Here is a 144,179-nt window from a genome sequence, read left to right on the forward strand (position 1 = left end):
TATATTATGTTCCAAGACCTACGAGCTTCCAATGTAGTTGCTGCTAAGTCCTGTGTGATCCTGACTGCAGCTCCACGATATTTGAACTGTGTCCTTCTGGCTGCTTGTAATATATTCTCTTTGACTTGTGAGTTCTGAAACTTGGCTATAATATTCCTAGGGGTTGGTTTTTTGGGATCTCTTTCTCGGGGGGATTGGTGGATTCTCTCCATTTCTATTTTGCCCTCTGCTTCTAGAATATCAGGGCAACTTTCCTGTAGTAATTCTTTGAAAATGATGTCAAGGAACTTTTCCTGATCATGACATTCAGGTATTCCAATAAATTTTTAATTATCTTTCCTAACTCTGTTTTTCCATATCAGTTGTTTTTTCAATGAGATATTTCACATTTTCTTCTAATTTTTGATTTTTGTTGGTTTTGAAGTATTGATTCCTGATTTCTGGTAAATTCATCAATCTCCCTGAATTCTATTCTTTGTCCAAAGGATTTGTTCTCCTCAGAGAGTTTTCTTATCTCTTTTTCCATCTGGCCAATTTTGCTTTTTAAAGCATTCTTCTCCTCAATAAATTTTTGAACTGTTTTATCCATTTGACCTAAGCTGGTTTTTAGCATGCTATTTTCTTCAGCATTTTTTTGGATTTCCTTGACTAGGCTGCTGACTTCATTTTCATGTTTTTCCTGCATCTCTCTCATTTCTTTTCCCAGTTTTTTCTTCTGACTCCCTCATTTGATTTTCAAAGTCTTTTTTGAGCTCTGTCATAGCCTGAGCCCAATTTCTGTTTTTTCTTGGAGTCTTTAGATGCAGGTGCTTGTGCTTCCTCATCTTCAGGCTGAGTGTTTTGATCCTTCTTGGGCTCATAAGCAAAATATTTCTCATTGTTCTTCCTCTTGTTTCTCGGCTTGCTCATTTTCCCAGCCTGGGCATGGTTTTGGGGTGCTTCCTGAGCTTTTGGGACACTCCCACAAGGGTCTCAGTGTGTGTGAGGCTCTGTCCTCCCTCCTGGTCTGTGAATGACCATAAGCACCCCCCTCTGCCATGGGACTGAGGTGTGGGGGGGCCCCTGCTATTCTGTGGCAGAGCCTAAACTGCAATCAGGATTTGGATGTGTTCAGAGCCCCAGAGTCCTGTTCCAGAGGCAGAGGACAGAGCTCTGCAGTCTCTCAGAGAGCCCCTAAGACTCAGTCTTGGCTCTGCCCCATATTGACTCTTCTTATCGCCTTTATGAAGCCCCAATGGCTCCCAGGTAGGTAATCATCTTCCAGGTAATGGATCAGTTTATTAAAAAAGACTCTGGCAAGAATCTTGGCAGCAGTGACTAAGAAAGAGACTCTGTTGCCATTGTCATGGGGCAATCTATTTCTTTTTATAGAGATGGATAGTAGAGGTGTCCTTGAAATCCTAGGGGATAAACGTTCTTCTATCATATAACATGGAAAATTTCAGTACACTTCTGGTTAAGCAGGGACCTCCTATCTTAGAAATCTCACAGGGAATGGAATCATCACTATTTGGTTTGCCACACAAGAGGAAACTAAGGACATTTGAAACCTTTTCCTTGGGTAGAAGTTCAGATAGAGAGGGAGTGATCTGAGGTCAGTGGCTTTTTCACATTTCTTTACCACCTCTGAATTTTTTAGCATTCTATTGAAGCATTATACTTTTGAGATGTTTGATTATTTTTTAATATACTGAGAACAGTCATTACTGTGCCTTATGTTTTCAGTTAATCATCCTTATTTCCTATCCTTCAGTACCTTGGACTTTGTCCTGTGATAGGTGATTTTTACCTTTTGTCTCAGTGAAGATAAGGTCTCCATGCCAATCTTTTGTTTTATCTCTTCGAACTATCAAATATTCTGCACTCTCACCTACATTCCAATAACTATGTATTTTCTTCCCTACCAAAATGTGATTTTGAAATAAATCTTTTATTTAAACTTGAAACAATACTCACATGTCTCCCAGCATATTTTTCATTTATCACCGAAAAAGCCATCTTATCCAACCATGAATATGTTAAAGGAAAAAAAAGTGAAAAAAGAAGAGGAAAAATAAGCAAATTATGAACACAAAGAGCAATTCAGATAATAAAGTAAATGTTTCACACCCAGATATTTCTTACCTCATGCAGATAAGTAGATGGAGCAGGTTTGCCTTCTCACTGATTTTCTATTGGGTCATACAACCAATTTGTAATTTAGTAAACATTCATTTTTCATTGCTTTCTGGTGCTGGTTCTTTGCACATACATTACTGAAGTCATTGTTCATATAGTTTTGTTGACTATGATTGATTCATTTTCTATCAGTCCATTTAATTTGATGCTTCTCTATAGTCATAATATTCACTATTTCTTACAGTTCAGTAATATTACATTAAATTCATTTATTAGTTTGTTTAGACATTTCTCATCTGACAGGTCTCTATTTTGTTACCAATAATTCACTATCACAAAAGTAATATTTCAATATTTAGTTACTTTTTATGATAACTTCTTGGGGTATATTAATTTTTTTAAGGTTTTTGTAAGGCAATGGGATTAAGTGGCTTGTCCAAGGCCACACAGTTAGGTAATTATTAAATGTCTGAGGCCAGATTTAGAACTCAGGTACTCCTGACTCCAGGGCTGGTGCTCTATCCACTGTGCCACCTAGCCACCCCCCCTTTGGGATATATTTCTAATGGTGTAAACTATAATACAAAAATATGAGCATTTTATTAATTAAATTTTAGTCAATAAATGGATACACTAATATTTCAAATGTAAACATACAAACATACACATATGCATTCATTTTGTTTATGCAGAAGTTTTACAATTTTAGGTAATAAAAATTGCCTGAATTTTTTGAAAATTAATTCCTAACAATGAAAGTTATCTAAAAGCTTAAGCAGTTAATTTGAGATGAAAGGTAGTAAGTTCTTCCTTAAAGAGATCTTCAAGGAATTGCTGAATGACTACTAGCCAGTTGTATTATATGTGGATCCCTTTTGGAGTAAAATGTTGAGCCCAATGACCACCAAGGTTCACCAGTCTCTGTAATTCTATAGAAGCTAAGTCTTTTGACTGCTAGACCAGGATTGTTTGAATATTTTTAATTTTTTAAACTTTTTTATTGTGGCTGACTTTTCCCTTTCTTTTCATCGGTCTAAACAAGATATGGACTAGTTATGCTGGCTCTGACATACTATATTAGATCTATATATACCTATTTTACTTTTTAAAACATATGTCCTGTGTCATATTTGCTCAGTATCATATTAGATATTTTCTCTTCTACTTTGCAATGCTTTTATTTTGCTTTCTCCACAAATTAACATCTAGACATATTGATTTTTATGATTTATAAAACTTCAAAATTCAGTTGTGTTGTTACAAAAAAGTCTGTACAGAAAAAACAGACATATAAATGTCACCTGCATACTATCATAGTTGGAAAAACATGATTTATAAGATATTTTAGAAATGTATCCCCTAACCATTCAGGAAAATATGTTAGAAAGAAAAATTAATTATATAAACATTTGTGTTTATATGTATTATATATTATATATATATGTATATATATATATATATATACTTATATAGATACAGAGAAAGTTATAAGGAAATATGCATATACCTACATTTATTAAACATTATATGCAGAGGATTATGTTAGGAAGTAGTTACAAACATCAAAACCAAGTCAACCTTCTTCTTAAAGTGTTAAATTATACTGGGGAAACAGAATACAAATACAGATGACCATTATACAAGTTAATCTAAAGAGGAGGAAGGTATTAGTGACTAAAAAAGAAAAGGCACAATTCAGGAAAAGATGGCATCTGAATTGATCCTTGAAGGAAGATAAGGGTTATTTAAAGGAAGGAAAAAAGGGAACTGCATTCTTCACATGGGGCAAGATTTAAATGAAGAGATGAAATATAATAGGTGACATTAAGGAATATAACTATATCCCAGGACCTTTCTGCCAAGATTGTTGTAATCTATGAGTTATTGTGATTTTTTTTTTTACTCTTCCCACACTCCATTGTTAATCCCTGCCAAGGTTTCTCAGTTCTACCTATACAATATGTCTTTTATTTGTTCCTTCTCTAGTTCTTCACCATTCTTGCTTCCTGCTAACCAGTAACTCTGATTAACAAGTAATTCTGAATTACCAGAGAAAATGAGAGATTCTGCTTCTTTCTTCTTCCAGAATCATTAATCTTGGCTTTTGCAGCCGTCATTGAAAATGATTATTCTTTGAAAAAGGTGCTCAATCATCTCCATTATAACCATACATGCTCTCTGCCACCAGAAAACCTACATGAAATAGCAGGGAACTCTGACAAAGAGACAAAGTTATGCCAGATAGGTCAAACCACTTTCTACACCTCAGGATTTGGAATAAATATTCCAGGAAGGATGAGCCCAAGAGCCTTAGCTATATCACTGCTCCTAAGACTATTGACTTTGTTTTTAGCCCATACTTAGGGAAGAAATCCTTGTAGAGAAGGGACCCACTATCTGGACATTACCAACACCAACCACTAAGCAACTGCCACTAACTAGAAAGTAAGCCAAGAACCCTAGGTTACCAATTCTGTTCCCCACCTGACAGCAATCCCTTTCCCCACTTCCCAAGCCATTATCCAACAATCCACTACATATGTCATCTAATAACACCCTCTATGATGACTGTTGCTCAGTAAAAATAGCTACTTTAGATCTAGAAAGGAAAGTTTTGTGTTGTCTCCCCTATTAGAATGCACTCTTTGAGATCAAAGATTGTTATGCTTTTCTATTTCTATCACCAGGATTTAGCAAGAAAACACTGGGAAAAGGTCTAAATCATGAACAGAAAGATTTGAGCCAAAAGAGCTTATTGAATTACTCAAGGTAGATAAATTACCCTAACATAATCATTGTAAGACCTAGGTTCAAATTACATCTTAGACATTTACTAGCTAATATATGGCCCTGGGGAAGTCAATTAATCACTTCTTTCCTCAATTCTTCATGGTTTGGTATTTATGATCTCAATACAACCCCATATGATTCTTCTTTCTTTTTTATTTTGTACTTAGATTTATTTAATTCTGAGAGAGGGAAGTTGAGGTCCCCCCACTATTATAATTTTGCTGTCTCTGTAATTTGCTTAGTTTCTCCTCTAAGAATTTGTATGCTACACTCCACCACTTGGTGCATATATATTTAATAATAATAGTATCTCATTGCCTATGGCCCTTTTTAAGAAGATATAGCATCCTTCCCTATCTAAATAAATGAGATCAAGTTTTGCTTTTATTTTGTCTGAGATCAGGATTGCTACCCCTGAATTTTTTTTACTTCTACTGAAGCATAATATATTTTGCTCCAGTCTTGGAGCAAAATGTGTATCTATGTGTATCCCTCTGCTTCAAATATGTTTTTTTTTCCAAAAGCAGCATATTGAAAGATTCTGTATTATAATCTGTTCTGCTATCTGTTTCCCTTTTAAGGAAGAGTTCATTCATTCCATTCTCATTCAGTTGTAATTAATCTTTATTATCCTCCATGCTATCTTTCCCTATTTATACATTTCTCTTTCCTTTCCTTTTATCTCTCCTCACCAATGCTTTGCTCCCTTTCCCTGTTAACTTATATTTTTATTTTTAATTTTAACTTTACTTTTACTTTTGTCTTCTTTTTAATCAGGCCCTATTTCTCCATTTTTTCCCTTCTCTTCTCCCACCATTCCCTGAAGGGTAGGATAGATTTTTAAACCCAATTGGGAGTGTATATTATTCCCTCTTTGGATCAAATATATTGAGAGCAGAATTTACTCAGTGTTCATACCCTGCCCCCATTCTTTCCCTCTACTATAACAGGTCTTTGAGCCTCTATACATGGTATTCTTTATTCTCCAATGCTTAGCCTTCTTCTAGTATAACCCCCCTTTTCATGTCTTTGTTTTTACCCTGTCTTGTACCTGTCTTCTACCTCCAACACCTCTGTCAAAATATACTCCTTTTATCTGATAGAAGGACCTTGCTCAAGGGTTGATTGATTGATTGATAAGCATCATTGCCAAAAATTACTAAGTACATGTACTCTCCACTTCTTTACCTTTAGAAAAGCACTTCTCATGAGTCACAAAGAACATCAAATTATAGTCAATTTATATCACACCCTCTTTTCAAGTATTCCCCATGGACACACAATCCTCAGGAGCCAAAGCATCATGCAAAGCAAAATTATTTTATGATCTATTCATGTACCAGTCTCTATAGTATTCTGTCCCTTTGACTCTATAGCACCCTAACCAAGTACTCCAACTCTCTTTAACTACAATATAGGGACAGTCTCTCCTTATGTCCCCTTACAACCATAGCACTATAACCCTTGTTAACCAAAGTATGGAATAAGGCAAAATCATTTCATGATCTATGCATGTCCAGCCCTTCTAAGTATACTCTCTTCCTCTGTCCCTATTGTACTACAACCCTACTTAACTAAAGTATCTAGTAAAGGAAGATCACATCATAATTTAATTATGTACAGACCCTAAAAATACTCTCCCTTGCTTTGACCCAAATATAACCCTCATAGTTAAAATCACTTCATGATCCATTTATATTTATATCCTCTAAGTACAATCACTGCAACAATATTCAACTCTCATTTAGCTAAGGAATTGGCTAAAGGATGAACACTTTTGTGGTCATCCAATACCCACATCTTCTTTCTAACATAGTTTCTTTTAACTATCCTAAGAGAAATACAATTCTCAAGAATAATAAGTATTATCTTCCCTTGTAAGGGATGCATACAGTTTAATGTTCTTGATTAAAGTTTTTTTCCCCTGTTTATCTTTTATATGCTTCTCTTGAGTCTTGTATTTGAAGATCTGATTTTCTGTTCAGTTCTGTTTATCAGAAAATTTTGGATGTCCTCTATTTCATTGAAAATCTTTTGCCCCTGAAAAAATATGCTGAATTTTGCAGGGTCGTCAATTCTTGGATGTATTCCAAGGTTCTTTGCCCTCCAGAATATCATATTCCAAGTCCTCAGATCCTTTAATGTTGAAGTTGATAATAGTCCTGTTCTAAGAGTAAGCATAATCATCTCTCCCCCACAAAATTAGAAAAACCTCATGAAAAATGAAGTGAGAGAAAGAGAAAAAAATGTATTTCAGTTTGTGTTTAGACACCATCAGATCTGTCTCTGTGGTGGATTGCATTCTTTATCATAAGTCCATCAGAGAGGTTGCTTCCATACTTTTTTTTCCCACAGTTGCTATTGCTGATTGCATTTCCCTTCATCCATTCCTTCCCTCTCATTTATTCTATTTTCTCTCTCTCTCTCTCTCTCCTTTCACTTTGTCCCTCCTCAAAGGTGTGTTATGGGACAGCTGAGTGGCACAGTAGAAAGAACACTGGACCTAGAATCAGGAGGTCACAAGCCCAAATGCTGGCCCAGACAGCCAACAACCATCCAGTTGTGTGGTCCTGGGCAGGCTACCCACCTCCATCACCTTGCAAAAATAAAAAAAAAAAGTATATTGTAACTGACTACCCTCTCCCATCATCTATCCTCTCCTCTATCACCTACAACTCCTCTCCTCTCACTTGATCCCCTTTCTCCCATTCCCTCCCTATTTTTATACCCTATTAAGTGTGTATTTTATTTCCTCTCTGAGCTATTTCTTATGAGAATAAATACTCAATCCCCTTTACCTTTACCTCTTCCATTCTATTGCAAAAGCTTTTTTTTTTGACTCTTTTACATGAAATATCTTAGGTCATTCTACTTATTTTTTCCCTTCCCCCCAACACATTCCATTTTCATCCATTGACACCATCTTTAATTTTTACCTTCATATTCAGCTCTCTCTTGTGTCTTGTCTAAATATGCTCCTTCTAACTGCTCTATTGAGAAAGATCATATGAGTTATCATATCGTTATCCCATGCAGGAATAGAGGTCATTCAATATCATTACACCCCTCATAATTATTCCCTTCCTGTCCATCCTCTCTGTGCTTCATTTGAGTCCTGTTTCTGGAGACCAAACTTTCTATTCAACTCTGGTCAATTCAACAGGAAAATTTGAAATTCCCCTGTTTTGCTGAATATCCATCTTTTCCCCTGGAAGAAGACATTCAATTTTGCTGGGTAGTTGATTCTCAGTTGCATTCCAAACTCTTTTGCCTTCTGGAATATTATATTCCAAGTCCTACAGGTCTTTAATGTGGATGCTGCTACAGCTAGGTAATTATTAAGTGTCTGAGGCTAGATTTGAACTCAGGTACTCCTGACTCCAGGGCCAGTGCTCTATCAACTACAATATCTAGCCTCCCCTAGGGGGATCTCTTTCAGGAGAAGATCAATGGATTCCCTCAATTTCTATTTTACCCTCTTTTCTAGATATCAGGGCAATTTTCCTGTAGAGATTCTTTAAAAATGAATCCAAGGCTCTTTTCCTGATCATGACTTTCAGATAGTACAATAATTTTTAAACTGTCTCTCCTGGACAATTTTCCCAGTTCAGTTGTTTTACCAAGGAAATATTTCACGTTTTCTTCTAGTTGTTAATTCTTTTGATTTTATTTTTTGTGATTCTTTACAAAGTCATCAGCTCCCCTTAGCTCTATTCTATATATAAAGTAGTTATTTTCTTCAGAAAGCTTTCTTATTTCTGTTTTCATCTAGTCAATTCTGCTTTTTAAAGCATTTTTCTCATTAACCTTGTGGACTACTTTTTCCATTTGACCTAAACTGCTTTTTAACATGCTGTTTTCTTCAGTATTTTTTTGTATCATCTTGACCAAGCTGCTGGCTTGGTTTTCATGGTTTTCTTTCATTGCTTTCATTTCTCTACTCAATTTTTCCTTCTACCTCCCTTATCTGATTTTCAAAATCTTTTTAAAGTCTTCCATAGCCTGAGATCAATTCCTATGTTTCTAGGAGGCTTTGGATATAGAAATTTAGACTTTCTCATCTTTTGAGTGCATGTTTTTATTCTCCATTGGACAAAAGTAATTATCTATGGTCAGATTCTTTTTTAACTGTTTACTCAATTCTTCAGTCTATTCTCTGGTTTTTGAGGTGTTTTCCAAATATTTGACTGTTATTGGGATATCCTACAAGGACTTCAGTTCCTTCAATTTCTTAATAAAGGCTCTGACTGCTCTCCTGGCCTGTGCTCTGGTCTATGGATAACTGCAAGCATTCCCCCACCCCACTCCCCCAGATCTGTGAGGAAGTTCCCTGCTCCTTAGCAATAGGGGCCCTAGGCTGTGACCAGGGTCTGAATATGATCAAAGCACCAGAGTCTGTCCCAGGAAGCACATAAAGATCTTGAAAATATCCCCCCCCCACCCCACCCCCTTACCTTCCATGGGTCGAGTGCTCTGAAAGCAATTATTGCTTTCGTTTCCAGAGGCCTGCTTTTGTTTCCTGACTGGGGCTGCACTGAGGGACACACTGGCCTGGGAACCGCATTTGCTCTGAGAGATTTTCAAGTTTTGCTTGGTAATACATGGATTAGGAGGTCTGCAAACGACTTCTGCCACTAACCAGTATTCCATGGAACTAAGCAACTCACAGGTTGTTACTAGAAGGCTGGACCTCCTCAGCCTGGGAGCAGTGTGATCCTTGCTACACAGCTGCACCCTCCAACTTCCATTGAACAGAATTATCCTATGGAACTTCCAAGATTACTGTGGGCTGGAGAATTGTTTTACTGGGTTTTCTGTATGTTCTGCATCTTTAAAATTTACTTTGAGTTGTAATTTTAAGTTTTTTGGAGTAAGAAGAGGGCTTCTGGGAAATCCTGCCTTCCTACTGCCATCTTGGCTCCACCTCAGTCCCTTGTAATTCTGATTGTGCTTCCTTGTTATTCAAATTGCTTTTTTTAAGGCTGCTTGTAGTTTTTTCTCCTTTAGTTGGGAATTCTAGAATCTGGCTACAATATTACTTGGAATTTTTAATTCTCTTTCTGGAGATGGTCTGTGGATTCTTTCAAGGACTATCTTACCTTCTTGTTGTAGGGCAGTTTTTCATGATAATATCCTGAAAGATATTTTCCAGGCTCTCTTTTTGATTGAGGCTTTTGAATAGTCTAATAATTCCTAAATTATCTTTCCTGAATCAGTTTTCTGGGGTGTTTACTTTCCCTAAAAGTTACTTTACATTTTCCTTTATTTTTTCAGCCTTTTGGTTTTGTTTGATAGAATCTTGGAGTCTCACAGAGTCATTAGTTTCCATTTTTCCAATTTTAACTTTTAGCGTCTTATTTTCTTCAATTTGCTTTTGTTTCTTTTGTAACATGGTTAATTTTACTTTTAAATTAGTTGCTTTCCTTTTTCAGTTGGTGAATTTTTTTCTTTCGTGAATTGCATTTCTTCTCCAGTAAGTCAATTTTATTTATTTTTTCCTTGGGATAGAATTTATTAGAGAAAATGAAAGAACATAGGCAAGTTAGCCTGAGGTATCAGAGTAGGCTCAGAAGTATCAAAATTGGGTCATCATTGTAGAGGAGTGGTGATATCTTTTACCTAGTGAAGGTATGGGAGGTTTCCCTGTTTCACAGGCAATGTAATGACTTCAACCACTTTAGATGGGTGAAGAGAACTAGAGGAAAGGGAAAAGTCACCAAGACTTGAGCAGTTATTTCCCCATCCTCCTGAAACTATACCCAGGACTCATGTCCCATTCCCAAAAAATTATACCCAAGACTCATCTCCCACTCTCAAAAAACTAATCCTGATGTCCTCACTGAATCTGTCAAGGATGGTGCCAAGGTAGTTTGAGACTTGACCATCATCAACACTTCACTATCTTCCTGAATCCTTCCTTTCCAATCATAGACAGACCTAATTTGAAGTACTAGCTTAACACAAGCAGCTAGTTTCTTCTCCACCACAACCCTGGCAATAATGTTGGCAATATTGTCACTGGAGCAAGTGACAAAGATGACTGAGATGGAGCCAGCAATGTAGTCAGAGAGGCCACAGAGAAAGCTCAGGGAGCAGCCATAGGGAGGAGTAAGAGGAGATCAGGGAGTGTATTCACAGAAAGGTTAGAACAAAGCATGCTGTATGGTGACCACGTGATTATAAAGAGCACACCCTCACCATACCATGTGAGAAAGTGAGGCCTTCCCTTCCAATTTCATTTCTTGATGAATTACATTCTTTTTTTCAGTTGGTCATTTTTACATTTAAAGGAGTTGATTTCTTCTGTTAACTTTTCATAATTCTCCTGCATGGCGGTAATTTATTTTTTTTTTCATTTTTCTTCTTCCTCTCTTCTTTTTTTTTTTAATTCTTTTAATGCTCTTCTATGAGGTTTGTGTATTTGAGGCCAATGTATATATAGGCAATTTGTCACTGCTTTCTTTTTCTGAGGTGCCATTTTTGTTATCCTTATCTGAATAGTAGCTTTCTCTGGTTAGCATTCATTTTTTTCTTTTTTTTGTTCATTTTGATAGTGGAGCTCTGCCAGGATGTGGTCCTTGGCTTGTTTGTTTGGTGTTGCCTGTGAAGCCCAAGTGTTGCCTATGCAGTGGTTTGTTTCTTTCTTTATGCCGAGGTTTTGCCTATGCAGCTATTTACTCCCAATCTAGTCCTGTCTATTGCCCCAGTGTTCCCAGGGTTCAGACTTTGGGATTGGGACCCTTTCTGCTGGCCTGCTATCAAGCTGGCTTTCTGAGCCTGGACTTGGGCTGTACTGTGTTTAAAAGACTACCACTGACTATCCTAATCTCCTGCCTATGCTGGGTTATATTTCTCCTTTTGCTGGAAGAGACAGACCTTTACTGAAGATTCTCCAAGATATCTTGAGTTGAGAACTTGTTTTACTTTTTTTTTATTAGATTTTTAACTTTAAGGTCTGTTTAGAAGCTTCAATTAAGTTGTGTGGGGAGCATACTAGCTTCATGCCACTATCTTGGCTTCACTTCTTCAGTCCCATATGATTCTTGTCAGTTAAGGAATAGTATAAGAATATAGAGTGTAAGAGGGGGAAGAGGAGACGAAAGGCATCAAAACAAGATCTATCTGCATATCTATTTTTACAAGGACACACCTTGATTACTTCTTACCTTTTCTATTTATGCAGTCAGCAGCTACATTAGTCTCTTCTTTCCAGAACATTTGACTTTGCTTGGAAAAACTTCATTGAACTGATGCTGAATGAAGTGAGCAGAACCAGGAGATCATTGTACACATTAAAAGCCACATTGTGTGATGATCAGCTATGATGGACTTAACTGCTCTCAGTAGTTCAATGATCAAGGACAATTCTAAAAGAATTGTGTTGGAAAATAGCATGTACATCCAGAGGAAAAACTATGGAGTCTGAATTCAGACCAAAGCTGCTATTTTCACTTCTCAAAATTTGTTTTATATCTTTTTTCTCATGGTTTTTTCTCCTTTTTCTTATTCTTCATTCACAACATGGCCAATATAGAAATATGTTAAAGAATACTGTACATGAATAGTTGATACCAGATTACTCACTGTCATGGGAAGGGGAGTAGGAAGTGAGAGAGAAGAAAAATGTAGAACTCAAAAGCTTTCAAAAAGATGTATGTTGAAAATTTACCTTGGCATGTAATTGAAAAAATAAATTTTTTTTGAAAAAGAACAATTGACTTTAGCTGAAATCATTATGTGATGTTCTATTTCAATCAATGAGGGAATGAATTACAACAATACAGTATATGTGACTGGAACAGATTTTCCAGGACTCAATACTAATTTTAAAAATTATGTAAATTTTTTTTAGGAGGTAGCTAGTTGGCGTGGGGCGGCTAGGTGGTGCAGTGGATAGAGCACTGACCTTTGGAGTCAGGAGTACCTGAGTTCAAATCCGGCCTTAGACACTTAATAATTACCTAGCCATGTTGCCTTGCGCAAGCCACTTAACCCCATTGCTTTGCAAAAACTAAAAAAAAAAAATTAAGTAAATTTTAAGAAAGCTTTCCACAAAAGAATATCCTTTATCAGACCTCATGAATCTAATTGGAATCTGGAAAACAAAGTTATTGCAATTATATGCATTATATAATTTCAAGTATTAATGACATCTACAAATGTCCATGACATATTGATTAATCTATGTATTGCCTTAAAACTTAAAGTACCCTCATGAAGACTTTATTGGTCCATGGGATTAAGACTTATTGTTTGCATAATTTCTTGGACATCTAAGCACAAAAAATAGCATATAAAAATTCAAGAACTCCTCAGGGTTAATATATTCTTCTGATCAAATATAACACTATAGTAAATATTGAGTGAGGAGGGATACACCAAATTATTCAGTTATGCTATAGATCCATGGAATATATTTCCATTCTAATGTTAAATGAATCTATTTTTATTAAATGTTAGATGCTTTATAAGTTTTTCATTCCATTTTGATCTGATTCTCTAGACTAGACTGATTCAAATATGTTCAACAACACTATTTTCATAATTTTCATGGCTATAGTTTTATGATCAAGATCGAAAAGTATAGACAGGGGCCAGTCACCAGGCTCGAAATGGTGTGGATGGAGCTTAGCTGGCTTAGGCTTTGGCAGTGTAATAAGACACATGATCTATAATTTAAAAATCTCTGAATTATGTTAATAGGAATAGCCTAACTTGTGTGATATTTTCAATATCAATCTTGGAGAATAGGACTGTGATTTGCCCCTCCTCTACCACTGCTCAGTTAATAAAGTAACAAAAGTAAAATTAGATCTGATGAAACTTTAATCTAAAAAAATTGATATATCTTCATTACCATTCCTTGACATGGTACAGAGTTCAGAAGGAAACAGTTCAATCAACTGAGATAAATTTAAAATAATCATGTCATAAGAGCTCAAGGAAACTAAAGAATTGGAGGAAACTTCTTCGAAGGGTAAGAATAATGTTTATTTTCCTTTCTTCCCTGACCTCCCACCTTTCCACTAGTAATGATATCTATATGAGACTTGTTTAGGGAATCCATTCAGCAGATTGAGAGTTGGAAATATTTGAAGAGGGGAGCTATATGTCGGGGATATGTTTACAGAGAGGAAGAATAGAATTCCTTTTCCTCCAAAACACATTTTAATCATTTATATAGTTTTAAACTAGTTTCTGGACCAGTAAAAAAATAGATATTCCAGCAGAGATGGAGCAAAATATGTAGACCAAATATATATATAGACCAAACAGAAATGAATATAGAAAGTCATCTGAGGAGGGAGGATGAATGAGAATTCAATGAAAAGAGGATGAATTTCCACACCCTGTAGTATTATGAGTTGGATGTTTCTTTGTTTTATGTGAATCCTCTGAATGGCCTTCACTACCATGATTCTCTCTGAGCTCATTTTTCCCATTATCTGTATTTATTATGATGTATACCCCATGTTTTATGAGGAAATGCATTGTAATAACCATGCTTTTGTATTTTTTTAAGCAAATATCTTTGCTGAGAGTCAACTGAGTTTACTGATAAACTGTTTAAGGGAAATATGATGGAGTCTCATGACTGATAATATTAGGAAGCCTAAATATCACTCTTTGAACTTGAGGGTATTTACATTACTAGGATCCAAAATTATGTGCAAGTGTTAGTTGAAAGAGTAATGGAGAGAGGGGAGCATTCTCTATCAGTAGTAGCAACAAAGTCAAACATTCATTGAATTCCTATTATATGCAAAAAATAAACATTTTGTCTATTTCTGACAAGGGAAAGGGTTTTTGAAAATTATTATATATAATAAAAATTATATCAGGTCAGGGAAGAGCTAATACTTTTTGCAGTGCAGAATATTGAAAGGAATAATCCTGAATAATCCTAAAAAAGCAAGTTAGAAGCAAGTTATAGACAAGCTAAAATGCCAAACTAAGGAATTTCTATCCTATCTTTTAAGTAATGGAAGGCACTGAACATTTCTGAGCAAATGAGATATGTGGTGAGATATAAATCTAAGGAATATTTTATCGACAGCTATGTAAAGCAGAAACTGAAGAGTGGAGAAAAACAAGAGCTGGAGAAACTATTAAGTCAATAAGCATTTATAAAGTACTTACTATGGGGATGTAAACTATTTAGAAGACTTAAATTAGACCCAGTAAAAGCAATCTAGGACAAAGTTTAGCTGAACGGTTTTGATGGATTTTTTTATAGGAAAAAGTTTAGGTCCACTACTAAAACTGGAGACATCCAGATGAAAGGTAAAGGCTATAGCTTCTAATCATGACTAGAATACATCATAACAGGGTCTCCTGATGTATTCCACATCTAAAAATCTTCAGGAGTATCAAAGTTGTATAATAGGCTGTTTTTAATTGCAGACAGATGGTTCTAAATGAACTCTTAAAGCTAGCCATCAACAAATAAAAATTCATAAGAAGTCTGTGGCATTGAATTTAACCTAGCATATTTTTAATGTAATGAGTGAACTATGTTACATCCTTTCTGGTTCAGGGGACAAAATTCTCATGTATTTGCCCTTTCAATGTGTGATAATTAGCATCTCAGATGACCTTGTCACTTTCTTATTTAATTAAATGTTATTTTCCAGGAAGGCTATTTGTGCAGTGCAACTTAAGACATTTCATGCTTCCCAAAAGTACTTGAATAAAAATTCTGGTGAATTTTGTATAGAATTATGAGCTATTTATAGAATATAAGGGGATTTTTTGTACCTCCTCTCATATTAGAATGTTATGGCTGCTGCTGAAACCTCTTTGCTTTCTCTTTGCCACTGTTCATAGAAAAGAAATACATAATTTTCATCAAATTTAGGTTGCAGGGAGAGATTCTTTCCAGTTCCCTCTTGAAAATGAAACAAAGGGACAGTACTTATGTGTGAGTCAGCATCTATCCTTTTTTGAAACAATTACTGGCATTTTAGATCTAAGATGGGTAATTGCTGCCCTCCCTCTCATCTACTCTAAGATGCTGAATTTGAACTTGAATAGTCCCAGGGAGCTTACTCTTGCTTAAGGCATAAACATTTCATTTGTACAAGTTAAAAGGTGTCATAGTTGGCTCCCCCTTTAAAAGCACATGACTGGTCCTTAATGCATGTACTCAAATAAACTGTAAAGTCATAGCAGCTTATTTAGAAAATGATGAAATAATTGTGAAATTAATCAATTAATCTTGCCTTTAATCAACTCTGAAATTAATGATAGAGTCATTCAGTAGATTTTATATCCCAGAGAAGAAACAGTCTAGCAATTAACTTCACATTTCACATGACATGGGTTGATGTTTATTTTCCTTCTTAGAAATTATTGATCATCATGTTGGAAGTACTATTTTTTTCAAAATTAAAAAAAAACAACTGGATTAGATTGAGCAGGTAAAAGGCATAAATTCTCTTCTTGACTCTGAAATTTACTTAATGAATGACCTTGGGCAATTTACAGACATTTTTTGTACCTCAATTTATTTATTGTGAAAGGAAGTTAACATGTGGTTTTTCTTTTGGTGACAAAAGTAAACTTTCTGTTTAAGAGTAGAGACTATTTTAAAGGCTATGCACAATGATTTCGAGTATTTTTTTTATTTCATCCATCTGCATGTGTATATTTTTAAGTTACAAAATTTCCTTTCATCCTCCCTTCCCATTCCTGTCCTCTCAGTGGCAAACAGTCAGGTTAGTGTTGTACATCCATATTTTTGATAAACATGTTTACGGATTAGTTATTTTTGGAATGAGGAATTAGGATTAAGGGAAAGAGATATATAAGAAAATTTTTATAAAATGTTCATCAGATTCTGAAGGGTTGGTTTTCTTGTTTGTATATGTACTTTGTTTTGTTTTGTTTTCCTCTGTATGGGTATAACATTGTCCACAGTCGACCTAATACAGTTTTCCTAATTTTCTTTAACTGCTGAGAGGAGCTGTTCCATCAAAGTTGTTCATTTCACAATGTTGTTGTTTTCTTGGTTCCACTCCCTTCACTCAGCATCAGGTCCTGTAACTCATTTCAGGCTTCTCTAGAGTTCGACTATTTATGGTTTCTTATAGAACAGTAATATTTCATAGTATTCATGTAACATAACCTGTTTAGCCATTCCCCAATTGATGGGCATCCCTTCAATTTCCAATTCTTTGCCACTACAAAAAGAGTTGCTATGAATATTTTGGAAGATGTAGGACTTTTCCCTTTTTTATAATTTCTTCTTTTTTTTTAGATTTTTCAAGGCAATGGGGTTAAGTGGCTTGCCCAAGGACACATGGCTAGGTAATTATTAAGTGTCTGAGGTAGGATTTGAACCCAGGTGCTCCTGACTCCAAGGCCAGTGCTCTATCTACTGCGCCACCTAGCCACCCCTTTTTTATAATTTCTTCTAGATATAGATCTGGAATTGGAATTGCTGGTTCAAAGTATATGAATAGTTTTATTGCTCTTTGGGAGTAGTTCCAGAAAGGTTGGATCCATTCACAACTCCATCAGCAATGCATTAATGTCCCAGTCATCCCATACCCTCTCCAATACTGATCATTTTCCTTTTTTTCTTATTTTGGCCAATCTGATAGGTGTGAGGTGATACCTCAGAATTGCTTTAATTTTCATTTCTCTAATCAATAATGATTTGGAGCATTTTTTCTTATGATTATATATAGCTTTAATTTCTTCATTTTAAAACTCTCTATTCATATCATTTGACCATTTATCAATTGGGGAATGGTTTGTAACCTTATAAATTTAATACAATTCTCTATGTATTTTAGAAATAAGATCTCTATAAGAACTCCTAGTTGTGAAGATTGTTTCCCAGCTTTCTATTTTCCTTCTAATTTTGGCAGTATTGATTTTATTAGTGCAAAAACTTTTTAATTTAATATAGTCACAATCAATAATTTTGCAGTTTATAATGTTTTCTAATTCTTTTTTGGTCATAAATGTATCCCCTTTCCTTACATCTGATGGAGTATTTCTTGGTATTTCAAATATTAATGTTTTTAAAGAAAAAGATATTTGTAATGTAATTGCTAGATTTATTCAAAACTGAACTAAATGGAAAAACAAAAGAAAAATAATGAGTGTTTAATTTGCTAATTAGACAGAAAGTCTTTGGGAAAATTGTTTGATGCCTTTACTAATTAGAGGTTGATTAGGAGGCATAGTGAATAAATTAATAGACCTGGAGTCAAGAAGGCCTGTCTTCAAATTCAGCCTCATATATTTTACTGCTATTTGACCCTGGAAAGTCTTGTAAACTCCATTTGTCCTAGTTTTCTTATCTGTAAATTGGAGAAAATAAGCACATTTATATCTCAGAGTTGTTATGAACATAATATCATATCATAAGGATAAAGGACTTCATGAACTTTAAAGAACAGACTAAATTCTAGCCATTATCATCATCATCATCATCCTCATCATTATCACCATTATTATCTCCATTCATTTTAGAGGTAGCCCATGCTAGTTGCAAGGTACACAAAAGTCTTACTTTTTTACATTTGAGAACTGCACAGCACTAATCCCTATAACTAAATATACCAGAAATCATAAAACCTGCTTCAAGAAAAGTCAAATCCACATTGGTGTCATTTTATTATTTGAGTAATTCTTCCTAAAGTCATGTTTATATTGCAATTTATGTTTGGAATAGGTAGCTTCAAGGAGACATAGAAAATATTTCCTCTAGTGACTCCCATTTTCTATGTTTTTTAAAGCTTATCTGACACATTTTAATCTTTTTTTCAAAATAAAAAATGAAAAACACCCTTCCCCAAGTTTCCCTCAGGTTTCTAATCCCAACTTCAATATTCTAGACAGTTAAAAGGAAAGGAAATTGGTATTAGATTTTTTTCTAAACATGGACATTTCAAAAAATAAATGAATTTCCATTAATCACTCAAGTTTCTCAGAAAAAGCTTATTTATTCAAAAGTAAAAATGACAGTGGTCATCCTCAAACTGGAATTGATAAGAGTCAAATGGAGCTACAATCTAAAGATAACATTTCACTTTTTTTTGAGTTCAAGGACACTTAGAAGAAAAAATTGCATAAAAGTTAATGCTTTAGGGAAACTCAATAGTCAGTTACTTGATGTTTAGGTAATGGTTTACTGCACCACTTAGCAATAATAATAACAAAAGATTATGTAGCACTTAAAACTTTGCAATGTATTTTCCAGTTACCTCATTTGCTTTTCAAAAATCCCCCTATAAATTAGATACTTTTATTTCCCCCATTTTACAGATGAGAAAATAAGCTGTGAAAATTAAGCAGCTTGCTAAGAGACACACAATAAGATCTGGGACAGAAATTGAAGTCCTTTTACCTGGTCCAGAACTTTATCCACCACTTCACTTAACTGCTACTCAGTTCTCAGGGACATTTTTAGATGAAAAGATATTTTAGTCTTTAGATGAAAAGATTTTTAAAAGACCTTAAGGCTGATATCCAAGATGGCAATTAAAACTCTTCATTGCAAAAAGAAGTATAATTAGGAAATATTTGACAAAATAAAAAAATGGAACATAGATAATTGTTATTAAGTGGTTTTCTAAGTCAGTATGTGACCTGCAGGAAATTTCAAGCAGACTTTGGGTCTTATTTATATTTGAGTTTGACACCACTACTTTACTCTCATGATCCATCTGAACCTCACCACAGCTCTGCTTCATTTCAAGAGGGAAAAAACTAAGGTCCAGAAAAGTTTATATAACATTTTCCATGGTATTGTTAGATTTATTCAAAAGTGAACTAAGTGGAAAAACAAAAGAAAAAATAATATGTAATGCTTTTTTCATTGTCGATCCATTCGTCTATCTGTCTGTCTACTCATTCATTCATCCATTCCATTGATCCATTGATCCATCCATCCATCCATCCAGTTTGACTCTTTATCTATCTTCTATAATCTCTCTCTCTCTCTCTCTCTCTCTCTCTCTCTCTCTCTCTCTCTCCCACTCTCGCTCTCCCTCTCCCTCACTCTCTCCCTGTCTCTCTCTCTATCTCTCTGTCTCTCTGTCTCTCTCTCTGTCTGTCTCTCTCTCTCCTATTGATTAGATTCCTTTTATGATTATGTCATAAAATTGATTTATTAGAATTCCAGGTGATATTTGCATGGATTGAGACTTGAAAGTGAAGGAAGAAGCTAAAAATAAGTGTAGCCAAGTTTAACCAAGGTAGTATTTTGGTTATTCAAGACAAATTGTCAAAACTCCAAAACATATGGCTACCAATCAACTAACAATATCCCCACTGATACATCTCTGCTACTCTTGAGTTCTCAGAGAAGTAGAAGTTGGGCACTCTCTGATTAAACCCCAACATACATGATCAGTCTTCTTTCTCTCATCATTTTGCTTGATTCATTCACCTTCATTCATGGTCTTAATTTAAACACAGACCAATAAGATTAGTGAATACATAAGTAAATACAAGAACATTAATTGCCTGTAATGTAGATTATACATTGAATTTTGGTCCATTGGTTTTAGATGGGATACCATTTAGGTAGGAGTACCATTTAGATTGGAGTTTGCTTCCTTTATCTTTAGTCTTACATCCATAGAACAAGAAAAAGAGGTAGTGCTAAGATAGAGGTTCAATATACTTTCATAGATGTTCTGTCTCCCTGTGAAATGGAAATGAGATTCAAATATTTAATTCATGACCAGAAAGAGCTACATAAATTTAGGTAATCCTCATGGTCATAGCTACATAGATAAATGAATAATAAATAAACAGGATCAATCTTTCAGCACAGAACAGAGGGCTAGTCAAAAATCCCAGAGCCTAAAATCCTTAGAGTGCCTCTCAACTTTCACAAATCTAACATCTTAATACATACATGTGTATATATACATTTATATATATGCTTTAGGCACAGAGAGAAACAGATATGGAAGAGAAATGCATATTCATATTTATATGCATGTCACATATGCATGTAAAAAGACATATATATATATATTAACAATATAAGTTACTTATCCTTTTTTTTTTTGGAGAGGATCAATGACATCATGGGTAATGTTTTGACTTGTGTTGCACAGTCATCACACTCACTTTCTCTTCCTGAGTCATAAAAATCCCATGGCAGGAAAAAAGTAAAAACAATTGGTGATGATATGGAATGTACTAGATGACTTTGGCATCTTTGATGCCTGACCAAGTTCTAAATGGTTCACAGCAGCTACTTCAGCCACCTTCATGGCTGTCGGAACAAATTAAACTTGTCTGCTCATTCTGATTAGGAAAGTCTTCACATGCTTGAGGTAGACATCTCCCTAACTCTCTGGAAGGTTTGAAGCCTTTTTGGTTACCCTCAACCTGAGATGCTTTACTGGAATGTGGGTATGCAGGAGTAAGGGCTTATAAAGTCTTTTTCAAGGCTGATCATACACCTTTGGTGTCTACCTAATTTACCCTACTCTTACATGTAGCGCCAAGAAACTATAACATAATATAAATGTATAAGTTTGGAAATAAATATTATGAGTATATGTATAACTATATAATATAAATAAAGTACAAAACAAATAAGTACACATATGAATGAACATATACATATGTAAATAAATGTTTATGCACATATGTGTATTTTAACTAGACCTTGGTGACTGCACCAGTGATTTCCTGATACAATTTTCCTGATCTGGAAACATCTTCCTCATTTTGTTTGGTCTCAGGTTCCCTGATGCAGCTCCCTGATCTTAGACATAATAGAGATCCCAGTTAAATGTAGTCATTCCCTCTCAGGTAGTTAGTTACCTGACACCATGTGATTTGTTCTATCCTGATTACTGACCAGTCATGTTTCCAAAGAGATGGGTATTGGCTGCCTTTTCTTGATGGTGTATTCCTGCTATCTTACACAGAGTAAGCCTGCTGATTTGCTAGATGTTTAATGACTCACAAGTGCTTCATCTCTCCCAAAATTGAATCTGATCTAATAGGGGACTGACTTCAGAGCCAAAACTTTAGAAGCCTCTGCTTTTATTGGTGTGGGGAATAGCTAGTAAGAATTTCTCTCATAGAAATCTGATTTTCAATTTACAGGCTTAAAAAGGTGTCTCGATAATTACAAAGGACCCATAAAATTGCTATATACTTTCAGAGAAAGAATTGACAGAGTCTAAATGTAGATCAAAGTAAACTTTTACACTTCCTATATTTTTTTCATGTGCATATAGGTGCGTTTTCCTTTGAATTTGATTTCTTTTACAATATGACTAATATGGTAATATCTTTAAAATGGTGAAACATATATAACCTAGGTCAAATTCCTGTCTTAGGGAGGGGAAGGGGGAGAGAAAGAAAATTTAAAACTAAAATAAAGCTTCAGTCTTGCATTTAGAATTTCAGGGGAATTTTTAAAGTGTCTAGGGAATTGAGAAGTTAAATAATTTTCTCAAGGTCATATAAACAACATATGTCAGAGGTAGATAATAAATGCTACATCTTTATTCACTATACCATGCTATCTATATTGATATGATTCTCTGTTTAATAAATTACCCACCACATGGTGTATCTAGGTGATATATTATATAAAACTCGGGGTTCTAGATTTGGGAAGATTTGACTCAAATATATCCTTCAGTTGTATGACAGCAAGTCACTTAACCCCTATCTACCTCAACAGATGTGTCAGGGATATGTAAAAATATAATAGTAGTCTAATTATATTGTAATGATGATAATAATGTGTAAACAATTCAGTATGTGTATATATATATATAGATGTATATATATATATATATATATATATATATATATACATATATATGAAGTAGAAGGTAGAAGGTATATAAACCTGCCTTTAAAAGCAGAAGACACTAGAAAAAGTCTCAGTTGCAGTAGCTGGACATTTAAACTAGATCTCAAAGGAATGCAAGAATTCTAAGAGGTGTTGAAGAAGAAAATTCCAAGAGTAGAGGAAAAGAACGGCAATTAAATAAGACAGAAATGGAGTGGCAGTGTAGAGAAACAGTATTAAGCCTAAAATGACTTGTTAGAAGAGTTTACAAGAAGGGTTAAAAATATAAGAATCTAGATTAAATGCTTCCCCTCCAAAAAAAAGGATATTATACTTAATCTTGGAGGTAATAGAGAGTTGTTGGTTTTTATTAGAATTACCAAGCCCATGTATTAGGAAAGTCATTTTGTCCACTCTTAGAGGGTATGTTGGGGGGGGGACTTGATTTTGCAGGAGTTTTGATGAGGAGAGATAAGGACTTGAATGTAGATAGGGATTATACTAGTATAGAGAAAAGAACATGTAGGAGAGATGTCATAAATGAATAAACAACAATATTTGGTAATGTATTACCTTGTGAGCTTAGAGTAAACATGGAGTGAAGAGTTACACCAAGGTTGTGAACCAGCTTGCCTCAGAAAATAGTGGTGATTTCTTTATGTATAAAGGAGGTTTAGAAGGGAAGGTTTTGGGAGAAAAAATGAGTTTTGTTTTGAATTTGAGATAAATAGGAGATAATATAATTAATTAAAATAATTAAAAATGTAAAATAGATAGCTGGTTATACAGAACTGAGCCATGAGAGATACAAGAGGTGAATATTTATGCTATGTGTCCCTAGTGTTTAAACTATATGCATATATATATATATATATATATATATATATATATATATATATATATATATATATCCTTTCTCTCAACCTTTTTAGGGACCATGGTGAGCATACTTTTGGAACTGTATGATGAAATGCCATGAATGGGCTTTTCCCCTTATTCAATGGACAGAGAAGTCTCCTCTGTATACTGTTTCATATCTATTTACTGGTGAAGAAAAACTGAGGTGTATTTTAAGAGAACATACAAAAATCATTAATAAACCAAATTACAATTTCTTTTTTTCCTGGTGGTGATTGAGATAAGAAATAATGTAAGCTTCTATTTGGGGAAAGAGACCTTTTTCTCTCCTTGTTGAGATTATTTTTTTCCTGCTGTAAGATCATGAAATAATAGAGATGGAATAACCAAGTTAAGAGTCTTTGATTTTTAAAAGCTCCAAAGAGCCCCTAGAGGTTCAGTGACCAAACTCAGCCAGGTTGTGACTTTGAAGAACAGCCTGCTTCACCATCTCTCAATGGTGCAATGACTTAAAAGACAAAAAATTTCTTTCAAAAAAGGTAGTGATTTAGCCATCAGCCATGCTGAAACAGAAGTGAACTTGGAAATGGAAGGAATTTCTGTAGCAGTCACTTTAGGTTTGAGTCCATTCTTTCCAGGGATCAAAACTGTAGAGGGGGAGAATTACACTCTCAACCCATATAGTCTATATATAAAAGCTAATTTATGGAGGTGGATACAAGACAGCAGAGTAAAGGCAGGAACTTACCTGAGTACTTCCCCCCGAACTCCTCCAAATAACTTTAAATAATGACTAAACAAGTTCTAGAGGGACAGAATCCACAAAAGCACAGAGTAAAATGATTTTCCAACCCAAGACAATTGAGAGGGCTGGTAGGAAGGGTCTGTTACCCCTGGGTAACTGCATTGCCTCAGCTCCAGCCAACAAAGACCAGGCCTTGGGAGCCACTGAATCAGTAGCAACAGTGGCTACTTTCAGACTCTCAGCTTACAGGCAGAAAGGGCTTCAAATAACTTCTCAGAAGGAAATTACAGGGGTCTCTACTACTCCTAAGGCAGGACTCTGTTGCTTTTGTCCATCCTCAGATCTGAGTCATAGACCTGGGTGACAGTACAGGGAGAGCATTAGCACACAAGAACTTGTAGCTTTAAGGGAACAGGGAACCTCCTCACAGCTATAGGACAGAAAAGATGTTTGTGGTCACTCAAAACCAGAGCACCACTTAGGAGAGTAGTAAACACACACCTTCTTAGATCCTACCACCTTAGCAGTACTAAAAACTTTCAGGTCCCTAGAAAAATCTTTGAAAATAGCTGCACAAAACCTTTGAAGCTTGGGACTGTGCTCCCTCCACTTCAGAAGCAGAGCCCTATTTTAACAGAGTTAAAATCAAGTAATAGGCTAGGAAAATGAAAAAAAAAAACAAAATTTTGACCATAGAAAATGATTATAGGGTCAAGGAATATCAAAACTTACACTCAAAAAGAAGATGATAAGGAGAAAACTTCTACATCCAAAGTCTCCAAGAAATATATGAATTAGTCTCAGTCCATGGAAAAGCTCAAAAAAGGATTTTGAAAATCAACTAGAAAAGGTAGAGAAAAAAATAGTAGAAATAAGAAAATAATGAAAAATAAGTCAACAAACTTGGTAAAACAGACACAAAACAATACTGAAGAAATTAATTGTTTAAAAAGACTAGTACAAATGGCAAGAGAGGTACAAAATACCCATGAGGAAAAAAATACTTAAAAACAGAATTGATCAAATGGAAAAGAAGGCACAAAAGTTCGCTGAAGAAAATGATTATTTAAAAATTACAATTGAGAAAATGGAAGCCAATTACTATGAGAAATCAAGAAACAAAATAACAAAGCCTAAAGAATGAAAAATATAAAAGATAATGTGAAATATCTTATTGGAAAAACAATTGACCTGGAAAATAGATACAGTGGAAATAATTTTTAAATTATTCAACTACCTGAAATCAATACTAGGGGAAATCTCCCTGACATTGTAGAACCAGAGAGGAAAACAAGAATTGAAAGGCACCACCACTCACCTACTGAAAGAGATATCCAAATGTAAACTTTCAGAAATTCCAAATTTCAGAGCTCCCAAGTCAGTAGGAAAATATTTCAAGTAGCCTGAAAAGAAACAATTTAAGTATTGTTGAACCACAGTCATAATAACACAGCATTTATCACCTTTGAAATTTCATTTGTCTTCTTGTTAAACAAACAACCCTACATTTCTCTAAGCTTACTAGTACTTTACTTTTGTTGAAATTCTTAGAAATGAATCAACTATTCTGCTGGTAAACCCTGTGGAGTTCTGTTTTTCCATTTAACAACTTCTGAATTTCCATATCATTTTTATCAAATCAGTTGGTGTTTGTGAGTGTCCTGACTCAGAGGAACAAATGTATTGCTATACAACAAATCTTTGAAACATCCCTTTTCTGCTCCATTGTTTCCAACTGTGTGTTGGTTCAATTATCCCTCTAAGTTAGCAAACTGTTTATGTTCAGAAAAACTCTCTAATCTCTTGACATTAATTCTTTTAGTAGCCATTTTACCTTGGGGCCTCTGCCTTTATAGACTGCAAATATTTATGTTGGAAAGGATAAGTATATGATCAGTCCAACATTCTGCCACACATTGCCTTCATCATTCTCACATCTTACCTGTCTCTTCTCTTTACACATAATCTATTAAATGTCAATGTTTACTGAGAGGATGCATCCTGGAAGTTTTATTGCATTTAAGGAAACTGAAGCCATTGTTGGTGATGAGAAGGTCATGAGATGCACAGTTCATCAGTAGTAAAGTTACCACTGCTATTGTTTCCAATTTGATACCTCCCAAGGACTCCCTGCCATGCCTGGGATCCTGAGACTACTCTAGCATCAAAATAATACAGAATTATAAGCTTGACCATTTATGGCACATTGATAACAAGGGCATCCAAGTCATGAGGCATTTTCTACTTGCAAGTGATAATCAATCATCATGAGTTTATTCTTTATTCTTTTTTATTGGCATACATGCTTGATGACTAGATTAGTTTTTTGTTTTTTTAATTTTTTTTTGAAAATTTTATTTGTTTTGAATTCTATAATTTTTTCCACTAATTTTTACAATTGTTTTACAAATTTTTATGATTTCTCCCCTAATCTTGCTTCCCTCCCCCCTGCCAGAAGGCAGTATGTTTGTTTTTACATTGTTTCCACAGTGTAAATTGATCTAAGTTGAATGTGATAAAAGAGAAATCATATACTTAAGGAAAAAAATAACGTATAAGAGATAGCAAAATTACATAAGATAACAGGTTTTTTTTTAATTAAAGGTAACAGTCTTTTGTCTTTTTTCGAACTCCACAATTTTTTCTCTGGAAACAGATGGTATTCTCCATTGCAGATATATCAAACTGTACCTGATTGTTGCACTGATGGAATGAGCAAGTCTATTAAGATTGATCATCAACCCCAGTTGTTGTTAGGGTGTAGAATGTTATTCTGGTTCTGCTCATCTCACTCAGCATCAGTTCATGCAAATCTTTCCAGGTCTCCCTGAATTCCCATCCCTCCTGGTGTCCCAATAGAACAATAGTGTTCCATGATGTACATATGCCACAGTTTATTAAACCATTCCCCAACTGATGGACATTCACTCAATTTCCAATTCTTTGCCACCACAAACAGGGATGCTATGAATATTTTTTACAAGTGATGATTTTACCCCTTTTATAATCTCTTCAGAGTAAAGAACCAGTAGTGGTATTGCTGGATCAAAGGATATGCACATTTTCGTTGCCCTTTAGGCATAATTCCAAATTGCTCTCCAGAAATATTGGATTACTTCACAGCTCCACCAACAATGTATTAGTGTCCCAGATTTTCCGCATCCCTTCCAACATGGATCATTGTCCTTTCTGGTGATATTGGTCAGTCTGAGAGGTGTGAGGTGATACCCCTTTTGATCTTGGTTACAGTGGTTTTTTTCTCTGCAAAAGCTTTTATTTTAACATAATCAAAATTATCTAGTTTGTTTTTAATGATGTTCTCTATCTCTTCCTCAATCATAAAATGCTTCCCCTTCCATATTTCTGGCAGGTAAACTATTCCTTGATCTTCTAGTTTGCTTATAATATTGATTTTTTATGTCTAAATCCTGTATCCATTTTGATCTTATCTTGGTATCAGGTGTGAGGTGTTAGTCTAATCCAAGTCTGCCATACTATTTTCCAATTTCCCCAACAGTTCTTCTCAAATAGAGAGTTTTTATCCCAATAACTGAACTCTATGGGTCTATCAAACAGCATATTCCTATAATCACTTCCTGCTATCTCCTTTGCACCTGGTCTATTGCACTGATCCACCACTATATTTCTTAGCCAATACCAGGCAGTTTTGATGACTAATTTTTATTATATACTTTTAGATCTGGTAGGGCTAAGCCACCTTCTTTTGTACTTTTTTCATTAAATCCCTGGAAATTCTCGACTTTTTATTTCTCCTCATGAATTTACTTACAATTTTTTCTAACTTAATAAATTAATTTTTTAGAATTTTGATTGGTAGGGCACTAAATAAATAGTTTAATTTAGGTAGAATTGTCATTTCTATTATATTAGCTTGGCCTATCCATGAGAAGTTGATATTTGCTTAGTTATTTAAATCTGGTTTTATTTATGTGAGAAATGTTTTGTAATTGTTTTCAAAAAGTTTCTGATTCTTCCTTGGCAGATGACTCCCAAGTATTTTATATAGTCTAAAGTTATTTTGAATGGGATTTCTCTTTCAAGCTCTTTCTGCTACATCTTGCTAGTCATATATGGAAATGTTGAGGATTTATGAGGTTTTATTTTATATCCTATGACTTTGTTAAAGTTGCTAATTATTTCTAGTAGTTTTTAAAGATAATTTCTTGGAATTCTCTAGGTATACAATCAGGACATCTACAAAGAGTGAGAGTTTTTGTCTCTTCGTTCCCAATTCTAATTCCTTCAATTTCTTTTTCTTCTCTTATTGCTGAAGCTAACATTTCTCAGATGATATTGAATAGTAGTGGAGATAATGGGCATCCTTGTTTCACCCCTGATCTTATTGGGAATGCCTGTAGCCTATCCCCATTACATGCTTATTGACAGATTCAGATCGACAGTGCTTATTGTTCTGTGGAACAATCCATTTATTCCTATTCTCACTAGTGTTTTAGTAGGAATAGATGCTGTATTTTTGAAAAGCTTTTTCAGTATCTATTAATATAATCATATGTTCTCTGTCAGGTTCTTTATTGATATAATTAGTTATTCTAACAGTTTTTCTAATATTGAACCAAACCTGCATTCCTGGGATAAATCCTACTTCATCATAATGTATTATCCTAATGATAACATGTAGTAATTGTTTTGCTAAGATTTTATTTAAGATTTTTATTTCTATATTCATCAGTGAGATAGGTGTATAATTTTCTTTCTCTGCTTTTAACTCTTCCTGATTTAGGTATCAGCACCATATTGGTGTCAAAGAAAGAGTTTAAGCAGAGTTCTGTCTTCACCTATTTTCCCAAAGTGTTTTTATAGAATTGGAACCAATTGTTCCATAAATGTTTGATAGAATTCACTTGTGTATCCATCTGGCCCTGGAGATTTTTTCTTAGGGAATTCCATAATGACTTGTTGAATTCCTTTTTCTGAGATAGGGTTATTTAGGTATTTAATTTCTTTTCATTCAACCTGATAAAGTTATATTTTTTGGTAAATATTCATCCATTTTACTTAGATTATCAAATTTATTGACATAGAGTTGGGGAAAATATTCCCAAATTATTGCGCTAATTTCTTCCTTAGTGGTGGTGAGTTCAGCTATTTTATTTATGGTACTAGTAATTTGATTTTCTTTCTTTTTTAAATCAAATTAACCAAAATTTTATCATTTTAATTTTTTTTCATAAAACCAACTCTTGGTTTTATTAATTAGTTCAAAAGTTTTCATGTTTTTCAATTTTATTAATTTCTTCTTTAAGTTTTAGAATGTCTAACTTGTTATTTAATTGGGGTTTTTTAATTTGTTATTTTTCTAATTGTTTTAGTTGCATGTTTAGTTCATTGATTTCCTCTTTCTCTAATTTATTCATGTAAGCACTTATAGATATATTTTATCCCCTGACATCTGCCTTGGCTGTATCCCATAAGTTTTGGCATGTTGTTTCATTATTGTCATTATCTAGGATGAGATAATAATTTTTTTATAATTTTTTTTAATCCATTCATTCTTTAAAATGAGGTTATTTAGTTTATAATCAGTTTTGCCACTATATCTTCCTGGAACAATATTGCATGTGATTTTTTTTGCATTATGAGCTGAGAAAGATGTATTCACTATCTTTCCCTTTCTGCAGTTGATTATTAGGTTTTTATGCCCTATTACATGGCCAGTTTTTGTCAGCGCTATGTACTGCAGCAAATAAGTATATTCCTTTCTATCCCCATTTAATTTCCTCCATAGGTCTCTAATGCCTAGGTTTTCTAACAATCTACCTCCTTAACTTCCTTTTTGTCTATTTTTTTGTTTAGATTTATCTAAATCTGAGAGCAGAAGGTTGAAGTCTCCCATAAGTTGAGTTTTGTTATCTAAGTCTTCCTGTAAGTTCTTCAACTTCTCCTCTAAGAATTTGGACGCTATACCATTTGGTGCATACATATTTAGTAATGAAATTACTGTATTGTCTATGGTACCTTTTAGGAGGACATAGTTCCCTTGCTTATCTCTTTTAATGCAATCTATTTTTGCAGATGCTTTGTCTGAGATAAGGATTGCTACCCCTGCTTTTTTCACTTCAGATAAAGCAAAATTTATTTTGCTCCAACCTTTTACGTTTATTCTATATGTATCTCTCTGCTTCAAATGAGTTCCTTTAAAGTGGTTTATTGTAGATTTCTGGTTTTTAATCCACTCTGCTATTCACTTATGTTTTAAGGGAGAGTTCATCCCATTCACATTAAAAATTAGAATTACTAACTCTTTTTTTGCCCTCTGTGCAATCTGCCCTCTGTTTGTATTTTTCCCCCTTTTTCACTTTTTTCTATATTCCCCAGTCTTTTGCTTCTGATCACCACAACCTTCAGTATATTTGCTCTCCTATACCCAGTCTCACTCCCTTCTTTCCCCTTTCCCTTTGCCCCTTCTTCCTTCCCTTCCTTCTGTTAGTTCCCCTTTTCCTCCCCCTTCCCCTTTTCCCTTTTTAATACTTGAAAGGTAAGATAAGTTTCTTAACTGAGTTATGGTGTCAACTCTAAGCCAAGTCTAATGAGATAAAGACTCAGTTGGTTCTCACCTCCTACATTCTTCCCCTCTTTGTACCTCTTAGTGTAATGAGATTTACCCCATTCAGTCTCCTCCATTTTCCCATCTCTTTACTGTCCCCCCCCCATTAGGAGATATTGTTTTTAAGTTATTCTGAATCACAGAAAATTCATGAGTGTACATCACTTCTGGCTAAGTATATTCTCTGTAATAGATATGCAATTTTTGAAAGCTATTAGAGGCGTTTTCTCAGGTAGGGATATAGCCAGTTTCATCATATTGGATAGCAGTTTTTTTTTCCTTTCCCCCCCTTTTTTTAACCTTTTCATGTGTCTCTTGGGTCTCTTCTTTGAAGTCCACATTTTCTATTAAGCTCTGGTATTTTTATGAAAAGTTGGAATTCTCCTATTTCATTAAATGTCCATCTTTTCCCCTGGAAGAAAATACTGAGTTTTTCCAGATAGTGAATTGTTGACTGCATTCCAAGCTCCCTTGCTTTTCAGAATATTGGATTCCAAGTCCTTTGATGCCTTAATATTGATGCAGCCACTCCTGTGTAATTTAATCCTTACTGTGCCTCCTTGCTATCTAAATTGTTTCTTTCTGGCTGCTTGCAGGATTTTCTCTTTTATCTGATAGGTCTGGAATTTGGACCCAATATTCCTTGGTGTTTTCATTTTGTGATCCCTTTCCAAAGGTGATCAATGTATTCTTTCAGTAACTATTTTGCCTTCTTTTTCCATGATGTCAGAGAAATTTTCCATCACTAAGTCCAGGCTTTTTTTTTCCTTTTTAGTATTTTCAGGAAGCCCCATGTTTCTTAGGTTGTGTCGATTCATTCTATTCTCTAAGTCAGTGGTGTTGCTGAATGAGGTAGTTTACATTTTCTTCTATTTCTTCTATTTTTTTGATTTTGTTTATCAGATACTTCTTGTCTCATAAAGTCATTAGTTTCTACAGACTCCATTCTTCTTTTAAGAGAAGAATTTTCTTCATTTACCTTTTGCAACTCCTTTTCCAATTGGTCAATTCTATTTTTGAAAGTGTTTTCCATTTGACCAGTTGAGATTTTGAAAGAATTATTTTCTTTTTACATTTGTCCAATTGTTTTTTCCAAGGATTTGTTTTCTTGTTGCAAGGTATTCATTGTCTCTTCCAAATTTCCCAATTGATTTTTAAACTCCTTCCTGATTTCATCAAGGAAGTCTTTCTGAGCTAGAGAGCAAATCATATTCTCCTCAGAGGTTCTAGAGCTCTCTGAGTTAGGGTCTTTGACTCTGAGGTAGCTTTCAATGGATTCCCCCTTTCCACTAGCCTTTCTTCATTTTCCTGAGACCTTGTGTTGGGGAAGGGACAGGATTCCAGAAGTTTTGTATTGACTGACTTTAATAATTCCAAGTGGGCAGGCCATTAGAGGGTGCTGGTTACTTTCTCTAGAGTTTCTGTGACCTTGAAAAGAGGGGGTGTATGGTGCTGCTTTTATCCTTCAAAAATGTTGACTATGCCCTGGTGCAAGGTAATTACTCTCCCTATTTACAGCTGAGGGAATTCTACTGCCCATGCCTGAGCCTGGGGGGGGGCAGGGGGGGGTGAAGTATGGAGTCTGAGGGCCTCCAAACCTGAGGAACCCATGTGATTTATGTCTGCAACTCTCTTAGCTGGAACTCACCCTCCAGCCCTGCCCAAGTGCCCCAGACTCTCAGTACCACAGCCAATCCTCCATGCCCCAGTTGGCTCCTAGATCACAGTTCCCACAGTCAGTGTCTCTAGGCTAGTCTAATTCTCACCCCTCCTAGCAGGGTCTCTTCTTTCTGTCCCCAGCTCACCCATGATCCCTGAAAAGAAACTGAGTTAGATGTTCTTCTCCTAGCTTCTTTTTTCTGGTTTTGTCAATGTATATGAGGGAATAGCACATTTAATGGGAGACATTTGCAAGAGAGAAAAGGAAAGAAAGTTTTATTTTTTTGTAAATTTGGGGGGGGCAGTAGGGACATTTTTATTTCTCCCTATTCTCTCCTATATCAAGGTCAGCTATATCTTCCTTTCTAAGTTATAAGAGATCCCTCTGAGATTTTGATGGAAATTTTCTTGAGTGTTATCATCTCAAGTCTCCATTCAGGCATGTTCTCTTCCCCTACCCCGCCAAGCCCAACTATGAATGATTAGTTGCTTAGTTCTGTTTTCATCAATTGGTATGAATTAGTTTATTATAAAAATTATTGGAAAAAATAAAGCAAATAAAGAAATACAAACTTTCTTTCTTAACATCTAGGGTATCATTTTCTTTTTATACCTTTAAGGTCCTGGGGATAGTAGGGTTAATAATTAAAATTGTTCAAAAATAATTTGGGCTACTCTTGGGTGATTCCTTCTCCTGGCTTTGGAGATCTTCTGTCTGGATGACCACTTTTTTGGGTTTGTTAAGCTGGTATAACCTGGGATGGATGACTATTTAAAGCAGTGAGGTTCTTTACTTTTTATAGGTAAAAAATTGAAACAATTAAATAATAAAATTTTAAAGATGCATTTTATATGCCAAAAAAGAAGTCTACATGTGCCCTCTCAAACATCTTGGTAGGTATAAGAAGATGTATGCTGATTAAATGTAAGTATGTATAAATTCTTTAACCTTTTCAAAACAAAATATTTTACTTTTATTTCCTGAGTTAAAATTTTAAGAAGGTAGCTTTTTCACTTGGAAAAGTTTATCAATATATCAATTAATTATGCATTAGAATGATTTTAATTTATCTAATTTTCCCTGAACCAATGAAATATTGATAAAAAAATAAAATTATTTGAAAAAAGGGAAAATAAATCTTTTACCTCCTATGGTCATTTTTATATAAATTTCCATAAGAGCTATCAGAATTGTTTCCAGACTTAACCAATATCAGCACTAATATCAAATGTACCTCTTTCACTTTAGAATGTCCTTAGAATGTACTTCACTATATTAGTAAGGATACTTCTACTTTGAGCCAAGTCAGAGACCATCAGCATTTCCATGATATAATAAGCCTCATTTTTCTCAGGGGTAAAATTAGGGAATTAGACTAATTAATCTCTACTGTCCTTTCCATCACTGAGAATCTCTGATGCTGTGACTTTTTAGGAATTTATAACCAATGCAATCTTTATGGAATGTATCTGTGCAGTTAGTACTCATGAAAAAATAGCAACATTAAAAGTCAAAGAATCTCTGGTCTATAATGCTGGTGCTCATCCAAGACACTAGAGTGACCAAAATGCTCTCACTTCTATGGTTCAGATCCCAAAGTATTATTTGAGGATTGCAATGGGCATAGTAGATCTCTCTATATACTTAATACTATTTATACAACATATGGATATATATATATATATATATATATATATATATACATAGAAATACTTGACTAATATTACTAGATTTAAATGTCTTGTCTCATTTTCTTTGCCCTATAAAGCCCTTTAAGTCAGTCAGCAAACTGAGCCCTATGTTCAATACCTGATACTTTTCCTGGACTCCTCATTTATTGGTTAGTATACTCATTTTTTTAGAATTCTCAATTGATATTTTTTCTAACTACATGTTATACAAGTTTTTCAACATTCATCCTCATCCATATGCATATGTTTGACATTTTATTTTTCCAAATACTATGTTTTAAACATTTTTCAATGTTCATCCATATGCATGTGCACATTTTTAAGTTACATATTTTCCTTCCACCCTCTTCCTACCCTCCCCCAACTGTAAGCATTTGGGATAATCTTGTACATATATGCACATTTGTGTTAAACATGTTTACAGATCAGTCATTTTTGGTATGAGGAATTAGGATTAAGGGAAAGAGTTTCATAAGAGAAATTTTAAAAAAATGAATGTAGCGTTTATCAGATTCTGAAGGATTTTTTTGGGGGGGGGGTTGGTTTTGTTGTTTTTCTTCCTCTGGATGGGATTACATAGTACATAACCAGTCAAAGAGGGTTGTCCTAACTCTCTGAATTGCTGAGAGCAGCTGCTTCCATGAGGGTTGATCATCTCACAATGTTGTTGTCAGTGTTTATGTCTCTTGGTTCTACTCCCTTTACTAAGCATCAGATCCTGTAAGTCACTCCATGCTTCTCTAAAGTCCAACCATTTATAGTTTCATACAGAACATCAGTATTCCATAGTATTCATATACCATAACTTGTTTAGCCATCCACCAATTGATGGGCATTTCTTCAATTTCCAATTCTTTGCCACTACAAAAAGTTGCCATGAATATTTTAGAACATGTGGGACTTTTCCTATGTTTTTATTTCTTCTGGATGTAGACCTAGAATTGGAATTGCTGGGTCAAAGGGTATGAACAGTTTTATTGTTCTTTGGGCAGATTTCTATATTGCTTTCCAGACTAGTTGGATCTGTTCACAACTCCACCAACAGTGCATCAATGTCCCAATCTCCCACAACCTCTCCAACATTAATCATTATGCCTTTTTTGGTCATCTTAGTCAATCTCCTAGGTATGAGATGATGCCTCAGAGGTGTTTTACTGCATACTCAATGCATACCACAGCCAGTGATCCTGAACTCTTGATGTCAAATATAAAATTGCACTTTATCCTCAACTGTCTGATCTTTTAACTCCCTTTTCATTCAATTCTATCCTTGTAATGTCTCACTGAAGATTTACTTGTCCTTTCCACTGTGTAGCACTTGTTTCATAATTAATTAACTTCCTTTAATGTTAAATCTCTTCCTTTCTCTCTAATTCTTCCTTCTTGTAGATACCTAGTCCTGGATCCTTTCTAATGATACTGCATTCATGGCTACTCTTTCCAGGACAGGTTGTTCTTTCAAGCATAATCTCACCATCCCAATCATGGTGGGAAAAATTTGGAAATTACTTTTTTCCCCATCAATAATTCTAGACTCTCTCTTACCATAATTGCTTCAGTAATTTTTTCTCTTTTGAGATTTCCCAGTATCCCATTTTATCATTCATTTCAATTTGTACTGACCATTATGTATTGACTCACTAGGACACTTTCCTTTCCTCATTAAAAATCTAAATCCAGTTCCTGGCTCACAGAGTTACTCTATAATTAACACTGGCCCTGATGTTAGGAGATTTCAAATTTAATATTTATAATTGTTCAAATATCTTACTCCCTAGTTACTCACTTTATACAGTTCCTATTATTCTATTCCTTCTCAGTCATACAAATGAAGAGCCACACTCTTTATCCGCCACTGCTCACAAGTGAACTACTTTTCTGTTAATATATGTTGGAATGGCTTTATCTGACTACAATATTTTATCATGCCATCTTTTTCTTCATATCCCTGGGGCACCCTCATCTTATTTTTTCATTTTCATTATGCTCTTCATCCCCTCAACTTATCAGTTCTTTCCCAAAAGATCATATCTACACTAACTATACTGTGCCAAACTTTGGTGACAACATGCCAACAAATAAACACAAATTAAATTATAGACAGGATAAATAGAAAATAATTAAAAGAGGAAAGACCCTAGATGAAAAGGAGTTGGCTTTTTGTAGAGGGTAGATTTTAGTTGGAACCTAAAAGAAACCAGAGATATCAGAAGTCAAATTAGTATTCTGAGCCTGAGATATATTAAATGACCTGAAAAGGATTCATATGATTAGTAAGTTTAGGGGGCAGTTTTAAAAATAAAATCTTTAACTCCAAGTTCAAAACTGTATCTTCTGTGGGTCTTCTAGCTACCCAATCATGTTAAAAATAAAGACAAAATAAAACAAAAAACCTTATAAAAATGCATCATTTGACTGTCTCATTCTTCATCCTTCTCAATCTCTTTAAAGCATTTAAACATTGTTGCTCACTTTTTCCCTCTTGGAAACATTTTCTGCTCTTTGAATTTCTATGTCATTGCTTTCCCTTTGTTCTCCTTTCATCTTTCTAACTTCTCTTTTCTTAGACTCCTTTTCTGGTTTATCATTTATACCAAACAAACCATCTGTGGGGATCCACAAGAATGCATTGGTTAGTCTTTTCTTTTTCCCCTCTATACTACCTCTCTTGGTGAGACCATCTCCCATGGGTTCAAATTTCATCAATATGCTATTATTCCCAGAACTACAAACTCAGTGCTAATTGATCTCCTGAATTCCCATCCTGGATCAGATAATAGGCAACAGGATATAAATGCATTTATTTATTTATTTGCTTGTTTGTTTATTCGTTCATTTTTTCATTTGTCCATCCATCCTTGAAAATCCAATATAAAACCCTCTGTTAACACTGAAATAAGGTTTTCTAAATCTTGCTCCCCTTAACACATATTAACTTTAAGCTAAACTTGGCCCACTCTCTATGTCACATAGGTCATTCTTTTTCTTCTTTGGGCCTTTGCACTCATTAGAATGCTCTCCTTCCTCATCTCTTCTTCTGTGTCATCTTGGTTCCTATTAAGTTTTTGCTTAATCCCAGTTTTTGTAGACAGCCTTTTAAGGTCCTTCTCCAGTTATTCTTCCCTTGCAAACTGTTTACTGCACATTAAGTCTTCATGGAGATATTTTGTCTTCCCTTATTAGACTATGAGCCCCTAAAATTAGTAGATATTTACATTTTCCATTTGTATTTCTGTCATTTAGCAGTGTTATATATAGAGTAAGGACAAATGAATGTTCATTGAATGATAAATTATTATAAGAAATTGAAACAGTTTATCATAAAAAATGATCTAAAATTTTATCCATTACATTAACTGGGTTTATTCATTATTTATTTGTTTGTTTGTTCATTTATTTATTTGGGGGCTTATCTTTTACATGAAAACAAGAATCAGAAATTTACAAGCTATTGTAATTCATTTTTTGCTATTTTAACAGCGTTGTAAAGTAAGAAATATTTCTTTCAACATAAAATTATGTAATGTACACTCATGCTTCCTATAGTGCTTTAAAGTTTATTTATATATTTTATATCTATATCTATATCTATATCTGTCTCTCTATATCTCTATATCTACATCTAATCTATATCTCTATCTGTATCATCTATCTCCATCTCTATCTCTATCTCTATCTCTATCTCTATCTCTATCTCTATCTCTATCTCTATCTCTATCTCTATCTCTATCTCTATCTCTATCTCTATCTCTATCTCTATCTCTATCTCTATCTATACCTATACCTATACCTATACCTATACCTATACCTATACCTATACTTATACCTATACTTATACCTATACCTATACCTATACCTATACCTATACCTATCTACATCCACAACCACATCCACATCCATATCTATATCATCTATATCTACATCTACATCTATATCTATATATCTATATCTATATCTAATCTATATCATCTATATCTATCATATCCCTATCCCTATCCCTATCCCTATCCCTATCCCTATCCCTATCCCTATCCCTATCCCTATCCCTATCCCTATCCCTATCCCTATCCCTATCCCTATCCCTATCCCTGTCCCTGTCCCTATCCCTATCTCTATCTCTATCTCTATCTCTATCTCTATCTCTATCTCTATCTCTATCTCTCTATATCTATATCTATATGATCTATCTATCTATCTCATTTATCTCTATCTCTATCTCTATCTCTATCTCTATCTCTATCTCTATCTATCTATCTATATGATGTGGTCAGGAGCTGTCTGCAGCTAATTGAGCATGTCAAAGGAAAATAGTTGCAGGTTCTTTGCAGGTAGCTAAAAATAACTCTGGAAAAATGCAAGTACCAATTTCAGTATTTATTTTATTCTTATTAAATCTCAGATGAAAATGTATTCTTGAATATCACACAGGACCAGAATAGAAATGCCATTATAATTATTTAATTTGAAAGTTTGGAATATGAAATTTTTATATGATTTAGATCTTATTTCTTATACCTAGAAAATAGTATAATTTATAATAATAATTATGTTTCTCTTCCTCTAGAGAGTTCAACACTTTGAAGATTGGTTTCTTTACTTAGAAAAAATATTCATACTATCTTTAGAATCACCATCCTAAGGATAAGATGAGAAGAAATTGTAGCTCTCCTAATGTAAATGTGTCCTATAATATTTAAAAGTGAGCTTAGGTTTGGATATAATATCTATTGGTAATTTCTGCAATCAGAAACCAGCATTCTAAATATTTTCCAAGAGTCTGAAAGGGAAATTAAAGAGAAAATCACTGAAAATAGCTAAGGTAAAAAAAAGGAAAACTATTATTAAGAAAATGAAGAAGCAATTCCTTCCACAACTAAAAAGCGGGATCCAGTGACATTATAATTCAATATTTACTAAAGTAGCCAAGTAATATGAGTTAGCATAGTCATAACCAACCAGTAACATGGTTGTCATGTCTCTTGATTAGTATATTCTTTCTGATTTTAAACAACTTTAGAATTATTTATATTCAACATTTTCCAGACTTTCTATCTTCAAGTGCCACATTTTGAAAGTGAAAGTTACATTGCTCCCCAATTCCCATTCTAGCTCAGAATCCCATCTGACTGCAATTTTGCTCTCAAAAAGGTTTGGATTGATAAGAATCCAAACTCTCAGAGTTTCTGCCAAATCGACAGCTGCTTCTTTGCACAACTGTCTGCCTCATAGTGAGGGTAAATAGGGTACTGAATAATGATAACTGAATGCCTGTTCTATAGTTACCTCCCATGAATAAAGCATAGGAAATCAAAGGAAAAGGGCAGCTGAAAACATGGAGGAGACAATGAATCAGTCACTTCAATAAACAACTGCAAGGAGATTTACAATCTGGAAAAGACAGAATGGGAAACAAGAAAGAAAATAACTAGGTCAGAAGGACAAAGATCAATAGGTGGCAGAAAGGGATATTTAAGACATTTCCTATACTTCTAATTTCATGGATAGTGGTCTAGTAGTCTAAAGATAAGAGCTCATATTTATATAGTGCTTCTAAAGTTTTTGAAGTATTTTCCTCACAACTCTTCAAAGCAGGTGGTACAGATATCATCCCCAATTTATGCATGAAAAAACTGGGGTGATATTAAGTGATTTTCCCATTTATATACAGCTATTGAATGTCTTGAACAGAACCAGAAATAAGTCTTCTGACTTCAGGATTCATTATATCTATCTATAGTGTTTCTGACCAAAGACATACTTGTCAGTCTTTTTCCCAAGAGTGGATTTTCTGGGCAACAAAATCTTCCCTCCTGACTCCCCAGTCCCCTCAAATAAATCTACATGAATGGTTTTCTTAAAGGGAGTGTTTATTCTTGGGAAAACTATATAAGGCCTTACATAGGAGAAGAGTTATTTCCTCTAATACTTATAAATGCACCTAAGAACTTAAATATGTAATATCAAATTGTGTAAATAAATAGAAGAGGTTGATATGTAAAAAAAGGAAAATAATCTTTGAGTATTAAAAAAAGAACCAGTCTTTTGATATCTGCTAAGAGTAGAACAAAGTTATTGCTCTTAGGTCTGAAACAAATATTTGCTTCCCCATTGTGTGCCCTCAAATGAGAATAGATAAGAAAAGTGAAAAAAGAAGAAAAATGTAGAAAACACCTATCTTTATTCATTCTTCTTTCTGATCTGTAGTAGTAGTACTTTTTCATGATTTTTCTACTTACTGATTTACTAGAGCTTGAGGCCTCTGAACTATCTTATCTCTCTATTGCTGTTATTTCATTTCCTATTTTTGCAGTGTCAAAAAGATAGCTCATTGAAACAATCACTAAGAAATATACATATATAAATATAAAATTGTAGTTAATATTGCTTAATTTACCAATTGTTAAAGTCTTTGAAACCAAAACAAAGTTCTTTTTATTAGCTTAAGAAAATAAAATTCTTGTTTTTAGCTAAACATTTGTATAGAATCTAAGTTGTCTATGCATTGAAGTAAAGGATAATCCTTCAAAGCTGAGGGCAGAAGGTTGTATTAAGAATCTAGTAAATTCTAAAGAGCTGAACAGGAAGACAAGAGTTTTGAGATATATTGTGGCAGAAAGTACTTTAACCCTTTTGCATGGTACTAGAAGATCAGAAAAGGTCACCAGAAAAGTTAAGAGCCTGTCATAAAATAGAAGTAGGTTGAATAAGCATAAATAACAGGATGCCTTTCTTGTTGTTAGGAAAAAAAAATATCAATTATTCTCTTCATGAATTTGGGTTGGAGAAAATGTTTTTTGATTATTTAAAAAATGGGTAAATTGAGTGATATATATGTGGATTGATGAGTTTATATTATGGGACTATAAAGAATTTCATCCTGCTTAGAGAAGGCTAGGCTCAATATTTCTTTTTTTTAAATTTTTATTCATTTAGGGCAATGGGGTTAAATGACTTGCCCAAAGTTACACAGCTAGGTAATTATTAAGTGTCCAAGGCTGGATTTGAACTCAGGTGTTCCTAACTCCAGGGCTGGTGCTCTATCTACTTTGCCACCTAGTTACACTAATATTTCAATTCAATAATCATACAACAAAACTCCTACTATGTGTAAGAAATTAGGGATAAAAATTAAAATAAAATAATATGGTCCCTGACTTCAAAGAGCTTACAATTTCTACAAAGTGAGAGAAGCATGCATGTAAATAAGCACAATTCAAGTTAGAATTAGTAAAAAAGTCTGAAGGGTAATTGGAATTGCTTGAGAAACTGAAGAGTGTAATGTCTCTTTCTGTTGAGGGCATCAAAAAAGCTGTCTGAGAGAACTTCAGCCATCAAAGATATTAATAGAGATAGGAAATATCCTAGTTAAGAGGTAGCAGGATAAAATCAGAAAATGGTTAGTGGGACAGACTCATAGAGTAGGAACAGTGTTAAACAAAGATGCAAAGATAGTTTTGAAGTAAATCATGAGTGCCAGAGTAAAGGTTTTATATTTTATTTTGTAGGTTATGAGAAGACGCAGAATACTTTTGAAAAGACTTGACTAGAAATATTATGGGCAGCTGGGTGGTGAAGTGTTGGCCCTGGGATCAGGGAGACACATCTTCTGATGAGATACTTAATAGCTGTGTGACCCTGGACAAGTCATGTTGTCCTATTGACTTCAATTTCCTCTTCTATAAAATGAGCTGGAGTAGGAAATGGTAAATCCCTTCAGAGTCTTTGCCATGAAAATCTGGAATGGGGCCACAAAGAGTTGAACAGAGCCGACATTAAGAAAGATGACTTTTGCAGGAGTGAGAAAGATGAATTAAAGAAAGATGCTACATGCCGGGGAAATATTTGGAGGCTATTATAATAATCTAAGTAAGAAGTAGCAAAGATCTGATCAAATGTGGTAGCAATGAGAATGTAACGAAGACAGGAATGATCAATACTATAATGTAGAATATATTGAACTTAAAACTTGTTGAACATGAGGATGAGAGTGAAGAATGACACTGAAATTGTGATCATGGGTTATTGGGAGAGTAGATATTAACAAAATGGGAATTTAGGAGAAGGGGTAGGTTTGGGTAGTAAGAAAGTAGAATTTCCATTTTAAACATGATATTATGGTCCTTGCACAACATCCAGGTAAAGATATAATACCCTATACAGGGGGAAATTTAAAACTGGGTCTCACATGAGAAGTAAGGAGTGGATTAAGGATCTGGGAGCCACATAATAACTAAACCCCATTGAGAGAGTAGAAATAAAAAGAAAAAGTGAAAAGAATTTATATGAGCTGAAACACAGGAAGAAGGAACGCATCTTTACAAATAGGCACCTAAGTAACAGAGTAGAGTGTAGAATTCAAGGATCAGGAGGGAGCAAATTCAAATACTGCCTCAGTAATAAACTACACTTGGACAGGACACTTAATATCTCTCAGCTTCTGTTTCCTTAATCTGTAAATGGTAATGATAATAGTACCTACTTTACAAGGTTGTTTTGAGAAATCAAATGAAACAGTATATAAGAACACTTTGAAAAAATTATTAATAAAAGTATTGTTACTACTACTACTACTACTACTACTACTACTACTACTACTACTACCACCATCACCACCACCACCACCACTACTACCACTACTACTACTACTGCTCCTCCTACTTCTACTACTACTACTTACTTCTACTCCTAGTACTACTATTTGCTATTAGTTCCAATTCTATGAGCGTGAGCATGAAAGAAACATGCAATTGGTTCATCTACAGGGGAATCATTACATTATACTTGAGTATTCAAGTTGGTCACCCCTCTGCTTTGTTCTTGAGACACTCTGGAGAGGCTTTAACTGAATGAGTGAAGATTTTTTTTGATATATCCATAACAGTGAATTACATATGGTCTTTCAAGTCTAAAAAAAAAGATAATATAATCACTATTTATGATATTTCTTCAATTATAAATATAATTTTTATTTGTTACAATGTACATTTTTTAGTTCTCAGTTCATATAAAGTAAACTCTTTTTAGATTTATTTTTGTTCTCTAATAAAAATCAAGATTTAAAAAAAATTCCCAAGTTAGGAATTCCTGGACGGTTTATTTTTTCAAATGCCAGGTCATGAGACGGTGAACCCAATGTAAGAGATGAGAAATTTCTAAAGTGAGAATGTATATATGCCTTCAACCCAAGAAAAAGATCCATTTCATTTGTGGCTTTTCAACTTCAAAAATGAGTTCCGGCTCTACTATATCTAATAATCATATTAATGAGCAGGCTTTGGTAACTAGAGATTCATAGTAATGTTTTTATTAGGAAATTGCATAGTTTATAATATTTAAGAGATACAATAAAATTGTCTGTCTTGATTTCATAAAGCCATTTGGGGGACTTTTCCCCTTCAATAAAGTAAAAATCTCCCTTTTGAAACTCTAATTTTTAAATATTAAATATTAGTTTACATAGAATATCTATTCAACTTGCTAGGTTTTCAGGAAGTGGTATCCACAGCAATTTGCCAACATCCTTCTATTTTTGTGTTTAATAATGGGATAAAGCAAGCAATCTCTTTTATCATGCATATGTTTCTATCTGTGACTTCTTTGCCCTTTGTAAATTTAAGTTACAATGGACGGAAATGTCTTCCTTTCTCTATCCTTCTTTGATATGTGCTGAATATCTCAAGTTAAAAGAAATCAGTGGCCTTAGAGCTACAAAATTGACCATCATATCTTTGGATTAATTTATATGGCAATAGAATAAAGTAAGACATTCTTTAAAAGGGTGAACAAAAGCAACAAATTCAAAATTTGGATCTACTGAAATGGATATTTCCATTACTTCAGTACCTTTAAAGTTCATTTGCATCAAATACAAATATTTAGGGTTTACACTAGCATCTAGAAAAAGGTAGTTACTTGCACTGCCTCAAAGCCAGAATAGAGGAAAAATAAATAACTCCTTGATAATAAAAGCAGAGATATGACAAATCGCATTAAGACTTGAAGCTTAATAATACATATTTTGATAATTCCATGAAGGAGCATTCCACTGAGGCCATTAGTAGATTCAATGAAATGTACTGCTTTCCTGAGCATTAACAATGAATAAGGAATAACTTCTTTCTCTCCTATTACCAATGATAACAGGTTACCCTATGGTCCCTTACCATGTAGTCAGCACCTTCAGGGAATGTACCTTTGTCTTATGGAAATTCTCCTCCCTGTTCCACCTCCAAAAGGACTGAGAGATAAATTATCCTCTACCTTGCTCAACCATTCATAGCTCTACTCCTCCTCAACTGTTTCCCCCCCAAGGTTTAATAATAATATTCATATTTATTAATCCTAATAATAAATGATATCTAAATGTAATTTTCATTTATATTTCTCCTGGAGTCAGGAGATAGGGTAGTAAGGATGCTCTTTTGAAATAAAAAGGAATGGCACTGGAAAATAGGTGGCCCAGGGAATAGTATGGGGGCTTGAGTTAGGAAAACTCATCTTCCTGAGTTCAGATATCCCTTAGACACTTTGTAGCTGTGTGACCTTTCACAAATCACTTAACACTCTTTTCCTCAGCTTCCTCCTCTGTAAAATGAGTCAGAGAAGGAAATGGCAAACTTCTCCAGAATTTCTGTAAAACAAAGTCAAATGGGGTCACAGAGCATTGGACGGAACTGAAACAAGTGAACAACTTTAAAATATTTGGATTGATCCTTTAATAGTTACATATCTGTACGCTATTGGTTGGTTAATTTAGTCCTGCCTAATTAAAAAAAAAAGTATGTATTAAGCATTACTTTGAATAAGGCACTGTTAGATCATGAGGTTATAAAGATATGGATGTAATAGTATCCACCCACAAGGAGCTAATTTTTAGCAGGAGATATTAAAATTACAAGTAAAACTAATGCATGGAAACTGCAAATCTCCTATCCTATGATCAAGTGGAGATTAATGTATTTCTTATGTTTCGTTTGGTTAATAATTTTTCACAGCATGAAGGGCTACTTATTATTACCTAATGGTACCTCAAAGGCTCAAATGGTTCATTTCTAGAAGATTTCCATTTCCTTGATTGAAGATGAATTTCAGCTCACAATATAAAAAGAGCTGGAGCAAAATCAGATTATAAAGGTAGGAACATAAAGAAAAAGATTGCTGTCATGACACATTTTCCTGGACCCAAGCTTCTTTTTAGATCAACCTTTGGGATGAGTGAGATTCCCTTTGTTTTCCATCTTTTATTCCCACTCTCCTACCAGTTGTGAAAAAAACATTTTTAATTTATAATTTTGTCAAACATTGTTTCTGGAGCAAACATGATGGCTGATTATCTGACACATGCCCAAATGAGTTTGTGCTCCCTATTTCCATTTTATTTTACATGTATCAATGTAGAATTTGTCTTTAAGAGATCACTCATCTCATCTCAGTTTAAGTAGTTGAATAACCTTCAGTGAGTCATCTAACTTCAAATTCATTATCTGTAAAATGATAATAATAAGGAAAAGATTCTTGTGGCATGTGCAAGATAAAGATAAAATATGTAACAAGCTGTAGAAGACAGTGTCGTCTAAATCTCAACGATTATGATTGTTAAGACTATTTGGAGGCAATTGGTGTAATAGCTAACAATATTTAACATGTATATGATGTTTACAGTGTGCTAGACAATGGGCTAAATGATTCACAATTATTATGCCATTTGATCCTTACAACTCCTTTTTGAAGGTAAGGAAACTGAGCCAAACAGAGGTTAAGTCACATAGCTAGTGAGTGTCTGAGACTAGATTTGATCTCAGGATTTCCTAACTCTAGGCTCAGGGCTCCATCCACTGTGTTTCCTAACTGGTAGAGTGGGAAAACACCTGGTCTTACATACTGTCTATGTGACTAGCAGGTCAATTTACCAACCAATCAGTGCAGCTGCCAAACTTCAATACCAAAAGAAGTGTACACATTCCCTCAGGATTCACAATACCAATAAAATCAAAATTTTTCAAAAATATATTATTTTTAATATATTTTAGGACTCTCATAGCTATCAAATGCAATTGTTCTATATATCTTGACAGAAAAAAATTACTATTTTTCTAATGATTTTTTTGGAGGATTAATTAGAATAATGATAATAATAGGCTTTTGTTTATTCCTTGTGGACAGATAACACTTTGTTTTTGATTTTATATTGTAGAATCATTACAGTATAGTAGGAACTGAATAAATTCTCATTGAATTAATTTGAATTGAATGTATGAAAACTTCTTAAAATGATCTTTTCCCATTATAGAATGTTTTTCTGCCTCCACTCCTGCCCCATATACTTCAGTAATTGCTCTTGAACTTTGTGAAAAAGAGTAATTTTCCAAAATGGAACTATAGTTCAAGAAATTGAGCCCCTGACAAACCATTATTACTAATTTGGATAATTATTTTCTATACGCAATATTCCAGAATTGTTTGTCTATAAAGGAATGAAAAAAACACAAAACAAAACAAAGCAAAACTCTATTATCCAAGGGAAATATGAAGTTTCTTTTAAAATATCCTCATAGCACTTATCAAGCTATTATGTTTTTTAAGTACTATGGAATAAAAATAGAAGTACAAAAACAATTTTAAATTTGATTCTGGCAAATAATTGGCATGAATTATAAATGGTGGGATTGTTTACATATGGGAATATGTATTTGGCATAATTATAACAATTATGTAGAGAGACAAAGAATGATTCAAAAGCTTGGAATAATTCTTTTTACCTAATGAGCACTTTTAAAAATGTATTATCTTAAGCACATTTCCATATTCACAATATTAAAAATATGATTTTAAAATAAATTAAATCTTTATAATTCTCTATAACCTAAGACCTATAGAATTTTAAAGGTTGAAGGATGTTTAAGGGTCATTTAACCCATTCCACATTCCTGAAACTTCTCAAATGTCTTTTGTGACAGAGAATTCATTATCTCTCAAGACAGCCTATTCCATTTTTAGGTACTTCTGATTATTATTCAGTCCTTTCAAAAACAAAAACTGTACTTAAAGTTATGCCTAGAATCCATTCACTGTTCTCCATGACCTCTGAATATTTGACTTCCTTATATCTCATTTCAGATTCTACCTTTCACATGAGAATTTTCCTGAGATTTTTTTCATCCCTGCTTCCCTGGAAAATACTCTGCAATTACTTTGTTAATATTTTGTATTGATTCTAATCTATAAATATTGTTTGTTTTGACATTGTCAATCAATCATGAATACTACTTGAGGGCAAAAATGGCTTTTTCTTTTTATCCCCCATGGCAAAAAAGTATACAATTGATTACTGCCTATTAAATGGAAAAAGCCATGGTTTATTGGATAGAGAATTATTGTCATGTTAAAAGAATTTACTTCTCATATTTATTTGAAGGATAAAGAACATTTCCAAGAAATTTTTTATAATTATTTCAAATAACTGACAATTATCAGTTAAATCATACCTTTGCCAATATTTTATTATTATTGCTATTATTATTATTACTATTATTCTTTTGGGAGTAGTATAATGTAGTAGTAGTATCAAACTCAAATAGAAATTTGATCACTAAATCACATATTGATTTAGAAGACTATATATTAACTTCACCTATGCACATTTTTGTCAATTGTTTCCCAAATACTTATTAATCTGGCAACACTTCACTTAACAAAATAGTTGTTCTTCTGGTATAGTGAATAGATAACTGACCTTGAAACTAATAAGAACTGATTTCAAGTTCTATTTCTAACACATACTTGCTGCATGACTTTCAGCAAATCACTTAATTTTTCAGCATCCTAGGTAACTCTCTAAGACTTTAGGTTGCATAGAAGTTGTTGACCTGCATTCTAGGAGACAGTTTCTTTATCAAGTACCTCCCTGTCTCAAAATCACAGTGTCAGAATCACAGTATCTAAGCAAAATCACAGATCAATTCTCTAATGTCTATTCTAGGCGACATTGTGCTAAGCACTTTACTAATATGACTTAATTTTATCCTCAAAACTACCCTGAAATGTAGGTGTCATTTTTACAGATGAGGAATCTGAGGCAAATGGAGATTAAGTGACTTTCTCAGAGTCATATTGTAGTTGTTGGCTACTTGGATTCCATTACTGCCTGTGAGGAATCACTTTCAGATCTGGGAAAGCAAGTGGAAAGAAAATAAAAATTTATTAAAAGAAGTTACAATACAAAAGAAAATGATAAAAATGATAGAGAGAGAGAGAGAGAGAGAGAGAGAGAGAGAGAGAGAGAGAGAGAGAGAGAGAGAGAGAGAGAGAGAGAGAGAGAGAGAGAGAGAGAGAGAGAGAGACAGAGACAGAGAGAGAGACAGAGAGAGCCAAAGACAGAGAGATAAAAGAACAGTCAAGAGAGCTACCTGGGCCAGAGTCAAAGAAGTCTGGCCTTGAGCAGAGATCCAACCCAGATTTTTGTGGTCCTGTCTCATATCCAGAAGGCAAAAGGTGAATTCCCTTCCCCCTTACTGGACTAGGAATTAGGTAGATTGTTGAAGAGGATATCAGCATACAAATTTTACATTAAACAACGAAAAAATTGTAGTCAATTTACATCTCAAGAGTATAGAACCTCTACTCAATTTAACAAGATTTAAGATTACAGATTACAGATTTTGTTTCTGCTACATTCATAATTCTCTACAACTTTTCCATGCATCAATATAACTAGTGACTTGATGCTAGATTTTTTAATTTAAAAAAACTTTTACTTATGATTTATTTTTCTCAATACATGCTATGAAAGTTTTTCAGTATTCATCAATATACACATGTATATGTTTAAGGTACAAAATTTCATGGAACAGCTATGTGGTTCAGTTGATAGAGTACCAGCCTTGGAGTCAGGAGTACCTGAGTTCAAATCCAGCCTTAGACATTTAATAATTATCTAGCTGTGTGGCCTTGGGCAAGCCATTAACCCTATTGCCTTGCAAAAACCTAAAAAAAGAAAAGTTACAAAATTTCCTTTTACCCTCCTTTCCTGGCCCCCTCCCCTCAGCAAGGAATAGTCTGTGTTAAACATGTTTACTGATTAGTAATTTTCAGTATGAGAAATTAGGTAGGATTATGGGAAAGAAATACATAAGAGATATGTTCTAAGAAGTGAATGTAGTGTTCATCAGATTCTGAAGGATTTTTTTTATTTTGTTTTGGGTTGTTTTGTTTTTCTTCCTCTGGAGGGGGATAATGTTGTCCATAGCTGGTCTAATACAGTTAGTTGTCCTAGCTCTCTGAACTGCTGAGAGGAGCTGTTTCCATCAAAGTTGATCATTTCAGAATGTTGTTGATATATGCATTGTTCTCTCTTCTGTCAGCATCAGATCCTGTAAATCATTCCATAGTTCTCTAGAGTCCTACCATTTATGGTTTCTTATAGAACAGTAATATTCTATAATATTCATGTAGTATAACTTGTTTAATCATTTCCCAATTGATGGGCATTTCCTCAATTTCCAATTCTTTGCCACTATGAAATGAACTGCTATGCGTATTTTGGAACATGTGGGACATTTCCCATTTTTTATAATTTCTTCATGATATAGGCATAGAATTGGAATTGTTGGTTCAAAGAATATGAATAGTTTTATTGCTCTTTGGGCATAGTTCCATATTGCTCTCCAGAATGGTTGAATCTGTTCACAACTCCACCAACAATGCACCAATGTCCCAGGCCTCCCAGAATCTCTCCAACACTGATCAGCTTCCCTTTTTGTCATCTTAGCCAATATGATAGGTGTGAGGTTAATACCTCAGAGTTTTAATTTGCATTTCTCTAATGAGTAATGATTTGGAACAGTTTTTCATATAATTATATATAGTTGAAAACTGTCTATTTTTCAATAGGGCAATGACTTGTAATCTTAAACATTTGATGCAGCTCTCTATATATTTTAGAAACGAGATCTTTATCAGAACTCCTATTTGAGAAGATTGAAGATGGATTTTAATTTGTTTCTTCCTTACTCCAGACACAATGTAACCTAGCTGCCAGAAGGAATGAATGAATTATTAAATGAGTGAATTTTTAAATGAGTGAATGACCTATGAATTTCACCCCTAGATCCTGCTTATATTTTCAGCACTTCAAACATTTGAATTGAGTTATCAATACCCTAAGCTCAACTTTCCTAAGTTTCTCTACTACTTAATGCTTAGATAAATTTGAACCACATACCAAAAGCTTTGAAATTTATCTTTTGATTTCCTTACCTTCAATTTCTCATTAATTCAAGAGAAATTTTTTTTCCAAGGGGAAAAAAATGAAAATTAGGTTCAAAAGTTTTTACCATGAAACTTTACAACAGAACCCTAATTCTCTGCATTCTGTTTTTCAATTAATTCAATCAATTCAATTTAAAAATCCCATATGTAAGTACAAGACAATTCTACTCCCAAATCCTTGACTGTGAAATGATATAGCTTTTTTTTTTGCTACTAGGGTAAATTGTTAACCCTTTTTGTGATTTTGAATAAATATCCTAGTTTTCATTACCAGACTAATGCTTCTGAAATGGTGGTTATGTCATATTTATTCTTAAAAGTTTCTCAAAGGATTGAAAAATTGATTTCCTGTATTCTCTTCCTCTGAGTATTGTAGGATATGCTCATCACACTGTCCCTGACCCTACCTTTTCTTTTTTGTAGTATAAAATATGAACTTTTTAGACTCTAATCTTAGACTTAGTATTTGGAATAAGAAAGAGATGTAAGAACTGAAAGACCACAGAAATCATAAAGAAATAGAAAAAAATGGGAAGAACTCTCATAGCTAGTTTTTTAAAGGTAAAATAGATTATGATACAATCCATATGATTATAAATATTTTTACAGATCCTATGATTAGATCTACCAATTAAATGATAGATATCCAAAGATAGCATGGTAGTAAATAAGAGATTATAAAATTGGTCAATATTAATAAATAAACAATGTAGGGTCAATGTCATTTTATTATATTTTTGTATGGAAAGCACCTGGGAGTTCAGCAAGGGTATCTTCCCCAGTTTAGTTCTTTGATGAACAAATAATAAGTTTATGATTAATGGTGAGAGTGATCTTCCTCACAAAATGCAATTTTATTAATGATAAAAATTTTTTTATTAGAATTCCACAAAACATAGTCACATCAAAAGAACTGATCAAAAGAAAGACCTTATCAATTATTAAAAAAACAAATGAAACAAAAAACCCTTTTTATATGTATGATCTCACTTGATGCTTACAACAGTATTTTGAGGTATACAATGCAAATATTACACTCAATATTTTGTAGCTCAGGAAACTGAGACTCAGAATAACTATGTAACTTATTGAAAATCACTCAAAAATAATTAAGAAAGACAATATTAAGACTATGAAGTTACTAAATTTCCTTCCAAGTCTTCTAAGTTTCCAATGATTCTTCAGCTATTCTCTTTTTTGTTTGTTTACATGCTTAGTCATTAATCCAGCCTTGTTTTCTTGGATTGTGATGCCACAATTTTATCTGAGTGAACTGATGCTTATGACTTTGGGTGATGAGTTCATGTTTTTGGTCCCTCTAATACCCCTCATGCTGATGGTCTGGCATTGACTTGAGTTTGAGATCAGCCCTGGGAAGTCCTGTGCTGCTGGCTAAGCTCCAAGATGTTCTGCATTGAAAAATAGTATATAAATATATAAAATGTAATAATAAAAATGTAATAGAGGTGTTTGGCATTTGTACATACATGTGTGTGCACACATACACACTTTGATAGTAGATTCGGCACTGGGCTTCAAAGCAGCAAGACTGAACTCAGTTTCAAACTCTTATTACTTGTGTGACAATGGGTCACTCAATTAACTTTTTTTTTGACTACATAACAATAGAAGACTCTGGAAGGCCTACTTGTCTTGCTTTGTTTCTGCTATGTGACCATCCCTTATTCTTTTCCTGTCAAAATTTCTTGATGACATTCTTTACCTTTATTATTCCTCAGAGCTACTGATTTGATCATCTATTTCATTCTCTTCATACTCAATATATGCCTTTCTATTGCCGTTTGTGCAACACTGATCTTCTATTCCTTAGAGCATAAATTTAGATTTTTATACTTTGCCTGGTGTTTATTTTCAGAACACCATCGAACTGGTTTGCTTCTGACATCCCATATTCCAAAAAATTCTGAATTACCTTAACCTATGGATAAAGATACACTTTAAAAAAGAAACTAAAGGTTCTCAATTATATTTAACCAAATATTTTCTCTCATCAACAAAAGATAAATCCAATGTGATCTCATATTCTCTGCCTCTTTTAAATAATTGTTAGCTTAAATAATTATCCAGTATTGAATTCTACCTGCAAAAGTGATTAATTTTTACAAATATGTTCATTGAAAATACCCTCAATTTCTTCTAAGTAATAATCTTTGAACATTTTTAATAGATGGAAGGCTAGACATAATAGGTGGGTAGTTGTACTCTCAGCTTTTTTTTAGTGTTGCGGCTTGCTTCACCTTGGGGCACTAAACAGCGAGGACCTCCCTTCTGGAGGGGAGCTGAGAATAAGGAGTCAAGCCACACTATCTTATGCCTCCAGCTCAATTTTATTACTGCTTAGCTTCTGCAAATATACTGTTAGGTCTTCCAGGATAGAACAAAGTAAAATAAGGGAATGGAGGTTGCACAAGCAGTGTATGTGCAGCAACTTGCTTTACAGGATAAGGGTGTACATTGGGGGGGAGGTAGTAAAATACAGCTGTGGCTTGTGCCCTTGGGCTGTGGGGCAGAATGACGAGCCCCCAAGAACTCCGGCGCACTTTATCTCTCAGGGTGGCATGCCAGCTCCTGAGGCTGTCCAGGTGGAGGGGCTGTTAGAATAGCCCGTGTTCCCACATTTTAGTGTAAATAAGGTCTGTGATATTTCTATGGTTTAGATACTGTGCCTATCAGTCTTTTTTTTAATTTTGTTTATTTCATTGAGGTTAAGTGACTTGCCCAAGGTCACATAGCTAGGCAATTATTAAGTGTATGAAAATTGGATTTGAATTGATTCTCCTGATTCCAGAGCCAGTACTCTATCTATTGTTCCTCCTAGCTTCCCCGCTATGTCTTTTCTTTATAATCCATAGTTTTTGTCAACTTCATTACTCTATAAAACACTTGTAAGAGGAGACATTTATAAGACACTTCTATTGTTTTTTGATTTCTCACAAAGTCATCAGCTTTGTTCCATTCTTTCGGGAATTATTTTCTTCAGTGAGCTTTTGTATCTCCTTTTCCATTTGGCCAATTTTGATTTTTAAGATATTCTTCTTCTTACTGTTTTTTCTTTTGCCATGGTCTGGCTTTTAAGATGTTATTTCTTCAGTATTTTTTTAATCTCCTTTACCAAGGTTCTCACTTGGTCTTCATGATTTTCCTGCATCCCTCTCATTTCTCGTCCAGATTTTTCCTCTACCTTCCTAACTTCATTTTCAACATCCTTTTTTGAGCTCTTCCTTAGACTGAGCCCAATTTAAATTTTTCATGGAGGCTTTCTATGTAGAAGCTTTTATCTTCTTCTTAGTGTATATTTTAGGATTTTTCCCCTTCCATTCCTTGTTCATTTTCCCAATCTATGACTTCATTTTAACTCTTTTAAGGTGCAGCTCTGCTTCGAGGGTGGAGGACACATTTTTCCATGCTTTTGAGGGTTTTTGCAGTTGTTTTCAGAGTTTCTTCTAGGGACCTGCAAGTGTTCAATTATTTCAAGGTCTTATGAGAAATTATGACTGCTATCCTTGTCTGTGCTCTGCTCCGTGGATGACCATAAGCTCTCCTTTCTGTCCTGAAACTGTGAGGAGGGTCCCTGGAATCTGGGATATCTTTCCTCTGAACCCTGTAAAATGTTTTCTATGACTCTAGGGTGGAGTTTTAGACTTTCTTACACATTTGTCTCCTCTATCTATCTCAGTCTGTAGTCACTTCCCCTCAAGGGCACCACTGTATCTATCCCAGAAATCATTTATTCTTTGTTAGAATCAATTCCAGTAAATACTTTTAACTTGTTTGGTCTTCAAGATTTTAAAGTATACAAAACCAGTAGATGGAAATGTTTACCATTAAGCTCACTCCATAACTGTTTTTTGATTTTAACTTCAGAAAATCATTAAACAAAAACACAAATTTTTAATGACCCTCTATCTTATAGAATACCCTTTAATTTCTGCATGCTTATGGCAGAGCAACCAGAAAGGGATAGAGGATAGTAAAACTTTTCACTCTATTACAAAATTAAATTTGTCTTTTTTTACTCTGCACATGAGATGATTGTCCAGTGGAGACAATAGGGGAAAAATTCTTTAACATCTAGTTATGGCCCTCTAAATCACATCAATATATATTCTGATATTGGTCATTTCAATGAGAAGGTGAAATATATAAGAATTGAAACAAAAAAATGGCAAAGTATGGTCCAGAGGGAAAAAGTTTTCTAAATATATAGAAATCTCATACCTGTATATATCATGAAAATTTTCTTCAAAACAAAATTAGTAGACATTAGAAAAAGCAAGTACAAAAACAAATTCAGAAAATCTAATACCATCACCTTTCAATAGACAAGATTGAAGACTAGGTAGGAGAGCATAGTATGATCTTATACAAATGGTGCTGGGCATTCTCAAGCTCACAAAGATTTGAAACTGATAAGGACAGCAAAAGATAATAAATAAAGCAAAGTTTTGCTCTTTTGTGCTTTTATGTTTTTCTTTTCTAATAAGGAAAGTAGAAAGGAAGTGAAAGGAGGGATATGATATTTGCTTGGAGTTTTATGGGAACATGATAACTAACAACACAGAGATCACAGAGCTTCTAAATGATTCTTTTTTTCTGTAAAGATGAATAACATTTACACTAGAAATGTTAAAACAAAAATGACTAATGAAGACCTCATGCACAAATTAAGAAGACAGTGTAAGAGAGCATTTATTGGAACTTGATCTTGTCTCTTATGACTCAGATGAGATGTTTAACACAGGTTCTGAAAGATGTAGCAGATATGATTGCTAAGCATTGTCAGTGATATTTGAAAGACCATGAAAAAATGAGAGGGTTGCCACAAGATTGGAAGGAACAACTACTGTAGTGATTTAAAAAAATGAATAGACAATGGAGCCTCCAAATGTATAGGCCTAGGGAACTTGAGTTTGAGTCTATCCTATTCTACACCATACTTTAATAGCAGACATTTACAAATTTTTTTTAAGAGTTGTGAATCTCTTTACACATATTTCATTTGATCCTCACAATAACCATTGAAAGTAGATATTGTTATTGAGGATGATGATGATTAATTGAACAGAAAAAGGTCCATTTCCCAGTGACCTTTAGATAGTTCTGAGGCAGAATTTGAACTCATGGTTTTGAGCTACTGATGCTTTATGAATTAGATGAAAATATAAATAATCTAATAATACAGTATAGGAAGGGTGATTACAAGTAGGATGACTTGATGATGAACAGATCATTACAATATAACCTTATTTCTTTTTTTGTCAGGATTGTTTAACTAGAGAATATGGGGAATACTTATAGTATTGTTTGCCCACACTTAAACAAAACTTTGACAATGTATATCATACTTTTCTTGTGGAGAAGTTGCATATATATATGTGTGTATATATGTATATATATACATATATATATATATATGTATATATATACGTTAGACATGTATATATGGATTCAGAGCTGACTGAATGGTCAATTGCTTATGGATCATGAGCAAGATCATGGGACAAGAAGTTACCAAAAGAGTACTCAAGGGATTTACATTTGACCCTGTTATTTGAAATTGTTATCATTGATTTAGATTTAAAAAATGCTCATCAGATTAGTAAAGGGTGTAAAACCATTGGTGAAGGATAAGGGCTGGGTCCATGATATTAATCACCTCAAATTCCAATATTTTCCCTTGTTTACAAACCTAGTGTTTAAAAGTATGATCTTGGACTAGAAATATCTCTCATTTATATTTTCTCCTTAGATTCTCTAATACTTACTCTCTATGAAGAAATATGTCAAGGCTTGTTTGAGAGGGGGAAGATTTAGGGTTATACTTGTTCTTCCTCCACCAACATCTTGATTATTTTCTCTTACCTTCCATTTTTGCTAAAGGCAGTGTCTTAATACTCTCTCATTATTTTGAGTAACTTAAATATCCAATTGTAGTGAATTTACTTCTTTTTAAATTTACTTCTTTGTTAACAAGTATTTGATATTTGGAGCTCAAACTTTGGGGACTCCTGAGCAAAACTTTATTTATTTAACTCAATCTTCCCTTAATTTTATTTAGAGATGAAATTAACTTTTTCATGTACCTTCAAATGAAAATTGGTTGTTTTTTTCTATCTCTTCCATTTCTGTATTATTTTTTCTCACATACTAGTAAGTGAAAAAAGAAATAAAATACTATATAAATTACTCTTATGCTGAAAGTATAAAACTAATAATGACCACATCTTATATGTATATGTATGTTATTGTAATTTTCATTTGTCTAAAGATATATTCCTCTTTAAAAAAAAAGAAGATTCAACTACTCTATAGCAGGATTCTTTTAATTTAAATAAAATATGTTAAAGATTTTTTCTCTATAATGTTGATATTATTATATATTGAACTAGTTCTATTAATTTTACTTATTAATTTGTAGAGCTCTGTTCTTGAAACTACTTATTTTCCTGATTCCTCATGACATAATTATAATCCATTATATTCACATACCACAATTTGTTTATTCATTCCTTAACTGTAGGACAAGTCTTTAGATCCTGTTTTTTGGCTACTACTGAAGATAAACCATTCATCTTAAAGATGGAAAAACAGAGTTACTGGAAGTTTAATTGACAAAGATAGTTGGGTAAATATATAACATTTGGATCCAGGGCAAATTCATAGATTTTTCCATTATATCATATAACACAGGGGTATCTCTGTTTGGTCATAATATAAATAATTCTGAAGTATTGTACTAATCATAAGATAATGTGTCAAAAATTAGAACCTTCGATATACAGAACAGTTTTAAGTCAAGGGAAATTTAGAACTGGATGAAGAACTTGGCTAGACTTTAGGATGAACCCTTTGCTCAGGCCAAGGCCTGCTCTAACTATAGTCAGATATTTAAAACTATTTTGAGGTTTCATTGTGTCTCCAACAATGCTTTTCTATTTTGAGGTTTTGGAAAAATTGGAATGATTCTGTGGAGAGATTGTATTCCAACCAGCCATGTGTCATATACCAATTAAAAAAGAATATAGGTCTAATTTAATCAAATTGTAATGTAATTTGATACTTACAGTATAAGAAATGTATTACTGAATTTTCAGAGGAAGCTACATTGTTCAAGTCACAATTCCACCCTACCCTTATTTGCATACAAAATGACATCTATTAGATGGTTGATTGGTTTATTGTTTTTATTTTGTTTTTTTGCAAGGCAATGGGGTTAAGTGACTTTCCAAGTTCACAGAGCTAGTAGTATCAAATATCTGAGACCAGATTTTTGAACTCAGGTCCACCTAACTTAAGGGCAGGTACTCTATCCAGTGTGCCACCTAGCAGCTCCCTAGATGGTAGATTTAAAGGTCATATTACCAAAATGTTTTATTTTGTAGATAAGAAAACTGAGAATTAACTATTTTGCCAAGGTATAAGGATAGAAAACAAACTCAACTTGTCCTGAGATTTCAATTTATCATTTCTTCTACTAGCCTGAATCCCTTAGTAATTATATTCTTAGAAAAAGACAGATAGGAAGGGGAAATGTTGATGAGAACAATAGTGATGGAAAGGAATAAAATGCTTTTTTAAAAGGGTAGGCACTGGATCCATGATTTCATTGGTAGAGAATACTTCTGGATTAAGGAACTCTTTTTACTGATGTAAGATGGCACCTTTCTAAAACTTACTATCTTAGAGAAATGCCTTGAACACTGAGAGATTCCACAGTATATGTGCATACATGTACACACACACACATATATATGTATATACACACATATATACATATGTGAACATGTGCACACACATATTGGGGCATCTGTGTGTTTCTAAAAAAATAGTATTTTAGGAGGATTATCTTCATTCAGAATCAACTTATATAGTATATTGTACATAAAATAATACCTACAGCTCATCAAGTTGTGCGAGCATAAAAATTTTGTCTTCCATAATCTTTTACCATTGTTATTTTACCTGAACAAAGAAAAGAAGAGTGAGGGAAAGTTTGTATTTCATTCAGTTGGTCAATCAGTCATAAAAATTATTGAACACCCATGTATGATCATTAAAGTGTCTGCTTCTGGGGGGTCATAAAGAATTATAAATTATTGAATTTATCAAACAATAATGCAAAATTCAATGAAATGATATAAAAAATTACAAAATTCTTGATAAATATTGGTTTAATTTGTTGAATAGAACTGAATAATTGTGCAATAATCTTTAAAAGAGTGTGTTTCTTTCCTAAAGGTAGGCAAACATGAAGATGCTGAGATGGTCATTTCCATCAGCTGGCTACTTTATAACTTCTACCATTTTGGGGTTTCTAGGTCAGTGGCAGCTGAATTCAGGGTCAAGATTCTTTGAATTACATTAAGAAGAGACTGCTATTGACAGACTACCTAAGGATTCTCCCATGCAAAAGACAAAGATATCCCAAATCATGCCTTAAGAGATTCCAAATATCTGAATTGTTGAACTTTACTTATGGTAAATCTACTATCCCTCAACTACATTTGTCTTTTTGGGAAAGTATAATGAGAATGATGGTTTTATTATTAATTATTTTGCCAATGTAAACTTAAAATTCAGTTGTAATTTAAGTATTTTTTTCATGGATGAAATGACTAGCTATATTATGCTTGACATCTTTGGGGGTACCTTTTTTAAAGGTTCCCTATTAATACTGCAGTGGAGACTCATATGATTCACACTTTTTAATTCAGTTATGTCAATCATGTGCAATTCTTCATTATCCTATTTGTGGTTTTCTTCTCAAAGGTTCTGCAAATGGTTTGCTCTTCCTTTTTCTAGCACATTTTACAGATAATGTAACTGAGGGATTCAGGGCTAAAGTGACTTGTTCAGGGTCAGTGTCTGGGACCAGATTTGAACTCAAGAAGATAAGTCTTCCTGACTTTACCTCTGTTTCTATCTATCCACTGTGCCATTTACTTACCTTAGACATTCACCCTATCAGTATTTAGAGATTTTTCCAAAGAACTCTGTATTGGAGGCAATGAGTCAAAGAGATCAAGAAAAGTCTCATTTCTCTTCTTTGGGGCCATTATTTTGTGAATATCTATAATCTGAGCCCTTAGGAAATAGATGTCTAAAGCTGTGAGTTCATAAGGTAAAAGGATGCAGGCTTCTGGTAAGGGTTAAATAAGATGATTTCTGAGGTTTCTTCTACGTCTAGTATTCCATGATTCTATGGGAGAAGGGGAAAAAAGGAGGGGAAAAGGGCAATAACTGGGTTAAGTAAGAAATGTAAGTAATAATAATCTTGTAGATTTTAGAAGCATAAAGTATTTCATGATTTTATCATAATTCTTAATAGCTTTTGTAAAATATTTTATTTTTCATAAATCAAGGACTAAGTGTCATGATATCTTTTAAACAACAAAAGCACAGAACTATACCTGTCATTGCCACTTGAGCACACTTTAAGACCTTTTCTAGCATCACTTATGATAAACTAAGGACCATAAAAGGAAAAACAAACTACATTTGTTTATGAGATCTTATAAAAACCAACAAAGTTCCTTTGTCGTCTTTTATGTAAATCAGTGAAAAAATGACAGTTCTCCACTGTACAGTAGTGAATGTTAAATTTCAAATGTTTTCATTTCAAATAATTGATAGGCTTTATAGATGATCCTCTTTTGACCCCCTTCCTATATTGTAATTAAAATATGATGCAAGGATAATTTAAGAACAATTGAGACTATCTCATGACACCCTGTCTCCCCAAAGAGAATAATAGCTCAGGGTTGAAAAGTATACAAAATAAACCAATTATGTTTTAAAGTATTTATTATATATTTCCCAATTACATTTATAGATTTTTCATCATTCATTTTTAAAATTTAAAATTTTGGTTCCAAATTCTCAATTTCTTTTTCACTTCCCTCCATTGAAAAAGTAAGAAAAATGATATTTATTATACATATAAGTTATACTAAACATTCTTTATATTAGTCATATTTCAAAAAAATCATTCGTACAGCAGTAATAAAAAAGAAATAAAGCTTAAAAAAGAATGCTTCATTCTGCATTCAGAGTTCATCTGCTCTATTTCTCTGTAGGGGGGGTATTTTTTTTTATCATAAGTCCTGTGGAAATATTGTCTTGGATCATTTTCTTGATTAGAGAAATTAGTTTCTTGCAATTGATGCATCCTTAAATATTTCCATTACTATGTATAATATTCTCCTGGTTCTGTTCACTTTGCTATGCATCAGTTCATATAAGTCTTTTCATATTTTTCCTGAAATCACGCCCCCCATCATCTTATAGCACCATAGCACTCCAACAAAATCATATGCAACAAATTATTCAGCAAATCTTTGATTAATGCATGTCCAGTCAATTTCCAATTCTTTTCAATCCCAAGAAGAGTTATTCTAAGGTTTTGTGCTAATAAATTCTTTTCCCTTTTTTTATCTCTTAGAGATAGAGACCTAGTAGTGTTAATGCTATGTCAAAGGGTATTCACAGTTTTATAGTTCTTTGGCCATAGTCTCAAATTGTTTTCATAACTAAATTGTATCTTTTTTTGTTAAATTAGAGCTCATAAATGAAACAGCTTTAATAGTGTCAAGTATCCAAATAAATAGTTTATCAGCAAGTACATTTTAAGCTTCATACAATTATTTGCGTTGACATACATATCATATAGATAGATAGATAGATGTAAGTATATATACATAGATATATTTATAACATGCAGTATTTGTGTATGTATCTAAATATACGCATATGCATTTGTTTAAGTAAGATGCTTTGATATTAGCATGTATATATCTATATGTATGTGTGCAAGTGTGTGTGTTTGTATGTATGTGTGTGTGTGTGTGTGTGTGTAGAAACTCGGACTGAAACCTCAAATTACAAATAATGATAAACTCAGCTAAACTAAATTAAAAAATGATTAAAAATATAGCTTCTCAAGAAAATGTCATTTTAGCATGAACTATTTTTTCTTTTTAAAAAATTAATATTTTGTTTAATTCTGTATCCTGGAACCATCAGTTCTTTTTTCAGGGAATGAGCAACAGTTTTAAATGTAAGATCTTCTGAGTTAACTTGGATCATTGTATTATTGAGAATAGTAAAGTCATTCACCATTGATTATCTAATATTGCTGCTATCTTATACACAATACATTTCAGTTTGCATCAGTTCATATTATCTTTCCAGATTTTTCTGAGATAATCTTGCTCATCATTTCTCATAGCTGAATAGTATTTTATCATAATCACAGCATAATTTCTTCATCTATTCTGCAATTGATGGGCATACTCTCAATTTCCAGTTCTTTGCTACCAAAATAGAGTTGCTAAACACACACACACACACACACACACACACACATACACACACACACACACATATGTTCCCTACTCTGTTGTTTCTTTGTTTCAAATAGTTTGACAGAGTGGTTGAATCAGTTTACAACTCTACTACCATTGCATCAATATTTTTTCCCATATCCCCTCCAACATTTGATATTTCCCTTTTTTAGTCTATTAGCCAGTCTAATGGGTATGAAATAGAACATTAGAATTAATTTACATTTCTCCTGTCAACAATGAGTTAAATTTTTTTTTCATATGACTATAGATAGCTTTGATTGCTTCATCTGAAATTTCCTATCTTTTTCTCACTTATCAATTGGAAAATTAGTCTTGTTTTTATAAATTTGACTCAGTTCTCTCTCTATATGAGAGATGAGGCCTTGAGAAACATTCTTCAATTATTTTTGAAATTACTATTGCTATCCCTATTTCCCTCCACCCTATCCCCCCATTTATCCTATTGTCTCTCTTCTTTTAGCCTGTCTCTCCCCAAAAGTGTTTTGCCTCTGACCATCACCTCCTCCTAATCTGCCCTCCTTTCTCTCATTTCCCTCCTTTTTCTTATCTTCTTCTCCTCCACCTTTCCTGTAAGGTAAGATAGATTTATTTATACAATTGAGTATATATGTTATTTCTTTTTTGAAGTAGTTCTGCTGAAAGTAAAGTCCCCCCCCAACCCCATTCTCTAAATTTACTGCCACTATAAAAAGCCTTTTCTTGCAGTTTTATTATATAATTTATCTCATTCCACCTCTCCCTTTCCATTTTTCATAGTTAATTACTCTCTCATCCTTTATTTTCATTTTAAGAAATAATTCCTTCATGTTGATTCATACCCACACCTTTCTTTCTTTCTTTCTTTCTTTCTTTCTTTCTTTCTTTCTTTCTTTCTTTCTTTCTTTCTTTCTTTCTTATTTCTGTGTGTCTGTCTATCTATCTATCTATCTATCATCTATCTATCTATCTACCTTCTCTAATGAGAAGTTACCAGTATCTTCTTCCCATATAGGAGTGATACTGGTCTAATATTATCTAATCCCTTATGAGTTCTCTTTCCTTTTCCATTTTAGAGTACTTTTGAGTCATGTATGTGAAAATCAAGTGTTTTATTCAGATCTGTTTTTTTCATCAAGAAAACTTGAAAGTCCTCTATTTCATTGAATGTCCATTTTTTTTTACTCCCTGAAAGATTATATTCAGTTTTACTGGTAGGTGATACTTAATTGTAATTCTAACCTCTAGCATATTATATTCTAAGATATCTGTTTCTTTAATGCAGTAACTACTAAATCTTGTCCTATCTTGATTGTGGATCCATGATACTTGAGTTTTTTTTTTTTTTGATTGCTTACAAAATTCTGTCATTATTTGGGAATTCTAGAATTTGGCTATAATATTTCTAGTTTGGGGAATCTCTTTAATGAGGTGATTAGTAGAATATCAATTTTTATGTTGCCTTGTGGCTCTAGAATATCAGGCTAGTTTCCCTTGATAATTTCTTGAAAATGAATACTTTTTTTTAACCTTGGTTTTCATGTTGCCCAATTATTTTTTTAAATCTATTTTTATTAAAGATATTATTTGAGTTTTACAATCCCCCCCATCTTGCTCCCCCCCCCCCCCCCCCACGGAAAGCACTCTGTCAGTCTGTACTTTGTTTCCATGTTGTACCTTGATCCAAATTGGGTATGAGGAGAGAGAAATCATATCCTTAAAGAAGAGAAGAGAAGTCTAAGATGTAACAAGATCAGACAATAAGATATCTGTTTTTCCTAAATTAAAAGGGAATAGTCCTTGCACTTTGTTCAAACTCCACAGCTCATTTTCTGGATACAGATGGCACTTTCCTTTGCAGACAGCCCAAAATTGTTCCTGATTGTTGCCCTGATGGAATGAGCAAGTCCTTTAAGGTTGAACATCACTCCCATGTTGCTGTTAGAGTGTACATTGTTTGCCCAATTACTTTTAAATTATCTCCTCTTGATCTATTTTCCAGATCAGTTACTTTTACAATGAAATATTTCACATTGTCTTCTATTCCCCCCCCCCCCTTTTCTGGTTGTTTATTGTTTCTTGCTTTGTTATAAAGTCTTTAGATTCCAATGGCAAAATTCTAATTTTTAAGGAATTATTTTCTTCAGTGAGCTTTTGTACTTCTTATTTCCATTTGTCTACTTACGTCTTTTAAGATTTTTTTTCAGTGAATTTTTCATTTACCAATTCTGCTTTTTAAGACATTCTTCTCCTTATTGCCTTTTTGTACTGTTTTACCCATTTGCCTTGGTCTGTTCTAAAGTGTTATTTTTTTCAGGTGTATATGTGTGTGTGTCCTTTACCAAGTATTGACTCTTATGATTTTCTTGTATCACTTTCATTTTTCATCCCAATTTTTCTTCTGCCTCTCTTATTTTTCAAAATCTTGGATCAAATGTTAAATCCTCTTAGTGTCTGTGAACTGAGAACTCTGAACACAGTTGATGCTGGGGATTGTTCAGTGGTTCCTTGGGCTGCTGCTGCTTGCTGGGGCTTGGTTTGTGTTCCATTCTCACCCAGGTATGACCAACCTCTCCTCCAGAACTTCTGATTTGGGGAGGGGGTCTGGAAATTTATCTAATCCATCCTTTTGTGGGTTGTACTTCTCTAGAAATTGTTTTGTGGCATTATATAATGAGGAGTTCTGGGGAAGGCTCAGCTGAATCTCTGCCTTTTCTCAACTATCTTTACTCAGTCCCAGACAGCAATTACCTAGAACAGATTGCGGAATGAAACGATATTTTTTTAATTGAGGGGGTGGGGCAGCTAGCTGGTGCAGTATATAGATTACTGGTCGTGGGGTCAGGAGGACCTGAGTTCAAATCTGATCTCAGACACTTGATACTTACTGTGTGACCTTGGGAAAGTCACATAAGCACATTGCTTCACAAAAAAGCAAAAAAAAATGAGGTAGTTGGCGGAGGGAGAGAGAGAGATTGAGCAAGCATTCTTTATGATTTGAAAATAATAAATGAAAATAAAGGATGGTTAATCAAGAGAATGAAAGAGAAATTAATTAAATTACAAAAGATATCATGGTGAATTTAAAATATCCAGTGAATAAACTCAACTAATGTAATCAAGACTTATTAATAAGCCAATAATACTGTTATAAGGTGCACAGATGAAAATATGAACAATAGAAAAGGTCTAAAGATTCACTTTTCTATCCAATCCATTTGTAAACAGGCATTATATAGTTTGTTTTCTTACCATCTAATAATGGTGATGACTTTGGAAGAATAGGACAAAGGTAAAAAATTTTAAGAACTGTTATGGGGTAGCCTCCTTATAAGTTTCCCTATGTCTAGATTCTCATATTTCTAATTCTTCCTCCATATTGCTATCAATCTGTAAAGTACTAAATATGTCATTTTCTGCTTAATATATTCCAGTAAATCACTACCACCCCCAATAGCAAATATAAATTCCATTATTTTACTTTTAATAAAGATATTTCATGCATGCTAAATCCCAATCAAACTAAACTTTTAACTGTTTCACACATTTGACATTTCTTTTTGTCCACACTGTACATTGCCTTTGCCACACTATACATAAAAATCTCTCCCTTCTTACCTTTCTTCACTTATTATAATCCTGAGCCTTGACTTCAAACATGAGATGTTAAGTCCATCATTTGCTATTTCTTCTTCTCTGATTCTGTATATTTCTTCAATATGCATGCATACCTGCAAATGTAATGTATACAAAAATTAAATATAAAAATATTCATGTATATAATATAGACATCTGCACACACCTGCATATTCATATATACATATGTTTATGTGTATAAAAATGGCAAAGAATGAATATACATTTATACACAGCAAATTTTGTGTGTGCATATACACACATGTATTCATATACACAGACATGTGAATATGAACACATATACATAAATAGCTGACTCTATTTCTATCTCTATCACTATCTCTATCTTTTTCTATCTCTCTCTATATATCTTCCACCAGTAGAATTTACAGAGGTGAGGGAAACTTACTTTGATTTTAGTCTTTGTGTCCTTAGGACCCACATGGAACTCAGTACATGCCAAATATTTGTTGCTTAATGGATTCTCTGGAGCAAGGTAACTTTTTAAATATTATACAAGTCATGGAGAAGATTTAAAGCTAAGGCAAATATTTTAACCATGAGACACCAGATGAATTTCAGTGCCAAAGATATAGTGTAATAAAAGTAGCAAGTTTCTAAGGAAAGATAACAGCCTCTCTCTCTTCTACTTAATTGTTGTCTTTACATCATTACAAAGAAATTAACAATGAGAAGTATCTGTCACTATGCTTGTTTATCTTTGTGGGACTCACCCTTTATATTCTGAGCAGTGTTTCTAGAAAAATGGATATATGACTGCCCTTTTTTCTAAGACCCAAATTTCTGAAAAGTTACTATTATTTTCACTTTTCCTTATTCAATAATAATTGTATGGTACATTTGGTTGAAAGTTTTGTATAAATTCTGATATCAAAAATTGAATGTTGTCCATTTAGTAAAGGAATTCATCATAGGAATTTACATGCCAATAACCAAATTTCATTAATAATTTTTACCTACTTCATCTGGGAATAACAAGTATTTTTGTCCAGAGTAGATAAAATGATGGGAAAAAGAATGAACATTAAATTGTCATATATAACTATGCAAAAAAAATAAATTCAATTTCATTAATGACTTCTTGTATACACATCTTTTTCCCCCTCCCATGTGGTTTGTAAGTCTATATTTTCTGATTATTTTCTACAAGGTCTATTGCTTATGTTCTCAGTAGGAGTACAGTAAAAGTATTATTGAAAAAGATGAGCCAATTAAACAATCAATAATTCTTCACAGCAAGATAATACATTTATTATTTTTATACCTGACATTGAAACAAGATTAAAATGTTAATTATATATTTTACATATACATATTTTATTCATTTAACTAATGAAATCTCATATCTTATAATGTAAAGAAATACATTAGCCAAGTTGATGTTTATTTGTTTGGAAATAGCCTGCTATGTTTGTTGATTTGTTTTTATCTTGCTACCTATATATCCCTCTTGCTCTTGCATAGTATATACCAGAACAATAAGAAAGAAAAAGAAACCTGTTTTTTTTCTTTCCATTTTTCTGTCCCTAGTTTCCTCTACAGATTTCAGAATATTTTTCCTTCAAACTACCTCATCAGTCCAATTACTTGTTTTAGCATTAGGATTGTTTGCATTCTTTATGTTTGGAGTATTTATAAGATCCAAGAAAACTCATCACTACCCAACCCTTCTACTCTTGCAATAATCATAAAAATAAAAGATAATAAAATAATACTCCTATGTTCCCTTGATATATGACTTTTTATTTGTGCTCAGTATAGCATCATATTCCTTTTTAAAAATATTTTTAAATTCTCTTCTGTTTAAATTGAGTTCTAATTTCTCATCTCCAATGCCCTACTCACCTACTGAGAAGGTAACATGCTATCAATTATACATGTGAAATCATGCAAAACATATTTCCATATTAGCCATATCACAAAAAAGTAAAAATAAAAGAGAGAAAATTGCATTTCAATTTGCATTTAAAATTCATCAGTTTTCCCTCTGGAAGTAAATATTTCTTCAACATGAATTTTTGGAATGCTCTTAGACCGCAGTAGCTTAAGTCTTTCACAGTTAATTTTTATTAAATCATTTCGGTTACTGTGCATAATTATCTCTTGGTTCTTTTCAATGCACCTTTCAGCAGTTAATAAAGATCTTGCCATTTTTTTTAAAATTTTCTTTCTGAGACCATCCCCTTATTACTGTTATAATTTTTAAAAATATTTTGTTTCCCAATTATATACAATAGTGTTTTCTACTTATCATTTTTTATAAGATTTTGAATTTAAAAATTTTTCCTCTCCCTTCATCCCCCCCCAGGAAGCAGTCTGATAATCTTTACATTGCTTCCAATGCTGCACGTTGATCAAAATTGAATGTGTTGAGAGAAAAAAATAGATCCTTGAAGAAAAAATAAAATATTAGGGATAGCAAAATTATGTAAAACATAAGACAACTTTTTTTTAATTGAACAAAATACTCTTTGGTCTTTGTTTAAACTCTACACTTCTTTCTCTGGATATAGATGTTATTCTCCTAAAATTGTTCCTGATTATTGCATTGATAGAATGAAAAAGTCCATTAAGGTTGATCATCACCCCCATATTGCTGATAGGGTGTACAGTGTTCTTCTGGCTCTGCTCATCTCACTCAGCATCAATTCGTGCAAGTCTTTCCAGGCTTCTCTGAAATCCCATCCTTCCTGCTTTCAAATAGAACAACAGTGTTCCATAACACATATATCACCATTTGTTCGGCCATTCACCAATTGATGGACATTCACTCAATTTCCAATTCTTTGCCACCACAGAACTGCTATGAATATTTTTGGACATGATGTTTATATACTTATCCATGCTCTCTTCAGGGTATAGACCCAGTAGTGGTATTGCTGGATCCAAAGGTATGCACATTTTTATTGCCCTTTGGGTGTAATTCCAAATTGATCTCCAGAAAGACAGATCCATCAACAATGTTTTGGTGTCCCAGATTCCCCACATGTCTTCCAACATTGATCATTATCCTTTCTGGTCATATTGGCCAATCTAAGAGGTGTGAGGTTTAATTTGCATTTATCTAATCAGTAATGAATTAGAGCAATTTCTCATATGACTATGGATTACTTTGATTTTCTCATCTACAAATTGCCTTTGCACATCCTTTTACAATTTCTCAATTGGGGAATGGCTCGTATTTTTTTGAAAATTTGGCTCAGTTCTCTGTATATTTTAGAAATGAGTCCTTTGTCAGAAATATTAGTTGTAAAAATTGTTTCCCAATGCACTAAATTTCTTTTGATCTTGGTTACAGTAATTTTGTTTGTGTAAAAACCACAAATTTAATTTAATGTAATCAAAATTATTTAGTTTTTTAATGATGTTCTCCATCTCTTCCTTAGTTATAAACTGCTTCACTTTCCATAGATCTGGAAGGCAAACTATTCCTTGGTGTCCTAGTTTGGTTATAATATTATCTTTTATGTCTAAATTCTGCACCCATTTTAATCTTATCTTGGTATAGGATGTAAGATGTTGGAGTAATCCAAGTTTCTGCCATCCTATTTTCCAATTTTCCCAACAGTTTTTATCAAAGACAGAGTTCTTATCCATGAAGCTGGGCTCTTCCTGCTTATCAAACAACAGATTACTATAATCCTTTCCTGCTATCTCTTTTGCATCTAGTCTATTCCACTGATCTACCACTCTATTTCTTAACCAGAACCAGACAATTTTGATGACTGATGCTTTATAATATAATTTTTAGATCTATTACAGCTAAGCCACCTTCTTTTGTACTTTTTTCATTAAATCCTAAATATTATTGACTTTTTGTTTCACCATATGAATTTAGTTACCATTTTTTCTAGCTCATTATTTTTTTTGTAAGTTTGATTGGTAAGGCCCTACATATGTAGTTAATTTAGGTAGAATTGATATTTTTATTACATTAGCTCAGTTTATCCATGAGCAATTGATATTTGCCCAGTTATTTAAATCTTTTATTTGTGTGATAAGTGTTTTATAGCTGTTTTCATGGAGTTTATGGTCTGCTTTGGCCAATAGACTCCCACATATTTTATTTTGTCTGAAGTTACTTTAAAATGGGATTTCTCTTTCTAGATCTTGCTAGTAATATATAGAAATGCTGAGGATTTAGGCGGGTTTATTTTATGTTCTGCAAGTTTGCTCAGATTGCTAATTGTTTCTAGTAATTTTTAAGATGACTTTTTTAGGATTCTCTAAGTATACCATCATGTTTACTGCAAAGAGTGAGAGTTTAGTTTCTTCTTTTCCGATTCTAATTACTTCAATTTCTTTTTCTTCTCCTATTGCTGAAACTAACATTTCTAATGCTATATTGAATAGTAGTGGTGATAGTCAGCATCCTTGTTTCACCCTGATCTTATTGTGAATGCCTCTAGCATATTCCCAAAGATGTAATGCTTATTGATGGTTTCAGATCTTATCATTGATCAAAATATCACAGTAAAACTCCTTCACAGGTATATTCACAGCTTATTTAGTCATTTCACACCTGATGGATATCCCCCTCAATTTCTAATTCTTTCCTACCACAAAAAGAGCCTCTATAAATGTTTTTGTCAATATAGGTCCTTTTCTTTTTCCTTTGATGTCTGAACTACAGACCCAGTGGCGTATGGCTCAGTTATGCAGTTTTGCAACTCTTTGGGTATTGTTCCAAATTGTTTCCCAGAATATTCAGACAAGTTAACAATTTCATCAAGAGTTTATTAGTGGGGCAGCTAGGTGGCACAATGGATAGAGCACCTGCCCTTGAGTCAGGAGGACCTGAATTCAAACCCAACCTCAAACACTTAATTACCTAGCTGTGTGATTCTGGGAAAATCACTTAACCTAATTACCTAGCAAAAATAAAAAAAAAATAAAAGAAGTGTTTTTTAGTTTGTCCTCATTCCCCATAGCATTTGTCTTTTTTTTGATAGGTATGAGGTAGAACATTAAAGTTATTTTAATTTGATTTCATTCTAATTGATGGTGATTTAGAACATTGTTTATATTATCTGAGAAAGTTTTCTGTCATATCATTTGACCATTTATCAATTGAGAATGATCCTTTCTAAAAATAAATTTGACTCAATTTTCTATATATTTAAGAAATTTGGACTTTATTAGAGAAACTTCCTGAATAAATTTTTTTATATTATTTCATCATCTATCGTACTAATTTTTAGTAAAATATAGTTGCATTGATTATCTATTTTAATGAGGTCTATTTTGTGTTTGCTGTTTGAAATCTATTGGTACCCTTATTTTTTTTACTTCAGCTGAATGAAGTACAATAGATTCTACACTGTTCTTTAATTTAACCTTTAAATGTACCTGTTTCAAGTGTATCTCTTGTAAACAATACATTGATCAATTCTGCTTTTAATCTAATCTTTAGCCACTTCATTTTTATGCATTAATTCATTTTACTTATATTTATTGACAATTATTATGTATTTTCCTTTAGCCGATTTTCTTCTGTTTATATTTCTTTCCTCTTTTTTGTTCCATCCCTCCTCAAAAGTTTGTTTTTCTTTCTGTTCCCTTATTCTCTCTCTTTTATCAACCCCCACCCTTACTATATCACTTATACCCTTCCCCTCTTATTTCCTACATGTAAGATAAATTTCTAAATACAATTGATTGTGCTTGTGTGAATGTGTTTGTGTGTGAGTGTGTCTTATATGTATTTCCTCATTCTATCCTTCATTCTCTTTTTTTTACCACTGCATCCCTTTTTTCTCACACTTTCATTTATTAGATGGGGGAAGATCATTCTAACATATGCGACTCACACTCATGATGCCCTCTGTTCATGAACACTTTTTTCTAACTCTCTTAATAAAGATAAAGTTCTTAGAAGTTACACATATCAACTTCCCATGTGGGAATGCAAGCAGTTTACTTTCTTTGAGTTCCTTACTCTTTCATATTTACCTTTTCAATGCTTCTCTTGAGTCTTCTCTTTTAATATCAAATTTTCTATTCAACTCTGGTGTTTTCATTAGGAATCATTAAAATTCCCCTCTTTCATTAAACAGCTATTTTTGTCCCATTTTTACTTATTTCATTAACTATTTCTTCATTACATGTAAAAAAGCAACTATTTAAAAAATTCAGGTTTCAAATTGTCTCCCCATATATTTTTTTGTAAAAGGCAAGAAATTTAATTTTGATCATACACACGAAATCATCTAAAAACATAATATCATATTGCAAAAAACATGAACCAAATAAAGCAATAAAAAGAAAGTATAAAAAAGTCTCTTTAAATCTACATTCAGAATTCATAAGTCCACTGTGTAGAGGTGGTTAACATTTTTCATCATAGGTTCTTTAGAATTGTCTTGTATCATTGACATGGTTAGGGTAGCTAAGTCTTTTACAGTTTATTATACCTAAGAATTTTGCTGTTACTTGTGCAGTAATATGATTCTGTTCATTTCACTTTGCTTGAGTTCAATATAAATCTTCACAGGTTTTTCTGAAAGCATTTTGCTTGTCATTTCTTATAATACAACATCATTTCATTATAATCATATACCACGACTTAAGTCATTCCCCAATTGATCTGTATCCCCTTGATTCCCATTATTTTCCACCACAAAATGTAGTATAACTATTTTTGTACAAATAAGTCCTTTCCATTTTCTATGATCTCTTGGTTTTTGGTTTTTATTTTTACAAGGCAATGGGGTTAAGTGACTTGCCCAAGGTCATGCAGCTAGGTAATTATTAAGTGTCTAAGCCTGTATTTGAGCTTAGGTAGTCCTAACTCCAGGGTCACTTGCTCTATCCACTGCACTATCTAGCCATCCTCTTTGATTTCTTTGGTATACAGTCTTAGTAGTCCTCATCATTACAGTGTCAAAGAGTATGCACAGTTTTATCTTCCTTTGGATAAGGTCCAGGGTTTTCCTCCAGAATACTTTGACTTTTTCACAGCTCCTCCAGCAGTGCATTAGTGTCTCAAGGTTTCTATCCACTTCAGCATTTTTCATTTTTCTTTTCTCTCTTGCTAGCCAATTTATCTCATGCTTGGGTATCTCAGAGTGAGTTTGAATATTCATTTATGTAATCAGTATTGATCAAGATTATTTAACTCTTTTTACTTTTAATAGGTTGGATTTCTTTTAAAAATTGCTGGCTCATATCTGTTGACCATTTATTAACTAGATAATGGCTCTTATTTTTATAACTTTGTCTCAGTTCCTTATATATTTGGGAAATGACCCCTTCATCAAAGAAATTTGCTCTCTCCCCAGTATTCTGTTTTCCTTCTAACTTTGGCACTTTAGTTTTGTTTATATGAAAGCTTTTTAAATTTCATGTAATCAAAATTATCCATTTTCCATACGCCTTTCTATTTCTTGTTTGGTCATAAAATCTTCCATTATGCACAATCTGACAAGTCCATTTATTCCATGTTTCCCTTGGTTGCTTAAAATATCTTCCTTTACATCTACATCATATATCCATTTTGACTGTTCTTGGTATATGGTATGATGCATTGGTGTTTATTGTGTGTCTTTTTTCCCGCATGTCCAACTCTTTGAAGCCATATTTCGGGTTTCCATAGCAAAGATACTGACTGGAGAGGCTTGCTGTTTCATCTTTAGGAAATTTTACAGATGAGAAAACTGAGACAAACAGGGTTGAGTGAATTACACCAGAGGTCACATAGCTAGTAAGTATCCAAGACTGGTTTTAAACTACAGAAGAGCTGTCTTCCTGATTCAATACCATGATTTTGCCAAACTTATTTAATTTTCCCAAATTTTTTTGGAAAATGTACTTATTCCAAAGGCTTAGTTCTTTAGGTTTAACAAAAACTACACTTATCAAAAACTAGTATCTAATAAATTCTATTAATTCATTACTCTTTTTTTAGTTGTACTGAATTGTTTGGATGATTTGTTGTTCAGTCATTTTTCAGTCATATCTGACTCTTCATGAGCCCATTTGGGGTTTTCTTGGCAAAATTACTGATGTAGTTTGTCTTTTCTTTCTCCAGATTATTTTACACTTGAGGGAACTGAGGCAAACAGATTTATGTGACTTGCCCAGTAACACACTAATAAATTTCTGAGGACAGATATAAAATGGACTTGGGTTTTGATGATTGCCACTTTGAAATAATTTGAAATCTGGAACTACTGGGATGTCCTCCATATATTTCCCCACTCCACACCCATTGGTTCCCTTGATATTTTTGAACTTTTGTATTCCAGGTGAGTTTTTTTTTTTACAATTTTTTCCTAGATCTAGCAAGTAATTCTGTGGCAGTTTGATATGTATGGCACTAAATAAATAAAGTAACCTAAGACAGTAATTTTACTATATTAACTCAGCCTATACATGAACAGTTGCTAGTTCTCCAATTGTTTAGATCTTTTTAATGTAACACATTATTTGGTAATTTTGTTCCTATAACTCCTAACTTTGTCTTGGCAAGTAAACTGCCAAACTTCTTATTGTCCGTACTTTATTCCGTATTTTTAATTTCTTTTCATCCATTTGTACATGTATTTTTCCAAATTAAAAGTATTCCTCCACCCTCCCTTCCCACTCCCCTCCCCTCAGTTGGAAATCGTCAGGTAAACATTTTACATACATATTTTGTTAAATGCATTTACAAATTACTAGGTTTTGGCATCAGGAATTAGGATTAAAGGAAAGAGATACATAATAGATAATTTTAATCATCAGATTCAGTAGGGGTGTTTTTTGTTCCATGTACTTTGTTTTGTTTTGTTTTTCTTCTTCTGCTTGGGGATACTATACTCCATAATCTGTCAAATACAGTTGTCCTAGCTCTCTGGATTGCTGAGAGGGTCTTGCTTCCATCAAGGCTGTTCATCTCATAATGCTGATGTGTAAATTGTTCTCTTAGCTCTACTCCCTTTGCTCAGCATCAGATCTCATAAGTCATTCCATGCTTCCCTAGATACCGACCATTTGTTGTTTCTTATAGAACAATTATATTCCATAGTATTCATGTACTATAACTTGATTAGCCATTCCCCAATTGATGGGCATCCCCTTAATTTCCAGTTCTTTGACACTATAAAAAGGACTGCTATGATTATTTTGGAACATGTAAGACTCTTTCCATTTTTTAGAATTTCTTCTGGCTATTGTACTTGAATTGGAATCGAGAGGTCAAAGGGTATGAACAGTTTTATTGCTCTTTGGGCATAGTTCCATATTGCTCTCCAGAAAGGTTGGATCCATTCACAACTCCACCAGCAATGCAAAATGTCCTAATCCTCCCACAACCTGTTCAACATTGATTGTCTTCCCTTTTTCTCATTCATCTTGGCTAACCTAATAGATGTGAGATGATACCTCATTGTTGTTTTTAATTAATTGTTTTATTTTCTCTTCTATTTATCTGGAGAGTTTATGTCATTTATTAGCATTTACACATTTCACTAAGATTTTCAGGTTTATTGGCAAATTGACTAATAATAATAATAATGCCTTTAAAATTATATTCGTTGGGAGTATTTTTACTTTATTTTCATTTTTGACACTAGTATTTAGATCTTTTTCCTGTTTTAATAAAATTAACAAATGGCTTATCTATTTTTAAATCACTATTCTTTTTAAAAAGGCAGTAAGTGACTTGTTCAAGTGCCACAGCCATGTAATCATTACATGTCTGAGGCTGGATTTGAACGCAGGTCCTCTTGACTCCAGGGCCAGAGCTCTATCTACTGCATCACCTAGCTGTCCTTGGCTTATCTAATTTTTATATAAAATCAGATCCTAGTTTTATTTATTAACTCAATGGCTTTTGTACTTTCATTTTTTTTAATCTCCTTTTTTGATTTCTTGAATTTCCTTTTTGTTATTTAAATGGAAATTTCTAATTTGTGCTTTGTCTTTTTTTTTGATTGTAGTGATCAATTATTTCTCTCTTTTATTGATGTACATATTTATATAAGTCATTTTCTCCCCAGGTATTGTTTTGAATATTGAAATTTTATTCATTGTTGTCATTTTATTTAATAAAATGGATGGTTTATATGATTCATTATTTGACCCACTCATTCTTTAGGATTAAATTATTTAGTTTTCAGGCATTCCTCCTATTATCCTTTATTAAATGAAATGTTTATTGCATTATGGTCTGAAATAAGAGTTGATTTAATATATCTCCTATTGTGCATTTGGTTTTGAGATCTTACATTCTATTACATGGTCAGTTTTTGTGAGGGTGATATGTATAGCTGAAAAGATCATATGTTCCTTTTTGTTCTCATTCAGTTTTCTCTAGAGGTTTTATTTATTTTCTGGTTAGATTTATCTAACTCGGAAAAGGGAATAGTTGTGGTTTCCCACTATTATAATTTACTATTTCCAGCTATAATTCACTTAACTTGTCCTTTAAAACTTTGATTATTGTACCATTGGTGAATTATGTTTCATATTAATATTTCTTCATAGTTTATAATACCTTTTAGAAAGGTAGAGTTTCTCTGCTTATACCTTTTAGTTAGGTCTCTTTTTACTTTGATTTTGAGCTCATGATTGCTTTTCCTTCACTTTTTCCTTCAGCTGAAGCATATAATATTCTGCTTAAGTCCCTTATTATAATTTTGGGTGTCTGTCTTTTGCAAGTGTCTTTCTTGTTGTTGGGTTCTCATTCCTAAACAATTCTACTATCCCTTCCACTGGTGAGCAAATTGATCTAATTTCCATTCAAACTTATGATTACAGGCATTTCCCTATATTCTATTTTCTTCTCTTTTTCTTCTCATCTTCTTTTTAAACTTTCTTTCTTCTGAAGTATGTTTTGATTCTGACTACTGACTTTTGCTTTCTGTCTTCTCCTTTTTATCAGCCTCCCTTTTCTTTTTTTTTCTACTTCCATGTTGGGTAAAAGAGATTTCTATTACTAATTATATTATCAATCTATTTACCAACTATACTCTCTCTATCTCTTCATACATTATATATTTGGAGATATATAATATCTATTATATATATATATAACATATGTGTTTGTATCCATATATAACCTACCTATATACATAAATATATATGCAAAAATATTAATACACAGTACATATACTCAAAATATATAAATACACAAACCATGCACAAACATAGAAATACTTTCTCTTTAAACCAATTTATATGTAGTGAGGTTCAAATATTACAAACTCCAGTAATTTCCCCTGCAGGATAAAAACTCTTTCTTGTTTTTAATTTTAAGTAATTTTCTCCATTCTTTCTTGTCCTCCCTCTTACAGGACATCTTTTTTTCTTTACCTATTCATATTTTTGCATTATTCCAAAGTAGTTGACTTATTCTCCCACCCTCTTTTAGTTAGAATACTTAGAACATGTCCAATAATGATAAATTTCATAGAAGATTCATGTATCATTTTCACAAGTATAAAAATAAATGGTTTAAACTTATTGAGTTGCTTATGATTTCTCTTTCATGTTTCCCTTTTGATTTTTTTTCCACAGTCTTGCATGTGAAATTTAGATTTCTATTCAGTTCTATTCTTTCATCAGGAATGCTTGAAAATCCTCTATTTCACTAAATAGCCATCTTCCCTTTGAAGGGTTATACTGAGTTTTCTTGGGTAGGTTGTTGTTGGTTGAAATCCCAGTTCTTTTGCCCTATGTGATATCAAATTCAAAGCACTCCTCTCCTTTAGGTGGCAACAAATTAAATCTTATGTGATGCTGACTGAGGTTGTATCATATTTGAATGGTTTCCTTCTTGATGCTTGCAATATTTTCTCTTTAATTGGAGAATTCAGGTCTCTGGCTATAATATTCCTCTAGCTGTAGGATGTTGGAAAAGTTTTACTCAATACAATCTCAAAATATGATGTCAAGACTTTGGTTTAAAAAAAATAACCATAGCCTGCAGGTAATCCAATAATTCTAAAATTATCTCTTCTCAATCTATTTCCAGGGTAGTTGTTTTACCAGTCAGGTATTTCACATTTTTTCTACTTTTTAATATTTTTTACTTTTTTTGTCTCTTTATATCTCACAGAATAATTACCTTTCAGTAGCCATGTCTAATTTTTAGGGAATTATTTTCATTCCTGAGCTTTTACTCCTTATTTTCCATTTGGCCAATTCAATTTTTAGGGTGTAGTTTCCTCCAATATTTTAGTGCCCCATCTACCAAACTTAATTCTATTTTCATAATTTTCTTGCATGACTCTCATTTTTTTCATTTTCCCCTTCTATCAGTCTTCTTTTTTTAAACTATTGCAGAGCTTCAGGCCAAGATGGTAGAGAGAAGACACACACACACTGTGACAGTGCTCTCCCTTTCCCCTCAGAAATAACATGAGAGAAACCTAATAGAAATTTCATTGACAAAACCCAGAAAGAGAAGCTAGGAGAAGAACGCCTACTAAGACGGTCTGTCTCAGGGGACTGTGGGTGAACTGGGAGATGAGAGCAGAGGATCAGTGCTGGGGACTGCAGCTGGGAAAGGCCAGAGGGTCAGCCTCAGCCTTGCAGAATTTGGTGAGTGGTGGGTATGAGATCCAGCTTTAACTGTGGAGTCCTTGGCCAGGAGGAAAAGAGTTAAGGCAGAGTGAGTTCCAGCAAAGAGTCTCAGAGCACAACCAGCTGGGCCAGGGACCTGAGCCCTTTTACCTAGAACAAACAATAAATAACCCTACCCCCACCCCCACCACCTCAGCACTGCAGGGCTCATTCAACAGAAAGAGATTAACTCCCTTCCTCAGGGCCCAGCCCAGTGTTCAAGGGCAACTCAGACCCTGCTGCTGAGGACCTCAACACCCCAGAGAAAGCAACCTGCACCCCAAGTGGCTGGCCCTTGGAATTATTAAGCCAAATGAACAAAGCCTCTAGGATCCTCAAAAGCAAACCTCTGGGGTGGCTAGGTGGGTAGTGGATGAAGCGCCTGCCCTGGAGTCAGGAGCACCTGTGTTCAAATCTGGTCTTAAACACTTAATAATTACCTAGCTGTATGGCCTTGGGCAAGCCACTTAACCCCATTTGCCTTGCAAAAACCTAAACAAAAAAAAAAAAAATAGCAAACCTCTGAGAGCCAGCTCCCCACCCCCCAACACAAGATGAAAAAAGGCCAGAGAAATATTTAGAAAAGACAGATCCTAACCCAGAGAGATCTAGCACTGCTGAGGAGAATATGAATTGGTCTCCAGCCCAGAAAGACTTCCTTGAAGAAATCAGAAAGGAGTTTAAAAACCAATGGGAAAAATTGGGAAAAAAAACTCAAGAGAAAATTAACATGTTACAAGAGAAAATTAACATCTCACAACAAGTAAACTATTGCAGAAATTTTATTGGCCTGGAGTCAAAATTTTTTTTGAAGAGTGGCTTATAGTTGTTTGGAATTTATTGTATTCTGAGTTTTTTGTCTTGGTCTTTCACTGCCACTGAATTGACTTGTGGTCAGAATTTATTGTTTCTTGTTTGGTCATTTTTCTGGCCTATTTTTCGACTGAACTTTATGATAATTTTGTATTTTGTTTTCCTGGAATTGGAGAGTACTGTCCTAAGCTTCAGGTTTTTAAATTCTGCTGTTTTCTGTGCTATTTGGAGATTTGCAAGTTTTCTATGCTTCCAAAGCGGTGCCATCCAAGGACAGTTGTGACCCCTGCTCTCATGTTCTGAACCCTGGTTTATACTCAGGAATGGTCCTTACTATCCTACAGTCACTAACTCTAGTGTCTTCTTGGCCCTCCTGGATCTGACTATTGTTCCTGCTCTCTTTTGACCAGTCAGAAGTGCTTCTCTTTGTCTTAGAACTGTGACCTAGAATGTCTATGGGCATCAAAGTTAGCAGTCACCCAGGCTCAATAAAGAGTTCCCTTTAATCTCTTTCTTAGTCTAACCTCCTTAGCATCTAATTAATGAAACTATAGAAGCCACTGCCACTGTCTCTACTACTGTGGCCACTACCTCCTCCTCAAAACCTTCAGCAGACTTTGATGCACTTAGACAAGCCCTCACAGATTCCTCTTTCTGACCTGCTTAAGTTAACTTAAGTGGAGAAAAATTATCATTCTGATGTTTTATGAACTCTCCCGCTAAAAATTTTATTTGAGATGCTATTTTAAAGTTGTATGGAGTAGAATGTTGAGAGAATTTAGCTCAACTCTACAATCTTGGCTCTATAGTGCCAATAGTGACAATCTAATCATTCTACAAATGTATGAATATGACCATTGTTACCTGATTGTGATTCTCACACTTAATTATCGTGGGGCCTATGTAAACCATTTCCAGTTTTCAAAAAGAAAAAAAAAATAGACATTTCCCTCTTTCCCTTGATAATCATACTCTTTTATGCTCCTAAGTCACATAGCATTTTTCCTGTACTATGATGAATTATTTTTTCTGGCCCTAGCTCTAAATAGAAAGAGGAAATCCAGGACAAGATTATTGTGGTCTGAGTAGAAAAGGGCCTGCCTATATGTCATATAGAACCTGAGAAAATTTCTTCATGGTTGATGCTCACCTATCCATCTTCTCACTTCAATTTTTAGTAGTGTATTTTCTTCAAAATGACTTCATATTCAGTTGACTATTGAGCCAATTTGAAACAATGTATTAATATTTGGACTTCAAGTCAAAATTATGTTTGAATCTTGCCTCCGACACCTACCAGTTTTGCAAATATAGGTAACTTATTTAAACTCTATGAATATATGATTATCTATACAAAGAGGGTGATTGGACTTATTAATCTGTAAATTCCCATCCAGCTTCTATTGGCATCACATACACTCACACAGATACACACATAGATAATATAAAATTTCTGAGTATAAGTAATGCTTTGTTAATGTCATTACATCTCTAGGAATTTGAATACTGCCTTTCATAAGGAATTTTACCAAATCATGGCTGAATTGGCTTATGTTAAATGCCTAAAATCCTTTTTTAATAAGGTATAAAACTTATGCTACAGTTTTAGTTAAAGCTTAGTAGAGTTGAGAGAAGTAATAAATTGAAAGGTGTGCATTATTTTTAAGGACATTTACCTTTAGCTTTTAGTCATTCTTATAAGGGGAAAAAAATCACACATAGTGGAGCTATAGCCAAGGAGGGACACCGGTCTGGGAAGGACATGGTTAATGAGCAAGGCCATAGTTAGATAGATTGTCACATCCAATTCAGGAACAGTTGCGGGGTTGATTTGATCATGGTTCATGGTTGCAGAACTGGGCAAGGATGTAAGGTATGCATGGCAATAACTAGGGGACTAATGAACAATTTATAGGGAAGGTGGGCACAAAGAGAAGGCAGTAAGGTGAAACAGGGTAGGAGCTTTCCTGACAAAGTGTTTCATAAGAAGCAATCACCAATCAGGAGACACAAAGAGGTTTAAAATAAATGCTTCTTGAAAATTTGAGAATTTTCCCATTTGACATGTAGACATTTACATAAACACACACATGTATGTGTAAATGTATGATACATGCATGTATGTGCACATACACATGTTAGAGGGAGAAAGAAGTAGATCTTGGTGTATTTGTATATGTGCATGATAGATGTGAGTGCACAAATACATGCATGTGCACTCATGCACATATACTACTATATGTGCAGCTAAGTGACACAGTGTATAATGTAGACCTGATGTCAGGAAGTTCATTATTTGCTGTCAGGCATTCACTAGGTATGTGACCTTGGGCAAGTCACTTTGCCCTTTTTTGCTTATGTGTAAATGAACTAGAGAAGGAAGTAGAGGTAGGCTGCTGTGTAAAATCACTAATATCTTTCCAAGTAACTGTTATCCCACATGATGTCAGAAATTGTTGTAGATGATTGAAATGACTGAATGACATTCATACATGCTTTTTTTGCTATTATTCCGCTAACTCTATACAATTCTCTATTCATCAAAAAGGACCTAGACTTTCTAAGATCCAAATTCACCCTAATTTTTAGTTATATATTTTGCTGAAGACAAATTCTGGGATCATTGACAACTCTCTATGCCTCTCAGAGAATGAGCAACCTTGCATTCCCTAACTGTACATTAGTGGCCATCTCATTAGTCTAATTGTTATGGCTAGATGAGATTTATCTAATCAAAATATCTCTCATCTCCTGCTTTGTAGAAAAGCCCATCTCCTTCCAGAATCTTCTACATTTCACAGAATCCTACTAGGCAATTTCTACATAAAGGCATTATCCCCCCTTCAGGAGTAGATAAGAAGGGTTGTTTGTCATTTACTTAGTTTTTGCTTATTGTATTAGAAATCTACCACATTGACTGCTTTCTCTTATCTTTTCCAAGAATTAGTCTATACCTCACCACTAAGGATTCTCTTAAAAAACCAAAAAGTTTAACAAAAGTACAGTTCATTGTTTTGCTCTCTTTGATGTTTAATTTGTAAATAGAAGCAGAAGTGTTAAAAATCACAGCACAATTTATTACTTATATTTGATTTGCAGATTTTTTTAAAGATTTGAATCCTGGGTTTTTTCTTTCTGTTTTCAGACCCTCTTCTACCTGTTGGGAAAGCAAACATGCAATGTGATATGTATATACATATATATATGTATATATAATAAAATGTATGTATGTATGTATATATATTTATTTATGAGTCATGTAAAACATTATATTAGTCATGTTGAAAAAAGTAAAAGAAAAATAAGAATAATTTTAAAAGTATGTATAAAAAGAATGTTTCAATTTGCATTCAGAAATCAGTCTTTCTTTCTCTCTCTCTCTCTCTGATATACTATGAGAGAGAGAGATAAAAGAGATCTGTGAGAAATGTTTTTGCATAATTAAATCCATTTCAATTTTCTTTCATTTCTTTGGGATACAGACCTAGAAGTGGTATTATGGGTCAAAAGGCCACAATTTTATACAACTTTGGGCATAGTTACAAATTGTTATCCAGAATGGTTGGATTAGTTCACCACTCTATCAACAATGCAGTAGTATACTAGTCTTTACATATCCTCTTCAGCATTTATTGTTTTCCCTTTCTATTATGTCAACCAATCTGATAGGAAGGAGCTGTTACCTCAGAGTACTTTTAAATTGCATTTCCCTAATCAATAATCATTTAGAACATTTAAAAAATATGACTATTGAGATCTATTATTTCTTCTTCCAAAATTCACTTTCACGTCTATTAATTATTTATCATTATGGAAGTAGCTCTTACTTTCATAAATTTATCTCAGTTACCTATATATTTGAGAAATGAGACCTATATCAAAAAATTTTGTGCAAATTTCCCTTGTTTGCTGCATTCTAATAAGCAATTTTAAATTAGATTAAATAACTTAATTTCTATCTTGGCTTCTATAAATATGGATGAATTGAATTGAAGTTGTTGAATCATTGGCTTAGATTTTTTATACTTGACAATGACTAGTTGAATGATGTCCAAAATAATAGTCTCTACTTTAGGTTTTATAGAATCAATCAATCAACTTTGACTTATTATGTTCTAGGCACTATGACAAAGGAAAGTTAAAATGATCATTTCTCTCAAGGACCTTGAATTTTAATGAGGTAACATTGATAATAAGGAAAATAGCAATACACATGCAAAACACATGAAAGATAACCTTGGAAAGGGAAGTTTTTACTGCTGGGATAACTATGAAAGACTTCCCACAGAAGGCATCATTTTAGTTTTAAAGCTGAGTTTAATTGCATAATTACATTATTTCTACCATAGAATCAGACATACACACAATTAGTGATTGATCATCTTGCCTTTTAAAAAAATTTAAATCCCCACCATTCTCCCAGTCATTCATGTTTGAAACTCTTGGCTCACCTTTGATGCCTTCCTCTTCTTCACCTCTCATTAATCAATCAACTGTCAAGTCTTGTGAATTCTCTTGTTATAAAATCCCTCACATCTGTTTTTCTTTTACAGCATCTGTTCTGATTTATTTTCTCAGAGGTGACAACTTTGCTAAAAAGGTTCAGGAGTTATCCTTTGGGTTTGCATTCTTAAACACATAAATGATAAGCTCCCATCAGTGTGCCTACATTAAAAATTAGCTCACAGATAAAATTAGCATTTGACAAATATAGTAGTTTTTAGTTTTTGCAAGGCAATGGGGTTAAGTGGCTTGCCCAAGGCCACACAGCTAGGTAATTATTAAGTGTCTGAGACCTGATTTGAACTCAGGTACTCCTGACTCCAGGGCCAGTGCTCTATCCACTGTGGCACCTAGCTGCCCCCTAACAGATATATGAATGTACTGTAGATACAAAATAATACTAGACCTACCCCCCCCACACACAACTTTATAGACATGAAAATTAGTCTCTCCCAACACATAAAACTTCCAAGTGTAGAATGGTCACAAACATAGAATACAATGGCAGAGTTGTACAATTTAGGAAACAAATTAGACTATTACTCTGGTCAACAGAGCTTGAAATTCATTTGTTTCTTGGTGAAAACCTCACTCTGTTCTGCACTGGATGCAATAGCACTATAGAAGTATTGTTCAGCTGAGTAATGGCAATTTAGAAGAGGGGAGTTTTGATTGAATGAAAGTCCACAGTTAAGAGAATGAGAGGAAAGGAAATAGAGATATCAATTGCAGATGGAATTCTCTAGGAGTTTAATCACAAAAAAGAGAGATGGTACAATAGTAAAGATAGGTAAATAAAATGAGGGATTTGGAAGGATGGAAGAGAGATGGGCATTTTTAGTAGTAGAAAATGCTTATAGACAACAAACAGATTAAGGATAACTGAAAGAGTAAAAATGACAGAAGGGTAATCTAGTAAGAAAATCAAAACTAGGATGAAAGAGAATAACGTGTGCGTATAAATAGATCAGGATTGTCCAAAAAGCAGCCTGTGGGCCATATGGAGCCCACAGTGTGATTTTTATGTGGCTCCCTATGGATTTTCTAAATGCTTTAGTAAATAAAGTTGCACTACTGCAGAATTTACACTAAAATTACTAATCAAAATATATTATCTTCTGTTTCAATAAAAACTTTTAAAAGTAAGGTTGGACAGCCTTGAGATAAATAATTCTTGGCAAGACGAAGGGATACCTCTTCATATAAGATACGGATGAAAGAAAAAAAGTTGGCAGAAGAAATTCAAGTAATATTATATGAATAAGAGAGTAGAGAAAACTCTTGAAAAATAAATTCATTCCCAAAATCTGAGACAAAGTTCTCAGATTATTAGGGACAGCCATGAAAACTTTTGAGACAGGATCAAAATGTTAGAAAAACTTACTGACTCCAGAGGACTGAGGTTACCAATCTTCTAAAAGAGAAGTGCTAGATTCAAGTTAAATTGAGCAGAATTCTTCAGTCTTTCAAATTCATTTATCTTTATATGCTGTGTAAATGGCACTCCTAGTATTGTTCATTTCACTTTCTGTCACAATGCAAATCTTTCCCTTTTGCTATTTCCTATTTTACTATAGAATTCTATTATATTCATATAGGCTATAGGTTGTGTTCAGGTGTGAAGGCTGCTGAGCCATTTTGAAGACTACTTTTCACTTTTGATATCTACCTAATCCACCTAACTCCAAGAAACTGCCATCTACAATGGCCACACTCCAGTAAACCATTTCCACAGAAAGGCTAAACCAGACTGAGGATAACTGAGAGGTCTTCAACCTGAGTTAGGGAGGTATCTACCCCAAGGATGTGAAGACTTGCTCAAGTGGAATGAGTGGTTGAGAACAATTTTTCCACAAGCTTAGAGAATCCACCCCAAGTGTTCACATGGACAATTTGTGTCCAACCTGTGGTAAAACATTCTGAGCTTATATTGGTCTGAGCAGCCATATTCAAGCACTCTGTAATTCATCTCCAACACAGAGTTGTAATTTTGGTCTTCTTTAATTTGAAAATGAAGGACAAGAACCAAGATTCAAACTACCCAACTTGTCAGGGAATCCTTCAGAGAAATGGAGTTGGAACCAACTACAAATACCGTCACTTACTCACAAAAACACTCATGCATCTCATGGTCTTCCTTTCCCTAGTTCTGTCTTACACTTACCTAAATGCAATAAAACTTCATGGGTGTACCCTTAACATTTAATAGACTATGTGATTGTAAGGAGAGGAAAATTGTGAGAGTGATAAAGCAATTCATAGTGTAGTGCTAGACTGATCACAGACTCCTCTGTTCCAAGGTAAATATTTGCATAAAAAAGCAGCAACCAAGAAGGACTGCCAGAAGAATTAACATCAATAAATTAGAGCACTTCTCTGAGAAGGAACAGTTTAGGAGGGAAAGTTTAGCCAGCACATAGTGGACAACAAAGGAATATAAAAGGAGTGGACAGCTTTCAAAGACTTAGTGTCCAGTACTGCATTTGTACTGGACACTCAGAACACTCATACAATTCTAGATTGGTTTAACAAAAATGATGGTGAAATTTCGGTGCTGCTAAATGAAAATTGAGAACTTTACAGAATTTACCACTGGAATAATTCATTCATCTATAAAATGTTTTGAATGCCATTAGGTTCCTTTTGTGTGGCAAAGCACCTGATGCTAATTCTATTCCAACTGAGATTTACAAAGTGGGGCTTCCATTGTTCATACAAAAATTGACTGAAATTTTCCAGTTTGTATGACAAGAGGAAGAAACCCTGAGTTCAAGGATGCCTCCTTTATCCATCTCTATAAAGATAAAAGAAATGGATTATTCTGTGAGAATCATAGGGTAGAATCTCTCATATAATCATTGCTGGAAAGATTCTTTCAGTCCTTAACAGACTGACCCTTCAGCTGAATGATGGTTCACTTAACCCTGAGAGCCAGTATGACTTCAGAAAGGTCAAAGATTGATTTCATATTGTCTGCTTCATAACTTGAGAAGGAATGCCAGGAGCTGAACACAAGGGGTCCCCTGGGACAATGAGTCCACCCCAAGGGGGTGAAATTTCACTGCTCTGATTTTTCTTTACACTGACATAGTGTGGCAGGGGGTTGAGGATGGAGGGCTAGGGGAATGGGATGGAGCCTCATGGGGATTTTGTTTCTGACACCAAGAGCCCTGCCATGAGAGACAATGTTAGGTGGGGAGTTTGACCAGGGGGAGCACCTAAGCTGAGCTCAAGGAAGCTCAGGGGGCTCCTCCCATGGAGCAGAAGGGCAAATGTTTGCTTGATCTAGATTTTCAGTATGACTTGTTTGAATATTTGTTCATTTGAATTCAAATGAGAACTTTAAAAGTGAAATTGGAGAAGGGTTCTATGTGAACAGTAGTTGAACATGGGTCAATTGATCTTGAAAGAAAGGTGAGTGCCATTCTGAAGGAAGGGGCAATGGTTTCCATTGCCCTTAGTCTATCAAAAGGGAAGTTGAGTTCATATCCCTAAATCCTGAGTGGTGGAGACAGGCACTGTGTCCTAGATAGCAAAGCTATCAATCCAGGAGAAGTAGGCAGGAGCCCAGGGAGGGTCATTTTTGTGAATAGTCCAATGATTGACAAGCTGATACAGCTCTAGTGTTGAAGTTGTTGTCAATTATGTCTGAAAAAATCCATTTAGTGACAGTTTACAAGATAGGCAGACCATCTCCAATTATCCTGATTCCTATCAATGATTCTGGTAAAGGCCAAGTGAAGACACCATGCACAGCACACCCCTCCCTATAATAAACATAATTGTGCAACTAATGCTGCCAATCACTTGGTTGGACATTATGGTCTTCTTCAATACTGAATGACTAATATATGAAAACACACAATGTTTGCAGATTTGGCCAAGATCTTTTGATACATTTAGACTCAAGGGTTTATGAAAATACGTCAAAATATATTTGCCCAGAGAAGTTGATCAATATTGCTCATCAATTTCATGATGACTTGCTTGCCCTAGATAGGCATGCATGTATGATGCTCTTGTGATTTCCTGGTCACCAGTGGAATGACAATGCTCGTTTCCATGTTTTTTTAAAATTTCATTTATTTCATCTATCTATCTATCTATCTATCTATCTATCTATCTATCTATCAATCTATCTATCCATCTTTGTTTTTTCCAAGGCAATGGGGTTAAGTGACTTGCCCAAGGTCACACAGCTAGTAGTGTCAAATGTCTGAGACCAGATTTGAACTTGTGTCCTCCTCATTTCTCTGCCACTTAGCTGTACTTCCCCATGCTTTTTAGCATGATGTTTTCAGCCATGTTATCAGCTGCCTTCAATGAGGACAAACACAGCATCAAAAGGTCAGTTACTACATTTTATTTAACTTGAAAAGGCTGCAAGCCAGGACCAAAGTTGAGGGAGTGTTGGTGCATGATTTTTTGTTTGAAGATGATTGTTCACTAGATGCAACTTTTGAAGCTGTAATACAATAAAGTATGGATCTGCTGCTTGTGCTAAATGACCTGATAATTAATACCAAGGAAAACACAGGTGCTCCATCAGGCTATACCACAAATCCATATGTTGAACTACTGCTTACAGCAATGAAGAAGTTTTTGTGTAGTATTTGGGAGACTCCAAAAGAAAGTGTGGAAGAGAAGAAGGATTAGACTGACTACCAAACTGAAGTGTATCCCGGACAGTATGCCAGCATCATAAATTGCTTTCATTTGAATTATCTTAGGGAGGATCTGGAGATCACCTGGAAGGATAAGGTTCTTTTTTACAATGAAGCTTCCAAGAATTCAAACTCTACTACAAAGACTGCAACTCCAATGAGTTGTCCAAATTGTGGTCATTTTATGTGAGCTATTTTAACGAGAACTTTCAAAGGGCAAGCACTTACTTTATAGTCAGCAAAAGGGATTCAAGTATGCTTTCAAGGTCTTTCTTAAGAACTTTGGAATTAATTGTGTGACGCGGAAGACAGTGGTATAGGACTGCTCAGCAATGTATTTCCTCATCAGAGGAGGTACTTTGTAGAATTGAAATAGATGAAAAAAATACAAGATGAGCAAATTTAAAGAATTTCCCCCAAATGTTCTCATGGACTATTTGTGCCTGATCTGTATTGGTCTGATCAGCCACATATGGACATACTGTAACTTTACTTCAACATATTGATATCATTCTGAGCCTCTTTGAGGAGAGAGGACAACAACTAACATATCCATATGCCATATAATATTCTATCACATTCATTTATAATATTTTCTTCACTCATTCTTCAATGAGAAATACCTCTTTAGTTTCTTTTTCATCATTAAAAACATGTTGCAATGAACATTTCTTTTTATATAAGTACTTTTTCTTATTTCTTAGATATTTTTAGGAATGGACTAATAGTGAAAATAATTAGTGACATTTTTAGGCATAGTCCTAAATTGTTTTCCAAAATGATTGAACCAGTTCTCAGTTCCATCCATAGTTCGTTTAATGTGCTTGTTCTAGTAGTTTCATGAACATTTGTCATTCTTATTTTATTGTAAACATTTCTAATCTTCTGGATGTGAAATAGAATCTTATATTTGCTTTAATTTGCATTTTCTAATTATTAGTGATTTGCAATATTTCATGTGGTTGCTGATGATTTGAATTGTTTCTATTAAAAATTGTCTATTCATATTCTCTGAGCCTTTATTAACTGGGGAAGAATGTCAAGTGGCCTCTCTTGATTCCTCCAGTTGTTAGTGCCACATATCTCTCTCTTCTCTCTCTCTCTTTCTCTCTCTCTCTCAAGATTCACATGTGTATACATATGTATGTAGATTACAATGCACATACATATTCACATAACCATGCACATGTACACAGCTCATATGTAATACACCTTCACACATAAACATGTACATCTGAACACGCATACACAACACATACATATATGTGCGTTTGCATGTGTACGATGCATGTATGTGTTTCACATACATAGACAAATACATATGATGTATATATAATCTATATAAATACAACACACACACACATATATATTATATATTTGTATGTATATGCAAATAATATGCATTGTGTATTATATGTGTATAGTATTAGCTGTGAATATGTTATTTCCTCAAGTGGAATGAAAGCTCCTTGATAGCCTAGGTTGATTGCCATCTTTTTTTCCATTTTTATCCCCAAGACAGACAACAATTTCTAGCATATAGGACAGTAGGTATTTAATAAATACTTATTTATCTATTGCATCTTCAAAGAAGCCAAAATGAATCAACTTTCCTGATGACCTACTTATCAAATACATATTGACTTTGAGACAAAGTATCCAGATGGGGTAAGGTCCAGTCTTACACAAACCCTATCTAGATAATTTGAAAAACTTTCTTACCAGTCTATCTACCTTCTTCATTTCATTATTCTTTTCTATTTCAGTTTTTTTTCTATTGCATGGTTATGATAATATAAAATCTTCAATGTCTTCCAAATAAATTCCAAATTTTTTAGCCTGTCCTTAGAGATCCTAGTAACTCTCTTTAATTTTGAAGCTAACTTTTTGCTGCTGTCCTTTTTGTGCTCTTATTATATTGTATCCTTTATCCCATTTCCTTAAAATGATCTTCACTTTTCCTATGTTCTGATTTTGCTCATACCACACACTTCACTGGATCAACTTCCCCTCTGAACCCTAGTTCCTTAAATATCAACCTTCCTTCATTACTGATCTTAAAGACCATGTCCTTCTCCTATGAAATGCTTCCTGAGTTATGTAGATTTCAGGGGATCTTTTCTGTTTCATAATTTTCATAATAATTTTTACATAACTTCTTTTCTGCATTTATTTTATTCTGTTTTGCATTATGGTGGTTTCTATAAATATACTAGCTTATCTATTTCTAGTTTCTAAACTCCTTTTCAAAAGGAACTTTAGATTCTTTCCTCTCTCTCTCTCTCTCTCTTTTCTCTCTCTCTCTCTCTCTCTCTCTCTCTCTCTCTCTCTCTCTCTTTCTTTCTTTCCCTCTGCCTCAATACTAACTCCAATTTTTGCATATAGGAGGCACTCAAAATATTTCTTATTGTTTTGAATCGATGAGGCTATATCAGATGAATGAAATCTTAATAGCCAACAACTGGTCTAAAATTTCCTTTTAAGCTAAGAAAACCTATACAATGTTCAGTGTTTAGTCAAGTGAACAAAGCAAAAATATAAATACTCCACATATTCTATGAATTTAACCCAATTATCAATTTATGTTAAAAATGAAAAAAAATGGTTTTCTATGATTTTTACTTTAGTCCTTCTTTATTCCTCTTCAGTCTTCTAATGTTTTCAGCCCTTTGCTTCCTTTAGTCAATCTGAATGTTTGCTGAGCCCCCTTCCCCATTCATGAGAAATATTTGACTGTGATCTATAAATTTGTGATTTGAGGTGATTTGGTACTATAGGCTAAGTACCCCCTCAAAGAGGGGTTAAAGAGGGGAAGACATGCAGATTGTTTATAAGTGCTTGGTATAAAATTATATCACCTAGTATTGTTTAGTTTAGTGTGGTTATTTTGGGGAAAATGTATAATGCATAAGAATGCTTCTACTTGAAAAACATAATTTGTATTCTCATGACCCATTATAACCTGTGAAGATGATGGGGAGGAATGCCTCTTGGCAAAGAGATGATGTACTGTGGGTTCAAAATGAATAATTTTGGAACTAATGTCAGTATGTTGATTTATTTTTACCTGATTTTAAATATTTATTGTAAATGTTGATTCTTGTTGACTGGAGCAGGGATGTGGCAGTAATACTGAAGAAGAAAAATAGAATCAGTATAATTAAAATGAAATATTATATGAAAAGGAGACTTTAAAAATTTTGATGTCATTAATAAAAACATTGAAATATACATATTAGACTCGAAATAGCATAGAAAAGCTAGAGATCATGGGGGGGGAAGAAAACAAACATTTATTTAAAAAGTTTCTTGCTAAAAAGAGTAAATAATGATTTGAATTTATAAACTGGTGTTGATGAGGTGCTGAGTGAGTATCTCATAATGACTAAATTCAGAGAGAGTGAATTCCTTTAATGTCTTTCTTACTTTCATTCTCCAAACAGTTCAGAATTTATCTAGATTCCAACTGCTAAAATAAACCACTCTCCTTTGATTTATAATCATCTGACTGTTCTTTTAATACAGGATGGAATTTATCCTATTAACTCACAATTCATAAAAAGTATTTGAAAGTAATATAAATCTCGGTTTATAAAGACCTACCTAAGGATCCAATTTATAAACTAATTTATAAGCATTCATTCATGCACCTGTATAGACAATGAAATTTCAAGAAACTATTAACAACTGGGTTTTACATTCTTACATTTTTTGAGTTCACCTGAATAAAACAAAAATCTTAACTCTATAAAGCTCAAATAGGAAAAATAAATCAAGAGAAAGTAATCCTTGCCTATCTACTTTATCAAGTTCAAGGATTAAAGCTTAGAATTCATAGTTTTCATTTTGTGATCATTCAAATCAGAGGAATTTTAAAATAGTGGATTAAAACAGGGAACATATTTGTCATATGTCATTCAGCATTTGCAGTAACTGAATTCTGTATGACAGACATATTCAGTAAAGTCATCTGCAAACTGAGTTATGTGAAGTAGTTCATTTCTTAGGTCTCTTCTAGTTGTAAATCCTTTGATTACTATTACTCTTCAAAAGAAGTAGGGGAAGAAGTAGATCAGCTTGATCTGAAAAAAAATACTTCACACAACAAGAAAACTATATTGAAAAACAGCAGGAGTGAGCCAGCTTTTTGGTAAGAAACTACTTCAGTAGCTCCTACATGAAGCCGAAGACGAATAAGAAATGATATGGTACTCAAGAGAAAGCAAAACTAAAGCAACTTCTTAATTCATAGGGATAATTTAATCTTCCAAGGACCTTCAGTTATGTAAACATAACCTAAATAAGAAGAGCAAATAGGGCAAAGAGAAAGTCTTAGAAATGGAAGAGCAAAAAGACTTCAGTCTCATTAGATAGCAAGAATGTAGCAAATTTCTCATCCACAATCTTTCTTTTCTATGTACTAGGTCTAGTTTTGATTGTTGGTTCTTAGAATATGCCTCTTTTTTGATGTCATCAAGAAAAACTCCAATCCCGCAGATATTTTTCCATCATAACTATTTTATTTAGCTAACAGTAAATAGCTTTCATTTACACATTTCTAATTTTATTGCCTTTTTGAAGTACCAAACTCTGCTCCTCCCCATAGGAATTGTGGTAATGGACATTGTATATAATGCATATGTGTTTTTGCTCTAACTGCCGAAGAAGTCTACTAGGTCTCTGAACTCATTTATGTTCAGGGAAAAAAAAAAAAACAGAAAAAAAAAAGAACAGAAGTTGGCCACAGGGGTGGCTAGGTGGTGCAGTGGATAGAGCAAGGGCCCTGGAGTCAGGAGTACCTGAATTCAAATCTGACCTCAGACACTTAATAATTACCTAGCTGTGTGGCCTTGAGCAAGCCACTTAACCCCATTGCCTTGAAAAAAAAAGCTAAAAAAAAAAAGGTTGGCCAGGAGCTCTCTAAAATTAGATCAAGGACATTAATTTTATAAAAGCTTCTGCTTATAGCTGATCCTGGACAAGTAAAGAGAATTCATATTTCTCTTTGTTTGCTATTTTCTAGAAGGAGGCAAAAGACAAAAAGTAAAAAGGGAAACTTGAACAAGAGACAGATTAAGCTATTTGCTTAGCTTTAAGACATGGTGGGTAGGCATATCGAACAAGACTCTACATTTTGAGTGTCAGTTAGCCAGTCATTAGGAAGAATATTGACCCTATTTGATAGGAAGTACCATTGGTCATGTTGTATTTCATGGGAAGAGTTCTTTTAGTTGCCACCACTTCCTTTTATTTCATGAGATTAATCAGGGAACTCATTAAGTTGATCAGGAAGTGCCCTGATTAATCCCCTTACATTATCAATAAACTAAGAGGGAGTTATACATATAAACATACATACACGCATATGAAAAACATAATTCAGCAAACATATAAAATAAATTATACCAGTGAATCTGACATATTTCATTATTTACATAAGAATTAGGGTAATTCTGACCAATGGCTAAATATAATTATCAATTTATGTAAATGACAGTAGGTAGTAGTAATTTTAGACAACCAAGCCAAGTTCACTTTTCTAAAAAATTATTTTTATCTTCTTTTAGGATATTTGTAATAAGGTTAATATTGACAGCTATTGATCATGTAGCACTTTATCCTCATCATTTACAAATATGCACGCATATAATTTTCCCTAAAGTGCACTCTACTTTCAAAGTGTAAAAATTAATAGAAATAATATGCATATTTTTATGGATGACCATAGCATTTTACAGATGAATGAGAACACTAAATTTAACTGGGAACTATGTGAGAAAATTGTTATAACCTGTCATGCATGTCGAAGTTGTGCTAAAATAGTCTCTGTAGAAATAAACCCACAATTCCAAAAATGTATGACAATTGGAAAGTAGGTTTATATAGTAAAGGCTTAACCTTAATTTCTGAATTTTCATGGATAAATCCACTAATAATATAGCTTGCAGTGACAGAAATTACCTGTATTGTGCATTTCAGACATGTTAACATTATTTACCAAAAGAATAGAATAAGTACTACATAATTAACGGGACTTGACTTGAAAGAAAGAACAAAGGTGTCACCAAAGAAATGAAAATGCTACAAGAATATACTGAGTTGGTATTTATAGGGTACTTTAAAATTTGCAAAGTGGTGTTCCCAAAGTCATGTAGCTGGCAAATGTCTGACAAAATGATCTAAGTTTTTTCTGGATCTAACTCTAACTACTCTGCCACTTCACTGCCTAAAAATAACAAATTCAGTTTGACCCAGAAACTTGAATGTCAAGTGTCAGGTGTTACAGATGTAGACCATTGCATTTAGCAATTGAGTTTTAAATATGATTTTAAAGTGAAATCTCTGAAGAAAAACCAGATTGCAAGAGAATGAGGAGTAATAGTGATGAAGATATGGAGCAATTAAGTGTATATTACTCTTTCTAGCAATTTATCAGTTAAGGGAAAAGAAGCAATTTCAGATCTGGTCTAGCGAGAATGCAAGGATAAAGACTTTTATAGCATATGGGAAATCAATGCATTTGTAGAAAAAGAGTATTACAATAAAGAGGAAGATGTTCAAGACTAGAGAAAAAGAAGTCAGTGGAGCAAAGTCAATGGAAAATCAAGAAAATGTGATCAAAGATAAAAGTGGAAGAATTGGCCTTCAAATGGAGTTCTGAAAAAAAAAAGCAGTGAATATTCTAAGCAGGAAGCAGCAAAAGAAGCAGGGAATGTTCTAAGGAGTGGAAAAGAGAAAAGCATGAATATAAAGTTATCTTTTTCAACCCCTCATTTTACATGTGACAAAACTAAGGTTAAGCAACTTCTCAGTGGTTAAAGAAATAGAAAGTGATGGAACTAGAATTCCAAACTGGATAATTTGACTTCAGATTTAATGCTCTATCTCTTATGTAGCAAAATGCCTTAGTAAATAAGTACCAATGCCATCAAACTTCAGTCTTCCCTATATGATAACAGAAAAGATAGTCCACTGAGACAGAACTAGAATAGATATAAGGAATTTTCCAAGACAGGAAAAAAAAATAATTGAAAACAGTCATTGTTGAAATCATGATAATGATTCAATAGAGAAGAAAGAAAGATTAACTAAGGCTAAATAATACATTTCTATTACTTCCTCCAAAGCCATTGTGGAATAGGAACTGCAAGATAGGTGTTGCCCATTATTGTGGACTATCCAGGAAGGAATAACTGAAAGACAAACATGGAAGGGAATTCAAGCTTAAGAATGTCTTGTTTGAATATAGTCAAAATTGTGAAAAGAAGTAACAATAGTTAAGAGTTAAAGTTTGTGAAAATGGGGTCAGAAGTGATGGTGATGGAGGATAGAGGTCTCAAGATGAGGCCAAAAAGAAGACTGAGGAGAAATTATTCACAGAGGAGAATTTAAGAATGAAGAATGTTAGAGGATAACCCATTTTGTGTGATAGTGAGGGTTAAGTTCTATCCCTTACCTCACAGTACCTGAAATTGAATAATAATGAAGGTTATAGAAGTTGGAAAGGTAAGGGAAAGGTGGAAGGGTTACTGTTATGAAAATTCAAGTTACCAAGGATAATGAAAGAGAACTCAAGAGTAGCATTGAAATATATGTTAAGCTCATTAAGAAAATGTGAAAGATGTCTTGAGTGTCCACAGGTGATAGCAACAAGGATATGAACAAAATAATATATGTTAAGTACTTTGCTAATTTTAAAGTTCTACATAATACTTATTGTCATAAATATTATTAGTATTGTAATTATTTGGTAATCACAGGGATTTTATTACTTCCATTATGATTATTATTTTAATTTGTACAATAAACAAAGAGACAACCACTTATGAGGCACAGGACAACTGCTAGTTCATGGCATAAGAGGTATTCTAATCTTTATTTTGGACAGATAGGCGGTGCAGTGGTTTGAGCATTGACTTTGGAGTCAAGAGGACAGAAATTCAAATTCTGCCTCAGACATATGATACTTACTAGCTGTGTGACCTTGGACAAGTCATTCAAACCTGACTGCCTTGCATCTAGGACCATCTTCAGTTGTACTGATTCATATCTGGCTACTGGACCCAGATGATTCTAGAGGAGAAAGTGGGGTTGGTGGCACAGCACAGCATCTACCTCACTCAAATCCAATTCATGTGCTAGTCATGGCATCACCTTTCCTGATGTCATGGTCTTCTAGAATAAAGGACAAAAACCAAATCTCTATTTACCTAAAGGGTACCTTTTACCAAATACCTCTGACACTGTATACCTGTGTATCCTTAGGCAAGTAATTTCACCTCTTTAAGTTTTAATCTTCTCCTCTGTACCATTAGAAGGTTGAACCAGATGACCTTGAAGATCCTTTCCAACACTAAATCTTTTATGATACAATGAAATGTGAATCTAAAGAAGAAGATGAAAGGCCAATGATAGGACATGAGCAAGGATTAACAAAAAATGGAGTCCATTTTCTCCATTGGTGTCCTCACAATTTCAAGAGAATTCTTTGTAAACAGCTCTGCTTGACTTCTACTACCCACAATAAAGTTATGTTAATGCACATAATACAACATACCCTTCTCATACCCATCCCAGCCTCTACAGGAATAAGGTGATCACCCAAAATCTAATCACCCTTAAGAATGACTCTAAGGAAATTATGTAACTTAAAAATATATGCATATGGATGAATGTTGGAAAACTTTCATAACATGTATTTGGAAAAATAACATATCAATTTAAAAAATGAATGATAAATTTGGATGGTCTGTGTACCTTCTCAACTCACCCTCACTCACCCCTTCTTTTTGTTTGAAGGTCTGAGGGGGAGGTGGGAAGTGGAGTGCCAAACTCCTCCCAAAGCTTTCCTTTATAAAGCACTGATTACTTTCCTGTGAACTCCATTATCCATTAGCAGCTCAACTGGACTTCTCCTCTGAGGAACAATATCCACAGATGGGGACCCTCCTGACTTCCCCATCACTTTCCAGCTTTCTTTAACATTTTGTTTGCCTTCATTAGATTGTAAACTCCTCAGGGCAAGGGCTGCTTCTTTTACTGAGTAGTCCCAACACTTAGCCTAGTGCCTACCACTTACTAGATGTTCAATAAATGTGTATTTAATAGAATTGAATAGAAGAGGGTGGATTGTTTCCTTGGGGTAAATAAAAGAGCAGAAATGAAAGTTATCATAGTAGAAAAGTAGAAAAGTCAACTTTATCAATAGAGAATTATCCAGATCAGTATCTTAGATCCATTTTGATGTTGAGTTAAAATTTGAAGAAAACAATTTGAAGGCCCAAATCATATATGGTGTTAATAAAAAAGTGACTAAGAATATGCATATATATATACATGATTATATATTTTGTATATATATACATATGTATGTACTATGAAATCTGAGAATAATCTAAACCTATGTTGAGGTTATATTTAATGAAAATGTGAAATAGGATTCTTTTGACATAAAAATTACAGAATATTATCTTTTTGATGTCATGCTGTAAATATGTGTTTATGTATGAATATAATATTTACATGTATACAAACATGTATAATTTGGTATTATCCCAACCCCACATGTATGCCAAGGATGCATATATGCCAAGACTAATTAACCAAAATTTGAACATTACATCTCTCTATCCTCTTGTGTATTTGGCACCATTATTATCAAATTCCCCACATTCCTGTCCCTCATTCCTCTACTTTATTTGACAACTTAGAAAACATACTCATTTGATTGATACTAATACTTCCCTAATGTTGACAGAGAAGCTTTCCATTGATGCCAGCTTTCTTTTTGTGTAAACTCTATATAACTTTGAATGCTAACAAAACTTTGCATATTTTCCACAAGAATAAAAGTCATTATTATATGGTTCCTTATTTTGAAGTCACTTTGCTGTAGGCTGCCATTTGCTGGTGACCAGGGGTGGGACAATGAGGAGTGAAGGGGAAAAGCACACACAAAGACTATTACTTGTTGTCATCTCTTCTCTATTAATTATTGGTGATAAAGCAATTTTGTTAACTGCTTCCATGTGTAAGTCTCTTGATCTTTATCTGACTGCTTCTGTAAAACAGTATTATTTTTTAAGTTTAAAAAAATGGCAGGGCAGAACAAAAAGGAATTTTACAGGACTTCCTCCAACAAGGTGGCTCTTAGACATATGATAATATCATGCAAAATGACTTGTTCAGTATACTAGAATCAACATTTTCTATCAGTATCAAGAGAAGTATAAAACAAAGAGATGAGATGCAAGTTCTAATTGAATACATGTTTCAACACACATATTCCTATCATGATTTTTTTAAACCATGAAATAATATAAAAGATATCATAGGAAATGAAAGATTTGACAAGATGGAGTGATCATGTAGTAAAAATGGAGAATACTGGAAAAAACCTTATCTAGCAATTGATTATGCTTTAAGGTTTGTAAAGCATTTTGCAGATATTATCTTTATCACCAAAACAACCCTGGGAAATAAGTTCTATTATTATTATTATTATTATTATTATTATTATTATTATTATCTCTTTTTTACAGATGAAGAAGCTGAATTTTGGTCCTCATGGAATATTAAAGGCAGATTTTGTTAACCTGGGGTCCATTATTTTTTAATATGATAATCATATTTCAATATAATGAGGTTCATTTGTAATATGTAACATTGTGAAGAGTTCTACTCCAAGGGTAACATGATGTAAAAATAAAGTTGAAAACCAGGATCTTCAACCTCTTCCGCAGAAAATTTTTGGAAGGACAATGACAAGTTTGTTCTATACTACTGCTGAGAATGAGTTCATTGAGCATTGAAATGTTAAATGATGGGGTCATTTGTACACTAGAATTAGTATTGTGTCTGCCCTCATGCTTTGTTCATGTAAAAGATATACCATTTACAAATGAAGATTCATGTTAATTGAATACTTAAGTTCGGGGAATCTACATAAAGGGGTTATTTTAACTAAACAGACAACAGTTGTCACTCTGGAATCTGTTACTGAAGTTTGGTCTTGCATGGACAGGGCAAATTTTAAAACGCACAGCTTGTGGTGAAATCATAAGAAAACAAATTAGCTTTTAGTTATCTCTGACACACCCACTGCTGTTTCCTGTTTGTTTCTTCTGGCAAATGATTTGATCTATTCTCTCTGATCTTCAGTGTACGTTAACCCTAGACCCCATCCTCATCCTTCTATATACCACTCCAACTTCTCTGGCTGAAGTTTCAGATTGGAACTTGACCAAGTTCTGTTCACATTGGCCCTGGGCCATTGATATAGTTATCAGACGTCATCATGATCCAAGACATCTGGCTACTAATTGATTATAAAATAGAATAGCAAATGTTTGAGAAGCAGCTATTTAAGTAAATGATCTGCCACAAGAATTATTAAATTCATTCAAAATGAAGAAAATGCTGAAAATTGTAAACAAAGTCTTATTCATATGTTATAGCTTATAGAACTGAATTTTAGAGCAGGAAAAGACTAACACTAGTAAGTAACAGAGGCAATACTTGAACAAGGGTCTTTCCTGACTAGATCTAGCGTTCCTTCTACAATAGTGTTCATTTTTTGATTCTTGTAAAGGTCCTCTTTCTCTGACAGGTCTTTCATATATGTGCAAAAAGGGGAATCACAGCATATTCATCGTAAGATTGTTGTTAAAATCAGATGAGAATAAATACTTTCTAAAGCTATATTTTCTTTTAGGTTTTTGCAAGGCAAATGGGATTAAGTGGCTTGCCCAAGGCCACACAGGTAATTATTAAGTGTCTGAGACTGGATTTGAACCCAGGTACTCCTGACTCCAATGCCGGTGCTTTATCTACTATGCCACCCAGCTACCCCTAAAGCTATATTTTCAATGAAATCTGGTTCAACTCCCTCATTTTTATAGACAAGGAAATTAGTAGCTCCCCAAATAAATTTCATTATAGTCACATCTTTGTCTGAACATGAAATGTTCAAAATATTTTATATTTTGTTATTAATATCATCTCCCAGTAAAGATAATAATTTTATTCTTCGTTTTCAAAGTTGGTCTTGACATCAGGGAGGTGATGCCATGCCAAGCATGTAAGTTAAGTGAGTTGCTCAAGGTCACGTAAGTGACAAGTGTCTGAATTCGAATTCGAACTCCTGTTCTTCTGATTCCAAGAAGAGTGCTCTATCCACTCATCTCACACTGAAGTGGACATTTTCATGTCAAAAATATTTTCAAAGAAATATTCAAATAAAATATATCAAATTGATATGTTTATAACAAATGGAATATCACTACCTCATTGACATATTAATCTTCATGGCTAAGTTAATAAAAAATTCAAACTATTACCAAGTAAGGGTATAATAAAGCTAAGAAATGGAAAACAGATGATATCAGATTCATAGACCATTACTATGTTGTTACAAACAAGTAATAACTTCACGATCTATTTCATAAGTAAAACATAGCAAAGAATGTTACAGCTTCAATAATAATTTTTTTTCACATATATGGGTGACAGAAGAAGTTAGGAGATTTGTCAAGGGCAGGTGACTAATCAGTAATATATTAAGAATTGGTAACCAAAAAAGGGTTCTTTATAACAGAACAAATATTTTGAAACTCTGTGTGTGTGTGTGTGTGTTTGTGTGTGTGTGTGTGTGTGTGTGTGTGTGTGTGTGTGTGTGTGTGTGTGTTATCCTTTTGGGATTCTGGTGAAGCACAAACATTCCCTTTCACAATATTTTCAATGTCTAAAATAAAAATTATACAAATAGGAAGGAGAACAATTATATTGATGTATAGTTATCAAATTTTGTTAAAAATTTCTGAGCCAACCTTGGCCAGAGCAGAGAAAGCACTAAGCTGAGTTGTTCCAGCATTTCCCTCCAAACAACTTTAAATAACACCTCCAGTCAAATTATGAAATAGAAGAATTAACAAATGGTCAGTGGAAGACACTTTTCTAGGCCAGGATAATGGAGGAGGTTGGAAAGAATATGTCATACAGAGGTGGAGCTTCTGTGGATGAAACAACAGTGACAGAAACAGCAGCAGTTTTAGGAGTTCACAAGCCAGAGATGACTAGAAGATCTGATAACTGGTCACAAAGTGACTATTTGCATGGACAAAGGACCAGATGCTATTTGTCAGTACCTTTACCTATATTCAATTCTGTGTCCTCGTTTAAGTGCAGAGAGGAGCAATTTCTGTCACAATGCAATAGGAGCCTAAAAGGCAATTATTTAACATCTCCTATACCCACTTATAGTTATTAGTTCCAGTGCAGAAAGGAGACCATTTGTTCAACAGGGAATAGAAAACATGAATGGCAAAATCATTTCTGGTCCCAAAGGAGAAGAGGTCCAAAACGAACAGTATCCATTACTAACTTTGTTGGATAAGGATCAGAAATCAGTGATCATACTTCTATTCAGATCATAACTCTGAAGCATTGAAAACAGTGAAATATCAGACTAGTTCTGAACACATTAGTGCAAAAAAGCTTGAGACAGTGTCACTTTCTACCTCTCAGCACCAGAAACAGAGCATTAACAATAATCAAGAGGTGGGGTAGAAAAATGAGCAAAAATAAAAATAAGAACCTCACCATAAAAAAGCTACTATGGTAACAAGGAAGATCAAGCCACAAATTCAGAAGACAATGAAGTCAAAACAGCCTAAAAGCCTCAAAAATGAAGAATAGATATAGATTTATCTATATCTATATATCTAAATCTATATGTAGAACAAACTCAAGAAGAATTCCTATCAGAACTAAAAAAAATCAGAATCAGATTATAGCAGCTCAGTCAAGGGGAAAAGGGATATATAATGATATGGAGGACTTTAAAGCAATCCTGATGAAAAGACCAGAGGAGCAGAGAAAATTTTATTTTGACATTATGATACAAGGGAAACTATTTATGAAAGTGAAATTATAAGGGATTCAATAAGGTTAAAATGTTTACCTTTCTATTTGGAAAATTTATGCATGAATCCTTTAGGACCTTTATCATTTTTAGGGCATTTAGAAGAATTCTACATAGAAGGTTAATTTTGAAGTTTATACAAACACCCCTACACACCTATACCCATTCTGAAGAACAATTAGGAACTATGTCCAAAGAACAATAAAACTGTGCATATTTTGTTTCTATTATGAAATTAATAAGTATGAATCCAAAATAAAAAGGAAAATGATCTATTTGTGAAACAATATTTTTGGCAATTTTTTTTTGAAATGCCAAAGCATTGGAAATCAAGGGAATGTGCACAAATTGAGGAATGGCTTAGCAGTTTGTGATATATATATATATATATATATATATATATATATATATATATATATATATATATATATAAAATCATGATGGAATATTATTGACCATATAAAATAAAGAGTGGAACGGTTTTCCAAAAATATAAGAAGACATATAAATTTATGCAATGTGAAATGAGCAGAAACACAAGAGCATTGTACAAAGTAGCACTTCTATCATAAGGATGATCAACTGTGAAAGTTTTAGTTACTCTCTTCAAGACAATGATCTAAGTTAGCTCTAAAGAACCCATGATAAAAAAAATGCTATCCACCTTCTGAGAGAAAATTGATCAACTATCAATGCAGATTGAAACATATTTTTTGTACACATAATTGTAAGTTTATTTTGTGGTTTCTTTGTAGCAAAATGGAAATTTTTGCATGCCTTCACCTGTGTAATATAATTAATCTATATCAAAATGCTTACATTCTTTATGAGTGGGGAGGGGAAGGATGGATTTGTGATCTCACTTTTTTAATCTATTAATTCTTTTTACATGTTAATTGGCAATATGTCACAGAATAAATACATATTTTTAAAATAATTCATAAAATTCAGGTTAAAGGCACTGGTACTAGAAGTGTCATTTATTTGATGGCAACTGCACTCCTTTTTTAAAAATTGCACATTGTAGATGTATTTCCATATTATTAGATTCTTTGTTCTAAATGTTTAAGTGCATACCTGTTGTCCAATGTAACTATATTTCCTATATTGGAAGTTCATCATGCACACCACAGTTAAACTACCAATGAGATATTATGTCCTGAAAAGATCATGTTTTTAAATACTGAAAATTCCTAATTTTTTTTCTGTATTATTTATATTATAAATCTCCTCTATGTGGATTCTATTTCAATTTTGTTCTGGTTGGAGCATTAAGAAAAATTTCTCATAATAAGTTTAGTAGTAATACTTTTTATTAGAAAGAATCCTTTTCTCAGCAATTCCTTGCATTAGTCTTCTTTTTAACTATGCAAATGAAAAAATAAAATGTATCAGACAATATCATTAATTTAAAAATGAAAACTGAGTAAAATTCAATTATTTAAGGAACACATTCAAGGAAAGGTGACTTTCTTATTTTCTAATATTTTAAATGTGAATTTCATTACAGTTAGTTTTTAGGAGGCTAATTATGTTAAATGTCATAGAAGTGTAGGATCATAGATTCATAGCTAGAAGTGGACTTAAAGGTAATTAGATCTCCAAGAGATAGGTATTTCATCCAACAATATAGGTTTCAATATACCCCAATCAAGTTATTGAAAATTATTTCAAAATTTCCCCTTCATCTTTCCCAACATAATGGTTGCTCTCTAATGGCTGATACAATTAAAGATTCCTCTTAAATATCAATCTTTTCAATAAACTCTTCAGTCCTATATACCAGGTGAAACATGATAGGGTAACCTGATTATAGAATTGAACTGATATGGAGTCTTTGAGCCAATGGACGTACACGAGAAAAATCAATAGTATCTCTGGGTAATAATGACTATCATATAATCTCACACCTTCCATTTCTCTTTACAAGGTAATTTTTTTTTTTACCAAATTATCCCTTAATTTCAGAAATGTTTCTTTAAAATATCTTCTATTTTAATTCAAAAATTTTATTTTGAAAAAGTGAATTGCTTAAAATAACAATGACTTATATAGCATTAATTTCTTAAAACACAGTACAAAGATTATGTTTTTATTTTTCCCCAAAGCCTGTAAAAATGTCATAATCCATGTTTATATTACTCTCTGAGGTTTGCAAAGTTCTTTACACACATGACCTCAATGCTTACAGCTCTCTTTTTTGTTACTAATATGGTATGCAAATAATTGTAGTTATAACATAGTATGCAAAGCAGTATTTTTGAAATGGTTTCTTTTTATGATAGTAATAGTTATATACTTTTATTTACATGAGTCTAACTTAGAACATGACTGTATGAAATTAGATTGAGCTTTTTAGTTAGTTCTTCCAACAGAGTGCCAAGCATATTTTCCATTACTTCCTCTCTCTCTCTCTCTCTCTCTCTCTCTCTCTCTCTCTCTCTCTCTCTCTCTCTCTCTCTCTCTCCCCCCTCTCCACCCCCAAAGAGAACACTGCAATGAATGCTAGAAATATTGAAACAGTTGCTGCTTTGGAAAGTCAACATTATTTCAAGGATTATTCCAGCCATCAAAGAAGCGTTGAAAATGAAAAATAACCTGTAAAAATGACAAAATCATCTCGTAATATAGTTTAATTAATCCTCAGAAAAAAAAAGCAAGAAACGTTTTTAGGAGGACCTGGTGACTGAACAATTTGTGACTGATTGCTCTAAAGTGTGTTGTGAGTTTCTTGAAGCTGAAAAAATCTACAACATGACCAATTTTTAAAAACTATTAATATTGCTATAAAGAAAGAAGAAAAACGTACTTGGCAAAGAAAAGGAAATACAAAAATTAAAATTATGAAGACTGGAAAAATATAATCTTTACTAATGAAATTTACTTTTTAAAGAATTTCATTTGTGTGCATCCATGTGTACATAGGTACATATACATGTGAGTCTATGCATACATGTATGAGGCACTACACAAAAATATATGCATATACCTGTAAAGTATTGATATGGGCAATATGTATCTCGTGCATTTATACATATGCACAGTATTTGTCTGCAATTGTATATGTCCTATACAGATGTGATGAATATGACATGCATTTTATATGCATGCTGCATGCACATCTAGAGTATACACTCTCATTGTGGAATGAAAAATTTGCCCATAATGACTTTTAATACCCTGAGAAGGAAAACTGCTTCAGAATTAAAGACATTCCCAAATAGAAATGGAATAGTCTACCTTGACTTTGAAGTTTTCCAATATAATCAAAAGTTATGTATTTTATTCAAGAGATGAAAATAAATATGGTTCTGTGGCTTAAAACTTCACCTAATTTGATCCCCATTTAAAACCTAAGAGATACAAGCAAGGCTACATAATGAAGAATAAAATGTTAAAGGTATGCTTATTATCCAAAATTATAAAAGTGTGAACTTAGGGCTAAATCATTTAAAACACATTATTACAGAAAAATGAAGACTTTTTAAATATTACACATAACTTAATTATATCAATTATATCAGTATGTCTAACTACTTTACTCTGTCTAAGCTATACTACTATATTATTAATACTACTTTACATGTATGGAGATTAAAGATCAGAAAGTTTAAGTGACTGGCTCACAAAATCCCATAATTATCAAGTGTTTGGTGTGAGATATGAACAAAAGTTTTTCCTAATTTCAAACCAAGCACTCTAACCACTATAGACTTTCTGTAATAGATACACCAACTAAAAATCATCTGTATTTTTATTTTTATCAATTACTCTGCTGTTTGTGAATAAACAATTCTAGAAATTCTTCCATATCTTTCTTTGGAGTTTGTTTTGCTTTTTCCCCCCTCCTTTGAGGGCACAAGAGCTACACTTCATGTTTTGATTTCCTGCTATATTAGAACATTTGGAGAAAGCTTATTTACATTGTAGGTTTTATAGCTATTCAACCTTTCCTGTCTCTTTTCAAATACTCTGAAAAATAGTAGGGATCAAAATACATTAATAAGTCAGAATTGGGGCCAAATTCATTGATAAGATTCTTAACAGTAAGTAGAAGAAATCAATATATTTCTCTGTTATGGTCTTTAATATGCTTAGGGAAAGAAATGAGTAAGAGCATAAAGAACAATAATTGTGTTCAGATAAGAGTATTTTTGATGATCTAACTCTTGTTAAGATAATGGATAATGACCTAATATATTAGTCTTTAATGGGATAAGAGTATTAGAAGAAAACAAGTTGACATATTGGAAGTTCATGGTTCATTGCCACAGTGTAATGGAAAACTTAAACAAGCTGCTGGAGCAGACCTCTAATAAGTTTATTTTACTGACTTCCATTAACAGGTGACTCCAAACTAGTTTTGTTTTCTCCTTTGCCTCCTGCATCTCTGTAATTGATGATATCATTTTACTTTGGTAATATTGGTCCTAGAACCATGATTAACATATATACAAATCTATATGCATGTACACACACACATATATGTATATACCTGCATTCATACACACATATCCCCTTAGGACTTCTACAGTGCTCCTATGCTATATTATACATCCATGTCAAAAAAATCCACAGTGTGTTTTTAAGACAGTGACAACAACAAAACTTTAAGGATTTTACTGTTCTACTTTCTCTGGAAAGTTGAGGTAACTAGACACAAATAAACAAGCATCAACCACTCCCACAACAACAAACCCTACTGAATATGGTGTCCGAGAACTAGAAGCAATTACCCCTTCAGAAGCTGCCTTCCTGACTGTGTGACTCTGTTCAAGTTGCTTAAGTTCTATGGGCCTCAGTTTCCTCAATTATAAAATAAGGGGAGATTGAACTCTGAGGTATCTTCAAGTTCTAAAGCTAAGATCTTACATGGTCCTTCTTAGTAGCTTATTCAGTTTAATGATTGGAAAGAAGACTACAACTAGAACACCAATCTTATCAACTGAATTATAGAATAACTTGAGCAAAGATAAATGAATTGGAAGATGAAGTAGAAGCCTTCTAGTCTAATCTTTCTATTTTACAAATGAGTTCAAAGCCCTAGATATCTTAAGCAAAGAGTTTTCTATTACGTCTAGGTTTTACGGATACCTGTCATCTTAGATTCTATCCATGCTTTAAAATATCATTATCCTAGAGGCTAAACTATAATTTAAGAAGCCCTATTCCAAGGAAAGAATTATTAACAAATTATTTAAAATTCCCTTCTAAGACTGAAACAATTTTACAATCCAGCTTCTTCAATTTACATGACAAAAATAAGGTCCAAAGTTTGGATATCCAAACTTCACAGTAAGAGTGTGGGTTGGGATTCCAGCCTTCATTCTTATAGCCGAACGCTCCAAAGTGGAGGGTATAGCATGAAATCAAGAATGATGTGGCATTATTCCAAAGATTGTTTTATCTCAATGAGATGGGATGACATGTTATATTTTACCTTCTCTGTGATAGATAACTTGTCTCCAACATAACCATATCTATGCCTCTTCCCTGTTGCACAGATTCCCAACTCTTTGGTTTCTAATTCCATCATAAGAAGTTTATCTAATTACTTTCCATGTATCCTTAAAGCAAAACCTGCCTAGTTGCCCATGAGATATTACCCCTGAAGAAATTCAGTCCCTCTTTCCCAGTATGACTTACTTCTTCATCACTGAGATCATGTCAGAAATACAGAAGGTACATCTTGAAAAAAGTCCTACGCTTAAGACCTTGACAGATAAGTAAAAACTTTACTTTTCTTTGTTTCTTTAACATGGAAAATATCTATATCAAAAAAGATGAATGGGTATATGATTTTCAATATGGATTATAGTTCTCTTTATGTTTTCTACCAAAACACAGTACTCTTCCAGTCTTCCCTAATATTATTAAAGCCATCAGGATCCCTCCACATACCTAGATTCACAGCACTTCCTCTATAACACTCATGACATCTGTTTCCTTCCCTCTACTTACATAGCCACTAGCCTATTTCTGATCCTTCTAATTGCTTCAAGTCTTCTCTTTCTCCAGTTTGTATTTCCACAGTCCACTAGACTGTCAAAGTGATTATTTTTTTCAAAACTGCTCTGAAGATATCTAATTATTAGGCCATTGTGGTTTATCTCGCTATTCATCTATCCATTTATTTTTTAATTTCTATTTATTTTGTTACTGCCAGGAATGAAAAATTAAAAAAATGAGCCCACTGTCATAGATTAATAGTCCAATGCCATTTACTTTGAATTTTTTTTGTCAGTTGGATTAAAGCAACAGGAAAGAAGAATTAAGTTATTCTGAAAGTAGTGTTTGATCATTGTGGCTTGAATAATCAAGTTAAAGACTTAAAAAAGAGAAGCCTTAGGGTTCCCTTTGAAGAGGGAGGTTTTAGCCACTTTACTTCCCTAGATCATTCCTTGTTCATATCAAGCATATTAAAACATTATTTTAAAAAATAAGCCAGAGACAAAGCCTAATTATGCCATTTTAACTAACAAGGAAAATGTAAAACAGTTTTACCACTGAGAACTTGGGTACTTAATGATTGGTTGAGAAACTACCATAAATTAAAAAAGGAAGCCTTATCAGATTTGAGAAAAGCAATGATACAAGATACAAGTAGCTCCCACAACAATAAGAGAATCGAGATTTGAATCACTTACAGGAATAAAGCATGGCCAAGTCATAAAATCAAATCAGTGACTGTCTACAATGAATTGGAGGCCAAAACTGGCTCAGCGCTGGGTGAGGTTTTAAGTAGTAAGGATAATCTTTAGTCAATTATGCTAAAAAGGGGTAAAAGGGACATTTAGGTGGCATAGCAGATAGAGCACTGGCCGGGGAGCCAGGAGTACCTGAGTTCAAAGCCAATCTCAGATGCTAGCTGTGTGACCCTGGGCAAGTCAATTAACTCCAATTTGTCTGTCTGTTTGTCTGTCACACACAAACACACACGAATCAAATAAAGGGGGGGGTGGAGAAAATGGGAATTTTCTGTGGACTAATATTAATGATGATGGCATTTAAGCCTCATTCTACATAAAATTCACTACAAATCTAATTTGCACCAAGATGCTCTTTAATGTGTGAAACCCACTTTGCCCTACAAATTAGATATAGAGAATAACTAGACTAAAATTCAACTGGGCATCCATGACAGTTCACATTCCAAAGCTCTGATGTCCAAATTGTTCCCAACAACCTGTCCTCTGTTATCAATTCCATCTTAATGTCAATGTATGGATTTAAATAGATCTATGCCACTGGTTACTTTATTACCGGCTATGAAAAATTATAAGGGTAGGGCAGGAACTGAGTGATTTAGTGAGTAGTATGCAATTCTTGGAGTCCAAAAAGGTATGGATTTGTGGTATCATTTGGAGACATACTAGTTTTGTGACCATTTCTGAAACTAAAACTTACAAATGCATTTAATATTTAAATATTTAGAAAAAGTATTTATGCATTACACTAAGAGTCTAGACCAAAAGAAAAAAAATGTCAAGATGGATCTTGCAAGAATTTTTTCTCCTGACCAATCTGTAGATGGTTCTATTATCATTGATTGTAGCTTGAAAGTTAGAAAATTAAAGCTAGAAATTATTTAATTACAATGTATAATTTATTTATTTAAAATTTCTGATTTTACAGATGAGGAAACTGAGGTACAAAGTGATTGAATGTGTTCAAGGTCATGGTTTTGGTTGGTTCCAGAGTCAAGTTTCATACCCTGAAGCTCTACTTCAGATCCATTGCCCTTACCAATTTGTCTTTAGAGCCAAGGAGAATTTTATGAGCCAATTCAGCAAGCAACATTGATAAAGAGAGAGACAGGTCAGGGAGCCAAATCCCTATTGAGATAATGTTTGAAAGCTGCTGTTGCCAAGGCCATGAGGTTATGCTGAAATATTTCCAGAGCTTCCCTTGTCAGCTATGTGAACAAGGCTAGCATTTCAAGTTTGAAAGCTATGAAAAGGAGGTTAATGGGAAGGAATCTCCCATTCTTATCTTATAGTCAGGAAGTTAATAGTGGCACTAAGCCACACAAAATATCAAAACATTCCTTTTTGAGACAGACAGGAAAGTTGGAAAGGAAGTATATTGGATCTTTGCTCCATTCAAAATATGTTTTTAATTTCTTTTATATAGGATATTTTTATTTTAATGATAAGTTAGTTAAGAGAAATGAATATACAATTGCTTTTGGTTACATTGGCAATTTATGTAGTGTTATACAGTAATGTGATCTACTATAACACAAAGCAATATAGATAATATATTAGGAATATTAAACCACAGACATCTTCAAAAGTCTAAAATAAAAAAAAATAAGAGTAAACTGAATTTGAATTCAGAGCACCAAATTTCAAATTCAGCTCTTCTACTTAATAAATAGGAAACTTTAAGCAGGTAATTTAAATAGACAAATCCTTAGTTCCTTTAACTGTAAAATGAAAGCTTTGGAATAAATAATCTTCCAGACTCTCAACACTAGAGGTTTGTAAATCTATAATTCAAAGAATGATGTATCAGTTCTTTGTCTATGCATCTCCCTCATCACCCCTTAATCCAGGAATTCTGAATTCTGTCTCTTTCTCTTTTGTGAGGTTTCCAGGAGTTCTATTTTGGAATGTTCACTGACAATTATGGATGCCTCTCTCTCTTTTTCTCCTCCTTCACTCTCTTTCTCCCTTCCCCCCCTTCTCCCCCCCTTCTCTTTCTTCCTCCCTCCCTTCTCTCCCTCTCTATGTTTTCTACATAGTTTTAGTTCTCTGGTAAAATCTAGACCCCTATCTCAGAATAATATTTAAATGTACAATATAAAATACATAGAATTTCTTTAAAAAACTATATTGAAATACATTTTATCTATCCAAAGGCATTTTTATCTATCTATCTATCTATCTATCTATCTATCTATCTATCTATCTATCTATCTATCTGTATATCTGTCTTCTATCTCTTTCTAGCTATCTTTCATCTATTTTTGTCAGGTTAAAAAATCCTTGCCTTGTATTTTTTTTTGCAAGGCAAATAGGGTTAATTGGCTTGCCCAAGACCACACAACTAGGTAATTATTAAATGTCTGAGACCGGATTTCAACCCAGGTACTCCTGACTCCAGGGCCAGTGCTTTATCCACTATGCCACCTAGCCTCCCCACCTTGTATTTTTTTTAACCAAAACTTAGCTTCTTTGAGATTGATTGTGAATTTGAAAAAAGGAAGATTCCAACAAAAATACTTTAAGCAAAAAAAAATACTTTAAGCAAACTGTCTTTTAATAGCAATATATGAATTTCTAATTTTCCTATTAAGAAAAAAATGAAATAAGTAAAGTACAAATTTTATTTGGTTTTGGTCCAGCAATATGATTTCGTTGATATAGACCAAATGAAATAGTTCACATGGTAGGTCCTTTGGATTCCTGGCTATTTAGATGCAATCAACATTATTCACTAGATAGATTAGACAAATTTTAAAGGTTTATATAAGCTCTAAAAGATCTGTTTACTCCAATACACACATGTAAAAATGAAAAGAAAAAAATTATCCTGGAAATCATGCTTACCCTAGCATAATTTGTGTAACAGGAAGGGAAAAAACAGAAAATCTGAATGCCTTATCTATTTTAATTAATTAAATTGACTAAGGTGGAAATGACCATTGCAGTAATTTTATCATTCAGTTTGAAGTATTTTTTATGATTAATGTTTATTTTAATTTACAATGCAGAATATCAAACATATACACGTACATACACATAAATACACTCATGCACACACATACACACACACACACACACACACACACACACAACCTGGAAATAAAAACTGCTACAATGGTCAGATTCTGGCTGAATCATTTTTCTGCCTATGTTTCTTGGACCAATCATTGGTACTTGTGAGTCGTTAGCTATTTATTCAGCAAAGATAAACAGAGTAGTGTGGTAGATAGAAAGTCTCAATAAGATATGTTCTGTTCTTTCAAGGACTTTATCAAGCAAAAAGCAACAGATCCCCAAACAGGAATGCAATAAACGGTAAAATGACAAGTATTTTAAAGCAGCACTTCTAAAAGTATGGTCCATAGCTACTTAGACACTTTCAGGAGGTCCATATGAGGTTAAAATTATGTTCATAATAATACAATGATGTTATTTGCTTATTAAAAATATTCTTTATTTTCCCTGGTACATATTTGTGCGAGGTTAGAAATTTTGTGTTTTAATCAAAACAACTTATCTGAACAAATTGATTCAAAAGTAGTTAAGAGAGTATTGCTGGGGGCGGCTAGGTGATGCAGTGGATAATGCACTGGCCCTGGAGTCAGGAGTACCTGGGTTCAAATCCGGTCTCAGACATTTAATAATTACCTAGCTGTGTGGCCTGTGGGCCCGTGCACAAGCCACTTAACCCCATTTGCCTTGAAAAGAAATAGAGTATTGCTGTCATGCTAAAGCAGACTCTAAATATATAAAATAGATACATATATGTATGTACAAACAAATGCACAAACACATGCATATACAAATATATGCTGTATATACAGTATTTGAATATAAATATAAATGTTTTCAGTAATTTTTTTGTTTTGGGAAATATTATTTTTCACAATACATCATCTATATTAATATTTTTACATTTATTTTAATTAAGGTAATAAATATTAGCAAATATTAGTTTTAACTTATTACTTTAGAAAGAAGAGAGGAGAGAAGCATAAAAAAGCATTTCTATTAATGATATATAACTGAAAAAATTATTTGGGATTCCTGATACATTTTTGTCAGATATAAAAGTGTAAAACCAAAGTGTATGCAAACTATACATATACTGAAAGTTTTTAGGAAGAAGATTTTAACTGCCATACACAATAACAGAAAAATTTCATGGAGAAGGTGGCGTTTGACTTTAAATGATGCACAAGATTTGACCAGGCAAAAAAGACAATATAGGATTCTCCAGGCATATGGATACAAGAGACTGAGGAATCTAGATGGGGAATCACAGGACAGAAAAGAATGCAGTTTAATAAGAAATTAAAACCAATAGAGGAAAGAAATGTGAATTGAAGGTGGAATAATAGGATGATACCAAATTTTGTCAATGCTTGAATCAGTCCACTGATTTTGAACCTTACTTATGGACTTTTAGAAAGTTAGTAATTGAAGAATTTTTGGCAGAGAGCAGTGTAACCACATTTATCTTTGCATTATTATTAGAATTTAGCTTATCGATAAAAATATCGATAAAATTCTTATATGGTTTAACTCCATAAGAAAAATATTAATGGGCAATATGTCTTTTATGCAGTCACTTGTTTTACACATTTTTCATTAAGTTCATAAGATTTGGACACATTATTTCTCATCATGAAATAACAATTTAATCATAATGATATTTAACTTTGATTAACAGTCTATCTATTTTTCCTAAGCTAGCCCTGATTATATAGAGATCATAGATTTCCAATTTGTTTTAATTCAGGAAAATTCCTGACAAATTGCAACATTTTTATCTCTATTCTTGGAAACATTTTTTAAATCTGATTCTCAGATTTGAATATTTCTCTGAGTTCATCATCCCCTTAATGAGAACAAGTCTTTCAGATCTCCTGAATTAAAAATGATAAAATTCTAAAACTTTTCTTGGGGTAAAGTTATTTTGAAGGTTGATGAAGATGTACAGATTTTAGGCTGTCTGTGACCCATGGTTTAGTATAGTCTTGAATGAAAAAAAAGTGAGCTTCATTAGTAAAAATTAACTTTTCTCAGTATTCAGGACTCTAGTCTTTATATTGTCATGTTAATGAAAAGATTTTATGTTTATTTTTGTTTATTTCTTCTTAGCAATGGTTTGTAGCTCTGTGTGTGTATGTATATGTTTTAATGTTTATTTGCTTCTACCACCTTACTGTTCTCCCCCACGGTAAAAAATCAATAATGTCTGCCTGGTGAAAGTCTTTGCTTCTTTTCAGAGGATTATTTAGGTTCTTCACAGCAAGAGCTTGCCTATTCTTGCCTTTATTTTTTTCATTTTCAACTACTCTTTCTTTTGCACTTCAATGATATCCATCCTATTCATCACTGGCTTCAGTGATACTTGAAATCAGGGATGTGATAGTATAATAATAAATGTGAATCAACTGGGTCCTGGGGAAGTCATAATTAAAATATAGCTTTATACATTCTACCCTCTTGACCTCTGCTTGCCTCAGTTTCCTTATCTATAAAAATTATAAAAGGTTATTATCCTCATTATTATAACACACACCTCACAATATTGTGAGAATCAAATGAGATAGTACTTATAAAGTTCTCAGCACAGTGCTTGATGAATTTTAGGTACTATATAATTGCTTATTCCCTTCCTTTCTCACTCCTTAAGATAAAGATTTTAATAAGTGTGATGATTAGAAGTAGGGTAGAGAAGAGACAAGGAATACTATCAGGAAACTACTGCAATAATTTAAGCAAATGATATTGATTCTGTTAGTAGTTGTGAGAATAGAGAGAAAGGGACAGATACAGGAGATTTTGAAGAGGTAAAATTGACAGAATTTAGATTTAGAAAGAGAGATCAAAAAGAAGATACAGTTAAATTCAATTGTGAAGTTTCAAAAACTGGAGTCCAGGGGAATTCTGGTGCCACAGATAAAAATAATAAAGTCTGAAAGAGGAACATATTTAGGGGGAAAGTTGGTAACTTCATTTTAGAATTGCTGAGTAGGAACCATACTCATAATCATACAGCTCTTTAAAATTTTAAAAAATACTTATTTTAGGATTATAAATTTAAAATTATATGAGACCTCATAACTGATCTGGTCCACTCTCCTTATGTTATAGATGGGGAAAATGAGGCAACACTGGTTAAGTGACCTGCCTCAAATCACAGAGGTAGTAAATTACTAAGCAGGGATTTGAAATTGAGGTCCACCAACTCCAATGTCAGTACTTTTCCCTCTATTCTACCATAGTGCTTCTTAATGTCTGCATTATCTAATTTTGTTCTTACTAAAACTCTGTAATGTAGGTTTTATAATTCCCTCTAGCTGTGGCTACTATACATTGGCATTCTGTCACTATACCTGAATTATTTACAATGTAAAATCGAGTTTGGCCCCAATTTATAGAGGAGGAAAATGAAAATCAGAGTGAAGGTAAATGTTTTGTTCAATATTATACTTGTATAACCTATTAAGTATATCCAATCCAAAAGACAATTTTTAATATTTCCTTTTTGCCATAAACTGAGCTAGACTATGAGGTCATAATTAGTAAAAAGAAAGACAAACCCTGCCCTTAAGGAGCTTACAAGTCTAATAGGAAGAGATTTTATTGAAGAAGCATCAGGAAAGCAGTAGTAGTGGTGGTGGGGACCTTGAGGGCATCTCTGCCTCAAGAGTTGAGATCAAGGAGAGCAGCAGACTTAGAGCGGAATTAGTTTAAAAGGCCAGTTTATTCCCTTTTTACAAGCAAAGCACTGTAAGGAATTTGGAATTCAAATTTGAAATTCAAATCAGAGTGATGACAGGGAGTTGAACAAAATCCAGAGAAAGAGCCCCCAAATCAGGGATTTTGGGAGTGAAAAACTCCACATGGAGGTGGAGGTGTAAAAGTTCAGATTTTTTTTTAAATTCACAAGCCTGCAAAGCTCACAGATTAAACTTTTCTGGAGAAACAGTAAATTACTTAAAGGCAGGAGGAATAACAAAGACCCAGGTGAAATGTCTCAGGGAAAGAGAGAAAAAAAAACCACCATAGGAAATGTTTATTCTTAGACTCCAAACTTCCAGCATGGAGGAGAATGTATGCCAAACTTTTATTGTCTTGACCACTTCCTTTTCAGAGAAGAGTCAGGAAAAGGGGGTTAAAGGCAATGGTGCGATTCAGTCAGTTTGCATCGCTACCAAACATACATTATTTTATATTGAGTTTGGTGAACTGGTTGTTGAAATAGCATTTATAGTCAGGGTTCTCTCTAAGGTGAGCATCTAGGCAGTCGCCCAATGTGGAAATAACAACTTTGCAATCCTTACTTGTTTTTAATGTTCATCTGAGCAACTGTAGTTTTCTAAGCACCTATAGTAATGTTCATTCTGTCATCCATAGGTGCAAAAAAATGACAGGACTATGCTTGTAATATTTTTTTATTCATTTCTTAAAACTCATTATATCTTTGATTAAATACTACATTTTAAGTTCCTCATTTGTTATTACTTCAGTAAACAAAGAGGAAAAAGTTCTTAACTATCAGGGGTGACAAGCTCTCATTTGTTTCCATTTTGTGCTAAGCCCCAAATTCCCCCCAAAATATAATGAGTGCACTGGTCTTTCCTGAATGGTGAAACCAATAGGAAGCGAGGACACAGTGACCATTAGAAATGTAGATTACAAGGGTTATCATATTGCCCATTTCAGAAGCCATGGAAGTAAAAGAAAAAAAAGAGATAGAATAGGTAGAATGAGTTGTAGCTCTGTATATGTTCTAACACTGACTGCTATAGTTACATGGATATTTTTGCTTGCTTAATATGAGTAATATAACATAATCTAGTCTTGTGTACCTCTTTTATTGTTCTTATCAGGATTAAATGAACTTTTGATATATCTTTTTATATATTTAAAAATGTCATTAGGTAAGAAAGTGATCATTAATTTATTTGAATCTACCACTGATTAAAGGTTGACCCACTCCCCCTACATGCCTGAGATCAAGTACTCATTTTGAAGGACTGAGAGGCAGGAAGCTGGAGGAGAGGATAGAGGGATGGGATGAACTTGCTATTGGAGAATTTACATTTAACAATGGAATTATATTAAACAATTAGAAGGAATTTACATCTGAGAGGGTTTATGGGGAACAATCAGGTTCAGAGGAAGCCCTCAGAAAATATCAGGCCAGCACAAATAATATTTTCCTAAGATTAAAAAAAATATTTCTCCTTCAACAAGATGGGAGAGGAGGCTAAGGGAGGTGACATCAGTTTATGGCTTGGTCATAAAAGCAGAAGTGATGAGTTTAACGTGGGAAGAGAGAGAAGAGACACAAAGCCAGAGACAGAGGAAGAGAGAGAGAGAGAGAGAGAGAGAGAGAGAGAGAGAGAGAGAGAGAGACAGAGAGAGAGAGAGAGAGACACAGAGACAGAGACAGAGGCAGCGACAGACAGAGATAGATAATAGACAGATAGAGAGAGAGGCAGACTGAGAGAGACACATACAGACAGACAGAGAGACAGAGAGGCGAAGAGGTGTGAGAAGATTTCTTCAGTCTTCATATTTTGTGTTACGTTGGGCATTACTGACTTCCAGACTCAAGAGGGAAATTGGACCAGGACAACCCCATTTTGGGTTGCTGAAAGAAAAGACTCTCAGCATCCACTAGGGGAGCAGGATGTCTCTCATTTGCTTCATGAGAGACTTTGAGGAACTAGGACTCTTTTTCTTGATTGAACTAAGTTAGCTTGCAACCAATGGGATAATTTCACTTCTATTGGTTGGTGTACTCTGCACACTTTCTATGGGTACCTTCTGTGATTTTTGTTCTGCTTAATTTAGATAAATGAGTTCTTGATTAAGAGCTATGTATGTTCATTGTGGAGCTGGGATATGGTGGGAAAGGGGTCTAGCCTTGACTAGAGAGTTTGGGGGCCTCCTTTCACTTCTTATAATGAAAGAGGGACTAGAAATTAGATTGAACTTGAAAAACTTATTCACTAAAATAATAGAACTTAATGGAGCAGAAAATGCCATTCTATGCTGGTATCCCATATTTCTGAAGAGAGCAGAATGATGCTGTCTGCCCTCACCTTCCTGCTTGCTCTCTAAGCATTGACTACAGGTTCAGTATTCTTTTCATGCCACCTCTCCATTTTCAGCACACATACACATTTCATACAAGAGAATAGCTGTCTTTCAATAGTGCCTATGGTCTAATTTGATTATGAGTTATGTTCTTTGGCTCCTTTGAAGGCTATATTAACTCCATCAGCCTCTAGGGTATCATTTTATGTTCCAAACTAAAAGTAAGCATTTTCTGCATTTTATCCTGGAGGGTACTGATCAGGACATTCCTCAATACAGAGCAAAGGAAAGCCTCTCCCAGATTATTTTGTTATTGTTGTTGCGACAGGGACTGTGCACCTTGGAGAAGGAAGCATTAGTGACACATTGACTAGGCCTGAAATCGGCAGAACTGATTTCAGATTCTTCCATTAATTGGGGCAGCTAGGTGGCACAGTGGATAGACCACCAGCCCTGGAGTCAGGAGGACCTGAGTTCTAATTTGACCTCAGACACAGTAATTACCTAAGTGACCTTGGGCAAGTCACTTAACCCTATTATCTTGCAAACCAAAAGAAAAAAAAAACAGGTTCTACCTCTGAAGCTTTTTGACTATGTTATCTGAGTCTCTGTTGTTGACTCATTTGCAGAATGGAAATATAAATAATTATGTTGCCTATTTTACTTGATTTCTTTGGAGCTATCACTATAATTATCATCTTAAAGAATAATGCTGGACAAGTCACCACACCACTCTGTTTCTGCATATATATAAAACAAGAAGGTGAGATTGCATTATGTCTGATATCCTTTCTGGAGGGAATATTCTATGCTACTTTTAGTGTCTTTTAACTATGAAATTTTTTCTTTTGTGTGTGTAAATACAGAAACAACACCAGCTAGTGTTGGAATCATGAATACTTGAGTTTTAACTATGACACCCAATAGATTGGAAGCCTTGGCAAGGACAAACTCTGTGTTCTTTTTCTTTGTTTTGTTGGATGAAGCAATGGGGTTAAGTGACTTGCTGAAGGTCACACAGCTAGGTCTTTATTAATCATCTGAGCCCAGATCTGCACTCAGGTACTCTTATCCACTGTGTCACCCAACTGGTCCAAACTCTATTCTTTAGACAGTTCCTTAGGACTTCTCCATTCCTAGTAATCAGCAAGTCACCATCCTGGTACTATAGTTCCTGTTTTACACACTATAAAAATCTCCTATGAGATTAATTCATTGGTGTTTAGTAAATTTGAATATTACTGTACTTTAAAAATTGTCTTTAGTGTCTTAGGTTGAGTGGAAGCCAGAGAAGACTAAGTGGATAAATTATTGCAGTAATTCTCCCTAAATTATGATCTCTGTTATCTGTGTGTTAACACAGTGATTTGCCTAAATTTTAACTCTCAAACCTAGCTTTACTATTTTAAATTTTAAATTTAAATTTATGGAATAAGAGTATTTCTATAACATAGTATAATCAGATGATTGCATATGATACTGCTTATTTACTATGCACAACTTGTTATTACTTTCAAATATACAACAAAATTATTGTGCAATTATTTTCTTTCCTATCCCCCCCAAATTCTGTTTCTTGCTGCTCATCTAAACATATCCCACTGCATTTCCAATCTTTTCATTTAATATTTTTCCCACCTACTTCTTTCCTTGATTTTGAGGACATGAACATCAGATTTCCCTAATATAACCTCATCATTAGTAAAATCATCCTCATAAGGGTGTTTTCTTCAACTTTGATATTTAACCACCTCCTCAGGACCCAGAGTTGCCTCCCCACTCTGACTGAAGGACTTCAGGGTGCAACAAATACCCTCCTCCCATACCCGTGTGTTTGCACACACACACACACACACACACACACACACACACACACACACACACACACACACTCTCTCTCTCTCTCTCTCTCTCTCTCTCTCTCTCTCTCTCCTCCTCCTCCTCCTCCTCCTCCTGCTCCTCCTCCTCTCTCTCCTTCTCCTCTCTCTCCTCTACCAATCTAGGTTTCATCATCAACATTCCAACTGTATTAAACTAGATCCCCTTTAGTTTTTTGAATTCCTAAATAATGATTTCTAAGAACTTCCAATATCAAATTTAACAAGAAGGTTATTTGATGGCAAGTAGTTTGTGTAATGACACAGAACGATCCCTGGTCATCAATGAGTTAGCCTTGAAAATGTCACTTAGCACCCTGATAGAGGGAGAGATTCAGGATTTTTTAGTCATCACTTTATCTCCTAACACCTTCTTTGCTTGGTTCTGACGTCACAAATATCATGCTTCCTCCAAAATAAGGTCAACATTGAAATCCTCATCAGCAGGGAAACTTTACATAAACTCTTTTGACAAGTTTCCTTTCCAAAGCAAAGTCATGTCTCTTAGCCATATATCATCTGGTGACCCCACACTTTATCTGCTTTCTTTTCTGCATTATCTCTTGTTACATTGGAAGTTCCTTGAGTGCAGGGGACCATCTTTCTTATTATTATTTGTATCCCCAGTAACTAGAAGAGGCACTTGCATGCAATAGTCATTTAGTGAATAATTACTGACTGACTACTTGCCTTGGAATACCTAAATAAATTGTAGGTTAGATTTTTTTCATATGAAGTCTGTTATTTTTTAAATTAACATGATGTAATGGCTTTAAACTAGAGGGGTAGAAGCATTTTCATTCATCTATTTCATTGACCAATTTAAAGAAAAAACATTTAGAAAACACCCACTCATGGGGGGCGGCTAGGTGGCACAGTGGATAGAGCACTAGCCTTGGAGTCAGGAGTACCTGGGTTCAAATCCGACCTCAGACACTTAATAATTACCTAGCTGTGTGGCCTTGGGCAAGCCACTTAACCCCATTGCCTTGAAAAATCTAATAAAACCACAACAACAACAACAAAAACCCACCCACTCTTACCACTGCAACAAACTAGGAATTGGTTGGGTGTGGGTGAGGGGGAATAACAGATAGACCATCTTTGTTATCCAGGAACTAAACTAGTAACTTCTCATAAAAATGTCATTTGGCACCTTGTTTTGGAGTTATGATGTTTGCCCATTTCAGCAATAACCTATTGCAGGGTCCACATTATATGACTTGTTAGTACAATTTTAAAACTTAATATTGAGATGAGAACATATATTTCCCAAGTGCACAATTGAGTTTTTGGTTTGCTATGTAAGACATCCAACAGGCTTAGTTCTCATTCTCCATTTTTAAAATTGCATGCTCTGGATTTGACCTTCACATAGTGAATTGCATAGTCTATCATAGAATTTAATTAGATGCTGAAATGAACTAAGTCATTGGCAAGGCTTATTGAGTTTCACACATTTTTCCAGTTATGAAGAACTCACAATTGATCCATAAAGATGTTAAGTTTTTAGTTATTAATGATATTACTTCTTATGAACTGAGGCTTGAAAACAGTTGTGTTTATTATAGCCATGGTGTAAACATATTAGTGAAATCAGCTAGTTCTGTTATTTAAGCTTCTTGGATGAATATAAAATAAAAGAAAGAAAGGAAATAAAATAACTGGACATTGTTGAAATCGAGGCCATTATTATTTCCAAGGATTTATGCTGAGGAATACAGATGCATTAATTTATAGAAGCAATTAAAATGAGTATGTACTTTTTTTGATAGAGATCCTAGAAGCTTATCTACACACATCAAGTAGAAGATTGTCTTGGACTATGTTTTTCCACAAGTTCATCTCAAAATTGTCTCCTTACATGATTAATGACATCTGCAACAACAGAGATTCACATAGTTGTTTAACCACGACTCTACACCAAATATTTTCAGTGTGAGATGTTAATAAATAACAAAGGACAGAGTGTACATTTTATGTAACCAGGAAATCACCTTTGCTGGTAAGCTTTTAATAATGCTAAATTTATCATGACTTGACAACTCTGCTGATTGTCTCTGCATGATAACAAAAAGTTTTGACAACACCCAAGATCATGTATATACACACATATATGTGTATATAAACTGATATGTATACATGTATATATAACTCAATATATGTTGATGCATCTCATGCATTGCATCTATATGCTGTACAACTAAGTTTACATGTACATATACAAAAGCATCTATTTTTATATGTATAATATATATACATATATATGTGCATTTGGAGACAAAGATATTTTGGATCTCCTCTATGTTTACTCCACCCATATATGCATCTGTGTTTGTATTTTTAGGAAAGTACTAATATCCATACATATTTTATATACATATAAACATATATATCTTTACAAGTACAGACCAGCCACACACTTATAATTTCCTCACCAGGGACAATGAAAGCCATAATGACTTGCCCATAACTGCACAGGTGGTATCTATTAGAGACAAGATTTTAACCAGGGCTTCTTTACTGGAAAGATGACCATTCATCACTCTGTCCCTTAACTCATGAGAGTAAAAATATTCAAGATAAATTTTAGTATCATGTGGGCTGCATGATTAATTCTTCTTGAGAATATGGTTTTAGTTAGGAAACTAGGTGTTGTGATGGTTAGGGCTGGGCCTGGAGTCAAGGTCACCTAAGTTCAGATCTGATCTTTGAAACCTATTGGGTGAATCACAGGTTCTTTTTGCCTCACTTTTATGATCTATAAAAAGGGGATAATAATTGCAGCTACCTCCCAGGATTATTGTGGTGATCAAGTAAAAGAATAATGTGAAGTTTTTAGCACAGTATCTGGTACATAGTAGGTATTATAAAAATGTTAGCTATTATTGTAAAAATTATACATATTACTAGGTGGATTATATAATCAACCACCACATACCAATGTATTTGAAAAATTCTTATCATTGCTGGATAAGGTCAGAAATGTTAGCAGAATTATAAAATAATACTTAAGGTGCATTTTTCTTCTCTTTTAATGACCATAGACCTGAGCTCTACATGACCAAGATCTTTCAATTCAAGAAATTTTGAATCACAGTTTTAGAGCTGGAACTTATAGTGATCATTTTTTTTCTAACCCCTTCTCAACGAGGACACCTTTTTATGAATTTGGATTACTGGTAATCTAATCTTTGTTCTCTAAAAAGGTTAAAATATTCTATTTCTGTACAATTTTATTTTAAAAAGTTATTCTTTTCACTCCCAGAGACAACTGGTTTTCACCTTTGATAGAGCACTGAGCTTGGAGTTTGGAAGAACTAAGTGCAAATCTCTTCTGACATTTACTAGTTATGTGATCCTGGACAAGCCACTAGCCTCTGTATAACACAGCTTCCTCAGCTATAAAATAAGAATAATAAGAACACCTAACTCCCATAATTGCTGTGTGGAACAAATAAAGCATTTCTAAAATAGTCTGACAGTTCCAGGCACATAATAAATGATTGTTTCCTTATACCAAGGCGGATAGCAGTTCAGTGACTTGCTCAGGGACATACAATTTATACATACCTGAAACTGAATTTTGACTTTAGGACATTTACCATTGTTCCATATAATCAGACAATATATGAATAGACAAAAGGGTATTTGATTTTCTCAAAGATTTGATTTATCTCTATGCCACTTCCATAAGAGTGTGATCCACTGTCCTTTATAAGAAATAGGTTTTCATGATTTCTCTGAAAGGATATATTCTCAGTAGCATATAATTTCCATCCATATAGTTCAAAGAGAGAAATATCTTGAACTTATTTCTTTCAATGATATTATTTGATTAAGTCCTGGGAAGTTTTTCTATGTATTAAGTAGAATAAAGTCTTAGGTTATATTTTCCCTTGAATTTGTTTGAAAGTTATCTCATTACATGATTAATGGCTTTTCTTCCCCTCTTTCCCCTATTATTGTATGAGGCAATAAATAATAAAAATGTTTTCTAAAAAAATTTGCATTTTATACTATAAGATTACATATTCACAGTACAGAAGTTTAGAGTAACTGATTCTTTGTGAGAACAAAGAATGAAATCTGTTAGTGTTGCATCCCTAACTTTACCCTAAATTAGTTGGTGAAATCAGTAATTTATACCATGCTCTTCCCACAGGTGAAAATTCTCCCTCCTATATGTAGGATGATCATCATCATTATCTTCATCTCTGTAATCCTCTCCTTTCCCATTTCTGTCAGACAGAACCGTCATTTTCCTGCTGGGCTCAATTTGTTTCTCCTCCTCCATATAACCTTCCATGACCTTCCATCCATCCAAAGACCTCATAATTGCTAGTGTTCTCTCTTATTGTTTTTCTTTTCTCTTTGTCTCATCAATTTCTATTTATACTACACTTATGTATATGTTTTTGTCCCCAACATAATGCACATAATGCACTGCTTTATTTGATTCTTTTCAAAATTTTTAAAAATTAATTTAATAATCATCAAGCATAAAAAATTTAATACACAAGGAATAAGAGCACTATGTATTAAACTGCTAACTTATGTTTCATTGTTTTTACTGTATATTAAATTCATTCAACAGAGGAATAAGAAAATTATACTCATAGTTAAATGATATAAATCAACATATTTTATATATGTCTAAAATTTTTGTTTCATTTTACATCTCTAGTTCATTCCATCTTTTGTTAGATACAAAAAGTAAGCTTCATAATCAGTCTTCCAAATATAATACTGACCATTTCTGAGTTCTAAATTCTTTCAGAGCTAATTTCCCTTGTAATATTGTAGTGATCAGGTACATTGTCCTCGTTGTTCTAGTAATCTCATTCTGCATTTGTTGAAGCATGTCTATCTAGGTATCTCTGATTACATTCAATAGAATCTTATGTTTTCACATCGTGATACTATTCTTATACAAGTTTTGCTCAGTTATTTTCACAAAAGATGGATATTCAATTTGCTTTCAGTTGTTTTCTACAAGTATGTGTGTCTGCAGATGTGTATGATTTAAGATCTGGATGTTTTTCCTCTGGATGCATGAGTTTAATAGTTTTGTGACTATGTTAAGGGATATATATATATATATATATATATATATATATATATATATATATATATATATATATATATATATATATATACAACTCAGTAATATTCTTGGTATAATTCCCCACTGTATTGCAGAATGATTGAACTAATTCACAGATTCATTAATATTAGGAGGGTTGTTCTCCCAGAGACCTATTCCAACCTCCCAGCTATTAATAGTTTTAATGTTTTAACTTCTTTGCAAATCTGATGGGCATGAGATTAAAATTAGTACTTTGGGGGAATTTATATATTCTTTTATTAAAGATTTTATTTATTTTGAGTTTTACAATTTTTCCCCTAATCTTACTTCCCTCCCCCCCACCACCCCCACAGAAGGCAGTTTGAAAGTCTTTACATTGTTTCATTCGTAAACATTGATCCAAACTGAGTGTGATGAGAGAGAAATGATATCATTAAGGAAGAAACATAAAGTATAAGAGATAGCAAGATCAGACAATAAGTTATCAGGATTTTTTCCCTAAATTTAAGGTAATAGTCCTTGGACTTTATTCAAACTCCACAGTTCTTTCTCTGGTTACAGATGGTATTCTCCATCGCAGACAGCCCTAAATTGTCCCTGATTGTTGCACTGATGGAATGAGTCCAGTCCATCAAGGTTGATCATTGTCCCTGTGTTGCTGTTTGGGTGTAGTGTTTTTCTGGTTCTGCTCATCTCACTCAGCATCAGTTCATGCAAATCCCTCGAGATTTCCCTGAATTCCCATCCCTCCTGTCTTCTAATAGAACAATAGTGTTCCATGACATACATATACCACAGTTTGCTAAGCCATTCCCCAATTGAAGGACATTTACTTGATTTCCAATTCTTTGCCACCACAAACAGTGATGCTATGAATATGTTTGTACAAGTGATGTTTTTACACTTTTTCATCATCTCTTCAGGGTTTAGACCGAGGAGTGGTATGCTGGATCAAAGGGTATGCACATTTTTTAAAAAAATAATGTTTTTTATACATTAATAAAATATTCATGCTTAAGAGTAAAGAAAATACAAAATACCCCCTCCCCCCAAAAATATAGACTCAGTTGAGTAATAAAGTAAAAGGGAGAGAAAACAATTAAAATTAAAAAAATAATAGTAATAATTGTAAGTATGGCCAAGTGGCAGAGTGGATGGAGCACTAGCCCTGGAGCCAGGAGCACCTGAGTCCATATCCAGCCCCATACACACAACAATGACCCAGCTGTGTGACATGCAAGCCACCCCAACCACACTGCCCTACAAAAAAAAGAAAGAAATAAAAAGACCCAAAATAAAATGAAATAGTAAAAATAGTAGGGGTGGCTGGGTGGCAGACAGAGCATTGGCCCTTGAGCCAGGAGCACCGGGGTCCAAATCTGGCCTCAGACACCCAATAATCACCCTTTTATTAAAAAGCGCCTAAGACACAATTCGTTCTTGTCACCATCTTGTCTCCACCCACTATTTTTTAATTATTAGAAATTAGGATCATTTTTTTCAGCTTTGTGAATAGTTTCCCTTTCTTCATTTGAAAACTACTTGTTTGGACTTCTGCGCAGAACCAAGATGGTGGAGTGAAGCTATCTTGTTCTGGGAGCTTTTCCCTACACAAGGCTAAATGAAGTCTCTGCACAGATATTAAAAAATCACATCCCACCAAAGACAAGATAGAATTTGTCAAGGGTAGACATCATGGAGGATCATTATTACATTTGGTATTATCGGTGCAAAATCTTTTTAATTTAATGTAATTGAAATCATCTAATTGGTTTTTGTTGATGTTCTCCAACTCTTCCTTAGTCATAAACTGCTCCCCTTTCCATTGATCTGACAGGTAAAACTAATTCTTGATCATCTAATTTGCTTATAGTATTGTTTTTTATGTCTAAGTCCTGTAACCATTTGGATGTTATCTTGGTAAAGGATGTGAGGTGTTGGTCTAATCTAAGTTTCTTCCCTACTAATTTCCAATTATCCCAGCAGTTTTTATCAAAGAGGGAGTTTTTATCCCAATGACTGGACTCTTTGGGTTTATCAAAATGCAGATTACCGTAATCATCTCCTGCTTTTACACCTCGTCTATTCCACTGGTCCACCACTCTATTTCTTAGCCAATATCAAACAGTTTTGATGACTGATGCTTTATAATATAATTTTAGATCGGGTAGGGCTAAGCCACCTTCTTTTGCACTGTTTTTCATTAAGCTCCTGGCAATTCTTGACTTTTCATTTCTCCATATGAATTTACTTACAATTTTTTCTAGCTCATTAAAGTAATTTTTTGGAATTTTGATTGGTAGGGCACTAAACAGATAGTTTAGTTTTGGTAGAATTGTCATTTTTATTATATTAGCTCTATATTACCCATGAGCAGTTGATATTTGCCCAGTTATTTAAATCTGATTTAATTTGTGTGAGAAGTGCTTTATAATTGTTTTCAAAAAGATTCTGAGTCTGTCTTGGCAAATAGACTCCCAAGTATTTTATATTGTCTGAGCTTACTTTGAATGGGATTCCTCTTTTTAGCTCTTCCTGCTGTATCTTGCTAGACATATAAAGAAAATTTGAGGATTTATGAGAGTTTATTTTATAACCTGCAACTTTGGTAAAATTGCTAATTGTTTCCAGTAGTTTTTTGGATGATTTCTTGGGATTCTCTAGATAGACCATCATGTCATCTGCAAAGAGTAAGAGTTTTGTCTCTTCCTTCCCAATTCTAATTCCTTCAATTTCCTTTTCTTCTCTAATTGCTGAGGCTAACATTTCTAATACAATATTGAATAGTAATGTTGATAATGGGCACCCTTGTTTCACCCCTGATCTTATTGGGAATGCTTCTAGCCTCTCCCCAATTGAATATAATGCCTGTTGATGGTTTCAGATAGATACTGCTAATTATTTTGTGGAACAATCCATTTATTCTTACACTCTCTAGTGTTTTTAATAGGAATGGATGCTGTATTTTGTCAAAAGCTTTTTCAGCATGTATTGATATGATCATATGATTTCTGTTGGGTTTATTGTTGATATGATTGAGTATACTAACAGTTTTCCTAATATTGAACCAACCCTGCATTCCTGGAATAAATTCTACTTGATCACAATGTATTATCCTAGTGATAACTTGTTGTAATCATTTGGCTAAGATTTTATTTAGGATTTTTGCATCTATATTCATCAGGGAAATAGGTCTATAATTTTCTTTGTTTTAACTCTTCCTGGTTTAGGTAACAGCACCATATTGGTTTCATAGAAAGAATTAGGCAGAGTTCCATATTTCCCTATTTTTCCAAAGAGTTCATATAGAATTGGAACCAATTGTTCCTTTAATGTTTGGTAGAATTCACTTGTGAATCCATCAGGCCCTGGAGATTTTTTTTTCATGGAGTTCAATAATGGCTTGTTGAATTTCTTTTTTCCGAGATAGGGTAGTTTAGGTATTTAATGTCTTCTTCATTTAACCTGGGCAACTTATATTTTTTGTAAATATTCATCCATTTCACTTAGATTATCAAATTTATTGGCATAGAGTTGGGCAAAATAATTTCAAATTATTACTTTAATTTCCTCCTCATTTGTGGTTAGTTCACCTTTTTCATTTATGATACTAGCAATTTGGTTTTCATCTTTCCTTTTTTTAATCAAATTGACCTGAGGTTTATCAATTTTATTGGTTTTTTCATAATACCAACTTTTGGTTTTATTTATTAATTCCATAGTTTTTTGCTTTTGATTTTATTAATTTCTCATTTAATTTTTAGAATTTCTGATTTTGTATTTAATTGGGGATTTTTGATTTGTTTATTCTCTAATTTTTTTAGTTGCATGTTTAGTTCATTGATGTCCTCTTTCTCTAATTTATTCATGTAAGCACTTAGACCTATAATATATCCCCTAAGAGTCGCTTTGAATGAATCCCATATGTTTTGGTATGTTGTTTCATTAGTATCATTATCTAGGATAAAATGGTTAATTCTTTCTATAATTTGTTTTTCAGTCCACTTATTTTTTAAAATGAGGTTATTCAGTTTCCAATTTGTTCTGGGTCTATATCTCCTTGGCCCAGTATTGCATATGACTTTTATTGCATTGTGATCTGAGAAAGATGTATTCACTATTTCTGCTTTTCTGGAGTTGATCATTAGATTTTTATGCCCTAGTACATGGTCAGTTTTTATATAAGTTCCATGTACTGCAGAGAAAAAGGTATATTCCTTTCTATCCCCATTCAGTTTCCTCCATAAGTCTACCATACCTAATTTTTCTAACAATCTATTTACCTTCTTACTTCTTTCTTTTTTATTTTATAATTCGATTTATAATTTTATAATTCGATGTATAATTTGATTTATAATTTTATAATTCGATGTATAATTCTACATCTGATAGTCAGAGGTTGCTGTCTCCCACTAGTAGAGTTTTGATGTCTATGTCTTCCTGTAGTTCTTTCAGCTTTTCCTCTAAGAATTTGGGTGCTGTCCCACTGGGTGCATATATATTCTATATTGAAATGACTTTATTGTCTATGGTACCTTTTAGGAGGATAAAGGTTCCTTCCTTATCTCTTTTAACACTATTTTTGCTGCTGCTTTGTCTGAAATAAGGATTGCTAACCCTGCTTTTTTTTTTTTACTTCAGCTGAAGCAAAAGATAATTTGCTCCAACCTTTTACCTTTACTCTATATGTATCTCTCTGCTTCAAATGAGTTTCTTCTAAGCAGCATATTGTAGGATTCTGGTTTTTAATCAACTCTGCTATTTGCTTACATTTTAAGGGAGAGTTCATCCCATTCACATTCAAGGTTATGATTACTAATTCTTTATTGCCCTCTGTGCTATCTTCCCTCCATTTTTATTTTCTCCCTTTCTCCCCCCTTTATCCATATTCCCCAGTATTTTGTTTCTGAATACCACCCCCTTCAGTGTGTTTGCCCTCCTATATCAGTCCCTCCCCTTTCTTTCCCTTTCCCCTTTTTCCCTTTTGCCTTCTCTTCCTTTTTTTAGGTTCCCTTTTTCCCCACTCCCCTTCCCTTTCTCCATACCCCCCCTCCCTTTTTCCCCTTTTAATACTTGAAAGGTTAGATGTTTTATAGGTTAACTGAGTGTGTGTAGGTTGACTTTAAGTCAAGTCTGACATGAAGAAGATTCAGGTGTTTCTCCTCTGCTCCCTTCTTCCCCTCTATTACCATAGGTTTTTTGTACCTCTTAGTGTAATGAGATTTAACCCATTCACTCCCCTCCCTCCTCCAGTCTCTTTCCTGCCCCTGTTTTTAAGGAGGTAGTGTTTTTTAGATCATTGTATCTAAGTCATAGAAAATTCTGAGTGTCTGTCCCTTCTAATTCAATATATTCTATCAAATAGAGTCAAAATTCCTGAGAGTTATTAGGGTCTTTCTCCCAAGTGGGGTTAAAGCCAGTTACATCTCTTTAGATAGCAGTCTCGTGGATAGGTCATCGATGTCCATAATTTCTGGCTAGATATATTCTCTCTGTTAGAGTTACAATTCTCAAGATTTATGAGAATCTTTTTCCCCTCATGCTAGACTATAGCCAGTTTCAAATTACCGGATTGCAGTTTTTTTTTCCCTTTTACTACCACCAGTTTTTTTTTTACCTTTTCATGTTTTTCTTGAACTCCTCTTTGATGTACAAATTTTCTGTTTAGCTCTGTTCTTTTCATCACAAATTTTTGGAATTCTTCCATTTTGTTAAATGTCCATCTTTTTCCCTGGAAGAGAAGGCTCAGCTTTGAGGGAAAGTAAATTCTTGGCTGCATTCCAAGCTCCCATGCTCTTCGAAATATCTCATTCCAGGCCCTTCGATCCTTTAATGTTGATGCAGCCAGGTCCTGCGTGTTCCTTACTGTAGCTCCTTGATATTTAAATTGTTTCTTTCTGGCTGCTTGGAGGATTTTCTCTTTTATCTGATAGTTCTGGAGTTTGGCCACAACATTCCTTGGTGTTTTTATTTTAGGATCTTTTTCTGGTGGGGATTGATGTACTCTTTCAATAACTACTTTGCCCTCCAAATCCATGATATGAGGGCAGTTTTCCACCACTAGATCCTGTAATATTAAGTCCAGGCTTTTTTTTTCCTCTTCAATGTTTACAGGAAGTCCTATAAATTTCAGGTTGCCCCTTCTTGATCTATTCTCGAGGTCAGTGGTTTTGTTTATGAGGTATTTTACATTTGCTTCTATTTTTTTTATTTTTTGATTTTGTTTAACTGACTCTTGCTGTCTCATGGAGGCATTAGTTTCTATAGACTCCATTATTTTTTGGGGGGAGGAGTTTTCTTCATTAACCTTTTCCATTTGGTCAATTCTACTTTTGAAAGAGCTTTCCATTTGACCAGTTGAGGTTTTGAGAGAATTAATTTCTTTTTGCATTTACTCCTTTGAGGATCTGAGAGAATTATTCTCATTTTGTAATTGTCCAATTGATGATCTGAGAGATTTATTGTCCTTTTGTGTTTGTCTAATTGTACTTTCTAACGTATTAATTGTCTCCCCCAAATTTTTAAGCTCCTTCCTTATTTCTTCAAGGAAGTCTTTCTGTGCTGGAGACCAGATTGTATTCTCCTCAGAGGTTCTAGGTCTTTCTGAGTTGGGGTTTTCCCTTCCAGGAATTTTTCTATGGATCCACCTTTCCACTGACCCTTCTTCATTATGCTAAGACCTTAAGTTGGGGGGGGGAGGCTTCACCTGGGCTTGAGATTGCTGAAGGCTTTACTGAGTGCAGTTCCTCTGGCTGGCCAGTAGGAGGAGCTGGTTGCCCTCTCTGGAGTGTCTGTGACCTTGGTTGAGGCCTTCTCCCTTTGCCCAAAGGCAGGAGTTGGAACTATTGAATTCTTTTGCCTTCAATCAATGGTGGGCTTTACCCTGGCCTGAGGTCATTCCTCAGCTGGGCTGGTTCTTCTGCTCACACACCTGGGCCTGAGGCAGAAGTAATTTGCCTTATTTTGAGGAGAAGCCTCTGTGCAATGGAGCCATGCCCTCAGAGTTTGTCAGACCCTAGAAGCCTAGGGATGGTGTCTGCCGTTCTCCTGCACCAGAACTCTTCCCCCAGCCTTGTCCGGGAGCTCCAGGGGAACAGCACCAATACCAGCACCTCTGCTTCCCGGCAGACCCAAGTCCCTTTCATCCAGCCCCAATGCTGATCCAGCAGGTCGGGCTCTCTGGCCCTCAGACTCCCGGTTCCAATTCAGCTGTTAATTTGGCTGATTGGGGCAGATCCTCCCTTGGAGCCAAGACTCACTCGCCCAGATTCATCCAAGGCTGCTGCGGGAGACAAATACTGAGGTAGCTGTTCTTTTGGCTTTTCTTTCTGGGTTTTCTGGATTGGATTTCTTTTAAGGGGTTTGTTTCATGTGGTAGATGGGGAAGAGATCAGGAGACTTTAGAACTGTGCCTGTCTTCTCTCCACCATCTTGGCCGGAAGTCACCCCTCACAGTTTTTTTTTTTTTAATTTTAATTTCTCTTATTAAGATTTGGGATATTTTTCTTGTGATTATAGATTTAATTTCTTCTTTTGAAACTTATTCACATACTTTGGCCATTTTCCAATTGGTAATAACTTGTAACTTATAAATTTGATGCAGTTCTCTATGTATTTTAGAAATCAGACCTTTATCAGTACTGCTAGGTGTGAATATTGCCTCCTACATTTCTATTTTCTTTTTAATTTTGACAGCATTGATTTTAGTAGTGCAAAACCTTTTTTAATTTAATATAGTCAAAATCATTCATTTTGCAGTTTGTAGTATATTCATTCTTATTTAGACATAAATTTGTCCACTTTTCATAGATCTAATAGATAATAACTTGTCTATAAATTTATGTTGTCACCCTTTAAGTCTAAATTCTATACCTATTTTGACCTTATTTTGATATAGGGTATGAGATGTGGGTCTATGACTAGTTTTTAACCATTCTGATTTTCAGGTTTCTCAACAATTTTTGACAAATAATGAGTTCTTATCTCAGAAGTGAGGTCTTTCTGTTTGTCACACAGTAAACTGTTGTAGTCATTTAGTGCGATTTCTTTTGAATTTATCCTAATCCATTGATCCATTACTGTATTTTTTAACCAGTACTAGGTTATTTTGATGAATGCTTCTTTATAGTTTACTTTTAGATATGTTAGAACTAGTCCACCTTCCTTTACATTTTTTTTATCAGTTTCCTTGCTATATTCTTTTTCTTAATGCTTTATTAATTATAGTAATGGGATTAAGTGACTTGCCCAAGATCACATAGCTAGGCAATTATTAAGTGTCTGACAGCAGATTTCAACTTAGGTCCTCCTGACTCAAGGATCTGTGCTCTATCCACTGCATGACCTAGCTGCACCCTTCATATATATATATATATATATATATATATATATATTTAAAATAAAAGACAGATTTTATTTATTTTGAGTATATATATATCTATTTAAAATAAAAGACAGATTTTATTTATTTTGAGTTTACAATTTTTCCCCTCATCTTACTTCCCTTCCCCCAGGCCCCACAGAAGGCAGTCTCTTAAGTCTTTATATTGTTTACATTAATCTAAGTGGAATGTGATGAGAGAGAAATCATAACCTTAAGAAGAAAAATAATGTATAAGAAATAGCAAAATTATGTAATAAGATAATGGTTTTTTTAAAAAAATATATAGGTAATAGTCTTTGGTCTTTGTTCAAACTCCACAAACTCTGGATACAGATTGTATTCTCCATGGTAGATAGCCCAAAATTGTCCGTGATTATTGCACTGATGGAATGAGCAAGTCCATCAAGGTTGATCATCGCCCCCATGTGGCTGTTAAGGTACACAGTGTTTTTCTGGTTCTGCTCATCCCAATCAGCATCAGTTCATGCAAATCCTTCCATGCTTCCCTGAGTTCCCATCCCTCCTGGTTTCTAATAGAACAGTAGTGTTCCAAAATGTTCTCATACCATAATTTGTTCAGCCATTCCCCAATTGATGAACATTCACTCAATTTCTAATTCTTTGCCACCACAAACATAACTGCTATGAATATTTTTGTACAATTGATGTTTTTACCCTTTTATATCATCTCTTCAGGTTATAGACCCAGTAGAGGTATTGTGAGGTCAAAGGGTATGCACAATTTTGTTGTCCTTTGGCAACATTCCAAATTTCTCTCTAGAAAGGTTGGATTATTTCACAATTCCACCAACAATGTATTAGTGCCCCAGTTTTTCCACATTCCTTCCAACATTGATCATTTTCCTTTCTGGTCATATTGGCCATTCTGAGAGATGTGAGGTGGTGCCACAGAGATGATTTACCTTACATCTCTCTAATAAGTAGTGACTTAGAGCAATTTTTCATATAACTATGGATCATTTTAATTTCCTCATCTGTAAATTGCCTTTGCGTATCCTTTGACCATTTGTCAATTGGGGAATGGCTTTATTTTTTGAAAATTTGACTCAGTTCTCTGCATATTTTAGAAATGAGTCCTTTGTAATTGGGGAATGGCTTCTTTTTTTTGAAAATTTGACTCAGTTCTCTGTATATTTTAGAAATGAGTCCTTTGTCAGAAATGCTAGTTGCAAGAATTGTTTCTCAATTTTCTTTTGATCTTGGTTACAGTGGTTTTGTCTGTGCAGAAGCTTTTTATTTTAATGTAATCAAAATTATCTAGTTTGTTTTTAATGATGTTCTCCATCTCTTCCTTGGTCATAAATTGTTTCCTTTCCCATAGATCTGACAGGTAAACTATTCCTTGATCTTCTAGTTTGTTTATAATATTGTCTTTAGATCTAAATTCTGCACCCATTTCAATCTTATCTAGGTATAGTATGTGAGATGTTGGACTAATTCAAGTTTCTTCCTAATGTCCAGTTTTCCCAACAGTTTTTTGTAAAGAGAGAGTTTTTATGCCAATAGCTGGACTCTTTGGGTTTATCAAACAACAGATTACTATAATCATTTCCTGCTATTGAATCTAGTCTGTTCCATTGATCCAACCCTGTATTTCTTAGCCAATATTAGACAGTTTTGATGACTGATGCATTATAATATAATTTTAGAACTGGTAAGACTAAGCCACCTGCTTTTGTACTTTTTTTCATTGAATCCCTGGAAATTCTTGACTTTTTTTATTTCTCCATATGAATTTACTTACTACTTTTTCTAACTCATTAATTTTTGGGAATTTTGATTGATAGTGCAGTAAATAAGTAGTTTCATTTTGGTTGAATTGTCATTTTTATTATATTAGCTCTATCTATCTATGAGCAGTTGATATGTGTCCAGTTATTTAAATCTGATTTTATGTATGAGAAAAGTGTTTTGTAATTGTTTTGAAAAAGTTTCTGAGTCTGCCTTGGCAGGTAGACTCCCAGGTATTTTATATTGTCTGAGGATACTTTGAATGGGATTTCTCTTTCTAGCTCTTTCTACTGCATCTTGCTAGTCATATATACATATGCATACACATATATATATATATATATATTATGTATATATGCATATATATAATAATATATAAATGTTGATATCCTGTGACTGTTTAAGTTGCTCTTTATTTCTAGTAATATTTTAGATGAATATTTTTTGGATTCTCTCAGGATACCATCATGTCATCTGCAAAGAATGAGAGTTTTGTCTCCTCCTCTAATCTAATTCCTTCAATTTCTTTTTCTTCTATTATTGCTGAAGCTAACATTATAAATACAATATTGAATAGTAGTCATGACACTGGGCAACCTTGTTTCATTCCTGATCTTATTGGTAATGCCTCTAGCCTATCCCCATTGCATATAATGCTCATTGATGGTTGCATTATTCTGAGGAACAACCTATTTATTCCTATGTTCTCTAGTGTTTTTAGTAGGAACAGGTGCTATATTTTGTCAAAAGATTTTTCAGCATCTATTGATATAATCATATAATTTTTGTTAGGTTTATTATTGCTATAATTGATTATAATAGCAGTTTTTCTCCACCCTGCATTCCTAGTATAAATTCTACTTGGTCATAATGTATTATCCTAGGGATAATTTGTTGTAATTGTTTTGTTAAGATTGTATTTAAGATTTTTGCATCTATATTCATCAGGGAGATAGGTGTATAATTTTCTTTCTCCGTTTTAACTCTTCCTGGTTTATGTGGGTTTTTTTTTTTTGTTTTTTTGGCAAGGCAACTGGGGGTTAAGTGGCTTGCCCAAGGCCACACAGCAAGGTAATTATTAAGTGTCGAGACCGGATTTGAACCCAGGTACTCCTGGCTCCAGGGCCGGTGCTTTATCCACTGTACCACCTAGCCGCCCTGTTCCTGGTTTAGGTATCAGCACCATACTGGTGTCATAGAAAGAGTTAGGGAGAGTTCCATCTTCACCTATTTTTTCAAAGAATTTATATAGACTTGGAATCAGTTGTTCCATATATGTTTTATAGAATTCACTTGTGTATCCATCTGACCCTGGAGATTTTTTCTTAGGGAGTTCAATGATGGCTTGTTGAATTTCTTTTTCTGAGATTAGGTTATTTAGGTATTTAATTTCCTCTTCATTTAACCTGGGAAAGTTACAAGTTTATAAATATGCATCATTTCACTTAGATTATCAAATTTATTGACATAGAGTTGGGCAAAATAATTCTGAATTATTACTTTAAATTCCTCCTCCTTGGTGGTGAGTTCACCTTTTTCTTTTATGAAACTAGCGATTTACTTTTCTTCTTTCTTTTTAAATCAAAATGATCAGTTTTATTGTTTTTTCATAAAACCAGTTCTTGGTTTTATTTATTAATTCAATAATTTTCTTGCTTCCAATTTTATTAATTTCTTCTTTAATTTTTACAATTTCTAATTTTGTATTTAATTGGGGGTTTTTAATTTATTCTTTATCTAATTTTTAGTTGCATATATATAGTTCATTGATTTCCTCTTTCTCTAATTTATTCATGTAAGCATTTAATGCTATAATATATTCACTGACAGCTACCTTGACTGTATCCCATATGTTTTTGTATTTTGTTTCATTATTGTCATTATCTAGGATGAAATAATTAATTCTTTCTATAATTTGTTGCCTGATGCACTCATTCTTTAAAATTAGGTTATTTAGTTTCCAATTAGTTTTGGGTCTATTTCTCCCTGGCCCAATATTGCATATGATTTTTATTGCATTATGATCTGAGAAAGATGTATTCACTCTTGCTGCCTTTCTACCCCTTGCTATATTTTTGACCATTTGTTGATCCAGGTAAATTCAGTTACTTTTTTTTTCTAGATAAGTAGAATATTTCTTTGGGAGTTTGATTGGTATACCACTCAATAAGTAATTTAATTTGCCTCAGATTGTAGTTTTTATTTTATTAGCTCAATATAACCATGAGCAATTCATAATTTTCCAATTATTTAGATCTAACTTTATTTGAGTGTGAAGTGTTTTATTATTGTATTCATACAGTTTCTGGCTTTTCTCGGGAGGTAGATTACCAAGTATTTTCTATATTTAATTTAAATGGAATTTCTCTGTCTCTTACTCTTGGACTTTATTGTTCCTATATAGAAATGCTGATGATATATGTGGGTTTATTTTTTATCCTGCTACTTTGCTAAATTTGTTAACTGTTTTAAGTAGTTTCCAGATGATTTTCTTGGGTTCTCTAAGCATACCATCATCTCATTGGCTTTGCTTCCTCATTGCCAATTCCGAATCCTTCATTTTTTTCCCTCTAATTTCTATAGGTAGCATTTCTAACTGTAGTAATGGTGATAATGGGCATCCTTTTTTCACTCCTGATTTTATTGGAAATGTTCCAAGTTTATTCCCATTACATATAATATTTTTGATGGTTTTAGATAGATTCTATTTGTTATTTTAAGGAAAATTTCTTTTATTCCCAAACTTTCTGATGGTTTTTAATAGGAATGGATGTTGTATTTTATTTAAGATAATGAGATAATCATATGATTCCTGTTGATTTTGCTATTGATATATTCAATTATTTTGAGTGTCTTCATAATATTGAACCATCCCTGCCTCCCTGATATAAATTCTACCTGATGGCAGCTATTCCAAAATTGGCAATGTACTATAAATGTGCTATTGTACTAATGTACTATTGGCAATGTACAATAAAATATTAAATGCATCCCCAGATCATGATACATTAAAAATTACATGTAAGAAAAGTTCATGGAGAAATGAAGCAAAAATTTATTGGAAACTAATTTTAAACTTACTTTTAAAGAATGAATGATTCAAACAACAAATCATAGAAATAATCAATAATTACATCCAAGAAAATGATAGCAATGAGGCATGATACCAAAATTATGGGATGCAGCCAAGGCAGATTTTAGGGGAAATTTTCTTTAAATGCTTATGTAAATAAAATAAAGAGGAGATCAATGAATATATATGCAACTAAAAAAGCTAGAAAAAGAATGAATTAAAGATTCCCAATTAAATACCAAATGAGAAATTCTGAAAATCAAAGGGGAGATTAATTAAATTGAAAGGAAGAAAACTATTGATATAATAAATAAAACTAAAAATTGGTTTTCTGGAAAAAATCAACAAAATAGATAAACCTTTGGTTAATCTGATTTTAAAAAGAAGGAAGAAAACCAAATTAGTAGTTTCACAATGAAAAATGTGAATGGACCACTAATGCGATTTTTGAAAAGATAATTTTGAGCTATTTTGCCAAACTGTATACCAAAAAATTTGAAAACCTGAGTGAAATGGATCAATATTTAAGAAAGTGCTTAAGTATTTTATTTCATCTTCTGTTAATCTGGGTAGTTTATACTTGTGAATTCTACCAAACATTTAAGAAGCAATTCATTCCTATTCTACATGAATTATTTAAATAAATAAGAGAAGAAGGAGTTCTACCAAATTCTGTTTATGATCCCAACATTGTGCTACCTAAACCAGGAAGAATCAAAACATATGAAGAAATTTTTTATTAATATTTTAATTTTTTCCAATTATATGCAACAGTATTTTCCTAAGGTTTTTTAAATTTATTTTTATTTTTTATTTTTTTTCAGGTTTTTGCAAGGCAAATGGGGTTAAGTGGCTTGCCCAAGGCCACACAGCTAAGTAATTATTAAGTGTCTGAGACAGGATTTGAACTCAGGTAGTCCTGACTCCAAGGCTGGTGCTTTATCCACTACACCACCTAGCCACCCCTTTTCTAAGGTTTTTGGTAAGGTTTTGAATTTTTCAATTTTCTCCCTCCCTCCCTCCCCTCTCCCCATCCCTCCACAGAAGGCAGTCTGATAATCTTTACATTGTTTCCATGCTTTGCATTGATCGAAATTGAATGTGTTGAGAGAAAGATCATATTCATGAGGAGAAAATAAAATGTTAAAGATGGCGAAATTATGTAGTACATAAGACACTTTTTAAAAAAAATTGAAGTTATAGAGTTCGGTTTTTGGTTAAACTCCATGGTTCTTTCTCTTGATACGGAGGGTATTCTCCATCACAGGTACTCTAAAATTGTCCCTGATTATTGCATTAATGGAATGAACAAGTCCATTAAAGTTGATCATCACCCCTCATGTTGCTTTTAGAGTGTACAATGTTTTTATGGTTCTGCTCAACTCATTCAACATCAGTTCATGTAAATCTTTCCAGGCTTCTCTGAAATCTCATCCCTACTGGTTTCTAATAAAACAATGGTGTTCTATAGCAAACATATAGCACAATTTGTTCAGCCAGTTCCCAACTGATAGACCTTCACTTGATTTCCAATTCTTTGCTACTACGTACAGGGCTGCTATGAATATTTTTGTACAAGTGATGTTTTTATACTTTTGCATGATTTCTTCAGGGTATAGACCCAGTAGTGATATTGTTGGATCAAAGGGTATGTAAATTCTTATTGCCCTTTGGCCATTGTAATACAAGGAAAAATATAGACCAATCTTCCCAAAGAACATTGATGAAAAAAAAGTCTTAAATAAACCTTTATCAAAGAGATTAAGCAATTTATTACCAGAAAATACACCATGATAAGAAGATTTATACCAGGTAGGCAGGGATGGTTCAATATCAGGTAAACACTCAACACAATTGAACATATCAATAACAAAACCAACAGAAAACATGATTATCTCAATTGATGCTGAAAAAGTCTTAGGTAAAATACATTCATTCCTATTAAACAAACACCAGAAAGTAGAGGAATAAAGGGTGTTTTCCCTTAAAATAATAAGCAGTATCTATCTAAAACCATCAACAAATATTATAGAGATAATGGGGATAAACTGGGAGGACTTCTAATCAGATTAAGGGTGAAAAAGGATGCTCATTTTCACCATTATTATTCAATATATTATTAGAAATGTTAGCTTCAGCAAAAAAAGAGAAGAAAAAGAAATTGGAATAATCAGAATTTACAATGTGGAAGCAAATCCCATCACTCTTTGAAGAAGATATGATGGTATACTTACAGAATCTGAGAAAGTCATCTAAAAATTACTTGAAACAATTAATAAATTCAACCAAATTGTGTACTGGATATAAAATAAACCCACATAAATCATTAGCATATATATATATATATATATATATATATATATATATATGTGTGTGTGTATATGAACAACAAAGCCCAAGAGCATTAGATAGAAAGAGACATTCCATTTAAATAACTGCAGACATTATTAAATACTTGGGGATCTACTTCCCAAGGCAAACACAGAAACTGTATGAACACTTCTCATATATAACAAAAGCAGACCTAAATAAGTGGAAAATTGTCAGTTGGTCATGGTTAGGTTGAGACAATATAATAAAAATGACAATTCTACCCAAATTAAATTATTATTCAGTGCCATACTAATCAAACTACCAAATAACTATTTTACTGAGCTAGAAAAAATAGTAACAAAATATATATGGAGCAACAAAAGGTCAAGAATATCAACTAAACCTAATAAAAATTCTACCAGATCTAAAATTGTCCTATAAAGCAAAAGTCATCAAAACAGCTTGATATTGGTTAAGAAATAGAATAGTGGATCAGTGGATTAGGCTCAATTCAAAGGAAGCCACAATAAATGACTACAGCAATCTATTACTTGTTAAACCCATAGACAATAGCTTCTGGAATAAGAACTCACTATTCAACAAAAATTGTTGGGAAAACTGTAAAATAGTATGTCAAAAATTAGACTTAGACCCAAATCTCACACCCTATATTAAAACAAGATCAAAATAGGTGCAGGATTTAGACATAAAGTGTGAATCCATAGACAATTAACATACCAAGAAATACTCTTATCAGTCAGAGCTATGGAAAGAGGAGAAATTTATGATCAATCAATAAATAAAGTGCATTATAAATTGCAAAATGGATAATTTTGACTACATTAAATTAATACTTTTTTGGTACTAATAAAACCAATGCTGCCAAAATTAGAAGGGAAATGGAAAGCTGGTAAATATTTTTTTTTTTCTCAGCTAGGGATTATACAGGTCTCATTTCTAAAATATATAGATAATTGCATCAAATTTATAGAGTTTTGAATCATTCCCCAATACATGTTCAAATGATATGAAAAGACTGCTTTAAAATGAAAAAATGAAGCTGTATATAATCATATGAAAAAAATTTCCACATCATTACTGATTAAAGAAATACAAATTTAAACAACTATGACTATTAGATTGGTTAAGATTACAAACAGGCATAATGGTCAGTGTTGGAGAGGTTGTGGGAGATTGGGACATTGATGCATTGTTGTTGGAACTGTGAACTGATCCAACCATTTTGAAGAGCAATATGGAACTATAGACAAATAGCAATAAAACTGTTCATACCCTTTGATCCAGCAATTCCAATTCTAGGACTATATCCAGAAGAAATCATAAAAAATAATTTCATATTTCAAAATATTCACAGCAGCTCTTTTGTGTAGGGGTAAAAAAAATTGGAAATTGAGGGAATGCCTATCAATAGGGGATTGTTTAAACAAATTATGGTATGAATATTGTCGAATACTATTGTTCTATAAGAAACCATAAATGGTCAGACTCTAGAGAAGCTTGGAATAACTTGCAGAATTTGATGTTGAGTGAAGTGAACAGAACCCAGAGAACAATGTTCACATTAATAAAAACGTTGTGATGAATGCAGCTCCTTTTAGCTCTTCAGAGCTAGGACAACCCTATTAGCCTGACTGCTATCCCCATCCAGAAAAAAACAAAACAGAAAATCCCCCCCAAAACAAAAAAGCTCTTCAGAATCTGATGAACACTAGATTCACTTTTAAAAAAATATCTATCCTGTATTTCTTTCCCTTAATCCTTATTCCTCATACCAAAAATGACTAATTTGTAAACATGTTTAATGCAAATATGTGTACAATATTAACCTGATTGTTTGCTGCTGAGGGAAGAGTGGTTGGAAGGAAATTTTAGAACTTAATGCACATATGCATATGGATGAATTTTGAAAAATTAATAACATGTATTTGTAAAAAATAAACATTAAAAAAAGAAACAACCGTAAAGTTCCACTTCACACATTTCAGATTGGCTCAGCTGACAAAGTAGGGAAACAATCAATGTTGAGAGGACTGGGACATTAATGCATTGTTGGTGGAGTTGTGAATACTATTATTCTATAAGAAACCATGACTAGTCAGAATCTAGAGAAGCATAGAATGAGTAACAGAAATTGATGATGAGCAAAGGAAGCAGAACAAAAGAAAATTGTACATATTAACAACAACATTGTGATTTGATCAGCCTTGATGGATTCAACTACTCTCAGTAGTTCAGAGAGCTCCTATAACTCTAGAAGACCAGCTATGGACAATGCTATTCTCATCCAGAGAAAGAAAACCAAAACAAAATAAAAAAAAATAAACCACAGAATCTGAATAAACACTACACTCACTTTTTAAAAATTTCTCTAATTTCTTTCTTTCTTATCTCCTGGCTTTCTTCCCCCGCCCTTTAATCCTAATTCTTCATACCACAAATGACTATTCACCTATTTGCCACTGGGGGGAAGGGTATGGGAAGAGGGGTGGAAAGGAAACCATGTATCTTAAAACTATGCACATGCATGTGAATGAATATTGAAAAGTTTTTTATAACATTTAATTAGAATAATAATAATTTAAAATAACTAAAAACATCAATGTTATTATAAAAATATTAAATCATAAGAAAAAGAAAAAAGAAGGCTACTTGTTCAAATCCTTTAATCATTTATTTGAGACTGGCTCCTGTTTTTATACATTTGTATCCAGTTGTGTTAGTTCTTGGAAAATAGAATATCAGAGAAATTTGCTCTAAAATGTTTTCCTCAATGAGTTTTCTATTTTCTAATTCCATATGCCTATAATTGGTTTATATGAGACCAATTATAGGTCTCAACTGTAATTAAACCTATTTAATTTCTTGTTTATTTAGAAATTCTTCATTTACCATTAGTTATGAAAATATCTTCTCCCTTTCCTAGATTTATATAATATTTTTCACTTAGATTGATTAGATTTGAAAACATCTTATATGGAATAATAATTTTAGTCCAAATCTCATTTCTGTCACTTTACTCTCGAGTTTACCTTATAATTTTCATTGACAACTTCTGTTATCTTTGAATTCTTGAAGATCATGCTATTATTTCATCATTTGGGTGTTTCTGAATGCATTCTGGATAATGACCACAATGAATGATCATTTAAATAATGTGATTTTATGCAAATAAAAAGAGTAGAGCAATATCAGTGAAATAGGAGTATGGGAAATATTAAATAAGGGATTATGTTTTTAATTCTAGGCATGCCTCATATTTGAAATTCTAGTTTATGTAGGAACATCTTTGTGTGACAAAATTTTTCAAAATAGTGCTTAGATTATATTTATTGTATTATTGAGGAGAGGGAGAGGAGATAGTCATCTAATTCAAAATGATAGCGTCAAGCCTCTACCAATGTATCTTTTTAAAGCCCAACCATATGGGACATGAATCTTCCCTTAAGCGCACAGAAGCTAGAGCTGGACAGATCATTAGAGACTATCCAGTCTAATCATTTCATTTTTCTGATGAAGAAATGGAGTTCTAGGAATAGTATGTAACTTGTACCAAACTGCACTGATGTTAAGTATTTAAAGTGAGATCTGAAATCATGTCATTTGACTTAAGACTATTTTCTTAAGTGATATTTTATAAGGAAGTGAATCCCTTATTGAGCAACTTTTTAAAGCCAATTTTAAATGCTTCCTAGGACAGTATGTCTCACTAATGTTCTATCAATTTCTAGTTAATCCCTATGGTCCTACAGTGAGAGAGAAACATCAGCTAACTTACAGAAAGGCACTTATGATATTTTCTGTAATAGCAGCCTTGGGAGCACTAGCTGTCAGGCACAACAACTTTAGAATATTGTAGGATCATTGTTGGCTTCTTTTGACTCAGCAATCTGTGATGTACTGCTACCTCA

This window comes from Macrotis lagotis, chromosome 1 (assembly GCF_037893015.1).
Source record: "Macrotis lagotis isolate mMagLag1 chromosome 1, bilby.v1.9.chrom.fasta, whole genome shotgun sequence".
Taxonomy (NCBI): Eukaryota; Metazoa; Chordata; class Mammalia; order Peramelemorphia; family Peramelidae; genus Macrotis; species Macrotis lagotis.